Source organism: Tachypleus tridentatus, chromosome 4 (assembly GCF_004210375.1).
Source record: "Tachypleus tridentatus isolate NWPU-2018 chromosome 4, ASM421037v1, whole genome shotgun sequence".
In the NCBI taxonomy this organism is placed as follows: domain Eukaryota; kingdom Metazoa; phylum Arthropoda; class Merostomata; order Xiphosura; family Limulidae; genus Tachypleus; species Tachypleus tridentatus.
Window position 1 is genome coordinate 93,735,611 of NC_134828.1, and position 144,179 is coordinate 93,879,789.

The 144,179-nt window shown below is 33.9% G+C and overlaps 2 protein-coding genes across 2 annotated transcripts; one reads left to right on the forward strand and one right to left on the reverse strand.

Annotated features, from left to right (window-relative positions):
* Positions 1 to 5,524: 5,524 nt before the first annotated feature.
* LOC143249705 (neurotrimin-like) lies at positions 5,525 to 115,905 on the reverse strand. The gene is made up of 5 exons (XM_076500017.1): positions 115,460 to 115,905; positions 30,602 to 30,798; positions 10,450 to 10,660; positions 9,581 to 9,874; positions 5,525 to 6,586 (listed from the first exon to the last, which is right to left on the reverse strand). The coding sequence occupies exons 1-5, from the start codon at positions 115,599 to 115,601 to the stop codon at positions 6,432 to 6,434; spliced, it is 999 nt and encodes a 332-aa protein (XP_076356132.1). The 5' UTR covers positions 115,602 to 115,905; the 3' UTR covers positions 5,525 to 6,431.
* Positions 46,044 to 50,173, forward strand: LOC143248385 (uncharacterized). Its single transcript, XM_076496744.1, has 2 exons — positions 46,044 to 46,317; positions 49,534 to 50,173. Exon 2 carries the CDS (start codon positions 49,560 to 49,562, stop codon positions 50,001 to 50,003), a length of 444 nt encoding a protein of 147 aa, XP_076352859.1. The 5' UTR covers positions 46,044 to 46,317; positions 49,534 to 49,559; the 3' UTR covers positions 50,004 to 50,173.
* Positions 115,906 to 144,179: the final 28,274 nt, after the last annotated feature.

Below are 144,179 nucleotides of genomic sequence, written 5' to 3' on the forward strand. Positions count from 1 at the left end.
GTTTTTATTTCGTGTTAATTTTTAACTAAACCACATATTACATTTGTATTTGAAATTTTTATATTGGCTTTTATTTCCTAAATTCAAACGTCGTTTTTAGAACTGACATGTCATTTCTCAACTATGTTGTGCTTCTGTCCATCATTTTCGTTTATTGTTGACGTGTGAAACGCTTCTATTTTGCCTGCTAATATTTAAAGGAAGCAAGTGAAATTCTGAATGGTGTTTCGTGTGTGTGTCTATCTCCTTTCGTTTACCTCTTGACAGTTTAATTAAAGAACTATTGTGAAAATATTTACCCATTAAAAATTAACACCTTCTTTATGTATAACACCAGATAAACATTTTCTTTGTCTTTATGGTGTAACTTTCAAAGTTCTATTCAAAAATGCAGATATTTTAGTAAACTGAGTATTATTAGTATTCATTCCAAGGATAATTATTTTTCTAATGAACTTCAGTCCTTGTGCCATATACCTGTACACTGAAACAATCTTGTATTTTATCGAAAATCATAATTAGAAATGAATCGTAAAATTACTGAAGATTGAAAATAGTAACAAATCTTTAATAATTGTATTAGGGTATAAATCTTTAGTTAAAAAAAAAAAAAGAAATTTGTTTAATTTAACATAAAAACAAAAATATAACTTCAGGATAATATTTGTTAAGGAATGAAATACATTTCATCTTCCAAGATAGCGTATAAAGAGCAACTTTATAAGTAAAATGTTGGCTATACTACTACTGGACAAAGAACTAAATGCATGTATTTTGCATAGGAAATCACAGTTCTTCTGAGGACTCAATTGATGTTCCATAGTTTACTATAGGTAAATTGAGCTGTGTCGGTTCCAGTTAGCATCATTACACAGTAATGCATGCAATATATTTTGCTATCCACAAAGTAGGCAGTAATGGTCTGACCAGTAATCTGTCCAAAGAGAGACAATGTTCTTATGTTCTTTAGTTAAAGACCTTCAGCTATTCAGCTTCTTGATGTTATAACAACTGGCATGGGAGTCAAAACAGATATAACAGAAGCTATTGATATTTTTGGTAATACTTTTGTCACAAGCAAGTATTTGGTTGTTGATACGTTCGTTTGAGACTCTCCAAGGCATCTTTATTCAGTCCTATGGCAGATTATTATTGGCATATTAATTCACCACAGAAATATATTTATTGATCTAAATGGTTGATTACGTCAAATTAAAGTAACTCATCACATATACATAAGCGACGTACGTCCATTTATACAACCATCACACAAGATCGTTGGAGCACTAGAGATATAGTCAAAGTTGAAATACAGTGGATGTTAAATGATAGGCGGCTTCATCTTTCAAGAAGTGCATGGTATCTCTGGAAGTAATTGCCAGGTATATGAGGATATATATCAGGAGGATACATGAGCATTAATATTAGACAGGTGGGCATGGTGACTATCTCTACTGTTTTTCATTCTAAAATAACTAGATGACTCTTTGATCTCATGGGAAGGAAGCTGATGATTCAACACTACAGAACTTGGATTTAAATATTGATGGAACGAGCTGGGTAATGACAGCATAGCTACAACACAGAGTTTATATGTTCCATGTCATGCCACTTGACCTTAAAATACAGAGTTTATATGTTCCATGTCATGCCACTTGACCTTAAAACAGAGTTTATATGTTCCATGCCATGCCACTTGATCTTAAAACACAGAGTTTATATATTCCATCATGCCACTTGACCTTAAAACACAGAGTTTATATGTTTCGTGTCATGCCACTTGACTTTAAAACACAGAGTTTTTATGTTCCATGTCATGCCACTTGACCTTAAAACACAGAGTTTTTATGTTCCGTGTCATGCCACTTGACCTTAAAACACAGAGTTTTTATGTTCCGTGTCATGCCACTTGACCTTAAAACACAGTTTATATGTTCCATGTCATGCCACTTGACCTTAAAACACAGAGTTTATATGTTTCATGTCATGCCACTTGACCTTAAAACACAGAGTTTTTATGTTCCATGTCATGCCACTTGACCTTAAAACACAGAGTTTATATGTTCCATGTCATGCCACTTGACCTTAAAACACAGAGTTTATATGTTTCATGTCATGCCACTTGGCTTGTACAATTCACCTACAACTTTTATAGAGACTGGGAATAATACATGGTCTAGGTTGTTTACATCGTAATATTTGATACCATAACTGAGAACCTGGATAAGAACAGCAATTTTTTCAAGTCTAAACCAGGGAATCTTTATTGCGTGTTGTAAATACTGCAGCAGTATACGACTGATTTCAGCATACATACAAACTACAAGCACGCTGTTTTCCGTTCTAGCACCAACTTCAACTCTATAGAATTGTCTCTGCTTTCTGTAGCCAGTGAAACTTTTAGATGGACCAAGATGTGCCATCAAGCGTTCCTGTCATTAATGTGCATCTTAATGAAATCTCCACTACTATTTTAACCGCAATAGGACTGTGGGTGACTGCTGGTTACTTATTCCAGCAATAATAGAATGTGGACAATGTTATTGCAGTTGCAAGATGGTGCATATCTTATGATAGCATGTGAAACTAATGCACTTTGGCTCTGGAGTGCAGAAACTACATAAAGAGAAAATCTGCTCACATCTGACGTCTTCATGAAACACTACTGACAGTTCTACATTGGAAAGTGCACTCTTTAGATGGATGGATCATGCCAAACTGAAATTACTTACAAAGTTTAAAATTCTGAAAAAAATAATGTCTTTGGTGCATTATATTACTGGATCCACAATTTAAAAATACTAATGGACTGCCTCTCTGAACAAAAAGGACATGCCCATTCATTGAATATTCTAATTCTGGACTCTAGTTGAAAGATTATACAGTCATTTCTACCATAGTCAGATTAAGTCACATGATAGCATATTCCATAATTGACTAGTTACGGTGATTATTGCTATAGATTCTCACACAAGAAAAACTGACAGACTGTGAGCTGGCATGATTGCTTCATACAATGCAGAAAGGTTAGGCACAGTTAGCACACATTAATGAACATCAATTATGGAGGCATGTAGTCAGTGACACTTTTATGATCATTTATTCGTGTATAGGAAGGCATGATGTATTTACCATTGTCATTAATAACTGAAATGTGATCCTTAGCCTGAATTACAGATAGATTTTACCGATAATTCCCTGGGAGGCAATTCGGAGTTTCAATAATATAAGGACTGAAGACCGTGAACGTGTTATATTACTGGGTCAACGTGTAATGATGGGTTTGCTCACTGTGTGATTTGTGCCTGTGGCCTGAGAAGACCTCATTGTTGTTATTGATATATAAACCAATGTTTTCCTAGATTTTAATATCTTAATACAGACTAAATAAAATGGCACGTCAGCTGCACAATACACTCGTTTTGCCTTTGGTTGTGCTTGTCTGAAATAAATATTGTTTTACTGTGGTCAATTCTTTTATTTACGTTAAACTCAGTCGAAGATGATGGAACAGATTCTGCTCTGTGATATATCGTCCGATGAGTCTTTGTTTGGTTGCACTATGTAACAAAATTTTTACTTTTTTTTGTTCCTGGGCAGAAAGTGTTATTTCCCAATTGCTTATGCCTAAAGTAAATGGAAAAGACCTATTTTTCTCTTCAAATTTTGCTTTTGTGACCTGGGACCGTATAATGAAAACATGATGGGAGACTATATTTGGGAGCTCATATGTGAATGTGATTTACATTACAGTAGCAAATCTCAAAAAACTACTCACTTCTAAACAGTTTTGTATAACTTTAATATAAATACATGTAAATCTTGATTCATATGTTGTTTTATTCAGACCTTATGTAAATGAAAATGTACAAATTTCCCCGTTTTTTCATAGAAAATAGGTTAATTTCTAAATTTCGTTTTCCAGGTCAGAAAAGCAAAGTTTGAAGGGAATAATAGCCATTTTCTATACTTTTATAACATAAGCAATTAAGAAATAACACATACTATCCAGGAACAAAATTTGTGTTACATAGTGTTATTTTAAGGTAAGTTAGTGAACCTTTGATAGATTGTTTAGGCACAGTATTCATGATGAAACTTTGTAGAATGGACGACAACTACCTGTTGTGTGGAGACACAAATGTAAAGAAGGACATTACGAAAGTCTTCCGCCTTGAAGATGGAAGGCGAAAGACTTTCGAAACATCCATTCTACAAAGTTTCATCAAATCAGTGAAGTTTTGAATTCCACAACGTAAAGAAATGAAGCCTCTCATTCTTTTGGAAAGTTACGTTCCTAACAGTTTCTTATATCTAGCAAACTATTAACCTCACCGTTTATACTTCGTTCTAAGTATGTTACTTCCTAACAGGTTTATTGAACCTCAAGACGATGTTCAGTAAATTCAGTTGTATTGTAATAGTATTATTTAACGACAATATTTTTGAAATAATCAATACAATAAAGACTGTATAAATTTTAATGGAAATATTAAGTAATACTTCAAGAAAATTTGTTTTTCAATAACACAAAATTAACTTGATGTTGTATTTATACAACGAAAGCTAAATGTACACAAGAAACGTATGGATAATTATGTAGAAATGTAGTCAACGGTAAAAGCTGTTACGATACTGTAACATAAAGAACTGGAGATAAGTTTTGAAATGGTCAAACAATTAAAAAACTTCATAAAGTACCACGTTTATTCCTAAATTTTCCTTATATGTATCGAAGGCTCTTTAGGCTAAAGATCGTGAGCTGTCTGAAGTGGACCACAATCTTCAGTATACTGTCACTAAATTGTGTTAAAACTTCAGTAAAATATCTGAACTTCTCTTATTTACCACATTCCTTGAATAGAAGAGAAATAAAACTAATTTTTCAATAGAAACTGAATATAGATAAATAGCATCCAATCACAAGTAAAGTAGGAAGAATGTTCACGAGACAAAAGAAACAAAATAACTTACAATTGCAAGTCACTGAAGCCAATTTTACCTTTTTACTAGTTGTACCTTGTTTATAAAACACTTCCATTCCAAAATAAAAAGACGGCAAGTCTCTGTTGTTAGACTGTTTATTCAAATTGACTATGTTTATCTCATAGTTTCGTATCTTTCTCCTTTTCTGTCTATATATATCAGAAAAGTTAAAAATCGTTTATTTTTTGACTTAAAATTACGTTGGTTTCGTTTATTTATATCCAGATAAAGAGCGACTCCACTTTAAAGTCATATCGAATTCACATTTTTGAAACTCTAATCTACAAGAGTGTTAATAACAAGCAGCGATACTGTGAAACAAATCTCATCTCTGTATAATAGTGGAATGAGAAAAATGCACTTATATAGCTAGCCAGAACCGTAGTTTCATACTGTGTTTTCCTTTTAAACAAAAATTTAATATATCTTCATAAGTTTATGACTTTTTCTGTTTCATTCGTAATGGTCGTGGTTTTCTTAGAAATTATTCTTTTCAGTATATTAGTAGATATAGCAAGAGAACAACAAATACATGACATACCTCTACCAACACATTGTTTATTAGTATATCAACAGACTCTACAGCTGATTTGTGACAGTGTTACAGGTAATAAACAAGAGCGACATCTGTTTTTTGTTTTATATACGACACGCCACTAAAGCTGATGAGCTCAATTTGTTTTTTGGTTTTTACCAAATAAGTACATATTAAAAATACAACAACAACACTGTACACCTAAGTTACAGTGTCTGTACGTTCACTTCGCTCATCAACGTTATCGACTCTAAAGTAAACCCAAAGACTGTCTTATGCCATTAGTGTAAATTGTATACGTCTATATAATATGTAACATGAATACACAGGCAAAGATTTTACTATATATATATTATACCTCTGTCAAAAATCAATATAATTGATAATTGTTGCATTATCTTTCTGGAGAAAAAGATACAGGTCTGTTTCACACAATCAGCGCACAAGTTGAACTAGCATCATTCACTTCAGTGGTTAACACAACAATTCGTTAATGAACTCACTCTGAGCAACTTACAAGTAACTTTTTTCCACGATGGTTGGTTGTTGATACAGGTCTGTTTCACACAATCAGCGCACAAGTTGAACTATCATCATTCACTTCAGTGGTTAACACAACAATTCGTTAATGAACTCACTCTGAGCAACTTACAAGTAACTTTTTTCCACGATGGTTGGTTGTTGTTTCTTCAATGCGACAAGAAGTTGGGTACTGTGCAAAAGAAAATGGTGGTAGTCCAATGACGGTTAGCCTGGTTTTCCTTTTAGCTGAATACTTTAATGAGAAATTGTTTCAAACTTTTAACAACACGGATTTCAACTGATATCATACAAGTACGGAAACAGGTGGTGTTTGAAATCAAACACTACACACACACACAGGGATCTGTAACTGACACGATGAAGCAAATCAGCTGGGTTGGTTCCAAGTTCCACTGCGTTCGAAACTCTCAAGGCACAATGTACTGGCCAGAGTCCACGTAGCAAGCAACAGGACGACGTTATAGGTAATCACGGTTCCTTGGCTAGAGTGTCGACCGTGATGCATGGCAGCTGGTTTATCTCCTAAGTAAAATGGGGAAAAAACAAACAAACTACCATAACGATGTTACATCAGTTGGTTGAAAAATTTCGAACATTAATTTTAATGTTGAACGAGGACATTATGTATGTAAAAAAAAAAAAATGAATCTTTACGACAATTATTCATAACAAAATTTGGTGGGTTTATCTTTAGTTTTCAATTTCCAGTATTACATTACTTTTAACAACATGAAACCTGCAATTCAGTTATGGCTTCAAGATTCAATGTTATTCAAAGGCAAGAGTAACTCCTACTTCTAAGTCATTATATGACGAAGATCTCTGTATGTGTCTGCTTATGACAAACGAACCGCTGAACCGACTCTCACCATAGTTGGTATGTAGTCTTAGACCTCAAGAAAAGACAAAGGGGTTGAAATTTGGATCTGACCTGCTATGTTACTCACCAGGGCCCCTATGTCTTGGCCCGGCATGGCCTAGTGGTTAAAGCACTTGACTCTTAATCCGAGCGTCCGCAGGTTCGAATCCCCGTCACACCAAATATAATCTCCCTTTCAGCCATGGGGGCGTTATAATGTGATGGTCAATCCAACTATTGGTTAGTAAAAGAGTAGCCCAAGAGTTAGCAGTGGGCGGTGATGACTAGCTTCCTTCCCTCTTGTCTTACACTGATAAATTAGAGACAGCTAGCGCAGATAGTCCTTATGCAGCTTTGCGCTAAATTAAAAACAAACCAAACCCTGTATCTTTCCAATGCGTTGGCCAGTTGCGTCAGCTTGTAAGGTCACTAGTGATATTACAAAAGCAATACTTTTAACCTCATATTAACCATCAGGTATTTGAAGTACAACCTAAACAATACTTTTTTAAAGTCATAGTTACCGTCAGGTATTTGAAGTACAACTTAACACTTTTTAGAATCATAGTTACCTTTACGGATTTGAAGTAAAACTTAAACAGTACTTTTTAGCCTCAGAGTTACAGTTAGGTATTTGAGGTATAATTCAGAAAATAATATCCATATTAGATATATAATGTAAGTTTTATCTAGCTCACAAAAGAACATTTTTTGCACGACCTTAACATGCTACTTATTTTGAATACTGAGAGAGTTTAAAATCTTAAATTGTAAATGTTCGTGGTGTTGATTGCTAGAATCCCCTTTTAGCGTGATCATTAATCCGATCAAAATATGATGGACTGTCCTTGGAAGATTGAAAAACAGTTTCAAACAGTTAATACAGAGAAATCACAAATAAATAAAACATTTCAATCCTAAGCAAGTACTATGAAAGAAAATCACAAACACTTTCAAATATTCTACTCTCGAGCACGCCTTACAAAATCGTATTTGATAAATGCCTGTGTCTAATACTTGTAAAAGACTAGCACTGAAATGAGTGTATTGATCAAGTCTTTAAATATATTATAGATGTACACCAGATTAACTAAACCTACTTTTTTACTTCTACTAATACATTTACGTTTGACAAAACTTTATTTAATTAGCGTGATAAAGAAGGTTACTTCAGGGTATAACATTAAACTTGGGCTTCAAGAAGATACATGGTTGTTTAATCCATCTTTGACATTTTACTAGTTTCATGACAAACACTCAAAATTATTTCACATCAAAATATTTTTCTCCGTTATCGCTAACATTATTCAGATGTAACTATCAGAACATGCGGCTGTACTTTACATATATGTTTTAACTCAGTTTTAAACGACGTTTTATTCCTGTTGCACACATCTAAGAAATCTGTACTAACTTTTCATATTTCGTGAAAATGTATTAGAAAAATGTTGTCAGTAAGCAGCAGTGAATCATGGAACTGAAATCTATCAATATTTATAGATATCAAAAGCTTTTTTGCCGTTGTTTTTTCAATATAGGGTCGCAGGTTCGAATCCCCGTTACACCAAACATACTCGCCCTTTCAGCCATGGGGAATGATATAATGTGCAAGTGGATATGGGTGGTGATGACTAGCTCCCTTCCCTCTAGTCTTGACCCGGTGTAGCCAGGTGGTTAAGACACTCGATTCGTAATCCGAGGGTCGCGGGTTTGAATCCCCGTCACACCAAACATGCTCGTCCATTCAGCCGGAGGGGCTTTACAATGTTACGTCCAATCCCACTATTCGTTGGTAAAAGAGTAGCCCAAGAGTTGGCGGGTGGTGGTATTGACTAGCTGCCTTCCCTCTAGTCGTACATTACTAAATTATGAACGGCTAGTGCAGATATCCTTCGTGTAACTTTACGCGAAATTCGAAACAAACACAACCAATTTTGTTCAATAATGTTCACTAATTATTGTAGACGGAAGTAACAATACGTAAGTGCTATGATACTTTCATCCACGATACTATAGTCTATAGTATTATCAAAAGCATTTCTTTAGAGTTTTTAATTGTTGTAGAACAGCTTTTTAGTATGACGCAATATACTGATTATTCATTGTGGATTATTTGGTGTGACTAGACAGCGATATACCTAAAAAAAAAAAACATGCTTTGATTCTTACACTTTAGATGTTATAACTAAATAGTACTCTCATAATAACATGAAAAAATGTATTATATATATCTGAAACCAACTGAATAACTAACGTTGAAATAGATTTATTTGTATGCAATGAAAACAAACACACGAAAGCATTTTCTTAATGTACAACATACGTCTTTGTAATAGATTTAAAAGAAACATTTCTAGTGAAGCCAGACTTTTGTTTTCAACTGGTTTGATTAATCTGTAATATAACGTAGTTATTACTTACCATCAAGGACATGTACTGTAATATTTGTAATAGATTTACAAAAAACGTTTCTAGTGAAGCCAGACTCTTGTTTTCAACTGGTTTGATTAATCTGTAATATAACGTAGTTATTACTTACCATTAAGAACGTGTACTGTAATATTTGTAATAGATTTACAAGAAACGTTTCTAGTGAAGCCAGACTTTTGTTTTCAACTGGTTTGATTAATCTGTAATATAATGTAGTTATTACTTACCATCAAGAACGTGTACTGTAATATTTGCTGAATAAGCATATGAAGGGAAACAAGAATAATTCCCAGAATTGCTTAGCTTAGCATTCTCAATTCTCAGCTTGCTCACTGTTGTCGGACCCTTGTCTGTCACTACCTCAATTCCCTTAGTGGTCTCGTAGTTGATCATTTTACCATTGTGGTACCAGAAAACAAATATAGGAGGGGAAGTGTTGTTGTTTACGACGCATGTCAAGTTGATTGTACTTCCACTTTGTATGTAAAGTTTTTCTCCTTCAATAATCACTGCTTTAGCCACTATAGAAAGAAATAAACATTTATTTATACTGAAATAATGGTTGCGTAGTACATTATTTAGAACTCAACAAATCTGGTTCTTAGAGCAATTAAAATGCTAATCGCCTTGTCTCTAAAATATTAATATATTTTCCAATTTTTACCATAAATATATCCTTGTCATTTTCTTTTTGTGAAGCATCCTACTTTTTGTAAGGTAATAAACACATGTATTGTTACACTATACTTTTAGTTACTGTTGTGATTAACCCTTATTCACTACACAGAAAAATCTAAGATTAACTCTCTTAATGTTTTGTCCTGAAAATATTACTTTACCTGTAAGTGTTGGAAATTTCATTATTTTATGTATGAAATAACCTGTATTAGATTTTACTCTACTTTCTAATCCAATAACATTGGAACAACATGTTGTTTTGGTGATTTCAACATGTTTCCAAAATAGTGTTATTCTTGTAGATAATACAGTGTGTTATAACGCACGTCACGATCAACGCCAGTAGACGTCTTCTATTAACGTGATCAGAGAAGAAAACAAATGTCAGAACGGACACAGAAAATTGCTGGATTCTTACCAACAACGTTCAGAGTGTAATTCAGACTAAGTTTTGGCTCAGTACTAATCTGACACTCATATATTCCAGCGTCTTGCTTCTGGGTGTACTGAATTTTCAGCGTCCAGTTTGTTGTACCTTCCAGATGTAGAGATTTAAACCTTTGATCACTAGTGTAAGTGTAACTGCCAACGGTGAGTATGTGAAGATCACGTTGACGAACCCAGGACACCTTAAAATGAAAACAAATGGTAGAAGTAATCGATATTTCTACTTATGAAAATATAAACTGTACAACAATGAATTTGAACTACATTTATCATTACAATATTATCTACAGAAACTGAATAAGACGAAAGATATTTTGTAACATTAATCTTCACCAGAAGTTGGAAATTGAGCAAGAGGCGAAATGGACCCTTAGTCAAAATGTGTAAATGATGTCACTGGTGAATGAGCCACGTGATAAATGGCTTTAAAGTTTCTCCAGTTTCCCTATTTAATTTATTTTTTAAATACAATGACCTTCTTCTAAATTGAGTTAAACCTTAATGCTTTCACCTGACCAGTCAAATCATAAACTTAACACCAGAAATACGATGATATTTAGTCAGACAGGGATGAGTTACATACAAATTACCCGAAAGTTAAGCTAGAATATATGTTCAAGTAATCTGAAATTATATATGTAGTAAAGTTTTAATGGTGAAATTTTAGGTTTCTGAAATGTGTTATACACGTGCGTAAAACGACGGTTTGGATGACTTTGAGCTTGGTTGCTACAAAAAGACGAATGTAAGACATGTAAGCTATTGCTGAAACGTGAGAAACTCTATCCTGGCGTGTATTGCACACCCGTCTCTCGTTGTGTCTTGGGTTATACGTGCACCTTCTGATTTTTTTTTATTTATTTTTTATATAATCACGTGCCACTTTTCTGCAATAGTGTTGAATATATAGTGAACAACGTGACCGTGGAAGATAAAGAAAGCGTGAATATAAGTCTGAGATTTAACACTATAAAAGGGTATTGGTATATGCTCAGGAAACCAGCTTCAATGTACTTACTAGTAGGACATCTTCAAGAAATGAGACAATAATTTTTCTCTCCTTTCCTTTGAATGTTTTTTTCTCTTTTAAGATTACAACACAATCCTTTATTCACCTACGTTTTTTGTGAATATAAATTATAATTAGCTTGATTTTTGTTTATTTTATTATCATGATTATTTATTTTTTCAGATATAAACGATGCAGTTTCTTTTTAGATTGAATTTCTTGATGAAGTATTTTTATTTCACTCGAATTTTTTACATGTTTATACGCGGCAAAAGTCAACACAAGATAGTACGATGAAATTGATGTAAAATCATTTAAATACAGAGGTTAAATGCGCTGTTTTCAAACGATATGGGAGTCTCACCATATCCAATCATGTCGACTGTGCATCCTTACAATAATTCTACAGCGTAAGACTGTAGTATCCAAGCACACTACCTCTTCCTGCGTGCTTTCTTATCATATGTATTGTACGCGAACGACAATTACCCGGCATAAATTTTACTGTTTTATGCACTGTGTCTGTCAATTCTCACATATTACAACTTTGCTTACCATGTCTGAGGTACAACTTGTTACAGGTCTCATTCTGGATGGCTCTGGTACCTCAAGTTGATTTCTATTACTTTGTTGTCTAATGTCATTACGTACAAGACACGTTACTATCTGGGAACTTCCAAATATTTGATCTCAATACATCTTTATAATCTGAGTTGGTAAATACTTTGCGTTTAAAAGGCTTGTTACAAAGCCTTTCAGTTTTCTGCAGTATCACATTATCTACGTAACGCTAAATAATTTCAAAATGTAGTTGTAATACATTCTGTTCTAAAGAACTTTATATAGGTAGTGGTTAGCACGTGACGTGTAGATCTGATATTCACAATCGCTTTAATATCTCGTGATCCACCGTCTGTATTCAATTATACAAAGTACAAAATAAATTGTTTTATGTATCTGCTTTACGAATAATGAATGTTATAACTTAGAAAATGAATCCGTATTGATGATAACATAAAGTTTAGTAACACAACATTAGCAATATATGTACATTAAATTTGTTTTGTGTAATTCTAGTTTATAAACCACAAGCTACCACACTTTTCCTCAAAGTTTTACCCTGGTGGTATAAATTATACCTAATGGGATTGTGAAAACAGAGAGTACTGAATAAATAAATAAATAAATAAAAGCTTTCAATAGATGTTCGCTTTTGATCGTAAAGCTACATAATGAGCTGTCTACGTTCTTCCCACCCTGGGTAATCGAACACTGCCCAGCATGGCAGAATGGACACAGTAACTGAAAATGATTATTGTAACAACGAATAGTTTTGTCACCCTAGTCATTTTCTTTGGGACCCAACATAGCCACGTGGACTCATAATTTGAGGGTTGCGGGTTTGAATCCCTGTCGCACCAAACATGCTCACCCTTTCAGCTGTGGAGGCGTTATAATGTAACAGTCAGTCCCACTATTCGTTGATAAAAGAGTAGCCCAAGAGTTGGCTGTGGGTGGTGATGACTAGCTGCCTTTTATTTAGCTTTACCCTGCTACATTAGGAACAAATAGCGCAGATAGCCTTGTGTAGCTTTGCGCGAAATTCAAACCAAAAAACACTGGATTTTGCATATGTAGTTTAATTATGTTTAGCTGACGATCTGTTAGTCGAACCCATAATTTATTTAATTTTAAGTTCATTCAGAACAATGGCTTAACTCGCAAGTACATCTAATGAGAATTCCCTATTGCACCAATTCAAACGAATAATAATAACTTACGGTCCTACAGTTTTTTTATCCTTTACAGTAAATATTTAATATTTTTAATAGGAACAGAGATTCATCCGACATTATCAGTTAGATCAAAGAATCCATGATCAGGCAACATCTCTTGTTATGAATTGTTGACCAGAAGTAGTACAACCAGTTAGCAGCACCCGCCGTATAATTATCTTCTCCTAAACAGATGACGAGATTATTTGTCATGCTTATAGCCCTAAACCACATAAAGCTGAAAGTTCGAAGCCTGTTGAGTAACCAATCGAGATTCGAACTTAAATTCCTCTGATTTGTAGCCCATAATGTTATATATGTTTATATATATATATATGATAACCATCAAGTTATAAAATGTAATGTAATTTTAGCATTAAATGCATACTAGACTTTTAAAAACAGACATGTCTTGATAAATATGAATACCCATTAAATAACATAAGCATGTTCTTATGTTTCGGTTTTTACCTTCTTATTACTATATTATTATTATTTGGAAAGATAAAAATAATATGATATTAGTTTTACTGATAGTGCGCCCTATAACCTAATAAGTGCCCAGTTTATTTTACATTACCCCTCAGTATTTATAGTATAATACATTAACAAATATTCTACATGATAGTTTTATCAAATGTGCAGCTGATTCGTTGATACATGAAAAGCTAATCTTGCTTTAGTCCTCAGTATTTATAGTATAATACGCTTCCAAATAGTTTCATTAATTCAACGTTGCCATACAGATAAATAAAGCTCTTTATATACGTCAGGTGTATTATACTCTAGTAAGGTTATCCGAACGAACTACAAAATTATACAGCCATATAAACCCCATTAGGCATAATCTTCTAGTACAGGTGATTAAATATCTCAATGTAGTGTTCAGGTATAGGGAAACTGAAGATTCTGTTTAATCATAAGCGAAATGACTACAGAGTGTAAAAACAGCAGTGCCTACAAATTGTAGCACTCACGAAACGCAATTATGGAAATAACAAGCTCCTGTGGTAATCCATGTGAACTAAACTGATGACGTTACTTGTATGTTTAAACCCAACAGTGAATTAGTAAATCTTATATAACGAAACAAAGAGGCTTGCAAAGGGTCTACTTGTACGTAATTAGCTCTTGGTTGGCTACTCTATCGTTTCGAATTAATCTGTAAAAATCTGACTTTCCCTAGCGTGAGAATACGTTGTGACAGCTAAAAAGTAACATTTGTTTCTTTTCTTTCTTACGGAAACACCTTTCGAATGTAAACGTCTCCTCTTACTCTATTTAAGACGTAAAAGAAAGCAAGACACGGGTACTGAGCTTTAATTTAGATCTGTGCTACACCAGTTATACATAAAATTCATCAGAGAATTAAGAAACTAGTTGAGGATAATTAAGCTGGTTGGCTTAGCAGCTGCTGTGTGCAAATGGATAGTTCCATGGACTTTCTGTATCATAAAACCTCCAACGCCATCTCATAAGAGGAACGAGGACCATTTTAGACGAGAAAGATTAATATCGCTTGTCGTTTATATTGCGTACTATTCGAGTTCTAAGAGACCAAGAACGTATCACGTTCAAAGGATTTAACATCACAGTAATAACAAACACCTTGGCATAATAAAACAGCTACTAGAGATGTGACGGAAATAATTTGACGAAAGTTTATTACACTGTTGCATACCATTCGAGTTCTAAAAGACCAAGCATATGTTATGTGTAATGGATTTAACATAACAGAAATAACAAACACTTATATTGCCGTAATAAAACAACTACTAAAGACAGGAAGAAAATAACTTGAGGAAAACTTATTGTATTACTGGGTGCTATTCAAGTTCTAAAAGACCAGTCATATTTTGGATTGAGGAATTTCACACAAATACGTTGATATAATAAAGCAAATACCACAGATATTATAGAAATAACTTGACGATAAAGTTATTATTGGCCATTTCATTAGTTTCTGCGTCACATAATAAAGACCCGGCAAGGCCAGGTGGTTAAGGCATTCGACTCGTAATTTGAAAGTTGCGAGTTTGAATCCACGTCATACCAAACATGCTTGTCCTTTCAGCCGCAGGGGCGTTATAATTTTACGGTCAATCCCATTATTCGTTGGTAAAACAATAGCCCAAGAGATGGTGGATGGGTGGTGCTGATTAGCTGCTTTCCCTCTGGTCTTACACTGATAAATTAGGGATGGCTAGAGCAGATAGCCCTCGTATAGCTTTGCACAAACAAGTGATGTGCAAATACATTAACCAATGTGACCGTAGTTACATGAAAGAGATAAAAGAAGCAAATGCAAATAAGAAAGTTGTCGTTAGGTTGGACCAGATGCTAGGGTCCTAAATGCATCTGAAAATTAGTTGGTCTGGAAATTGTAACAAGTTCTGACTTTTACGTAAAATACAAAAAACAGCATGTTGGAACATTAATGTATCTGGGCAATTTGTTATGAGAAGAAACTCACTTGAAAAAGAAATGTATCTTAGGTCATCTTTAGGTTAACAAAGAGTTTGCTGGACCCTAGTAAGGTCGAAACGTTGTTATGTGCTTTATCAGTAAAAGTGTTAATACCCATACCAGTCGTCCTAAGATACATATCTGGGCAACATATATCATTCCTGAATTATGGACTGCTTACGTTGTTTTTATTTACAGTTACAGAATCCAGTAACTCTTTCTCAGTCCAAATAAACCAAGTAGCCTTTAATACGAGAAGTATGGATTTATTTGCTCCCCTTGAAGCCAGTTTCGTTTCATTATTAAGCTATAATAGCGCATAGAAATTTAATTATTCTCATAAAGTATCTATAACAGTATTTTGTTATTTTCAATCTTAAGTAGTCTTGTAGCTTTCACACTGTTCATTGATAAAACGCAATCCAAGACTGTGTAGATGAGATTTTCATGGAACATAAGCAAATGATATTCATCCCTTATTTCTGCTGCAACTTTCAAAGCACTGATGTCTACCAAAGACTGCTGAAGGTAAGTTACCTGTTAAAGGCTACTTCCAGGTACTTCAGTGTTTATATCCACAACAGAAAATCTAATCTAGATAGGTTATTTAGAGAAGGTGTGAAAAAAAGGATGGTCCTCAGAAAATTCGCAAGAAATATACTAATTATGATAAATCTTTGGTATTCCATTTTTCTTTCGTGTGGTGTCTGTAGTCACTTGGAACTATGATGCCATCTAGATTAAATAAAAGCAGAGTATATATATATATATATATATATATGGGAAGAGTTTCACATTATGACAACATACATATATATAATTTGACCTGCTATAATTTCAATACCCGACTGATAACCGTTTATACAAGTAGGGATAAAATCATTCTATCTTTTCTATTTTATCTTGTCATAAGATAACTTAAAGCACGTTTCAACCTTTCTTGAGTACCCGGATGTCACATCTATAAATACGACAGTGACGCACTTATACTTTTAATAAACGTAGTTTCTGTGTTGATTGAATTTTTACATCCCTCGTATTAAAGCTTATTCGGCTAGACGTGACCTAGTGGTCAGGGTACCAAAATAATGATCAGAAGAATCAAGGTTCGAGTCGAGATCGGGATAACTTATCGAATATGCTCCACAATTTAAGTTTTGGAGCGTTATAAAAATGACAGTTATTCCTGTTACTCAAATCAGGATAAGATGAGCAGGTGAAAGGAATTTCTGATTCGCTGATCTCCTTCTGATCAGTGGCTCGAAATTATGGATGGTTGTATTTATGCGTGAGGATCTTTCGACTGGACGGGTCGCCCGTGTGTCGCAAAAGGTGTGATTCTAGTTGTAAGCGTCAAATATTTATCAGCAAATACATAAGCAGTTTATTGAAAATCCTTTGACGATACAATTCACTTATGCAGAATATGAAAAAATAGTTTTATTTTTGTCCAAGGAAGATTAAAGGGTCCGAAACTTCTGTGATTGTTCTATTTCAAGAGCTTTCATTGAATATTTTTATAATAATTACCAGGCAATTCATAACAAAACATGTTTTCAACAATAAAAATTGCGTAAATATTTTATGAGAAATGTCAAGGACACTAATTCCATACTTTCCCATTTTTATTTGTTATTTAATAAAAAATCAATATTTTTTGTTTCATTTTATTGTGATGTGTAATTTTTTATGTTTCATCTATTGTTTCATTTTATTGTGATGTGTAATTTTTTATGTTTCATCTATTGTTTCATTTTATTGTGATGTGTAATTTTTTATGTTTCATCTATTGTTTCATTTTATTGTGACGTGTAATTTTCTATGTTTCATCTAACTTTAAGTGTTTCTAATTATTTCCAGACTACACATATATAGCACGTGTCTCTCAGTGTTAATTGAGAAGTCTGCAGGCTTACAACGCTACTAATCGAGTTTCAATACCCGTGGTAGGCAGAGTAAAGATGTCTCTTTGTGCGAATTTGAGCTTAACAACAACCAAATGAAACCATTGTAGCATAATGTATATTCTAAATTAGAATAAACATGACCATGATGATGAAACGTTCGATCTTAATTGAGGAAGACAGGAATAAAAGAAAACACGATTGACCTTATACGATTGTCTTATATTAGTTAGGGTTAAAATAATTTTCCTTGGAAACAGATTCTATTCTTAAGAAGAAAAAAAAAACAACAACATCCGGGAACACCATCCAAGGAGTGTCTGCCTCATCTCATTCTAATAAGATTTCAGCACTGAGTCAGGAAAAATATCGCGAGCAAATTGTTTTAGTTTTACAAATTTGCTAATCACTGTGGCTTTGATTCTTGTATTTCATATTTTCCCAGTCGACTTGCATAAAAAGTATGTTAAATTCATATAATGTTTTCTAGCTCTTCTACGCGTACGATATAAATCAATAATAGCAGTAACTGATTTAATACGAACACAAAACCAACCATTCATTTCCTCCTTATTGAACCTGTATAAGGAATTGTTTCAAGTTAGATCAAATTTCTCATTTAAAATATTTTACAGTATTAACGTTAGAACTATTAGGTTTTTAGAATGAAGAAACATATTAAGTTTGTTTGAAGTGAAGTTAAATATACACAAGTGGATCATTGTGCTCTGCCCACCACAGGGATCGAAACCTCTTTTCTATCGTTGTAAGTGTCCGCAGACGTGTCGCTGTCCTACTGGGAGCTACAAATTAAGAATAGAGGCTCATAATGTTCTAATATACATTAGTTGTTACAACATTAACCGTGTATTTTGTAAATAATAAATTATAAATACTTCAGGGTGAGTAAAAACATATATCGCATGATACATGGTTGGAAAAAGAAATGTTCTGTCTCTCAATCAGTCTATTGTCCTCCAATGTAAAGAAGAAACAAAGAACAAAAGCGATTGTCTCTTTTCATTATTCATATCATTCGCACTTTGCCGTAAGTTTTAAAAACAAATTAATAAAATGGTGTGACGTAAGCACAAGAGTGACGTCACCACTTTGAACATGGTTGGTATTCTTCATCCAACTGAAACTGAATCAGTGAAAACATTCTTTAAACGCAACAGGAACACCTTTCACGCAGTTCTGTTTTCAACCCTCGTGTTTCCTTTATTACTAATGCCCCAAGGAAATGTGGCTATATTAGCATAGAATCCGTCCAGCCTTTCCAATAACATTCACGGAATGACAAGTATCCAACAGTTGTATTTCCTTGCCTGAAGGCTTTACGACTGTATAAGCAAATGCAATGGATGTGTTTAGAATAAAACATGGTTAGGAGACGACACAGATATTATTCAATCAATGTAAATATGGGCTTGTATACATTTCTTGTTTTCCGACGCAACTTGAAAAAGCGGTTTTAAAAAAACGAAATACACCACAACAATATAATGCAGAAATGATTTACGTACTCTTTGTATATTTAAATATTTATTCTGAGATGCATTTCATTTTTGAATCAGTCATCAGAACAGATTCCAGCCTTGGGTGTTTTAATAATTTGATAACAGTAGAACTTATAAAGCCATTTCCTCTCTTTCTTCTATTTTGCTTAAATTAGAGACAAATGACTCCTTAACAAAAGTAAGTTACGTAAAGATAGTTATTTTATCTTAATTATTAGTTCACTCGACAGATCTGCAATCATTGCCCACTAATCTTACCTTACCACCACACGTTCCTTGATGGGACCAACATTTGTTTAATTGGATGTTTGATTATTATCGGTGGACTACAACAGATACATCGATGTGGCTTAGCTATGAAGTACGCAAGCTTTACCACAGTTAAGTGGATCGTTTCTTAGATTATATTAGCATACTTAATATTAACCACTAATGAACTAGATACGTTATTCTCGGATTATTCATATTGTATAAATATGCTGCAATTCGAAAAGAGCGACATAAAGAAAACATCTAAAGCTCAGAAGAGTATATTTTATTCGTGGATATACGTGTGAAGAAGTACAACATTGAATGGTCGTCTCTAGAATCAAATAGTATGTTTCTAAGTTGTATGAGCAAAGATATGTTTTATCAGTATGTGTGGTTTCGACGCAAGAACAATCTAAAGATGCAATACCACCAATAAAAAAACAATATTAATACTTCTAAGTTAAATAAGGCCCGGAATGGCCAGATGAGTCAGGGCGTTCGACTCGTAATCTGAGGGTCGCGGGTTCAAATCACGGTCGCACCAAACATGCTCGCCCTTTCAGCCGTAGGGACGTTATAATGCAACAGTCAATCCCACTATTCATTAGTAAAAGAGTAGCCCAAGAGTCGGCGGTGAGTGGTGATGACTAACTGCCTTCCCTTTAGTCTTACACTGCTAAAGTAGAGATAGCTAGCGCAGATAGCCCTCGTGTTGCTTTGCACGAAATTCAAAACAAACAAACAAGACTCCAAGTTAAATAAGTATAACTTTAGTTCTACCACTAGATGAATCTTTCCATATTTATTTGCCTCGCTCTTCCAAGTGCCGCGGATACTCCCAAGAACTCGGAAAAATTATTCAAGTGCAGTGGGAATCACGAGACATGGAACATGCTAGAATTCTACGCCACCTTTTCTTCACTGAAATTCATGTGTTTGTAAGAATATCATAAATAAGTCCTATAGGATTTTAGTGTTGCTTTTGTTTTATTATCATTTTACTACGCTCTGTTCCCTGCAAACAATATAACCGTTATAAATCTATAAACTTACCTCTGATCCATTATAGGGCAACTTGGTAAAAACTATAAAAACCTTTGGGTATATATATTTGTCGGGCCCTGAGAAACTAATTGCGTGTACTTATATATATATATATTATTTTTGTTTGTTTTTTTGGAATTTCGCACAAAGCTACTCGAGGGCTATCTGTGCTAGCCGTCCCTAATTTAGTAGTGTAAGACTAGAAGGAAGGCAGCTAGTCATCACTACCCACCGCCAACTCTTGGGCTACTCTTTTACCAACGAATAGTAGGATTGACCGTAACATTATAACACCCCCACGGCTGGGAGGGCGAGCATGTTTGGCGCGACTCGGGCGCGAACCCGCGACCCTCAGATTACGAAGCGCACGCCTTAACGCGCTAGGCCATGCCAGGCCATATATATATATATACACGGATACGATCACCAGTTAAAATAAAAATACAATTACTTATTCAATAAACCCTCACACCCAATCAGACATAACTGTATGCCATGTAAGATTTCTGGAAAGATTTCTTTCTAAAAACCTTTGTTTTTTTCCTACTTGTCTAAAGGTAGCGCTCAATATATTACATATATTATGTAACGTTTAAGAAAATAAAATCAAAAATATAAAATCTGAGGTAAAAAGTTATCCTCTAATCAATTTACATATAGTATTTTGTTGTGACTGCTCATTAACTTTATGTTTCTAATTTAACAACTATTATTTTTGTGTAATTACAACCGCTGGGTCAATTACACCAGATATTTATTTTGCACTAAAATAATTGAATTTAAAACCTATTTAGTGCTTTTTGCAGCATTGCTCCCCGTGGTCACTCTAGTCCTTTGTTAATACGTCAATATAACAAATCACGTCTTTTCTAGTGCACAAGGATTCCTGAAAGTGCGTTAAGCTAAAATCTAAAGAATTATTGTTTGAAAACAAAGTGAAAACGTCAAATAAAAACACTAATTACTTAAATTAAAATTCTGGCAATTATTTCTAATTCTTAAATTGGAATTAATTACGAATAACTGAATCCTTTTTTTAAAAGACTGTGAAATGTCAAAATTTTCAATTTAAATACACACGGTTTGTTCAACTAAGTTTTATTTTGAATATTGCAAAAAAATGTAGTTGTGTTATCTGTCTTATATTATTTAAGCAAATGTTTATTTTAAGCAGTATTATAAACCTTCAATATTAATACTTATGATGAGATTACTTCAACATAAAACTAATAATAATCGATAGCTCACTATTCTTTGTTGGTCAATAGAGTGTAATACTGTCTTTTCTATTATGCTTTATTGCGGTCTATTATCGATGAAGTTTCCCGCTCAATACAAAGCTCATTACGTAAGCCAGCTTTCAACAGGGGGCGATTAAACGAAATCTTATTGTACACTCTTCTAACTGAAACACCATATTGAACAACCAAAGACCAATATGATTCAAATTATTCTCATTATGGTGAGGTTTCAAGTTGGTTACTACTGGATGTCACCACCTAAACCCTTCCGACACTGGAATACTTGTCGTTTCAGAAATTACTGATATTAATAGTTGACAGCCTGAAATTATACGGGAAACACCTTATCGTTTCTGGTATTTCTTAGAAATACTGCATAATAGACAGATTGCAGTCAAATTGATGTTTTAAAAATATTCTTATTGTATTGATTTAGGGACGAATGTAGCACCACTTTTGTACTAGTACTCAATGCCATGTTTCGTCAAATAAAAGCTTTCTGACACTTTAACAGATATTATAAACTTTAGGAAAATATATCACTGTGATAGTTTTATGTTCAAAACTATAAAAAAAACACAAATAAGTGTGGCAAAAAAAGTTTACAATCTGCAGGAAAAAATATTTTATGTCAGTTTCCCACACTGATTAATATAAACTATCCGATTTGATTTAGTCATTTCTAACTCTAGATAGAGGTCAAAAGGAATCGTTGGGAAAAAAAAAATTGTTAAAGGAATCGATGAATCCTGACCCTTAAGGCTTCCTAAAAGCGTATGGATTTTCTGTGTTTAAACAGTTAATATTCTGAAAACTTAGTTAACTTTATTTAACAAAAGAGGATAATTTTCTAGGGAAATTATTAAGAACACTTTTCTCATGCAGTTTTACATAAAAAAAATCTAAATATGTTATTTAATTTCATTCAGTTTGTCGCTTTGCGAAAAAAAGCAAAATATATCTAATACAAAACGATGATTCGAGTAAATATATCATAAAAATAAAGCATTGTGTTTTCTTATAGCAAAGCTACATCGGGCTATCTGCTGAGCCCACCGAGGAGAATCGAACCCCTGATTTTATCGTTGTAAATCCGTAGACTTACTGCTGTACTAGCGGGAGACAAAACAAATAGAGCAAGAGACATATTTCTTGGTTAAATCAAGTGGATCTTCACATCAAACACACTTTAATACATTAAAATATTATTCATCTCAAAATGAAAAGTTATATGTTATCAAATATGGTCCTTGTAATAACAAAATTATCATAACGGTATGAAGAGTAAAGTAACATTATCAAAACGTTTCGTTATATTTATGTTTTGGATAATGTAAAGTTATTGATTAGTCTATTGTTTGTTATCTTGTGTTTTACTGCATCATTTCCCTTTACTTATGGGAGTAGCGTAGCTCAGCGTTTGTTCTCAGTTTGACATTCGATAGTTGATTTGTTCGTTACATGTTATGGTTCTGGTTGACTGAATTTCGTCTATTATTTCTTTGATTTAAAGTAAAAATATAAATGCGATTATTTAAAAGTATGTATGTCTTAACATTTCAGAATACATACTTAGTAAAATTAAAAAATACGTTTGGGATTTTTGTAGCTAAATAGCCAGCCAGCTTAATCGATTGTTGTTTGACCTATATTTCTCTTTATCCTTATATACCACTTAATGTACTTTCACTACTATGGGCATATATGTGTTCTTTTCTAAAGCAATGTTCTGGACACGAATATAGAACATTATATGTCTTTTCTTTTTGTTTTACAAGTATAAATGTTCTTATCGTTTGTTTATTGATTTTTGTGCAAAGCTAGTCGAGGATTATTTGCGTTAGCCATCCATAATTTTGAGATGATAATAACACTAGAATTAACACGAGTAGTCAATACTAACAACCGCCAACTCTTAGATTACTCCTTCAGACCGAATAGCCGAATTTGACGTCACTCTTATAACCCATCAATCCACGTACTCAAATTATAGTGCTAGCCACTGGACCACGTTTGGCCGATAAATAGTTATGAAATAAAATTAGAACTTTATAATCAATAGATACATTACTATTTGTAAATAGTGGTAAATAAATCACCGCAGAATTTGTTTGTTCATACGATAATTTATAAGCGAAATATAAGTAAGGATACAAGACAAAATGTACTTTTGTGTGTCTAAAACCTTACCTGGCGCTGGAAGAGTTAGTTATCTAAAAATAGCAGAGTTAAAGCGTCTAGCTCAAGTTGTAACAACATTAGATACCGTAAAAGGCTCTGCATGGCCAGGTGGGTTAATGCGTGCGACTCGTAATCCGAGGGTCGCGGGTTCGCATCCGCGTCGCACCAAACATGCTCACCTTTTCATCCGTGGGGGCGTTATAATGTGACGGTCAATCCCACTATTAGTTGGTAAAAGAGTAGCCCAAGAGTTGGCGGTGGGTGGTGATGACTAGCTGCCTTCCCTATAGTCTTACACTGCTAAATTAGGGACGAATAGCACAGATAGCCCTAGAGTAGGTTTGCGCGAAATTCTAAAAAAAAAAAGATACCGTAAAAGAAATATATATAAAAAGAGCATATGACACTGTTAAGATAAACTGAACAATTTGTTATCAGTAGTTTTAGTTATCTTAAAAGTAATATAAATGTTATTCAAATAAAGTACTTTAATGATATAAAGTTCATCCCCTGAGATTTAAATTATACGTCTGAGTTACTTAAAACCACAATTTTATTTTAAAAACTGCTACAGTTTAATTACTAGAAATGACTCACAAGTATAGTATAACTTTTGCTATATCAGCAACCAATAGTTGATCTCCCTTTGTCTATTTGTCTGTGTATTATAAATAGCTAGCATTTATGTAAACGAAAACATTTTCGTAACAATCAAACTCAAGGAGTTCTTATGACTATATTGGTGAATTATAAGTGTGATATTTGAAGAGTTTGTTGTAATGAGCTCAGTCTACCTTAATATCAGAGAAAAGGTTCGGTACTGAGGAAGGTATAAAACAGTTTGTCCAAAAGCGTGTTATAGGATAAGGTTTATTAAAGGAGTCTCTCCTTTAAAAGTGAGCTGTATGTTATAAACAGTTAACAAGTTGGGAGGTTCATCTCAGTCTAAAAGATTTCAGAATACAACTGCTGTTTACTTAATTAAGACTGTAGCCTTTGATTTTGAGGCAAAAAATTCGAAAAAGTAAAAATAAAATGGAAAACAAAACGAATAAAAGAGTGGACTGAGTTTTGTATAATAAATAGTCGTTTTTTTATAGATATTTATATCCATTACTAGTTACTTCGATATTTTTATGTGAAATATGGGATTTAGCTAAATGTTTTTAACTAATCATGAGTTATTCAATAATTTATTTAAAACTATTAGTTAATCTTTCTGTTAAATCGGTTTTTCATATCTTTGTGAAATCTAGAACAAATATTACATGTAGTTTTACATTCTGCGTAAAACACAAACGTTGGTTAGTTTACTGTCGACTACAAGTTAATGAGAAAATAGAACACATTTTAATTTATAATTTATCTACACTGATAATTTAACATGCAAATATATAAACAATGTATTAGAAGTCTGACACGACTCAGACTATAATAGATTAAAAAGTAGTTCTTAATGAAGTTTGTCCAAAGATATTTCTGAGAACCAATATGATCTACTGAGTAAAAATATATTAATAACTTATCTCGAAAAATGTGTGACATTATTATTTGAAAAATAAAATCATGGTATAACTTTAATTTCTTTATTATTATATAACAATATAATAACTAAAAAAAAAGAAAGAGACTTTGTGTTAACTGTAAGATAATTCTAAGCAAATTCTAATCGTAGTCAGTGTTTCAAATGTTACAACATTCTCTAAATTGTCAATTCGATTGGTTGGCCAAAATATAGAGTTTCCAGAAATATATTGTTTACACTTTCTAAGTTACATTAAAAATATTCAGTAGTTTATATTCATTACAATTTCGATGAAAGCTAAGAAATATTCAATAACCATTTTAACTAAATACGTGGGTACACTAATGAGGTAAAATAAGGCAAATATAACATTAGTAATTTTAGATTACATATAATAATAAAACTGGCCCGGCATGGCTCTCGACTCGTAATCTGAAGGTCGTGGGTTCGAATACCCGTCACGGCCGTGGGAGTACTATAACGTGACGGTCAATCCTACTATTCATTGATAAAAGAGCCCAAGAGCTGGCGGTGGGTGGTAATGACTAGCTAGCTGCCTTCCCTCTAGTCTTACACTGCTAAATTAAGGACGGCTAGCGCAGATAACCCTCGTGTAGCTTTGCGAGAAAGTCAAAAAACAAACAATAACGAAACTATTTAATATAGAGAGCCTAAACTTTAATGTTGAAAATAATGTATTCTTCTATTCATACGTATAAGTCTACAGCTGCTCAAGCTGCAGTTGTATTTCTTTGTTATGCATGTAAGTGTTTAGTCAAGTGCAATAGTTTGTTTCAAACACAGTTCTTCTCTCCTGTACACGTGTGGAAGGTGTAATTATTCTGAGCAATCACAGTTGTTTTAATTTTACCACTACAATTTATATTTTATTGAATGGAATGGGAAATAATGCAATGCTTGATGCGCAAACTGATTGGATACACTCGGACACAAAAATTATAGATGGTTTAAATTATGTAAACGTTTCTCTCAATTTCAGGAACTTTAGTTTCCATTTTATATGATATATTTTTAAAATACTAGTAGCATTGTTCATAATTTTGAAACAATGAGTTAATTTTATAAGACCTGTAATTAACAAATTATATAATACGCTAGAATACGTTTTAGTAAAGAAGGCCTAAAGGTACTAGCGGTTAAGCCTAATCGTGTTAGAAAACATTAAAAATTTAATTTACTTTAACGGAAACATTATTCAATATATTATAACAACATATACTACAAATAGTAGTAAAAATGATTAAATAGTTACCTTAAGCGACATATGATTAAGCTATTAGGTCAGACATCCTAATATCAAATTCAGTAGGTATCTCATATATCGATTTCCAATTTCACCTTCTGTTTTTGTTTTGCTTTTGAATAGAGACATCTATACGCCAACAACTGGCTGCAGACAGTAAAAGGTAATTTAAGTAATACACGTAGAGAATAAAAAAGCAAACATGTTTGCAGCTGAGAGAAGTATTTGTGGGTTTAGGACCCACATCGTCAATTAGATTTGCCTCCATCTCTAAGCCTAACATGTGCAGTGGGATTTAATTTAGAAGCAGATGTGGGTAGAGCGTTTGAAACTTCCACTGTTTTTACACTGTAGTTTCTAAATTAACAGTTTTATGTATCCGCTCAGCGTACGAACGAACGCTTCCTGTTCTCCGGGCTTGAATTTGGAGTTTTATTTCTCGCTCGATCTCTTTAAATATATAGTTTGTTCCACGAAAGACCATTAATTACGAAAATTAATGAAGAAATCTGAATAAGGGAATTTTAGTTATCATATAAGCAATATTTACACTGTTGTGTACGTCACCATACATTAAAATCTGCTTATTAAGAATAATATATTAACTGTTTTATGGTTGGTCACTTGCCGGGAAAACTATACAAATTAATTACGAAGAATCAATAAATATTTAATATATATAAATATACGACCTCTAGTGCTTTAGTTGGAGAAATACTTTCTCTTTTGATAGTAAGTTACTTAAACTTTCCTTATTTCAGGTGTCTGTTTGTATTAAAGACCTTTTTCATTAGATTAGCGTCATGAATTTCTACTTTAAAGCTCAAGTAATAAACTTGTCGTTCCTCTTGTCTTTTGAAGCATGTCTGAGTCTTTTAACTTAATTAAGGCTTAAAGATAAGTGACAAACATCCCTGAAGTGAAGTATTTCTCAACGAAAACCTACCAAAATAAATTTAGTTTAAGAAAATCCATAACTAAAACATGAACTTCAACTCTCAAAGATAATTAACTTTGTTTTCCACTTATATCACTAATTGATTGGTTAATGGCTGAGTCTACAACCGGAAAATTGTGAGATGCACAGGTTTGCTGCCTTTCATGTGAATACGTTGTGTTGAGTGGTATATATGGGATTTTGACGTCACACCCAAGCGTGATGTTCGATAGTTACAGGGATACAGCTCTATACCTTTACGTAATTAATACCTAAAACAACTGGTACTTGTCTTTAATTGTAAAACCATTATTATAATAAATAAAAATTATTAGAGAAACTTACAATTCTATTTGTTTCAGTTTATTCTATAACTATACCTCACTTTGATATCTAGCAGTTACATGAATTCATCATTGTGTCGTAGTTTAATGAATGATACTTACAATGTTTTAATATTATACTTCGTATTGATGTCTTTTAGGTAAGATTGTTTTAACACTATACTTCATCTTGATATGTTTTATGTAAGATTGTTTTAATATACTTCATCATGATGTGTTTTAGGTAAGACTGTTTTAATATTATACTTTATTTTGATGTGTTTTAGGTAGGACTGTTTTAATATTATACTTCATCATGATGTGTTTTAGGTAAAACTGTTTTAATATTATACTTCATCATGATGTGTTTTAGGTAAAACTGTTTTAATATTATACTTCATCATGATGTGTTTTAGGTAAAACTGTTTTAATATTATACTTCATCATGATGTGTTTAGGTAAGACTGTTTTAATATTATACTTTATTTTGATGTGTTTTAGGTAGGACTGTTTTAATATTATACTTCATCATGATGTGTTTTAGGTAAAACTGTTTTAATATTATACTTCATTTTGATGTGTTTTAGGTAGGACTGTTTTAATATTATACTTCATCATGATGTGTTTTAGGTAGGACTGTTTTAATATTATACTTCATTTTGATGTGTTTTAGGTAGGACTGCTTTAATATTATACTTCATCATGATGTGTTTTAGGAAGGACTGTTTTAACACTATACTTCATTTTGATGTGTTTTAGGTAGGACTGTTTTAATATTATACTTCATCATGATGTGTTTTAGGTAGGACTGTTTTAATATTATACTTCATCTTGATGTGTTTTAGGTAAGACTGTTTTAACACTATACTTCATTTTGATGTGTTTTAGGTAGGACTGTTTTAATATTATACTTCATCATGATGTGTTTAGGTAAGACTGTTTTAATATTATACTTCATTTTGATGTGTTTTAGGTAGGACTGTTTTAATATTATACTTCATCATGATGTGTTTTAGGTAAAACTGTTTTAATATTATACTTCATCTTGATGTGTTTTAGGTAAGGCTGTTTTAACACTATACTTCATTTTGATGTGTTTTAAGTAAGACTGTTTTAACACTATACTTCATCATGATGTGTTTTAGGTAAAACTGTTTTAATATTATACTTCATCATGATGTGTTTAGGTAAGACTGTTTTAATACTATACTTCATCTTGATGTGTTTTAGGTAAGACTGTTTTAACACTATACTTCATTTTGATGTGTTTTAAGTAAGACTGTTTTAACACTATACTTCATCATGATGTGTTTTAGGTAAAACTGTTTTAATATTATACTTCATCTTGATGTGTTTTAGGTAAGACTGTTTTAACACTATACTTCATTTTGATGTGTTTTAGGTAGGACTGTTTTAATATTATACTTCATCATGATGTGTTTTAGGTAAGACTGTTTTAACACTATACTTCATTTTGATGTGTTTTAGGTAGGACTGTTTTAATATTATACTTCATCTTGATGTGTTTTAGGTAAGACTGTTTTAACACTATACTTCATTTTGATGTGTTTTAGGTAGGACTGTTTTAATATTATACTTCATCATGATGTGTTTTAGGTAGGACTGTTTTAATATTATACTTCATTTTGATGTGTTTTAGGTAGGACTGTTTTAATATTATACTTCATCTTGATGTGTTTTAGGTAAGACTGTTTTAACACTATACTTCATCATGATGTGTTTTAGGTAAAACTGTTTTAATATTATACTTCATCATGATGTGTTTAGGTAAGACTGTTTTAATACTATACTTCCCCTATGTGTATGAGATAACTTTCATTTAATAAATACATTATTGGTATATGTATCAGTGTTTTAACAAATTCACACCGCTAAAAACAGGGTTTCGATACCCGTTATGGAAAGAGCACGGAAAGTCCCTTGTATAGTTTTGTGTTTAATTCAAAATTAACAAGAACTTTGTTTGATAATTAACTAATCGTCGCTAGCAATGTTTTTATTTTTTCCATGATTTACTTAAACTATTAAAATCCTTTCACTAATGATTAAAGACCATATTAATGAAAAAATTGAGAAATTGTATTGAAAATTCCAAGGTATATTACAAAATATCTACTGTTTTATATCACTGTATGCAACCAAATTACTGTCATAAATTATCTAGCTGTTTTCTATCGTTGTTAGAAGTAACGTTAATCAAACCTTCTTAATGTTATAATATAGTACATTACCGTTATTTTCATAAAAAAATGTTCTCACTTAATGAAATGGACAGTGAGAGAAATAGATAATATTGAATGAGGCCAATGATGCTAAAAAAAATATCTAACTTTCCAACAAATAAACATGTTTTTTTCTGGTGGTTTTGTGTGACACGTGCCAGAAGTATTAGTTGAATAAATCAGTCTTATATCTTCTTTTTTCATCAATGTCGATTGGAAACTGAACCACTTAATTTATTTAAGTCCAAGTAATTTTCCATTAACAAGACTCTAATAGGACGTTTAACATTTCTAAATATTTGTTGTTCTCTACGTAATACCGTGAAACGTTTTAATGTACTCTAAGGTAGATGTAAAAACAAAAAATAAACATGAACGTGAATGGTTCGAAACGTACGCATTAAAAGTGAGAGACTAGGGCGCGCAATAATAAACTCACCGTCCTGTCTCCTAGCTGATTTATCTTACAGTTTAAGTAAGCTGTTTTCCCCAACTGAACAGTAACGTTCCTCTCTGTGTTGTTTCCGAAGTACGGCTGGTTGTAACCATCACTAGTGAAGTGGGAGTTCGGACGAGAAGGAGGTTCTTCCTTAACATTATCGAAGTTCCTTTCTAAGCGATAAGAGGGAGAAATACCTAATCAAAGAGAAACAAATATACTGAAATATTTTAATAAGTTATGAAATAAACACGTAACTGTCAAAACGTTAATTGTAAAGGGTGTTCGGAAAGTCACTTTGCAATTATATATTTATTAACAGACATGTTTCAATATAGAATACACGAGGTAAATATGAATGATAATTATGAACAATGTTGAAAGTGACCCCCGTTGGCATCAATACAGATCTGGATCCTTCTTATTTTGTTTCTAAACACCGTTATCAGTTGCTGGCTTGAAATAGACTGAATAGACATATGATAACAAAACTGCACAGTGACTTTCCGAACATTCTGTATTTATAAGTTTCAAAGAGAGATTGTCATGAAGTAAAATGTATACGGTCAGAACGTTGAGAGAAAATAATATATGAATTGGAGAAAGTTGTTCATTGTGAATGTTTTTTTATAGTCTGTTTTCCTTAATCAAATCATTTTGCTCTCTGTAAAACTTTGTAATAATCTGTTGTATTTAGTGTTGTGCCTTTGGATAAGACTTCGAGCGAAGTAAAGTAACATACGTTGTTAAGAAAGTACAAAATTAAAATAATTTTTCTTGGAATTGAATTTTGCTTGTCCTCTTATTTCCAAATCATTGTTGTTTTCTTTCAGATAGCATTTCTAAAGCACGAAAGTGAACCTTCTAGCCTTTCGATTGATATCTAAGAAAATACTGTAGTTGTGAGATATTTCAGATTTTTTACAGAATTGTAATTTTTGGGGTTTCGAGCTGCAAAGACAAACAAAGTTCTTAAGAAATATTATGAAACATTTTGAAACTAGTTTATAGCAGTAAAAGTCAGTCCGTAGACGAAGCATGGCTTTAGTTGGTATGATTTAATAAATTAAAATTCTAACATTGATAAAAAAAAGTGTTTGACTTCTAGTATAAGTCTCTATTGGCGTACCTTTATGTTACATTGAAGTTTAAAGGGAATGTTCTGAAAACACTCTTATGTTATCTATAAATCGATATATCCTAGGTACAGCCATGTTTGTTTGTTTCTTTTATAGGCACTATAATTTGTCGGTTGAATCAAAAGATGACAGAGCATGCGTATGACACTATGCAATCAGTTGACTGTTTTTGTTTCTCTTTTGGCATAGCTAACAAGACCCTGTCTTTCTTTAAGTACTGACCAGGTTTTCAGTACTCCGGGGATCGCTTCAAATGAAAAAAAAAATGCTACAAACGAACGAAACGTTGTGTATTCGCCAGCTAAATCTATTAGTAGGTAAGATAAAACAATACACAACTTTTGGTCAAGGATCCATGGTCAATACAATGAAACAAAGGCTTATGATTGAGCGTTGTTTAAAAAAAAGAACATTGAACGTTCCCGCAGAAACATACTACAGAATATATTCTAACTTTATTGTACTTAACAGTAGTGTGCTGTTATATATTCTAACTTTATTGTACTTAACAGTAGTGTGCTGTTTTTACAAAAGAAATATCGTGAAACAGAATAATAAATACGTTCATGCCAGATGCCAAATGTACAATTCGAACGTTTTCATCCACGAGATTTTTCACTTAATTAACCTTAATTTAAAAAAAAAAATATTCTAAAAATCTAGAAATTACTTGTCAGAAGGAGGGTGTGCCTAGAAATATGCATTTTTATTAAATTGTACCTATAACCCTAAAATGAAAGGCTATGACGTAAGTGAAAGTCAAATTTCTGCCAAAAAATTTTCAATCGATATTTAAAAATTTTATACTAAAGATGTCAGTAAGATAGAAATGTTATTAAGGCTACTAATTAACATATTAGTTTCACAAACTATCACAAGATATAAAAAAAAAATCCAAGGAACCACTGTGACCGTGGTATGATTTGATACATATGTTCAACCAGTATTGATCTCGCAAAAATACTGCTGTGCCATTGGCGGGCTCTAAAATGTTAAAAGATAGTTTGAGTGATAGATCGGATGACCAATTGCTAAAATTGTTACATTTCTAATTGTTACGTATTTAATACTTTCAAATTTACCTATAAGCTACATTTTATTACGATTTACAATTTTTACAGTAAGTAAGAATAGTTTTGAAAACTAATCTTATTTACTGTAAAAGCTGTAAATTGTGATAAAGTGTATTAATGTCTTAGTATTAAAAATATAAAAATTAAATACGTTAGTGTATTTAAACTACCTACATAAATCTACGTAATGAAAGGTAAGTAATGAAACCAAACAGCACTACTTGTCAAGAAGCGAGGTACATATATATGACGTAAAACCACAACAACGTTATATAAGAAATAACTTTGTTATTCGAGGAATTACACTCTAGTTTCTAAGACAGATCTATAAGTACTGAAGTCTATTTGTTTAAACAATAATAATAGCTAGAATACTTACCTACGAATTTCACTTTTTTCTTATCTATTTATTGAAACTTTTAGTCATAAACTAAAACTGTATTCATATTGTACAATGAAATTTGTACAGAAACTGGTACTTACAAACACGAAAATTCTTTTCCCATGTTTTTGACAAGACACATTGTAAAATAAGACATAAATGAGCTGTAAAACGAAATCTAAATAAACTGAACTGTTTTCGGTCAGGGTTAATACAAATCCTATATTAAATATAACATTACTTCGGCTCATTATTGTTTAATATGAAACGAGAGATGCATTATCTTAATCAGGTCTAAAGAACCAATCAGAAAATTGTTTGAAACAGTGAAACGCTCGATTTGATACTTGATTTTCGTTCGCCTTACTAATGTTTCATCTTTTGATCTCCTCAAGTTCAAAGATTGTAAAATGGAGTCCTTTCAGACGGTGAAGTCAGTCAACTAACGGTTTGCTTTCTGGATATTTGCCAACTCATCAAGATAAGTAACTTTAAAAACGTATGAAATAAATGTGTAGTAGACGTTTTATCTAGACCGTTAAAACTGTGTCAAGCGAATGTGTTGAAAAATCTTATCTAGCTTTAAGATTGTGTCAGTTAAATGAGGTGTGAAAGTATCATCTAAGCTGTAAAAAATTAATAAAACGAGTGTTAATAAAATACTATTCTCTAACCCAGTTAGTGTATTTCGTTAAAACTGTGTCAAGTGAATGTGTTGAAAAATCTTATCTAAGCTTTAAAATTGTGTCAGTCAAATGTGGTGTGAAAGTATCATCTCAGCTGTAAAAAAATAATAAAACGTGTGTTAATAAAATACTTATATCTAATCCAGTTAGTATACTTCGTTAAAACTGTGTCAAGTGAATGTGTTGAAAAATCTTATCTAAGCTTTAAAATTGTGTCAGTTAAATGTGGTGTGAAAGTATCATCTCAGCTGTAAAAATTAATAAAACGTGTGTTAATAAAATACTATTCTCTAACCCAGTTAGTATACTTCGTTAAAACTGTGTCAAGTGAATGTGTTGAAAAATCTTATCTAAGCTTTAAAATTGTGTCAGTTAAATGTGGTGTGAAAGTATCATCTCAGCTGTAAAAAATTAATAAAACGTGTGTTAATAAAATACTTATATCTAATCCAGTTAGTATACTTTGTTAAAACTGTGTCAAGTGAATGTGTTGAAAAATCTTATCTGAGCTTTACAATTGTGTCAATTAAATGTGGTGTGAAAGTATCATCTTAGCTGTAAAAAATTAATAAAACGTGTGTTTATAAAATACTTATATCTAATCCAGTTAGTATACTTCGTCAGCTTTCGTTTACACAATATAATTTCTTATCACTTTAGAAACCACATACTTTGGTATAATATATTGATTAATAATTCAGCCCTATTTAATACACAGATAAGAAAAGTTCACTTTGTGAAACATCAGAGAGCTTAAGTGCATTTCAAAATATACAACAGAACATTTTTGTATCAATATTATGTGTTTATTCCCATATTTCTGAATTATTTTAAAATACTAGGACTAAATTCCTTATAGCCTAATGTGCTTTATTGAAAATTTCACAATTTTCACTGGAGTGAGTTTATCCTGTCGTTATCCCGACTTTGTGCCATAATTTAATATTTAATTAATGAAACAAAACTCTTAACTTCGTATTCCCAAAACATTTTATTCGCCTCTGTATTAAGCTAGAGAGAAATAGAGTTTCCGACGTTAACTTACTTTAGCCCCAAATTAAAGATGATTTACCACATATCCGGTACATTTCAGAAGTATTGGCCAAAATAAATATTAAATCTCAGCTGTAATTTCTCGTTGTGCAACGGAAGTCAAAATTACAGAAGAAAATGTAATAACAATTACTGAAAAGTATACTTTGTGAAGGTAGCAGGGCGAAAATACTGGTTGGACTATAATTTAATATCCTTATAAACTACAAGGGTATTTAAAAAAGAATAAAAACAACCTATAAACCAAAGGAAATGCAAGACCTAACTATCTTTGTTCTCGCTAACCCTATTTAAACACAAGTATATCTAACGTTCAGTTTTGCTTACAATAAATGAAACTGTAGTCGGTGTGTGCGTTTTTCACTCAAGTACACTTTTTGAGTTGATGGTTCAAAATAAAAAAAAAACCTTTTTTATGTGAAATTAATTCATTCAGCATAACGCTCTGCTTGCGTTCCAAGCGAGTTTCTCTTTTGTGTTAATTTACCAAAACAAAATGACGTATGAAACCAGTAAATAATTATCTTCTTAACAGATTCTTTGTTTCTAAAATATAAACTTTTTTTGTTAGTTAAAAATTTCATTATGAGTCTAGTTCGACGGTTGTTTCTTTATTACATTTAACGATGCAGAAGGGAATGGATTCACTTACACTTCTCTGATAACACATTAAACAATGGAAAACAACTGTGATTCTAAACACAAGAGTCCTCAGATCGATGACGCTACTAGCCTGCGTTTTAAATCGTGACTAGGTTATTTATATTTAAAGTAGGACAAAGTATACTCAAGTGTATTAAAAACATCGTCTTCAGGCTTGTTCCATGTCAGCACTGTCCAATACTATTCCTTCTCTGAGCAAACGTGTACATGTTAAAATTTTAAAACAAATATCATTATGAATAATTGGGCCAGTAAAAACATTAGCTGTGTGGTTAATAAATTGGTAATTTTTATCGAAGAGCAACCCTGACTTTAAATTGGTTTGTGCAAATAACTAAGCCACCATTAAATAAATAAAATATAGGTAGGATAAAATGTCTGTGTTTTCTAGGCGGTCTTCACACTTTTAGGTGTTTTTATATAAAGTCGTATATACTCTATAGTACTTGTAATGAAATGTCTATATAGTTTTGGTGAATATTCAGAGTTAATATAATACCGAGTATAACTGTACTAAAAATAACAAACACCTGTTCCAAAGAGCGCTAAAACGCCTGGTTGTCAGCTTCAAATAGTGATATTTTTCTTCTAGTATCCAGAATGTTTAATTATTTCTAACATGAAACGCGACCACAGTTTAATTTCTAAGTAAAGCTAGCCAAAATATATAAATAAAACTCCATCTACCCTCAAGCTTTGGCATCTGCTTGGAAAATTTCATCCATTGTAAGACTTCTCTTTTAAATGTTAAGTTCACCTGAGGATATAAGAACACAATTATTAAAAAAAAAAGAATTACAGAAATTCCTTTTGCAGGAATGTATCATTACGAAGGTTGACTCGCTCTCGGTGATTTACCAGGAATGTGTCATTACGAAGGTTGACTCGCGCTCGCCGGTTTACTAGGAATGTGTCATTATGAAGGTTGACTCGCTCTCGGTGATTTACCAGGAATGTGTCATTACGAAGGTTGACTCGCGCTCGCCGGTTTACTAGGAATGTGTCATTATGAAGGTTGACTCGCGCTCGCCGGTTTACTAGGAATGTGTCATTATGAAGGTTGACTCGCTCTCGGTGATTTATCAGGAACGTGTCATTACGAAGGTTGACTCGCTCTCGGTGATTTACATATCTTGCTACAAATATCTGGCCAAACATAGACCCAGAAGTGTTCATTTCGTAACTCAGATGAGATAATATTACATTTCTGAATCACTAATAATAAATTTTCTTAGGTTTAGCTCACAGATCTAGAGCTTTGATAGTGACTAACAAACTTAAAACCAGAAATTATCAGGCAGGCGGTAACACTGTCCCAATATAGAGACGGATCGGATTGTTCCATCGAAATGTCATTTTAAATTTCTCGTCAATAGATCATCATAACTTTACAATACTCTATAGTGTTTCCTTTTATAATAACACTTATGAAATTCTGAGTCTCAAGTTCTCTATGATTATTAGAACAACAAAATGTCGTCGGGAGAGTACCCAAGAGTTGAATCCACAAATTTTTATGATTTTGAGTCCCAACAGTGTGGTAAATTAGCCATTTTCATTATAGGGTTAATTGTTAGACTTAAACGTAGCCTAACGATAAGTTTATAATCTCTGTGTTCTAAAATCTAATAAGATGTTATGTTGTTGTTTTTTCTATCTCTTTGGTATAAAAATATTGTAGTTAGAATATAAACTTGTAAACGTAAGTTCAGAGAGTTTCAGATATGTAAGGATTTATTATAACGTTTGCAAAATTAAAAGCAAGAAAGATTAATTCGGTAACATAATCTCAATGATGATTGCCATTGACAGTATCTGTACTAATATTTAAAATAAAGTAATGTGTGAGATGACAGAGGGATTTTCCTTTTTCTTTTTAGAAGGAAGCGCCAAATCAGGGTTGTTTCGGCCCTGCGTACAGCTGATTTATCATTGCTTACACTAAAAGCGATTTAATTGTAAACATTACTACATGAAATCACTAGCATTTCTTTGTTTTGGAAGTTCGCACAAAGCTACTCGAGGGCTATCTGTGCTAGCCGTCCCTAATTTAGCAGTGTAAGACTAGAGGGAAGGCAGCTAGTTATCACCACCTACCGCCAACTCTTGGGCTACTCTTTTAAGAACGAATAGTGGGATTGACCGTAACATTATAACGCCCCCACGGCTGAAAGGGCGAGCATGTTTGGCGCTACCGGGATGCGAACCTGCGACCCTCAGATTACGAGTCGCACGCCTTAACACGCTTGGCCATGCCGGGCCTAATCACTAGTATACAATCCTGAGCGTGCATTAAGAAATACAGCAATATAGAACTTGTGAAAATTTTAAAACTAGAAGGAAGAATTATAAGAATGAAATATTTTCAGACTTATAAATCATTAACATATCTAAATAATGATTGTTCCGTTTAAAAGAAATGACAAAATACACCCAGTGATACAGATGTATGTCTGCGGACTCACAACACTAAAATCCGGATTTCGTTACCTTCTGTGAGCAGAGGTAGAGGTAGCCCATTATGTTACTTTGTGATTACCTTCAAACAAACTGTTCAAATATTATTGATAAATTTAAAATGTATTAACTGTGTTACGACATTAATGGAGTAGGAGTTACAAGAGTTTTATTTACGTGACTTCGTAAAAATAAATTAAAACTAATGGTTTGGCAACTGCCGCAGAAACGATCACTAACTTTGAAACGCTTTTGTCTGAAAACAACCGAGGTTCAGTTTCTGAATTTCGCGCAAAGCTACACGAACTAGCCGTCTATAATTTAGCAGTGTAAGACTAGATGGAAGGCAGTTAGTCATCACCACCCACCGTTAACTCTTGGGCTACTCTTCTATCAAAGAATAGTTTCATGTGACGGGGATTCGAACCCGCGACCCTCAGATTACGAGTCGAGGACCCTTATCACCTAAACAACCGAAATCCGGGCTGCATAATAGAAATCCTATGAACTAAATATACCATATTTAATTCAAGACTATTATAAAAACAGTGCTCATCCAGTTACAATTCAGAATATAAAATTTTAATTTTTTTAATTGCTCATATAATTTAGCAAACAGTTCGATAAAATTATAAAACAGTGGGAAGTATGATTGCTGTTCCAAAACAGAGCGTTCGACTCGTAATCCGAGGGTCGCGGGTTTGAATCCCGGTCGCATCAAACATGCTCGCCCTTGGAGCAGTGGGGGCGTTATAATGTGACGGTCAATCCCACTATTCGTTGGTAAAAGAATAGCCCAAGAGTTAGCGGTGGGTGGTGATGACTAGCTGCCTTCCCTCTAGTCTTACAATGCTAAGTTAGGGACGGCTAGCGCAGATAGCCCTCGAGAAGCTTTGTGCAAAATACAAAACAAAACAAACAAACCAAAACAGAGAAAATATTTTGTCTAATAATTTGCCATTAAATTAAATTGCACGAATAAAGTAATAATATGTTGTTTTTTTTTTTTACGCTGTATATCTTAAGTACAAAATAAAACTCTTCCAGTGCCTTGCAGATGACACAATCAATGTGTTGAACATCACTTTTGTAATAAAATAAAATGAACAGGCACTATTTTTAATCTTCGTAAACCAAGAAATATACCTTGGAAAAAATATTGAAAATATAATAACCGTACTTGAAATACTCGAAGAATTATACAGACACGTCTCATCGATATTTTGAGGATCAGAGAACACGTTTCAATTATATTTTGTTACTGAAAGATAGAAGGAAGAATCGCTCAACTCTTGGGCAACACTTTTAAGGTGCATACCAATAATTAGGCACGTCCTGTTTCTTTGCTTGTTGAAATTCGTAGCTGAATTACACGTGACAATGTATTCTAGCACGTGACATTTTGCAGTGATTCTATTTTCGCTCTCACCCCCCATTCTTATCAACCTTCGTTCTTGTGCAATAATATTCTGATGTCTTTATTTTGTCTTGGTGAAAAAAATTAGAAAACACGACCTTTACACTTCAGATATACCTGGAATTTAAATGTCGTCTTTTTCAATTTTGTTTTAAAATCAAATGTGTAAATATTCCTAGTGCGCACTAAAGTTTTGAAAGACAACAACAATTTTATTTCATATTGTTTTTGGGCGAACTATTTTGTCTCCTCCGACTTTACTGTAACTACAATTATGGGTACATCAACACGCGCAGCAGGTGCACAAACAACGAGAGACAGTACGTCTTTACTTTCTACGTAACAAATGTTACTTGTTCGTTTTTGGGTTTTTTTTTGGAATTTCGCACAAAGCTACTCGAGGGCTATCTGTGCTAGGCGTTCCTAATTTAGCAGTGTAAGACTAGAGGGAAGGCAGCTAGTCATCACCACCCACCGCCAACTCTTGAGCTACTCTTTTGCCAACGAATAATGGGATTGACCGTCACATTATACACCCCCACGGCTGGGAGGGCGAGCATGTTTAGCGCGACGCGGGCGCGAACCCGCGACCCTCGCATTACGAGTCGCACGCCTTACGCGCTTGGCCATGCCGGGCAAAATGCTACTAAAGAAAACATTTATTTACACATTTTAAGCATACTTTATTTATCAAAATAGTCAACGACGCGTGAATTTCAGAACAAATACTTTAAAACTTCAACTTTTATTTTGATCAATTATAAAAATTATAGATTTAAAATTTATTCATCAAGAGCTGATAGGCATTGATGGATCGAATCATAATAAATTGAGTTTGTTTATTTTACAATCCCTGACAGTCGCACCATTTTTGTCCCACGCTAGTACAGTGATAAGTCTACCGATTTACAACGCTAAAATCAGGGGTTCGATTCCTCTCGGTGTACTCAGTAGATAGTTCGCTGTGGCTTTGCTAAATGAAAACACACACAGTTTATCACAGAGATGTGAATGCTACAGACAATTAGTTCTTTAACATTGGGTGTGGGTCTGGCATGGCCTAGCGCGTTAAGGCGTGTGCTTCGTAATCTGAGGGTCGCGGGTTCGCGCCCGAGTCACACCAAACATGCTCGCCATTTCAGCCGTGAGGGCGTTATAATGATATAGTCAATCCCATTATTCGTTGGTAAAAGAGTAGCCCAAGAGTTGGCGGTGGGTGGTGATGACTAGCTGCCTTCCCTCTAGTCTTACATTGCTAAATTAGGGACGGCTAGCACAGATAGCCCTCGAGTAGCTTTGTGCGAAATTCCAAAACAAACAAACATTGGGTGCACTCAGCAGATAGCTTTGCCATAAGAAAACCGGCCAGACATGGCCAGGTAGGAAAAGGCGTTCGACTCGTAATCTGAGGGTCGCGGGTTCGAATCCCTGTCGCACCAAACATGCTCGCTCATTCAGCCGTGGGGGTGTTATAATGTCACGGACAATCCCACTGTTCGTTGGTAAAAGAGTAGCCCAAGAGTTGGCGTTGGTTGGTTATGACTAACTACCTTCCATCTAGTCTTACAATACTAAATTAGGGACGGCTAGCGCAGATAGCCCTCGTGTAGCTATGCGCTAAATTCAAAAACAAAACTATAAGAAAACCCATACGATTTAATATTGACTTTTTTATAATTATTTACGACTGAAACAATAAAAAATATTATGATTTACTTTATACTTATGATCGTTGTTATGTTAAACAAAACAACATGTTAAAAATGTCGTGTTTTATATATTCCTCAAAATATATGATTTAGTGGTTGTAGTTTCTCAGCGATTGCAATGTTAACTCTGTGTTACATCAACTTTCGCAACAAAATTCGTTTATTTCAAGAAACAATAATCTAAATAATTTTAATACTTGGACCAGAACCTTGAGCTATTACTAAATGATATTCTAATGAGACCTTAGGAATGCATCATTATCCGGAGCAGAAGAAGTTATGACACGATATGTCCCCAGTGGCACAGGCCCGGCATGGCCAAGCGTGTCAAGGCGTGCGACACGTAATCTGAGGGTTGCGGGTTCGCATTCCCGTCGCGCCAAACGTGCTCGCCCTTTCAGCCGTGGGAGCGTTATAAAGTGACAATCAATCCCACTATTCGTTGGTAAAAGAGTAGCCCAAGAGTTGGCGGTGGGTGGTGATGACTAGCTGCCTTCCCTCTAGTCTTACACTGCTAAATTAGGGACGGCTAGCACAGATAGCCCTCGAGTAGCTTTGTGCGGAATTCAAAATACAAAATACAAATACCCCAGTGGCACAGCGATATGCGTGAATGCTTGTAACGCTAGAAACTGGGTTTTGATACCCGTGGTGATGATCACATTACATATAATCTATTATGTTACTTTGTGCTCAGCTACAAGTAAACAGACAAACAACACGAGACATTCTGAAACAAATGCAGAGTAAAAATTCTTTGGCATAGTTTTGATTCATGAATGTAACTCGCGAAATTCGCTAAGCAAGGAATCTTTGTTTGCTTGTTTTGGATTTCGCGCAAAGCTACAAGAGGGCTATCTGTTCTAGCTGTTCCAAATTAACAGTAGAAGGTTAGAACGAAAGCAGCTAGTCATCACCACCCACCACCAATTGTTGGACTATTCTTTTACTAGCGGATAGTGGGATGGACCGTAAAATTATAACGTTTCCGTAGTTATAGGCGCAAGTAAAAACAAACAAACTATCCAGGGATTTCATACATATTTTTACGACGACTCAAATAACAGTGTAATACATAGAATTTCATTTTGCATGCACGATTGACAAAATAACGCTTTTCACGGAAATTCAAAACTGCATTAACTAAATAAAGGAAAAATAATTTATATTTCCAATATGTTAGTTTGCGTTAAATACTCGAGATAATTTTATAAAGAAAGCGCTTGAACAGGCTTAACTTTCTGTTTAACATACGGGTTTACTTTGTACACTCACCATTACTACTTCCCGGAACCATATGGGCGTGTCCATTGATAATAAGCATTCTTATTGGATCTAAAAATTTATAACTTGTGTGGCTTTTTTTTCGATGAAATACGCAGTACACAGCTCAAATACAACATTTGTATATATTTTTATGTTTTTCGATTTTTATTACCTCCTGTAAATACAAAAAACGATGTCAAAAAACGGGTAAGTTGATTTACCACCATGGCTTTATTTACACGGCTTCAAAATGTGCATAATTAACGATCCAGAAAAGCAAAACAGGTGTCCATCTACAATGCATACATTGATGTATTCAGTGACGAATTTTCGTTTGTAATATCAAAATTAAACAACAGTTTTAAAAGACGAAAGATTTTCCCTCTTGCTGTCGCAACACTTGAAGCTTGAAATACGTGTTGGATGATAAAAACAAAAGACATGGCTAGCTTTTCCGAAAATATATGTTTTATGGCTCAGTAAGTCTAGATGTCGAACTCCAGCCTGGTAATCTGATTCAACGTTAGTCCCTATCATGATTTAACGTTGGCCCTCTCAAGAGCGACAAATCAGTGTAGAAATCATTCCATCGTACCATGTGTTTGGGTGATTTTGTCAGGGAGAGATTTCCTCTTCTTTGACTCCTGTGGGGAGGATTTCCAGTTCAAGTACAGTCGTCTGGATAGCTTTCTAAAACTATATTCCAGGAGCTCTAGGGAAATTCACGTGAAGTGAATGAACGTGGATCAGATGTACTTATGATTTATCGACGAGAAGTCGTCCTTAACTCGTGTTTTTTACATTAATCATTCTAATACTTGCAGTCCAACGAAATACAATTTCATGAAAGAAATACGAAGTATGAAGAATAGTGAAGCGTGGAATAAATAAACCAACGCTTTGACCGAAGTTGCGACACTGCTCTGGCGAACATCCTGTATTGAAACCACGATTCTGATGCGCTTAATACACTTTTATGGCTAAGATTTGGAATAAAGGAGGAAATATACTGAAAAAATAACAATATTTTACCAGGTGAACGCTATTGAAATACTGTTCGTTTTATAAATCTTTGTGTATTTTATCCTTTCTTGAGTTAAAAATAAAGTAAAAGATAAAAATAAGCATTTTGAACCTAGTAATTTATACCACCGAGTTCACTGTTATTTGTTTTAATTTTTAGTTAAGATATTTAATCTAACACACGTGTTACTTGTTTGTTTTTGAATTCAGCGCAGAGGTACACGAAGGCTATCTGCGCTAGCTTTCCCTAATTTAGCAGTGTGAGTCTAGAGAGAATGTAGCTAGCCACCACCACCCACCACCAACTTTTGGGCTACTCTTTTACCAACGAACAGTGAGATTGACTGTCACATTATAACTTCCCCACGGTTGAAAGGGCGAGCGTGTTTGGTGTGACGGGGATTCGAACCTGCGACTCTCATATTACGAGTCGAGTGCCTTGACCACCTGGCCATGCCGTGCCACACGTATTACTAGATCTTTGAGTTTTGTGTGAGTTAGAGTCCCCATGCCTGTTAATTTGTTGTTAGATAAAATATTAAAAAATATGTAGGTCGTTAGTATCTATCTTTTTATTGGTACCTACATTGAAACACTAATAGTATTAGTAATTTTTTTGCACTTTTTGATTTACGTATTATTCACATATAATTGTTTTAGTCATAAGTTTGGATCACATTTTTATTTTAGCTATATAGCTAAACATCTGTAATTTTAAACGTCATTCCATAATAACTGAATAGCGTAGTCATGAATATTCATTAGAATTAATGGTCCCGGTTTCGAATCCCAGTCGCACCAAACATGCTCGTCCTTTCAGCCGTGAGGGCGTTATTATGTGACGGTCCATCCTACTATTCGTTGGTAAAAGAGTAGCCCATGAGTTGACAGTGGGCGGTGATGACTAGCTGCCTTATCTCTATTCTTACGCTGCTAAATTAGGACGGCCAGCGAAGATAGCCCTCGTGTATCTATGCGCGAAACTCAAAAACAGTCATAAGAATCCATTAAGAACATGGTCTTGCTTTTTAATTTTATTACATTTAAAGTTGATTATTACATGAGTAAATACTTAAAGCAATCTACTTATTTTACAAATATAACAAATATTATACATCGATAGATTCTACCTTTTATAATCATGGCAAATTTAGTTAAGCAATGGACTCTTTGATTGCGAAAAAATCTACAAAATGTTTAAAAATAAATTACACAAAGGATATTCTAAAGAATGAAACATAATTCTACTTTACACACACTGTGCATTATTAAATTGTTGCTTGTAGTAATATAAGTGTATTATGTATTTACAATAGGTACAGCGAGAGACTGGTTTTGAACAAACTTCCCCCCGCTAATGCAGCGGTAAGTCTACGGATTTACAACGCTAAAATCAGGGGTTCGATTCTCCTCGGTGGGCACAGCAGATAGCCCGATGTGGCTTTGCTATCAGAAAAACACACACATAGTTGACCAAACTGTTTCATTTTTGGTTCTCTTAAAGATGGCTTGACTGTGCATTACTTCCAAAACAACTAATGAATTTCGGCGTATTGCAGAGAAACATCTGAAACGTGCAGAGGTTAACAAAATTTCATTCTTGATTCCACAACATTAAAAATATTAGTTCAACATATACAGAGCCTCTACGATACCTGTAATAAAACTGATAATTTCGAAATATACAGAAGTGGCTTTATACACTTGAAACGGTTATCACCAATTCATAATTTCAAACCTCAGTTACACTTCAGGAAAAAAATCTCGAAAATTTTATCAACACCATTATAGGAATCGCTGTCTTCCCACATAAGCAGACCAACGATCAGATCGTTTTGTAAATGTGAGTTCCACGTAGCAGAAGAAATAATGTAAGTACCTCCAGCAAGATATCCACCACACACACATCACGTAAAGTGTAAAACGCCACAAATGGTGCACCAATTCTAAGTGTGTTGCTTGAAAATATCGCAGGTGACAATATAAAAGCATTGTATTTCCAATAAAAAGGAAGAGAGCTCAGTTTGACCTTTAAGATCTTTCAAGACATCAGAAATAAAGTTTCCCAGAAACCAGGTTTTTTTATTTCTTCTAACATCAAAGAACAATTTAACTTTCAAGTAACGAGAGATGATGATGTACAGTTTTTGAAAAGTTATTTTTCCCCAACAATAACAAGCTTCAAGACTAAGTTATCAAGAAAAACGTGTTATAAAGTACTCCAGCAAAATGTATTTTTTGTTCTTTCCAACTTTACGGTAGTTTAAGGTTACTAAAAACAACGACATAAATGCCTCTAGAAAGTTCCTTTTTTTTTTTTTTCCTGTTGGCAGCCATAAGTGAATCTAAGCAGACACGTGGTACATATGACATCAAAATATTCTCTCTTCTGTGTCTGTGGACCACAAATGAACATTTATATTCAGTTTTCTAGCGTCCAAGACGACGTTTTTTCTTATTCCAGAAAACCGGATTGCTTTAAACACCTCCAGTTTACGATCGATCAATAATACAAGGCATTTTTTTTTTAAATCAATGATTTCATTGGACGGCAACATTGATTTTTAAAACATCTTGAGAATGTAACGTTATGGTAACCATGCAAAACTTATTTGTCTGTCACTACGTTTGATCTTGAGTTTGACTGGGATCTATTATTAATACTATTATTCGGAAAACATAATACAGAAATTAACTTAGCGTACATACGGTCATGACTAAGCTATCTTTGCTGTCAAATCCACTGTGAGAAGAAATACGACAGTAAACAACAACAACAAAAAACACGTTACGGCAAGGGATTTCAATCGAGCAGTTTTGGTGTTGTTGAATGCTTGAAGATTAGAAGGTAAGTAATCGGTATATAAATAAGAATATGTTATTTTACCATTAAAGTCTATATTAAACATGTGTAATGTTTTATATAAATAATTACGCACGCTTTAGTTAACTGTTTCTCGTGTTATTTTTAATTCTTTATGTGAATGTAAATGATAAATATTCGAAACATTATTTGCTCAAGATAATGTGTACTGTACAACATGTACAAAGACATCCACGTTAACTTCATAATTTTAGGAAATATATTTCAGTCTAAATCATTAGACAAATATTTACATCAGAGATTACTCCTGATTTTGCTTTAACATGTTCGTTACGTTTGTTGTAGACTGTCTTCCGGTGGGCCAGCAGTACGTCTACGATTTAAAACACTAAACTCCAAGTTTTGATTCCCAACGATGAACAAAGCAAATAGTTTAATGCGACTTTGCCTTAACAAACAAATGAAAATGTTTTAGGATATTTGTCCTTTCTGCCTCCAGGTTTCGCATAAACTAATTATTTTATCAATGTATGCAAAAGTCACGAATTATATTCACAAGTTTTATATTAGTTTTTGAAACACGAAATTAGACTAATTTTTATTCAATGGTAACTTTATTTTTTTCTTCTACTTGAAATGTGTAGTAAATAAGGTAATCTATACTTGACAAAGTCTGAGCTCGTGTTGCTATGCCAACAGTATTGATAGCTAAGGTTGATTGAAGCCTCAAAGAGATGCGTTGTGGCACACACTAAAAACAATATCCTGCAATGACGTCTTTCTAGAGAAAGAAGCACAAACTACGTTTTCTTGTACAACCCATAGTTTTTATTTTTATTGACAATTTGTACGTCTATACCTGAAAGAAAAATCTCTAAGCCTGAACTTAACCCTACTTTCACTTTCAAGCTTGACACATAGGAACAGCTGCATTCCATCTGTTTAAGCCCTTTGTTTTTCATAGCATCACCTTATAAAGAACATTTCCTAAGTATAAGATCTGCTATACAAAGAAGTGGGCTGACTAAATTTAGCAGCTTCAGTGGAAGCTTTATGTACGAGGGTTTCTAAAGAAAGCGTTTTTATTAAAAATTAAGATCCACCACAAATTGCACAAAGAGGATTTTGTGTGCAACACATAAATTGAGCTACACATACATGAACTGAAGACTCCTCCCCGTCTCCAGAAAAGCACGGTAAAGAGACATGACTCGCAACATCTTCCAAGGGAAGAATGAATTCATTATGTTTGTCAACGTGCAGGCAATAAGTTTGATCAATCAATATCAGATTACATTACAATGACGATAAATGCCCCTACTGAAGTCATTAACTAGCGCTATTATATACAGAATATTTCAATCACCATCAAGCGAAAACGCTTCCCAGTCATCTAACATATGTGCCTCAAATAGGACACAAACAACACAAATTTCCAAACGCTAAAGAAATATGAAAACATAAGATAGTAACAATGCAGAGTATATCTAATATATGATAATCACAAATGTACCTTGACATAATATTACAAGGGCAGAAATAGAGTAACATAACCTGGTCTTAATAACAGTGTCCTGCAAAAATAATAAAATATCGTTTCGTTTGTTTTTTGCGAAAAGCTACACGAAATCTATTTGCTCTAGCCGTCCCTAATTTAGCAGTGTAACACTAGAGGGGAGGCAGATAGTCATCACCACCCACCGTCAACTCTTGGACTACTCTTTCACCAACAAATAGTAGGATTAATCATCACATTATAACGCCCTCACGGCTGATAGAGCGATCATGTTTGCTGCGACCGGGATTCGAACCCGCGACCCTCGGAGTACGAGTCGAACACCTTAACACGCTTGGCCATGCCGGGACCAGTATCGTTCCAGCCTATGTTGTTGTTTTTTGAATTTTGTGAAAAGCTACACGAAATCTATTTGCTCCAGCCGTCTCTAATTTAGCAGTGTAACCCTAGAGGGGAGGCAGATAGTCATCACCACCCAACGTCAACTCTTGGGCAACTTTTTCACCAGCGAATAGTAGAATTAAACATAACATTATAACGACCTCACGGCTGAAAGGGCGAGCATGTCTGGTGTCACAGGGATTTGAACCCGCTACCTTCAGATTAAGAGTCGAGCGCCTTAACCACTTGGCCTTGCCTAACATCGGTTCATTCTACCCTAATATTCATTGTGGGATCAAAGCAAAGGCATATTCTTCATGAAGCTAAGAAAACATCTTCCTAACAAATAATCTAAAATTTATATTTTCCCGCTTATACATGCTAGATTATAGATTATAAATGATATAAGTGTGTGTTATCACTCCCTCTACTACATATTTAATCTTCATGAATATAAATTGTGAACAAGAATATTACTTTTCAGTTATTCCTACAACAACTGACAGTTATCTTCTGTTTACATCAAGTTATAATGCTGACATATCATTACACGATGTAACAAATGTTTTTTACTTTTTATTATTCCTGGGCAGAAAGTCTTATTTTCCAATTGCTTATGCCTAAAGTAAATGAAAAAGACCTATTTTTCTCTTCAAACTTTGCTTTTTGTGACCTGTGGAATGAAATTTTCAAATTTACCCATTTTTTCAGAACATTCCAGGTAGATTCAGTGCTGAGTAGCTAACAGAGAATTTTCAAGAACTTTTTAAAATGTTGAAGAACTTACGAGAATTTAAAAAACCTTTAGAATTTTCTAGAACTTTCCATAGTAATATATATACATATATACATGGGCTCACCACTCACCACTTCAGTTTAGTTCTAGCTGCCTAAGTGAACACATAGACCTATCTGATTTTATCAGTGATAGCATCAAGAAGCTGCAAGCATTTTCCATACGCATTCTGCTACGTATGTAGCCAACTTATCAAGACAAGATTGAAAAAGTACTCTGTGACAGCATCTGCTAAAATGTGTGAAGCCTATAAGGTATATTTCGGCATGCCTGTCAGGGACAAACCCTGGTCATCTCATTTTACCTGCGAGCACTGCTAAAATACTCTAGTAGATATGAAGGGTAATTTCTGCTGGTTGTATAGTAACATTTTATATTATACACATTTTAGACCTTTTAAAATTTAAATACCTTCTCATTTTTTAATTTCCAATAGTATAGAAAAAATATCACATATTAAAATATTTTGCATGAACCTCTTACACATTAGTTGTGGATGAAATAAGTTTATTCTTCAAAATAACAATTTTATTTTGGTCTTTTACAGGATGGTACAGAAGGGAAAAGAGAACCATGACCATGAAGTTCGCTATTCCAAGATTTTGGCGTAAACCCACTGACCACTCAAGCATTTGCTATTTCTTCATGGTGGCCTCTTCCAAACGTCCGGCTGGCAAGAATGCATCTGCTATCATGTATCCGGACGTTCCATCAACCATCGCCCCAGTGCCACACTGCCTTGAGCTCACTGTACCCACTCCTCCAGAGAAAAAGCAACCATCCTCAGAAGAGAGCAGCAAATCAGAAGAGGAGGTAGATGTTGAAAATCCAGGTTACAATTCCAGAGGTGCAGCTGGTGAGAGAAACCCATACTACCCGAACCAAAGACTTGATGCGAAAACTTGGTCTTACAAAGTCGATTGCCGAGACTATATTTGGGGGCTGATACGCGACAGTGATTTACATTACAGTCGCAAATCTCAAAAAAACTACTCACTTCTAAACATTTTTGTATAACTTTAGTATAAATACAAGCAAGTCTTGATTCATAGGTTGTTTTATGTAAATGAAAATGTGCAAAGTTTCCCGTTTTTACACAGAAAATAGGTTAATTTCTAAATTTCATTATTAATGGGACAGAAGCAAAGTTTGAAGGGAATAATGGCCATTTTCTGTACTTTTACAACATAAGCAATTAGGAAATAACACATACTATCCAGGAACAAAATTTGTGTTGCATAGTGTAATAACACATACTATCCAGGAACAAAATTTGTGTTGCATAGTGTAATAACACATACTATCCAGGAACACAATTTGTGTTGCATAGTGTAATAACACATACTATCCAGGAACACAATTTGTGTTGCATAGTGTAATAACACATACTATCCAGGAACACAATTTGTGTTACATCGTGTAATAACACATACTATCCAGGAACACAATTTGTGTTGCATAGTGTAATAAAACATACTATCCAGGAACAAAATTTGTGTTACATAGTGTAATAACACATACTATCCAGGAACAAAATTTGTGTTACATAGTGTAATAACACATACTATCCAGGAACAAAATTTGTGTTACATAGTGTAATAACACATACTATCCAGGAACACAATTTGTGTTGCATAGTGTAATAACACATACTATCCAGGAACACAATTTGTGTTGCATAGTGTAATAACACATACTATCCAGGAACACAATTTGTGTTGCATCGTGTAATAACACATACTATCCAGGAACACAATTTGTGTTACATAGTGTAATAACACATACTATCCAGGAACAAAATTTGTGTTGCATACTGTAATAAAACATACTATCCAGGAACAAAATTTGTGTTACATAGTGTAATAACACATACTATCCAGGAACAAAATTTGTGTTGCATACTGTAATAACACATACTATCCAGGAACAAAATTTGTGTTGCATAGTGTAATAACACATACTATCCAGGAACAAAATTTGTGTTACATAGTGTAATAACACATACTATCCTGAAAGAAAAATTGTGTTACATAGTGTAATAACACATACTATCCAGGAACAAAACTGTGTTACATAGTGTAATAACACATACTATCCAGGAACACAATTTGTGTTGCATAGTGTAATAACACATACTATCCAGGAACACAATTTGTGTTGCATAGTGTAATAACACATACTATCCAGGAACACAATTTGTGTTGCATAGTGTAATAACACATACTATCCAGGAACACAATTTGTGTTGCATAGTGTAATAACACATACTATCCAGGAACACAATTTGTGTTACATAGTGTAATAACACATACTATCCAGGAACAAAATTTGTGTTGCATAGTGTAATAACACATACTATCCAGGAACAAAATTTGTGTTGCATAGTGTAATAACACATACTATCCAGGAACACAAATTGTGTTACATAGTGTAATAACACATACTATCCAGGAACAAAATTTGTGTTGCATAGTGTAATAACACATACTATCCAGGAACAAAATTTGTGTTACATCGTGTAATAACACATACTATCCAGGAACACAATTTGTGTTACATCGTGTAATAACACATACTATCCAGGAACACAATTTGTGTTACATAGTGTAATAACACATACTATCCAGGAACAAAATTTGTGTTGCATAGTGTAATAAAACATACTATCCAGGAACAAAATTTGTGTTGCATAGTGTAATAAAACATACTATCCAGGAACAAAATTTGTGTTGCATAGTGTAATAACACATACTATCCAAGAACAAAATTTGTGTTACATAGTGTAATAACACATACTATCCTGAAAAAAAATTGTGTTACATAGTGTAATAACACATACTATCCAGGAACAAAATTTGTGTTACATAGTGTAATAACACATACTATCCAGTAACAAAATTTGTGTTACATAGTGTAATAACACATACTATCCAAGAACAAAATTTGTGTTGCATAGTGTAATAACACATACTATCCAGGAACACAATTTGTGTTGCATAGTGTAATAACACATACCATCCAGGAACAATATTTGTGTTACATAGTGTAATAACACATACTATCCAGGAACAAAATTTGTGTTGCATAGTGTAATAAAACATACTATCCAGGAACAAAATTTGTGTTACATAGTGTAATAACACATACTATCCAGGAACAAAATTTGTGTTGCATAGTGTAATAACACATACTATCCAGGAACAAAATTTGTGTTGCATAGTGTAATAACACATACTATCCAGGAACAAAATTTGTGTTGCATAGTGTAATAACACATACTATCCAGGAACAAAATTTGTGTTGCATAGTGTAATAACACATACTATCCAGGAACACAATTTGTGTTGCATAGTGTAATAACACATACTATCCAGGAACACAATTTGTGTTACATAGTGTAATAACACATACTATCCAGGAACAAAATTTGTGTTACATAGTGTAATAACACATACTATCCAGGAACACAATTTGTGTTACATAGTGTAATAACACATACTATCCAGGAACAAAATTTGTGTTACATAGTGTAATAACACATACTATCCAGGAACACAATTTGTGTTGCATAGTGTAATAACACATACTATCCAGGAACACAATTTGTGTTGCATAGTGTAATAACACATACTATCCAGGAACAAAATTTGTGTTACATCGTGTAATAACACATACTATCCAGGAACACAATTTGTGTTACATAGTGTAATAACACATACTATCCAGGAACAAAATTTGTGTTGCATACTGTAATAAAACATACTATCCAGGAACAAAATTTGTGTTACATAGTGTAATAACACATACTATCCAGGAACAAAATTTGTGTTGCATACTGTAATAACACATACTATCCAGGAACAAAATTTGTGTTGCATAGTGTAATAAAACATACTATCCAGGAACAAAATTTGTGTTGCATAGTGTAATAACACATACTATCCAGGAACAAAATTTGTGTTACATAGTGTAATAACACATACTATCCAGGAACAAAATTTGTGTTACATAGTGTAATAACACATACTATCCAGGAACAAAATTTGTGTTGCATAGTGTAATAACACATACTATCCAGGAACAAAATTTGTGTTGCATAGTGTAATAACACATACTATCCAGGAACACAATTTGTGTTGCATAGTGTAATAACACATACTATCCAGGAAGAAAATGTGTGTTACATCGTGTAATAACACATACTATCCAGGAACACAATTTGTGTTCATAGTGTAATAACACATACTATCCAGGAACAAAATTTGTGTTGCATAGTGTAATAAAACATACTATCCAGGAACAAAATTTGTGTTACATAGTGTAATAACACATACTATCCAGGAACAAAATTTGTGTTACATAGTGTAATAACACATACTATCCAAGAACAAAATTTGTGTTGCATAGTGTAATAACACATACTATCCAGGAACACAATTTGTGTTGCATAGTGTAATAACACATACTATCCAGGAACAAAATTTGTGTTACATAGTGTAATAACACATACTATCCAGGAACAAAATTTGTGTTACATAGTGTAATAACACATACTATCCTGAAAAAAAAATTGTGTTACATAGTGTAATAACACATACTATCCAGGAACACAATTTGTGTTACATAGTGTAATAACACATACTATCCAGGAACAAAATTTGTGTTGCATAGTGTAATAACACATACTATCCAGGAACACAATTTGTGTTGCATAGTGTAATAACACATACTATCCAGGAACACAATTTGTGTTGCATAGTGTAATAACACATACTATCCAGGAACACAATTTGTGTTGCATAGTGTAATAACACATACTATCCAGGAACAAAATTTGTGTTACATAGTGTAATAACACATATTATCCAGGAACAAAATTTGTGTTGCATAGTGTAATAACACATACTATCCAGTAACACAATTGTCTTACATAGTGTAATAACACATACTATCCAGGAACACAATTTGTGTTACATCGTGTCATCGACTTTTCGGGAAAGTTTCTTTTCCTCCCTCAAGCTCAAATAATTTTGAAATCAGAAATGAAGGTTGCTATTTTGAGGTAATAATTATATCTTGAGGTATGATATAATTTCTAGGTTATGATGTAATTTCTATATAAAATTTTAAAATGGTAAACGTCGTCATGAGTTGTTCTCGCTCGAGAGCACCGCAGTCTTATTCAGTAAATTTTAAAAACCATAACAGTTTCATATCAATCACTTCTACTTCATAATTCAAGTGCGATTATATCAAAAAATTAAATCTACCTACCTTAATAAGTTCGTATAAGCTAACGCCATATAGTGAAATCATTCATTTAGCAAAATTGTGTTTATTTGTTTAAAGGCACACAGCTTCGTAATGGTATATCTGTGTTCTGCTTACCACGTGTCTCTCTCTCTCTGTGTCGGTGTTTGGGTAAGAAAAGTTCATACCCTGGAGGGTCAGGTTCTCTATGACCTCTTCCTCCTTACCACGTGTCTCTCTCTCTGTGTGTCGGTGTTTGGGTAAGAATAGTTCATACCCTGGAGGGTCAGGTTCTCTATGACCTCTTCCTCCTTACCACGTGTCTCTCTCTCTCTCTGTCGGTGTTTGGGTAAGAAAAGTTCATACCCTGGAGGGTCAGGTTCTCTATGACCTCTTCCTCCTTACCACGTCTCTCTCTCTCTCTCTGTGTCGGTGTTTGGGTAAGAAAAGTTCATATCCTGGAGGGTCAAGTTCTCTATGACCTCTTCTTCATTACCACGTGTATCGAAAACTGATTTTTAGCGTTAAAAGTTCTCAGGTTTACCGCGAGTACTGAAGATATGACTCATCGCAAAATTAGGAAACACGTGTACATATATAGACAATGTTAAAAGAGTAAAAAGTAATTATAGTTATCTTATTAAAACGAAAAGCGACACCAAAAATTGTGTTAATATGTGCATTAATGTCCTTAAAAGTTCGTTGTTTTAGTATATGATCGAGAAATGTTACGAACTATGGGTAACGCTACACGACACTGGACCAGTAATTAAATGCACAAGTGGCTCAAACTCAAGATATTATAAATTACAATGCGTGGCTAAACCGCATTAGATCGTGTAAAAGAATTGTTCTTAAAGTTCATGACTGGAATCGAAAGTCATAATAGGAACTGTTATGAACATATACTATGTTTTACCTTAAGACTTAGCTGGAAACATTTTATTTTCTCATAAAAAAAGGTAGCATGTGACTTATTATTTTGAATTATCATGATAAATATTTTAAAATATTTGTTAAAATTCATCTATTTGGATGGTCTGGTTTTGAATTTTGCGTAAAGCTATACGAGGGCTGTCTGTGCTAGCCGACCCTAATTTAGCAGTGTGAGACTAGAGGAAAAGCAGCTAGTCATCACCACCCACAACCAACTATTGGACTACCCTTTTACTAGCGAATAGTGGGACTGACTGTCACATTATAACGGCCCCACGAAGATTCGAACCCGCGACCCTCGGGTCACGAGTCGAACACCTCAACCCACCTGGCCATGCGGGGGCCCATTTTGACAGATGCTGCTGCAAATAAAGTGTAAGAATAGATGATGTTTAGTAGACTTCCGAGAAAATTATAAACGTGTGATCCTCGGATTACGAGTCAAGTGCCTCAACCACCTGGCCATGCCGAGCCATTCATGTGTTTGGATACCTTGATCTAATACGTAGATTATTCACATTAGAAGTTGTCTGTAAAACAGTCCCGTAAATTTTGTTGGATTACACCAACACAATGTGTTTCCATTGCACTAAAATTATGATTAAAAGACATTACTTTTCTGACTCTCGTTTGTTCACAGTTACAAAAAAATGGTGTATTTGTCGATTTTCTCTAAATTTTTGTAACATAAAAAATTAGTCTATTTTAATTGAAGTTATCAATCATAGACTCAATAAGCTTATAAGCTTATGAGAATGTTTTATAAGTTTTTTATGCCACAAAATGCTCACAGGTTTACGGCTTTGAAGTTTACTTCGTACCTAATAGAACGCTCAAGACACCTGAATATGAACAACAATACCATTAATATTACAATTAATCCCACTAACTGTTAGTTAGTGTCTTCTCAAGATGTGTCACTGAAAACTAATATTTTTATTGAACTGCTTTTTGTCACTCCTTATAAAACTTGAGTGTCGTATGAGACAAAAAATAAATATAATTAAATATGTGGAACCAAGTGTTATTAAACCTTGTAAAATCAATCGGTATAATTGACGGCTCAGTAATTATTTAAACTATTAACAATTTCCACAGAATTAGCTCCATAAATCAAGAGGTAACAAGTACTTGCAGGAAACCTAACCCTTTCGCTTCACCATTTTTGTCTTCATGTTAATTAAATCAGTATTACGTGATTCGTGATGACGGGAAAACCCCTTGAAGTAAAAATGTATCTCAGAACGTCTGGTATAGGTATTAACATTTAGTAATAAAGCAGAGAACAACGTTTCGACCTTCTTTATTAGTAAGATTGTCATCAACCATTCCAGTCGTCCAGAGATACACTTTAAAATCAGTATTATTTAATATTTACACACATTTATCAATATCGTTTTGTGTGTGTGCACAAAAAATTTACACATGTTGCTATGAGACGTACAGTTTATCAGTTCTTCATGATTATATTTCGTACGCCTTATATGCGAGCCTGATGACGTAACAGGAAAAACTACTTAAAGGAACATGTAATATCAGCAAGGTTTATTTTCTTATCATTCACATTTGTTCACAATACCAGAGAGAGAACTAAAACAGCTATGCAGTAATTACACGAGTTATACACAACACACTATATTCCACAAAAAAAGTAGATATATCACCCATTCTACATTTAATATTTTCTTCCAACAACGGTATTTCTCCTTTATATAGGCACCTCGCTAGTACAGCGGTATGTCTCCGGATTTACAACGCTAAAATCAGGGGTTCGATTCCCCTCGGTGTGCTGAGCAGATAGCCCGATGTGGCTTTGCTATACACACACACCTTTATATAGTTTTAGCTATCATGCTATTGATGCTTTCCAAATAATACAAGTTGACATCTTTTGATATTAAATCAGATATTTAATAACACACATGAATAACTTGCCTGTCTCTAATTATACTTTACAAAATAAAATACCGTATTTTTGTGTCACAATGTTTTATTATTTATACGTTTCGAAGGATAACATAAAAATGTTTTTGTTTTTTTTCTACACATTTCTTTAAGGAACAAAAGCGTCATATTTTGGTAATCTAACAGTGTTTACATATGCATTATTGAAAGACTTACTTTATAAATATTAACCGTATAAAAACATATGAAAACATAAACAAGAGCTTCGTTCGTTCACAATCATACCAACTAACAAAAATCGATAAAAATAGGTGTGCCTTTAGAAAGACCCATCTCTCATGAACTACTTCACGGTAAAGATATGACTGACAGACAACGTACAAGGCGTAAAAGAATTTTGCTGGAAAAGCCGTCGTCTACCTACAGCGTAGAACGTATATATCCTTCACGGCTGAAATTAGTTTCAAGCATGGTTAATATGTAATGAAACATGCTAAACGCATACGAAAATTCTAATTTTGTGTTTAGATTAATTTATGTATTTACGCACCACAGCTTGAAAGAACAACCTAAAATATATTATGTAGCTGTACATTAACAATTTTTAATAAACAGAATAAATCAATGTTTTAGAAACTTAGTGAGTGGTATATTTCTACGTAGCGCTCAGCCATTCGGTATTGTAAACTAACACAACCGATCAGTTTACAATTTCACTTGCATTTCATATCAGCTCGTTACTTCAAAAATGGATCAGTGAATTATTTCAAGTGTAATTCCATATTTATAGCCAACCTAGTAAATTAAAAATTTATAAAAATAGTGTGTGTATGTTGTTTGTGTAGATATTTATACAATGGTTCACCAAAACAACTTAAGACTACATGTATTTAAAAGCAAGTACTCATTTTTTTTCTATTTCGTTCAAAAATAGGATAGGGAAAAAAGGATGTTTTGTGACCTCCGCTCTTATACAGATGTGGTGATCATTTAATTTGCAGCATCTGGCTATCTGTTGTGTTATACATACGAGAACTAAAGCATTCGAAAGGACCATGAAACCGTAACTGTCATTTAAAGATTAGTCTATTAGCTTTGCATCAAGTAATAATAATTGTAAATGGCTCAACTGTAACATGCTACTGACAGCTACTCTTATTTTGTTTTGAGAAACAAAGGGAGGGAAACATTAACAAGTTTTATAATATGTTCATAGGGCATAACGATTACAGACAGCTAAGTTCCTATATGTTTCGTGTACATTCGAACTTCTCTATTGCGATGTTCATACAACATTTGTTATTCAACTTGACTATGGAATTAGACATAATGTACACGGTTGATTAAGTCGTTGTTTACATATGCATGAAATCCCTAGATCGTTTATCAGACATAAGATTCAATTTGTCACATACATAAACATTTATAACGAAGAACATAATACTCAAAACATGGCTTGCCATGGCCAGGTGGTTACGGATATCGACTTCTAATTCAAATCACATCAACCATGCTCGCTTTTTCAATTATAGGGGCTTCATAAAGTGACGGTCAATCCCACCATTTGTTCGCAAAACTGTACCACAAGAGTTGGCAGTGGGTGGTGATGGCTAGCTGCCTTCTCTCTCACGCATCTAAATCAGGGACAGCTAACGCAGATAACCTTCGTGTAGCTTTAAGCAAAATTCGAAACAAACAATTCTTACCTTTATGTGATCTGGGGTGATGCACGGAATTGAATTACCTGTCAGTTAGTCCTTACCTTTATATGTTCTGCTATGGTAATCTAAATTACATTACCTGTTTGCTGGCCTGCTGTGTCAAGGAAGAATATTCTAGAGATAACATAGAGCTTAAATAAGCAACATAAAGGAAATACATAATTTTTTTCTAAATCTGTAAACATAAAATAGTATCCTTCTATAAATTAAATAAATTAGAACATATTAAAAATAAATTACTATAAATTTATCAGATATTGTTTTACTTTATAATTTTTTTTTAGTTTGACTAAAATTAAATTTTAAATATACTTTCTCTTGTTATTATAAAAAAACATTTTATTACCCTAATCCTTCATAAGTTAATGAGGGTCGCGGGTTCGCATCCCCGTCGCGCCAAACGTGCTCGCCCTTTCAGCCGTGGGGGCATTATAATGTTACGGTCAATCCCACTATTCGTTGGTAAAAGAGTAGCCCAAGAGTTAGCGGTGGGTGGTGATGACTAGCTGCCTTCCCTCTAGTCTTACACGGCTAAATTAGGGACGGCTAGCACAGATATCCCTTGAGTAGCTCTGTGCAAAATTTAAAAACAAAACAAAAAACAAATCATAAGTTAATACAAAATAGACATCCTACTTAATTGTTTCATGATTTAATAATTCTAATTAGTTTACACAACTATTTCTACATCTGGTCTCTTACCTTTACATATTTAAATTGGAACCACACATAAAAAAGAAATGTACGAATATCTCTTGTTTTACACTGCATGCGAAAACAGTTTGTTTTTGAATTTCGCGCAAAGCTACACGAGGGCTGTCTGCGCTAGTCGTCCCTAATTTAGCAGTTTAAGACTATACGAAAGGCAGCTAGTCATCACCACTCACCGCCAATTCTTGGGCTACTCTTTTTACCAATGAATAATAGTATTGACCGTTAAATTATAATACCCCCACGGCTGGGAGAGCGAGCATGTTTGGTGTGAGGAGGATTAGAACCTACGACCCTCAGATTGTGAGTTATTAGATTACATATGACAACAATAAAATTTATTAAAATGTGACTACCTATGTTAAATAAAAAAATAACAATTTGCAAAAAACGTATTTAGTTAAAGTCCAATCAGAATATTTCTTAATTTTGAAAATCTCTGATCTATTATCATTACAAGTAGCACCATCTGCTATCAGAAAACCGCAGCAGTATAACTGAGATATTTCACCTGTGTAATTAATTATACATTATTTTCTTTCTTGATTTAAGAAAAGAACACAGTTAATATAAATCTATCATCAAGTTTCTAACTTCTTCATACAAATTATTTATAACGTGGCTACAGAAAAATAATATACATGTATATACGTATATATGTCATTCCTGCTGGTTTAAAAGTGCATCTTAATATATTGTTTACTTACATTTCTTTACATATAAAGGTGCTTTCGTCGGGTTTGTATTGTAAAAAGTACCTACACAATATAATTATAGCAAAAAAGTTCTGTAATAGTTTCTCAGACTCTATCTATAAAACAAACCAACAGATATAACCAATCCTAACTTAACATCGCATCTGTTATAAATATTTAGTTCACTGGTTACTAGATTTCGTAGTAAGTTTCTTTACGAAGTGTTGCTCTGTCCACCTTATTGATTCAATCACTGCACCTTGGAAACTGATTTCAAAACGTGTCACTAATTTATAAGCAATAAGCGATTGTGCAAGAAATAATAAATATTACAACTTCAATAACTATCTAAACCTGAAAACATCCAAATCACCCATGTTACACACACATGCAGGTACTGTTTATTAACAGTTTATTAAAGGATAATTTTGGAAAACATAACGTTCGAATGGTTATGAAACTTTTTATGATTTAGATACATCTTGTAACATCTTAACCCTGTGCTTTATATGTTATGTAGTGTATTAACTTTTGTCTTATAGAACAAATTATAAAGTTTTGAATAAATTAAAAATAATATGAACAGGAAGACGTACGATCGTGAATAATTATGTGTTAAACTTCGAATTTCTTATCTGTATATAATATCATACATAAAATTCTAACAGTAAAATTATATATGGAGTGTTCTTGTGCACAAACAATTTAAAAAGTCAGATAAATGTTTTACGTATTAATAGTTTTGACTTACTAATATTAACTTTGTCTTATAAAAATATAGAAACCAAAAACATGATCTATATAAATATTATCTATGGTAAGCTAGAATAACGATTTAGAACCTGATGTTTTTTTCTTATCTTAGTTACTTCAAACGTCAAATTATCAACATATATTTATATATATTTTTTCCCTGCTGACAATTTATTTGTATTACTGTACTTTATTTATATCTTATGATTGAAAAACTCAAATCAGATTAACTTAGAGAAACCACAAACTTTTCACAACAGCCACAAAAAACAAAAACACAATGAAACTAAGAATAATAGCACAAAAAGTGAGGGAACAAGGTAGGAATGGGTATGTTGTAATAAAACTTCTTTGTTTCAATCTCTTAAATAAGCATGTCTAACATCTGGCTAATGCATATTTCGTTTATATAATTTTTTCTATCCTGTATACAACAAGCTAGGTGGACTAAAGTTATCAAACTTAGATATGCTTGTCATGCAATCACTAGAGGTTTCCTTGAATCAAACGTTTGGAGGCAATACGAATACTGCTATAAGCCTTTCTTATACTGCACCGGTAGAGTTAGTGCGGACTCATAGCTGTATGTTTTTCTTTACAACTTGTCACTCCATTTTAAATTGAAGCAAAAAGAAACATGAATTTGTACAGTAGCTATATAGAAGGATTAAAACACAAAGATAAAACATACTAAAATGTTTCTATGTATCGATGTTACGGATTCGTTACTGTCCATATAAGCGTATAAGAATCGTAGACACACTTTTGTATCTACCCACAACTTGTGTAACATCATGAGTGTAGAACTGAGTATTCTGAATGAACTCAGTGTTCTGCCCACCCACTTGTAAGAATAAACAGAGTAAATTTTATTACATCACCCCATTCTTTCAGGTTCCCTCATATTTCGGATCGGCATGACTAGGTGGTTAAGGCAATCGACTCGTGAGCTGAAGGTTGCGGGTTCGAATCTCCGTCATACCAAACACGTTCGACCTTTAAGCCGTAGGGGCGTTATAATGTGACATTCAATCCTACTATTCGTTGGTAAAAGAGTAGCCTAAAAATTGGTGATAGGTGGTAACGACTAGCTGCCTTCTCTCTAGTCATACACTGCTAAATTAGGGACGACTAGCGCAGATAGCCCTCGTGTAGCTTTGCATGAAATTGAAAAACAAGCAAATTCTTTTTCAAACAAGGTGGCGTGACCTTAGGTATTATTTTTTTTTTTATTTGTGTTCGTATCTGTGATGTTCATTCATTTCACTTATGATGTGTGTACACATTGTGAATGTGCATGTGTTCTGTATATATATGATGACACACACACTACAGTGTGCAATGTCATTTGGGCGATGCAATGTGGCTTATGCTTGTGTATATATAATAAAGATTTATAAATTAGTTAATTAATTTAATTAACTGCTTCACACTAGCACTACACGTGGGCCCTATGTTATTGTTTTATTTGATGTACTTACAAGTAACATAAGTCTGTTTGTTACATAATTAGAAATTTTGAACAATGTCGGTGAGTTTGAGAAGTTTATTGTTTTGTAACTTTTCTATATCTGCTCTACTGAGGAGGTTCTGACATAACATTGCATGTGGTTTGTTTATCATCTGAGTGATATCAATAAATATTTTGTATTGCATGTATCGTGTATCCGCCACATTTCTACTATAACAATATCATAATTATGATGCAAAAATCATGGAGTGTGTTTCTTTGTTTGAAGTTTAGCATAAAAATACGGAATGAGCTATCTGTACTCTGCCCACCACAAATATCGAAACTCGGTTTGTAGTGTTATAAGTCAGCAGTTATAACGCTGTGCCATTGGAGGACAAACCATAGGGTGCCGAACAGAAATTGGCTAAAATATTGGTGGTGTTTATTTTTTTGCAATTTTTATGTTATTTAGATGTTACTAAAGATTACGTTGGTAATTATTGAATAAAACTAGAAAAAACAATTCAACAATACATAACACGAGTTTTCACAAATACATCGTCACAACATGTTTAATACGTTCTCTTATTTAACTCGATGATTTTTAATTAATTAATTAATCTTTATGAGACACATACCTGTTACGCTCAAATTCTTCTCAACAAGTTATATTTACTATATTACTTCTCTGAGGTAAATTACTCTATATCATCTGGTTTTTTTCGTTATATTACTAAACGGTAATAGCCACAATATAATAATTTATAATGTGCTGAATATGTTAATTCAATTGTCTTGATTTGTTTGTTTGTTTTGGAATTTCGCACAAAGCTACTCGAGGGCTATCTGTGCTAGCCGTCCCTAATTTAGCAGTGTAAAACTAGAGGGAAGGCAGCTAGTCATCACCACCCACCGCCAACTCTTGGGCTACTCTTTTACCAACGAATAGTGGGATTGACCGTCACATTATACACCCTCACGGCTGGGAGGGCGAGCATGTTCAGCGCGACGCGGGCGCGAATCCGCGACCCTCAGATTACGAGTCGCACGCCTTACGCGCTAGGCCATGCCAGGCCCCCAATTGTCTTGAAGGGTTCTCTTATCCTTTTAAATTGATATCCTACTTGTTAAAAAGATTATTTTAAAACCCATATTAATTAATACCTTCTTATCTTAATGGAACCATTTGCAACCTACTTTGTTTGTCATCTTATTTACATTAAGGGCTCTTTTATAAACTGTTATATTTGTTATCTTACAATTAACAAAAGAATTCCGAACTATACTTTGTATTCGTTATTTTCTTTGCCATACTCGAGACTGTCTTAATTAATACGCTTCTATATGAAAATATTACGTTACTTGTTTTGTTGATAATGCTATTTGCACTCGCTGAATACTTCATCACTTTTTGTAAGGATAGTTTTGTTTGCACTGGCTGAATACTTCATCACCTTTTGTAAGGATAGTTTTGTTTGCACTCGCTCAATACTTCATCACCTTTTGTAAGGATAATTTTGCTTGCACTCGATGAATACTTCATAACCTCGTATCGTGATAGTTTTATTTGCTCTAAAGTAATTTTTAGAAATCTATTTTATATCTGTTAGACGAACTTCAAATGGTTTATATGGTTTCCCTGCTTTAAAATAATATCTGAATATCTATTTCATTACATATCATAACTGTGCTAGAGATAATAATTAACAATGTGGTTTATGGTTTATCTAGCTTTCTCCAGTGTTCTCGTGTAATCTGTAATTATGGTCATTTTACTTACTCAAGGAAAATTTATTGCAGTATGTTTTACTAGTCATATTTAATGTTCCAGTGGACTCCTTACATACCCTGTTATATCAGTTACCTTACGTTGCCTAGAAAACACTTCTACCAACTTGTAATATTATTTACCCAGAAGAATCTTTCAAACTTTGTTATATTGGATATTGTAAGTACTCTAACTTAATCCGTCACAACCAGTTCTAAAATTATCATATACGTGTATGCTTAAGACAAATACTAATTGCTGCCGTCCCTAATTTTGAGCAACTGACGAAAAGCCAGAGAGCAAGCCAGTAAGCACGCTAAGAGATTTACTATTACCGTTCAAAGTTTGGAGAATATAATTTAGTATCACACCGATTCGAACCCGGATTGTCATCTCCAAAATCAAGATAAATATCACAAAAAGCACCGTTCTTGTCACAAACAATACGAGACAATTGAGGTCGAATGATCCTTCAGAACTTTGCTTTAAAAAGACTTTCACTATAATCTGAATAATTCATTATTTTACTTACTATGGAATAACTTCTCATATTTTCCTCTCTGGTTATCCTTTTTTTGTTTTTAATGGCATGACGTCTTACAGACATTATTGCATATAAAAAAATCGTCTGTAACATTACATGACTCAAAAAACAAAAACAAAAAAGTCCTTGCAGTCCATAATAAAAGACCGAGAGTCACTACTCAAATTACTGTAACATTTCTCATCCTGTTTTATTGAGTATGTTGCTTCCTTATTGATTATCATACTCACTTTAAAGTACTCCTTTATAAAATAGTTATTATGTGTCTTACTTGTTCTGAAAAATTTTCCTGTATTGCGCATTTTAGCCATACCAATATATATCAATATCCTTGATATCTTCTTGTGTTTGTTTTCTTGCTTCCCTCAAAAAAAAATGTATTACATCAGATGTTTTGGTTATTTCATTTGCTTTATGGCCTGTTAAGGCACTCGACTCGTCATCTCGAGGGCTACCTGTGCTAGCCGTCCCTAATTTAGCAGTGTAAGACTAGAGGAAAGGCAGCTAGTCATTACCACCCACCGCCAACTCTTGGGCTACTCTTTACCAACGAATAGTGGGATTGACCGTCACATTATAACGCCCCCACAGCTGAAAGGGCGAGCATGTTTGGTGCGACCGGGATTCGAACCCGCGACCCTCAGATTACAAGTCGAACGTCTTAACTCACCTGGCCGTACCGTGATGGGCTAACAACGTTAATATCAGTGGTTTGATTCCCCACGAGGGACAGCGTAGATAGCACAATCTGACTTTCTTCTAAATTACAGAAACACATATACACGTATACAATCATGTTTGCTATAAGCTTTAGAAAAACCTAACAATCATTTGTATCTTAGTTCTATTGGTCATTGTGTGTACCCGGTAATCTAATCTGATGTTTAGATCCTGTTGTTTCGAAATATTACTTATCCTACAAAAATCCTGTATATTCATATATATATATGTTATCTTATTTACCTTATATATTTGTATGGATTCTCTACTTTGTTATAGCAGAATACACCAAAACTTGAAATTGATTTTTTTTCTTTTTTAGAGGAAATATTTTCATAACCGACTGTATTGTTTGTTTTGCTTATCCTAATACATTCTGTAATGATGTCTTGAATTAGCTATGCATTATTTTCCAAGGGCGATCCCTCAATGCGTTGTATTAGTTACATTTTTTATAGTTTGTTTGTTTTGAATTTCGTGCAAAGCTACTCAAGAGCTATCTGCGCTAGCCGTCCGTAATTTAACAGTGTAAGACTAGAGGGAAGGCAGCTAGTCATCACCACCCACCGCCAACGAACTGTGAGATTGACCGTCACATTTTAACGCCCCCACGGCTGAAAGGGCAAGTATGTCTGTTGTGACGGGGATTCGAACCCGTGACTCTCAGATTACAGACAAGAACCCTAAACCTCTGGTCATGCGAACCTATAATAGAATCATGCGTTATGATAGAATCATCTATTATAATATGTTTGGGTAGTTACATTACTTATCGTACGATAATTCACATGGTGTGTTGTATTGGTTATACTATCAGGTAAGTACAAAACATCTGCAGTCAAACTGGTATCATTATTACAATAGTGCGCTTTTTAAATACAGGATTTTTAGACTGATACCAAGGAATTCTAATCACAGGCAATGACGTCACTACATCCACATCTCCCCTGGTGGGACACCTATAAGTATTCGTATTTACAACGCTATAATCATGGGTTCGATTCCCCTCGGTTATCACAACAGTGAGTCCGATGTAGCTTTGTTATCAGGAAACACATGCAAACACTACAACGCTAAAATCAGTGGTTCGATTTCCTATGGTGGACTCCGCAGATAGCCCTATATGGCTTTGCTATGAGAAAACACAAACACAGGCACTCTCCAAGCCCGCTTGTCTTAGGCCTAACATTACTTAACCGTTTATTAAATACAGCTGATATTCGTAAACTTTTTTTTTTCATTAGGGCTAAACTTTACATACTTAATATATCAATAAACTTATAATGTTACGCTACTACTTAACATTAAGCTTTTTCTTGAATATTAAATAAATTTTTCAGAAGTGGTAGCAAAAAATGTCTACTCATGATAATTAACACCCGTGTTTTGTTTACGTCCTTTGATATGAAGTGTTCGCGCATGTGCATTTAAGTAATAAAAAATGTGTGGAAGCATTTCTAGGACGAACAAAAGCTGAGGGGTTCTTATAATAAATTATTTATTTAAGCATAATCTTTCTTACTCTATCTATCTATCTCTCAACTTAGTTCGTCTAGAGAAATGCCATGTTCTTTTATCTTCTAAAATGAGAAAAACATTTTTATGTAAACTATATGAAGTTTGACACTAGCATAGCCTTCATATACTGAACATCCAATAAATTGAGTAGTACATCGAATCTAGTATGAACTGGCCAAATGGTAGTATAGTGAAATGCGCTGTTTACAGAAGGGAGACAGTTTCAGACGGTCAACTTCATCAGAAAAATCGGTTCATTATGAAAGGTATAGTTATCAGGGTTCCTTACAGTCCTGTGTCTTTTGTACAGACACGGTGTGTGTCATACACATAACTGTAAGTTGTTTACCACAGAGAATAATGACAACCTCATAGTTAGGGTTAAATATTATTTATGCTTACACATCTTACTCTAAGAGGGCTCCCGCTAGTACACCGGTAAGTCGATGGACTTATAACGCTAAAATCAGGGGTTCGATTCCCCTCGGTGGGCTCAGCAGATAGCCCCATGTGGCTTTGCTATAAGAAAAACACACATACTCTGAGAGGTATTATTAAATATATATATATATATATATATATATATGTGTATCTCTTTGGAACTCTTACTCTGAAAATTTAACAAGGGATAATGATATGGGTCAACGACATCACATGAGTAAAAATAATCCAGTATGACAATGGGAAATAATTAGTGCCTACTGTGGGTCAAGCAATGAGAAACAATATCCACTGTGGGTCAAGCATTGACAAATAATTAGTGTCTATTGTGGGTCAAGCAATGGGAAACAATATCTACTGTGGGTCAAGCATTGACAAATAATTAGTGTCTATTGTGGGTCAAGCAATGAGAAACAATATCTACTGTGGGTCAAGCATTGACAAATAATTAGTGTCTACTGTTGGCCAAGCACTGGAAAATAATTAATGTTTACTGGGGGTCAAGTACTGGAAATAATTATTGTGTATTGTGGGTCAAGCAAAGGAGCCTCTCGCTAGTGCAGAGGTAAGTCTATGGATTTGCAGCGCTTAAATCAGGGTTTCGATTCCCTTCGGTGGGCTTAGCGGATAGCCCGATGTGGCTTTGCTATAAGAAAAACACACACACAAGCAATGGGAATGAATTATTGTCTATTGTGAGTGAAGCATTGTTCACAAGTCTGTAAAATAATGTTAATTATTAAGGAATAATTCTAATTATGTGGGAAATCCATGTAAAGCTATAAGTATATAATTATTAATGAAAACATTAAACAGGGAAGAGACATTTTTGATTAATTTAATCTGGAGCTATTGGATCGATAAAATAATTTTTGAGACGTTATTGAACAACGTAATATATATATATATATTTTTGTAAAGTAATATCGATAACAACATTATTCCAAAATAATGTGTAGTACAAATATTCTATATAGAAAATAGGGACCCGCCATGGCCAGGTGGTTAAGGTGCTCGATACGTAATCAGAGGGTCGCAGGTCGAATCCCCTTCACACCAAACATGCTCGCCCTTTAAGCCGTGAGAGCGTTACAATGGGACGATCAATTCCACTATTCGTTGGCAAATGAGTAGTCCAATGAGCTGGCCGTGGGTGGTGATGACTAGCTGCCTTCCCTCTAGTCTTACACTGATAAATTAGAGAAGGGTAGCGCAGATAGCCCTCGTGTAGCTTTGCTCAAAACAAACAAACAGAAAATAGGACCTGAAGATATAAAATGGGAAGCAACAAGACTCTAATAGCGTTATAAACAACACTAATTGGAAAATCAATAACAAAAACCCAGTAAGATAAACAGATAAGCAAATAAATGATAATGTAATATTTATTAACTGAAAGCTCGAAATTTAAAATGGAATAAATGAGGTTTGGTTGCGTGAAGTGTTCCGAATACGTTGCTATAGCTTACATCCAATTAAGTTATTAGAGTATACTTGATAAATGATAAGCAGATACGTAACAGTATTTATTCAAGGCGTATTGAGGTTATAGCAAATGATTTGTTCAAAAACGTGTTTAATGAACTCAATATAATATAACATGTGGTAATTTCAACTCTGTAAAAGTCTTCAGACAATTCAAGGTTTCCTTCCTTGCATTCGAATAATCGTAAAATTACCAAACATTTCCACACGGTTTAACTAGCATACGCAGTTATTAGAACAAATAAATGCTATGACATAAGGTTAATAAAATCAAGTATATATTTTGTTACCTTCAGGATGTTTGAATGAGTAATAGTGTTTGTAACAGTTTGTTGCATGTCGAAATGTGTAACACAGTGCACTAGTTTCAGGGACTCGTAATAAAGACACCGAACATGATTATATTGAAATCAGGTGATAATTAAGCAGAGGATAGAAAAGAAAAACGTTATTCTGTCTCTAGAAACGAAAGATACGAAAAAAACGTTAAGTTTACAACAACTAGTATTTCTCTCTCTTGATATGATCTATGTTAACTAATTGGTTATGGTGATTTATGAAAATGCAAACCTATCACAATAACCCAGTAACCATCTTTCACCTGAAAGACGTCATTGCGACAAAGCTTAGGGCATGTCAGAATGGACGCAGCAATTGAAAATGATTATTGTAACAATGAACACTTATGTCACCCTTGTTATTTTCCTTGGGGTCCGGGATAGCCACGTGGTTAGGGCGTTCGACTCGTAATCCGAGGGTTGCAGGTGCGAATGCCCCTGACACCAAACAAGTTCGCTCTTTCAGCCGTAGGGGCGTTATAATGTTGTGATCAATCCGACTATTCCTTGGCAAAAGAATAGTCTAAGTGTTGGCGGTGGGTGGTGATGACAAGCTGCCTTCTGTCTTGTCTTACACTGCTAAATTAGGGACGGCTAGTGCAAATAGTCCTCGTGTTGTATTTGCGCGAAATTCAAAACAAACCTAACATTTTCTTTGATCTCTGATATAATTGCGTAAAATGATTCGTAAGTATTTTGATCATTAAATATATAGTATATTCCAAATACATACATTAAGTTACAAAATTTTCTTGTATGATTAGTATGAAATAAAGTAGTATGGATCGTAGCAGATATACCACGGCATTAGTAAAGTGATTTTACAACATTTATCAAAAAGTCATCAGTATAAAATGAAGTTAAGTTTAAACATATTGAGTTTGTCGTACATGTATTATTAGTATATTAATAAGATTAGCGACAACTGAAAAGAAGACCTAATGCTAAGATAGTTCATTTTAATGACGTACGTATATGAAAGAAATAACTCTACTAATGCAACCGGATAATACGTAGTGTTTATCTTTGTATAAGTTAAATTAGCTTATTTTAAAGCTCCTTCAGTGTGGTTTATTATTGTTCTTTCAGATTGCTCTAAATTATACCAGAGTATTTTAAAAGACCAATATATTAAACCATAATTTCTAAAAAAGCAAATACAGTGTATTATATAATTAACTTAGCGTCTTCTAACTGAAAAGTTAACTCATTAAACTGATGGCTCAGAGATTAAATAGCTGGAAAAATAATAAAGTAAACAAAAAATTCTTACTTAAAGCTCTACTATTTCTAAGGCATGAAAAACATCTAACAAAATTTTGTTCAGATCTAAAAGAATCGATACAAAAGCGTTTCTACGATTATCGAAACGCTGAAAATTTCACCAGGTATGTGAGCAATAAGAACTTGATTCCTGTCCACGAGCATGGACCTACCTCTGTATATAACTTGATAAAAGTGGTTCAATTCTTCAAACCTGCCCTTTAGGCTTAGCGTGCACATACAAATGAAGTATATTTAATGAAAAGACAAAAAGTTTAAACACCAAGAAATTAAGATCAGTTTGAAGTATGTAGACATGGATTTTTCAGTCTGTATTTATTTGCATATGGTGATACGAATCAAAGTTAATAACAGCCAATGTTAACTTATAGAAGACTTAGAAGAAATAGTAATAAATCATACTAGAAGAAATGATCAAGTACCTAAACTCTGGTTGATAAATCAAGTGATTACAATTTCAGTCACATACACACATACATATTATAATTACTTAATATAAACAAAAAAAACAAACAAACTATGATATTTCCAACTAAGGCGACACCTATACTTTAAAAATGGTAATGGATGTCTTCTAAAACTAACATAATCTATTGTTCTTAAGTTACACATCTACACCATTATTTGGCAAAAGCTTGTACACGTTCGCTAATAAATGGCAAAAAACCTAAATGTACTGTAACCAAATTTGGCATATTTCCTTAGAAGCCTCGAGGTATGGCATAGAGAGTTCGTTGTTCAGATCTTACTCTCAGTGTCACCACTGGAGTCCCTCTGTGTTGAACAGGTACACCAGTAAATTAGGGATAAAGTAAATGAACAGAGAATATTCCTTTCTTGATATACAGACTTTTATACTGCGTCTATTAGTTTTATATAAGGCCACGAAAATACAAAACTAAATAAACTTTCTTGTGTAGTTTTCAATGCAAAGATTGACATTCAGGTCAGAACAGGAATTATCAGAATATATGAGTAACTTGTAAGTGATAGTGAAATAAAGACACAGTTCTCTTTTCAAGACTAATGCATTTCCATTCAAGATCTGTATTCATATTATATATTAATATCTGAGTCTGCTAGGCAACAAATTGTTAGCATTTTTTGCTCTCAAAGAACACAAAGTTCTGATAAATTGAACATGAATTTGTGAACTTGTTTGATCTGATACAGCATTCTTATGTTTGATTTGATACAGCATTCTTATGGGCTTGATCAAACACAAAATGTACAACCTGTTCAATGGTTTATTCCTTTCCACAATTTATGTAAGGAATACACATAAGAATAGTTCTGAAACGTACTTGATGTCAACCATACAATACATGATAACACACGTTATGGTAAAGAGATCTTAGAAGTGTGGGAAACTGTGGCCAATCATAGATTTCGTATAACAAAACTTTTCGAAACTTTCTTTAATGACAACACTGAGTTCAGCTAATTTTATCTACTTAGTCATATTTTAAAGCGAGAAGCAACAACGTGAATGGACCAGTCATCTATCAACATGCGTAGTAGGTCTTACTGTAATCAATAAACTATATGTATATATCACGTGCAACGAGAAAAATGTTAAATGCACGAGCGGATATGAAAGTTCTACAACACCACGTGAACAAAATAAAGGAAGCCATGAAGATAAGTAATGTGTTATTAAAGTAATTTTGACTTTGAGTCTTGTGATGCAAGAGAAAGGTCGGTAACAACATGCATCGCATGTATTGTGCGAGTATACACTGATATTTTAAACTGTTTAGTATTGCATCTTCACTTGAACAAAAATTGTGACAATTTATATCACACCAGCTACTTACACCTTAAACTATAATTATAATTTCAAATATGGTAACAAATGTTAAAGTTTATTTTCGCTTGTGTTTTGGATAAAACAAAGGTTTCAAAATAATACTCTAAGATATAAAGGTCGTGCCATATAGACGATATTGCAAGTATTCCAATGATCCAACTTCAGAAAACGTACCTTCATAAATGAAAGCTCCACAAATAATTAAACGGATGTTTTAAAGCTGGCTTCAAGAACATTAAAAAATAATATCCTTGTGTAAAACCTCTTCATGATAGCACAAAGTTGCAAAGTACTAAAACAAACTTTAAAATGTTCTTAAAAGTTCCAAGATCTTTTCCAAAACAGCATTCCAATAGAACATTGTACCATGACACAAAATATTAGAAATATACCTCAATAATAGCTCTAAAATATGGGTCGTAGTAAGCATTCTCTTAAGGATAATATAACCTAATGGAAATTCCTAAACCTTTAGCATCACAAAATAAAACTTGGAAATTGAAAATCTTTTAATGTTATCTCTGAAACATGTTCAGCAAAAGATACTTCCTAAACCTAAAATCTAATACAAGTTGGAAACAATAAGCCATAATACCAAATTTATAAAATTATATTGTAATGGTTATGACACGTTGTCATAACTTACTCTACAAACCTTTCAAAATGTGATTTTCCGAATGACCCTAATCTGTAACACCAGAAAACAAATCTTCTTAGGCAAAACTAATGGAACTTCCAATATGTAAAATGGGGCAAATTATTATGGAAATTAGAATTTTAAAGAACTTTTGTTTTACCGAGTGACGCGTTTTCCTGATGTTTTTAAGATCATTCGCTGAAAGGAAAATGCTTTTATTCACCTATTTCAAATCTACTTTGTCTAAGTTTTTCAGAATGACGAATTCTTCCGTCTTCAGCTTTACTGAGAGAATCTAATAGTAAGATCGAGAATCATTCTTTCTTCTAAAATAATATCATTTGTCTGTGTTTCGTGTCTAGAAAAGTCGGGCATCTTGTTCTCTAGCTGAACATCAAAAATATAAATAGATAAATTGAGCGATACTTCTACACAGGTATACATTAAAAATGAACGTACAATAGTCAGTTGTTATCATAGTTATTGTTATAAGATGTTGTTGACAATACTAGATTTATTGTGCAACAATTCAATTTTGTATGTCCATTTTCAATATCAAAACTACAGCCAGTGTGGACGCGTTTAATTTATTTCAAACAGACAGCAGAGTTCCACTGCTGAAAATCATTATGAAAATTTCATAATTATGAAAACTAGTTAATTTCCAAAACTGTATTTTAATTATTTTGAGTTTTTAATTGCAAAACAAACCTGTTTTATGACTAAATAGTGGAAAAGAGAGGTCTATGCCCCCAACTTATAGCTTTACTTTTCAGGTCTAACATTATTGTGTGTCATTAACAGCAGGAGCAGCTCGTTTGAAGTTGAGCATAAGGTACACGAAGAGGGCTATCTGTGCTCTGCCCAGCACGTTGTAAGTCTTCGTTCATACCACTGGGAAGCATTAGTAGTAGTATATATCACGCTAGCTAATATTACATGTTAATGTATACAAACTGTAATATATTGTTACGAAACATTATAATGTTTGAAACTGTAACTACTATTGATCAGAACCAACAGTACTGTGTAGTCTTTAACGAACCAGCGACAGAATGTGTCCTCTTTCATAATAAAGACCATTGGACATAGCTTATAATACATAGTTCCATAGAAACAGAAGTGAAGAAAGGGCTGAATCTTAGCATAAGTTCATAAGTTACTTAACAATTGTTTTCTTATTGATTGATGTGGTAAACTGTTTAAATAAACGGATGAAGATTAGCAAAAGTCACTGCTTTTGAAAAACAAAACAATTAGATTTTATGTGGATGTTTATATATGTATGTATATGGTTCTCTTTACTATATCTAACTTGTTTTATTTATGAAGAAATATTTATTTGGACAAAATATACACATTCGACGTACTAGTCAGGAAAATAGAAAGTATATCTACTTAATTATCTGGTCCGGCATGGCCAGGTGGTTGGACACTCGACTGGTAGTCCGAGGGTCACGGGTTCGATTCCCGTCACACCAAACATGCTCGCCCTTTTAGCCATGGGGGAGTTATAATGTGACGGTCAATCCGACTATTCGTTGGGAAAAAAGTAGCCCAATAGTTGGCGGTGGGTGGTGATGACTAGCTGCCTTTCCTCTAGCCTTACACTGCTAAATTAGGAACGGCTAGCACAGATAGCCCTCGTGTAGCTTTGCGCGAAATTCAAAACAAACCAAAACCAAACTAAACTACTTAATTATCTAACGGTTTCAAGGTTGCAGACTTTCTTGAAGTTACTGCACAGAAATATGGAATGACATAAAAAGTCGAAAGTACTTAAAAATTAAATTGTTTACTTCCACAATGGTGGTAAAATGGCAGTTTATTTAATAACTTAAGTTTATATAAAGAAGTTATTTTGAAAACTAGTCCTAAGATCTAGTTTTGTTTTTCCTATTTAAGATTATTCAAAAATATTATCACTTTGAATAGAAAAGTAAAGCTATAAGTCTTCTAATACATAACGAATTAAATGAAAACAACTTATAACGTTAGAATGTGTTATTTAAAAATAAGAGCACATGAGCAAACTTTTCGCATTAGGCCCAACAGTTAAGCTTCTCCAGTTCACATTCTACAGCTCGCGAGCTCGAATCCCCGTCATACCGAACATGCTCGTCCTTTCATCTGCAATAGAGTTATCATTAATGATCTATCCCACTATTTGTTAGTCCAAGAGTAGATGTTTTCTTTTTATTTAGCCTATTGCTATTAAGTGAGAGACAGCTAGCGCAGATAGTCCTTTAGTAGCTTTGTGATTTTGGAGTTACACTAGAAGGAGAAAATTTGAATGATAAGAAATAAACTAACCACAAGTGTAACCATCTCGACCTTTAAAAAGTCATAACCAATATGCATCTTTATTAATACTAAGGTTTAGATGTCATCAATAATTTTATTACAACGATTTTGAAGTTTATTCTAAACAGTAACTGAACCACTACTTCTAAAATAACCATAACTTGACATTAAAACTATCTATGTGATATTCTGGGTTGTATTTAAGAAAGAAACAATAATAAACCGGAGTTTTTTCTCGTATTTAAACCCCTGGAACAAGCAGGGACGATTTGTTTGTTTGTTTGTTTTCAGAATCAATTAGAACCTAAATTACACAACGTTTCACCTTAGAGCTCTATCAGAGCACGGTATACTTTCAGTCAAAGCAAAGTATTCGATTAGTCACTTCTTTTATAAAATGGTTTGCGCATGCCTTGGACTTCATCCAATCAATTTTATATAAGTTATCAGTTTTTTGCATTCAAAACAAGAAAATGAGTATGATAGTATATTGATAGGCCAGTGTCTCATAATCTTATCAAGATTTATAAAAGACTGAAGCCATTAAAAAAACATTAGTAATCATCAATTATGAAAAGATTTTTGATCCTTCAAATACTGCAAATATCTAACGTTTTTATAAGTCCTTAAGTTGCATTAGGATATTAATCAAAATTTTGTTACAGAAAGCTAGAACTTTGTCTAAAACACGAAAAATGTTCCAATTCTAATCAAAGGTTAAATCACACACACTTTATATTGTATTCTTCCGAGTAAAAAAAACAAAAAACTACTGTATAAAAATTAAACGATTTATACTTTGAATCTGAAACCACATCTCATGATACGAAGCAGCATTTTGGATTTATTGTTAATAATCTATTGTCAAATTAAATTATAGATATTATCCACATACATATGTATATATCTTGATTTTACACCCAAGGTGTACGTAATAAACTATAAACGATGGTGCATTTATAAAAGTGAACTTTTCCTTTTTAAGCTATCTTAATCTCTTAAGATAGTTTGAAACTAAGGAAATGTGAGGTTTCTTCTAGATGGCCTGGCATGGCCAGGTGGGCTAAGGCGTTCGACTCGTAATGCGAGGGTCGCGGGTTCGAATCCCCGTCGCACCAAACATGCTCGCCCTTTCAGCCGGGGGGACGTAATAATGTGACGGTCAATCCCACTATCCGTTGGTAAATGAGTAGCCTAAGAGTTGGTGATGGGTGGTGAAGGCTAGCTGCCTTCCCTCTAGTCTTACATTGCTGAATTAGGGACGGCTAGCGCAGATAGCCCTCGAGTAGCTTTGCACGAAATTCAAAAACAGACAAACAAACAATCCTTCCAGTTAAATATATATCTTAAGTTAAAGGCAGATTTAATTTTATAATACAAATAAATCAACAAGTATAAAGTAAACTTTGAAACTAAAAAAAAAAAAACGTAAAAATAAAATAAAATAAACATATTTAGTTTTCGAGAAACTTTAGGTTTAGTTTCATATTAATGTACATTTTTAATCACTTAACATATATGAATATATTTATGTATATTTTATGTGCATTATATAGAAGGCCGAGTACATTATGTTCGAATAGTTTTGAATATAGAAGTAAACAAGATACGTAGAAAAGAGTAGCTCACGTAAAGCCGAGATGTATTATAATTAAGTTTTAACACTGGAGTCACGAAGATAGTGTGATGGTTCCAAAAATCGATCGCTCTGGGGAAGACTATACAAAAGCCTTTCTCAACTAAAAATATGTGTATAAATATAAATATTTCCTCAGTCCGCAAATTCCAAGATATTCTTTGTATTTAGTAGCATTAAAAAACAAAAGGGTGATAATCGATTTCGGACAACAGGACCACTCAGAGAGAGACCTGCACCAAGACGTACGCCAATCGTGCTAAGCAAGGTGCAGCGTTTCCTATCATATGATAACCTGCGAGCACAAGGTCAATGTAAAAAAAAACAAAAGCATTCATTTGCCAAAGGTTCAATGAAGAATGATTTCTCTCTTGAAAAACTACATAATTGGCTTTCAGTACATACGTGTTCTGTCGTCACAAACCACAAACAGTTGAAAAATAAAAGTTTTATATATATTATTCCATATGAAGACATAATGGTTAAACTACTGTGTTTAACTGTGATTAGGGTGTTGAAATAGGCGCTGGAAAACATCGTCTTCCAATACCTGACTGCTTATGGAAGGTATGCATGGAAGACTGTCGTGCTTCTGACATGACAACTTGGCAACAGAGCTAGAGAAACAACCATTACTCTCCAGATATAAATTTCATCGGGACTATTAATAGAAGGATTGTTTGAGGAACGAAATATACGTAAACTAGCTTTTTCATGAAACAGTTTTTATAAGACAAACACTGATAAAATGTAATGACAAAAGATAAGTTGGAAATGTTTTTTTTTTATTATTATATAAAGAGTAAAGATTATTTTCCTTTTTCTAGCCGTATAATCAAAACGTCTAAATGCTTCCGTTATGATGTAAAAATTCTGAAAAGCTTTTAATATGGAAACTATGCCACATAATTATACTCAAGATAAAGCATGATAGATTATGATAATGTTGAGAGGGCACAAAGATTGTTTTGATACAACTTAATCAGTCTCTGTGTATAAAAATACAATAAATATGCCATTTCTTGTTCAGGTATTTTTCTAAGAATAAACATTGAGTCCCAATAGGATTTAATCCTCTCTCAGCTTTCCAATTAAAATGTCGAATATCTTTTTATGATATTTACCAATATTTCTGGTAACTTATAAAAGTTAAAAACAAGTAAACAGTGCAATTTTCTTTAGAATTATACTCAAAATACAACAATGTAGGATAACGATGACCCTTTAACAAGGAAGAAAATGCAATGTGGATTTTAGAGACTGCCTTATAAGTCTCAAGATATCTTCACTTAATAATTGCTGAGGAGGTTGAAACTTCTGATATGAAATGTTAATAGGTTTGTTTGTTAAAATATGCCTCTAATATGCAGAAACGTAGACTTAACTTCTTCTTTGACTTAGTGTTTACTGTAAAAACTGTTTCATTAATCATATATGTGATGTGCGATAGGAGTAAGGGTTCCTTAGACAGTCTTGACCAAGTCTATTTTTTATTCAGCACTATGTCATGTTTAAGATGCAAATGTTTCAGTTTTCAGTGACTCAGTTTGTCTGTCTATAGTACGACATTTAAAGGTTGGCATTGAGATTTCTCAGTTTTCAGTGACTCAGTTTGTATGTCTATAGTACGACATTTAAAGGTTAGCATTCAGATTTCTCAGTTTTCGGTGACTCAGTTTGTATGTCTATAGTACGACATTTAAGACTGACATTCAGATTTCTCAGTTTTCAATGACTCAGTTTGTATGTCTATAGTACGACATTTAAAGGTTAGCATTCAGATTTCTCAGTTTTCAGTGACTCAGTTTGTATGTCTATAGTACGACATTTAAAGTTAGCATTCAGATTTCTCAGTTTTCGGTGACTCAGTTTGTATGTCTATAGTACGACATTTAAGGTTGACATTCAGATTTCTCAGTTTTCAATGACTCAGTTTGTATGTCTATAGTACGACATTTAAAGGTTAGCATTCAGATTTCTCAGTTTTCGGTGACTCAGTTTGTATGTCTATAGTACGACATTTAAAGTTAGCATTCAGATTTCTCAGTTTTCGGTGACTCAGTTTGTATGTCTATAGTACGACATTTAAGGTTGACATTCAGATTTCTCAGTTTTCAATGACTCAGTTTGTATGTCTATAGTACGACATTTAAAGGTTAGCATTCAGATTTCTCAGTTTTCAGTGACTCAGTTTGTATGTCTATAGTACGACATTTAAAGGTTAGCATTCAGATTTCTCAGTTTTCAGTGACTCAGTTTATATGTCTATAATAGGACATTTAAAGGTTGGCATTCAGATTTCTCAGTTTTCAGTGACTCAATTTGTATAGCTAGAGAACATTAAAAGGTTAGAATTCGGATTGTTCAGTTTTTCACCATACAATAAGACTTGGATTTTCCGTATTTAAGAGACACATTTTCAGTTGGCAGTGACTTGGCTTACATTGTCAAAGAATGGTTTACTACGAAGATACAGAAATATAATTTGTAATAGAAAAAAATACTATTATAATTTCTAACTATCAACTATGTGAGAAAATAGTAAACTGAGTTATTTTCGATTTGACTTAGAAGTTAATAATGTAAAAAATAATGTGAAATATTCTAACTGTTGATAAAAAGAAAGTTAGTTTTATTTACTAATAACAGGGAAGAGCCAGAAAGAGTAACACAGCCATCTTAGTTCTTTTTAAGAAACTAATTAAGTTTCAGTCGGTATGGAATGCTTTTGCATACTGTAAGTATATGTACCACATTACTCTCCCAAAAATGTAAAATTTCTATAATTTATTTTATATATTTTCCTATTTTATTCATTTCAAATTGTCTCTATTGTTACTCATCAATGACTTTCAACTTTCTGTAAACAGCAGTAAATAACAGGAAAAAAATGCATATTAAAGAAGTGTAAATGTACAGTTCTCAATGCGTGAGCTACACTATATAATAATAACAGCAGGTGTTAATACACGTTTGGCGTTGCTAAAAATCATTGATCTATTGGTTTTAACAATACAGTGATGGTTCTTAAAGTTTTAATTGTAATTACCATCTTTCAGTCAATTCGTAGTCATTATGTTTTAATCTCTGGTGTGTGTGATTTTCTTAGAGCACTCACATGGGGCTATTTGTTGTGTCCACTGGAGGGAATCGAATCCCTAAGTTTAGCGTCATAAATCCGTAGACTTATTTCTTTCCAAGCAGGGGACTTAATCTCTGATAATTTAAATAAATAGGCAATCTTTAGATGAAATGGTCCCATTTCTTAACTGTATTGTGAAAGTATCCTGTTAGATATACACGAATGTGTTTGTTTAAACTTAATCATAGTGTTGTGATTTATGTTTAGAAACGATAGTTTATCGCAAGTTTATTTACGTAACTGATTGCGAATCATAAATTGTGTAATCCAACACAGAAGAATGGGTGATTGTTATGTTACTGTGTTATGTTACTAGAACCTTGCGAGTTGTTATAGTTGTATTAGTTGAGTAGTATTACATAATAACAAACATCTATTATAGTATGTGGAACGTTCAAACCTTTGTCAAAACATAAATACAAGTAAAAATGTTTGCTTGTGAGCCTAACTATAAATGACGTATTGTGATGATTTTTAAAGGGCATTTATCACAGACTGTATTGTAATAACAGAGTAGAGAAGAAAAATTCGCCTTTGCAATTGTTTTTCTAAAATAACTGAACCAGGTTTATTTAAAACAGCTGTAGCATTAAAAATATACCAAACATTTATATGTACGTTTGTATTGTTAAAATAAATTATTTTAACCAAGGGGACTATTTGCTGTTTGATAAAATTTATCAATAAATAGGTTACAGCTACCGACTGTTGAGAAACCGTCCATATGCAAAACCTTACATATCATTTTAGCTATGTTTTGAAAACCTTACCATTGGTCTTTGACTCATGTCACAGCACCATAAATATTTTCCTGAAATCTGAACAATTATAATCATAATTCACAAAAAATACTGCAAGCAGAAATATGTGCTTATTTTAAACTAAATTCCTCAGTTTAAGCAAGATAACTGTTGTCACAAATTTCTTTTACAGCCAATAATACGCCAAATTATCCATAACTCCAGCACTACAACAATTATAATACAAATTAAACGTAATTTTTATCATATCACTTCACTAATACCACTGGGAAACTATCGTAAAGACACGTGTAGAAACGATTAGGCTCGGCATAGCCAGGTAGGTTAAGGCGTTCGACTCTAAGGGTCGCGGGTTCAAATCACCGTCGCACCCATCTTGCTCGCCCTTTCAGCCGTGGGGGTATTATACTGTATCGGTCAATCCCACTATTCGTTTGAAAAAGAGTAGCCCAAGAGCTGACGGTGGGTGGTGATGACTAGCTGCCTTCCCTCTAGTCTTACACTGCTAAATTAGAGACGTTTAGCGCAGATAGCCCTCGTGTAGCTTTGCGCAAAATTCAAAACAAAACAATAGAGAAACGATTAATATCAGCTTCGAATATCGAGACCACCAAGTTCTTCAATAATCGTAAAGAAAATTGAGTTTCATAACGTTTGAACACATTTTCGGAACCTTATTTCGTTAAAAACAATGACCCAAACCTGGATTTACATCTTTGAACATATCAGAAGAGTACCTGGCAAATATACATTGGGTTGGATACCTCAATCACGATGAGGAACATTCTGTGGGGGAAGGAGGTTTGTGCCTTAAAAATCAAGATATTCTTTAAGATGTTTCACTGACTATGTCTTTTTGTTCTCCGTAAAATAGTTCTCCTTTGCACCGAAATGTTTGTGTTTATACTTTTACACCATTCTACTTTTTTACGGTTTTTTTCACTCGGAAGATCCTTCTGTTATCCGTAAAACAGCTCTACTTTGCACCAAATATTTGGAAACAGAGCAGAAAAGCAAGACGTATCATAACTGTACGGCGTATTTGACACTTATTTTAAGATAATGTGAACATGTCTGATCCTTAATGTTCATATAGTTCTTAAGTAACGCTAAAATTGTGTAAATGGACTCATATGGCCTACATCGAGTGTTTTATCTCTTAATATGGCGCTTTTGTTCTTTCACCAATTTGTAAAATTTTCAGTTGTATGTGAATTTTGTCCAGAAGAAGGGTACAATAAAATAGTTTTGTAACACCCAAAAACAGTATTCCATTATTATTGTAAAATATAGTAAACGTAACTAATATCACGAAATATATCCTCAGAAAAAAACTTTATTAGCTCAATATTTCACTATTACAACTTCGTCAAACAATATCGATATATTGAGCTAATAAAGTTACATTCTGAAGATATGGGTCGTTATTTTATTTACGTTTCTGAAAATTCCTGGTAACAAATCCTGGTTAAGAATGTTAAGAAAAACGATTTTATAAATATTAAATGCGAATAAATCTGCACATTTTCTGGTTAAACAGCGATATCAGTCTTTGTTGAATCGTGTGGCTGAGGGTAGACTAGTTTCACTCAACCGTTCAATTCAGAAAAGAACAAATCTTTAATTTCTTATTGCTCGTCAATCACGCGACAGTCTCGTGTATATTTACCATTCGCACTTACTTCCCTGGTATTGGAACAAACTTGTAATACTGGCTTTCGATTATAACAAATATCAAACAGTTACAACAACTTCTAATACTAGCCTTTGATTATTACAAATATCAAACAGTTACAACAACTTCTAATACTAGCCTTTGATTATTACAAATATCAAACAGTTACAACAACTTCTAATACTAGCCTTTGATTATTACAAATATCAAACAGTTACAACAACTTCTAATACTAGCCTTTGATTATTACAAATATCAAACAGTTACAACAACTTCTAATAGTGGCCTTTGATTATTACAAATATCAAACAGTTACAACAACTTCTAATACTGGCCTTTGATTATGGTAAATATTAAACAGTTACAACAACTTCTAATACTAGCCTTTGATTATGGTAAATATTAAACAGTTACAACAACTTCTAATACTAGCCTTTGATTATGGTAAATATTAAACAATTACAACTTCTAATACTGGCTTTTTATTATAACATCTATTAAACATCAATAATATAATTATATTAACACTTATTATTTTAGTTATTGCATTCTTTTTTTACACGTGAATGAAAACTCAGCATTCAGGAGATACTGACTAATTGAGCACGACAAGGATGTGCTGACATTGTAAAGAGTCAATAATAAAATACAACTTTATCTGTCTTAACAGAACAATCTTAAGTCACAAATGAATTAAAACAAAATTTTGTTGATGTTTAGTGAATAATGTTTGTTGTTTTCTTCATAAATTATTATTTTCAATTTGTTTTCTTTTCCTTTAAGAAACCATGATAAAGAATGATAATAATACACCTGAACTGCAAACTATCGGAGCTCTTGCGATAATACACGTTCCAAAGAACGCAGACAAAAGTAACGAAGAACAAATAACAACATATAGAACATTGGCAATTGTACAACCTTTTATTTAACTGTAGTCTGATTATATGAAAATCAACTACAAGTTATATCACTGAATAATCTGTGAATCAAGTGTCTAGATGCCTTCTATACTGACAAACAACGTAGATGAAGCCACTAAGAATGATTACTACACCTTTCTTTGATATAGACAAGTATTTAGCCCGAGATATTTACCCGGAAATTGGTAAGTCATGTCGCAGATGGCATCCGTCCATTAACGTAAGCGCAGTACGATGACAACGGTCGCTGGGAGGGACATATTAATCAAATGCTAATTGAGCTTCCCTCATCTGTTCAGGAAGCGGGACTAGTTCGCCACGTAAGTTGCGTGAGCGACACGATACGAGCCACCTTAGTGAGGTGAAATGAGGATTAATTATGGTTGTCAAACGTATCTGAGGCGTATATATTCCCAAAATGTTCTGTAACATTGCTTGCACTTTTCTGCTTTGTAGGCAAGAAATAGATTTGTTGCTGGAGTATTAGCAGCTGAGCATGTCTAACAAAATCTGGTTTATGTGCGTTATATAAAACGTCATTATACTCTGTGTCATCTCTAGAATCTTCGTCCATGACACAGCAAGCCAGCAGACAGGTAATGTAATTTAGAATACCATAGCAGAACATATAAAGGTAGGAACTAACTGACAGGTAATTCAATTCCAAGCATCACCCCAGATCACGTTAGGCCAAGAATTGTTTGTTTGGAAATTTGCGCAAAGCTAAACGAAAGTTATCTGCGATAGCCGTCCTTAATTTAGTACTTTAATAATAGAGAGAAGGTAGCTAGTCCCACGTAAGACCCAGAAGGCACGTAATGTAATTTAAATCACCATACAAAATTCAATACACGTAAGACCCAGAAGGCAGGTAATGTAACTTAAATCACCATACAAAATTCAATACACGTAAGACCCAGAAGGCAGGTAATGTAACTTAAATCACCATACAAAATTCAATACACGTAAGACCCAGAAGGCAGGTAATGTAACTTAAATCACCATACAAAATTCAAAACACGTAAGATCCAGAAGGCAGGTAATGTAATTTAAATCACCATACAAAATTCAATAGACGTAAGACTCAGTAGGCAGGTAATGTAATTTAAATCATTATACAAAATTCAATACACGTAAGACCCAGAAGGCATGTAATGTAATTTAAATCACTATACGAAATTCAATACACGTAAGACTCAGTAGGCAGGTAATGTAATTTAAATCACCATACAAAATTCAATACACGTAAGACTCAGTAGACAGGTAATGTAATTTAAATCATTACACAAAATCCAATACACATAAGACTCAGTAGGCAGGTAATGTAATTTAAATCACCATACAAAATTCAATACACGTAAGACTCAGAAGGCAGGTAATGTAATTTAAATCACCATACAAAATTCAATACACGTAAGACCCAGAATGCAGGTAATGTAAGTTAAATCATTACACAAAATCCAATACACATAAGACTCAGTAGGCAGGTAATGTAATTTCCATTATTCACATTATATAGAGTTAAAGTTGATGACAAAATGCTAGTACAGAAGAGGTATGCGAGTTATATAATGCACTAAATATCACTCATGTTAGGACAAACAGTTGTATTAGTAAGTGTTCAGTCCAATAAGAAAGGTGATTTTATATTTGTCTTGAGTTCGTCTGATGGTAAAATATTATTACTAATCAATAGAACATTAGCATACATCAAACAAATTATGGAAGTTATGATATTCATATAATTTCACCCACAGCAAAAGTTTAGATCAATGACTTTCTGATATCAGTATATATAATGATATTCATGCAATTTTACAAAAACGAAGATATAAGAAAAACAAACTTCGAACATGCATTCTCAGCATAAGACGTGTCAAAAAGAGACGTGCGAACATAACTTCTGGAAACAAAACAAACAGAAAATGTCTATCATGAAATGTATATCAGAAATGTCTATCACTACGGATAATGCAGCTAACTAAGCATCTATTGTAATGTTAGGTCATGCAATAATTACCCTATTGGAATAAATATATTTTTCACATAAAGTTTAAAGATTAGATAGAATTTACTTTTCTTGTTAGTAAATACTTTCTTTGCGCGAAATTCGGAACAAACCAAGACTGTCATGGTGAATACAAAATATATCGTCCTTCTGACAGCTCTTTTTTATGTATTTTGAAGCTAAAAACCAAAGCCTCACAGCACAAACAGATCCTCAGTGATGTCGAGAAAACCCACTTGTAGAGAAATATATATGCAAAAACGGCTCGTTTGGGTTGAGAAAATATTTTAAATACAAGAGCGAACAATGTTTCGACCTTCTTCGGTCATCGTCAGGTTCGAAACGTTGTTCGCTCTTCTATTTAAAATATTTTCTCAACCCAAACGAGCCGTTTTTGCATATATAAATAGATCCTCGTTAGGCTTTGTGCTTAAACAAAATATAAAGACAGAATGACTTCAATTTACTTTTGTTTAAAATTGGCCGTTTCGTGTTTAGACAAGTAAAACATTCTTTTGTTTAGTCAATACGACATTTAGAAAAGTGTCAGATTATGAGTCTGTAATTAAATTACTCAGAAGTAATGTCAGATTATGAGTGGGTAATTAAATTACTCAGAATTAATGTCACATTATGAGTCGGCAATTAAATTACTCAGAAATAATGTCAGATTATAAGTCGGCAATTAAATTACTCAGAAATAATGTCAGATTATGAGTCGGTAATTAAATTACTCAGAAATAATGTCAGATTATGAGTCGGTAATTAAATTACTCAGAAATAATGTCAGATTATGAGTCGGTAATTAAATTACTCAGAATTAATGTCACATTATGAGTCGGTAATTAAATTACTCAGAAATAATGTCAGATTATGAGTCGGTAATTAAATTACTAAGAAATAATGTCAGATTATGAGTCGGTAATTAAATTACTCAGAAATAATGTCAAATTATGAGTCGGTAATTAAATTACTCAGAAATAATGTCAAATTATGAGTCGGTAATTAAATTACTCAGAAGTAATGTCAGATTATGAGTCGGTAATTAAATTACTCAGAAGTAATGTCAGATTATGAGTCGGTTATTAAGTTAATCAGAAATAATGTCAGATTATGAGTCGGTAATTGATTTAATCAAAAATAATGTCAGATTATGAGTCGGTAATTAAATTACTCAGAAATAATGTCAGATTATGAGTCGGTTATTTAGTTAATCAGAAATAATATCAGATTATGAGTCGGTAATTGATTTAATCAAAAATAATGTCAGATTATGAGTCGGTAATTAAATTACTCAGAAATAATGTCAGATTATGAGTCGGTAATTGAGTTAATCAAAAATAATGTTAGATTATGAGTCGATAATTGAATTAGTCAGAAATAATATCAGATTGTGAGTCGATAATTAAATCAAGCATAATTAATGACAGACGATGAGCAAAATATAGCTCTTCTTCCTGCACCGTTTTGGATAGTCTAGAAAACATTTCAAGTGGTATAACTTAAATCAATTAGAAATTTGAGAATCACTTAGAAACATATCTCAAAATTATTGTATTTCTTTAATGAATCAATGTCTCAATTATTTTGTATTGAGTCAAATTTCCTTTCCAAATCGTTATAAGTGAGTATGACACAGCGTTAAGAAGAAGCACTATAATCATTATTACAACAACAAGTAAAAACATTAATAGGAACTGTGTGTTTTCTTACAGCAAAGCCACATCGGGCTATCTGCTGAGCCCACCGAGGGGAATCAAACCCCTGATTTTAGCGTTGTAAATCCGTAGACTTACCGCTCAACTAGCGGGTGACTGACAAGTACTACCAATGGTATTTAAATTCGTATACAAAAAAAAACAGTTGAAGAAATAGAAATTTCCCTAATTTTTACTCCGATAAAAGCTTTCAAAATGAATTTAATTATTAGAATTTATACTCGTATGTAGCATTCGAAGCAAAAATTGATTTCTTACTTCATGTTGGGTAAACACCACCTAAAGGAAGACGCAGCTAAACAATATATCTTTAAAATAATCAATCAATACACGCTGACTAAACCAGCACAGCAGCGCCTGACACTGGGAATTTGTATGCGGTATAACAGCCAAAGGCTACGTATTATTGGTAGATGCTGAATACAGCCTTCTTCTGCTTCGTAACTTTCGTATATCTAAAACATATCCTTCAGGATATCGATCACCAATACCACTGAATAGTAGAAAACCCATTAACGTGTTTGGATACATAGGACTTTGGTGCAGACGACTGGAATTAAACAGCACCGTTCCCAGAATGCACTATAACCACATGCAGACAGCTTACAGAATTTCGATTTTCTTTCAAATACTTACATCACTAGCTAATTTTCAGAAAATTATGTGAGGAATATTTTTACATGAAATATTGAAATTAAAATATATATATATATATGATTTCTTAATTTAATAGTTTCCACACGGTTGATTCTTTTGGAGAGAAATATTGGATTAAACAAGATTTATTTTACGTTTAAAATGTAAATATGTAATTTATTTTCACACTTTCAAAGAAAAATTTCTACAATTCTAGATTCAAGCTTCATATTTACCGATTACGAGTAAAGTTTTGTCGTTCTTAATATCTGTATCCTTTTTTTTATTATTATGTTTCATTTTTCCTATTACATATACATGTTATTTAATTTAGGGGAATACAAATGCAAATTTCGCAAAAACGTTTATTAGTTGTTGTTTTTTCAATTTCGCGCAAAGCTACCCGAGGGCTATCTGCGCTAGCCGTCCCTAATTTAGCAATGTGAGGCTAGAGGGAAGGCAGCTAGTCATCACCACCCACCAACAACTCTTAGGCTACTCTTTTGCCAACGAATAGTGGGATTGACCGTAACATTATAATGTTTCCACGGCTGAAAGGGTGAGCCTGTTTGGTGTGACCGGGAATCGAGTCCGCGACCCTCAGATTACAAATCGAGTGCCTTAACACACCTGGCCTCGCCTAAAAAATAAAAATATTATCTTTCACAGGAAAAAATTATTTACAGTAATTAGAAATACCTATCTTATTGCTGTTTTAATAAGCACTCTTAAGCATTAAATAAATAAACTTTACAGCATTTTGACATACCACTAGAGGGTGCTAAGGTACGGAAATTTACCAAGCAACGTTATGTAGCTTGTATTTCATTATAAAACCGACTAAGTTATGAAGTTCATTGACAATTGATTGATTTCATCTAATAATCACAATGCTCTACGATCAGCTTTCGAATACAGAAGGGATAACTTGGGTTATTAAGGAAGATATATCAATAAATTGGTTAAGAATAAAAGCCAAACATTACACTACTGTTGATTCACTTGCTTCTTATACTAGACGTTCTCGCTGAAGTTAGGTTTAATATGTGAAATGAAAAACTAACCTTAAATTCAGTCAAAACATCATATGATGCTTGTGTGTCATATATACGCATGTTTAGTAAGGTTTGTGGATAATGTTTTTGGAAAGCACCTGTTATTGGCATTTGGTAAGTTAGACTTTTTCCACTTGTTTGTAGGCTCGACATGGCCGGGTGAATTAAGAGGTTCGACTCGTAATCCGAGGGTCGCGAGTCCGAATCCCGTCGCACCAAACATGCTCACCCTTTCAGCCGTGGGGACGTTATAATGTTACAGTCAATCCCACTATTCGTTGGTAAAAGAGTAGCCCAAGATTTGGCGGTGGTTGGTGATGACTAGCTGCCTTCCCTCTAGTCTTGAACTCCTAAATTACGGACGCATAGCGCAGATAGCCGTTGAGTAGCTTTGGGCGAAATTCAAAATAACCAATAAATAACCACTTGTTTGTTTTAATATATTAGCAAAAAGGAAGCTTGAAAACGTCATTCCATGTTTAATCCTTAAACGACGACCATCATCAACTGATGCTGCAACATACAACTTTCTCGCTGTTTAAGGGCTAAAGAAAACGAAAGTTCAGTGCGAAAAAGCATCTTTTCATACCTCTGGAAAAATACAAACTTTATTCATTTTAAATGGACATGTTCTCAAATTTCTACAACATACATAACAACGAGCTAACAAAAAAACATTCACGTGTGAACAGAAAAAACATGATTTACAACCAAACCACCAACGTCAAGGAACGTGTCATTTCATTAACAGACATTAAAGACGTGTCCAGCAATGATAATTAAACAGATGAATTGTCACTAAAACACAGCTTTTTCGTAGCTATAAGTGTTGCAGGCTTTGAATCAGCTGGCGTATAGAGAACATTTGAGGTTAACTAAGGATATTTCCTGTTCACATCTAATAAATTATGCATAGAATCTTGAAATATGCATGACACATAATCAAGAGTACGTACAGGCCGTTTTTTTGAAACTCGAATATTCAGAGCCGAACTACTTTTCTAAAAATCGATGTTACTCCTCCATAATCTGGAAAATGACAAGCCTGGAGAAAACAAAATCTTTATCAACCGAATAAATATTCGTTTGAACCAATAAACCTTAATGGCATGATCGATATTGATTAGTGTTACTTTGGAACTTAATCATAAAAGTATCAGTCTGTTTCTCTTCCGTTGCTTTTTTGAAACAATTTGTGTATTGTACTGAAAACAACACATCCGCCGGTCAACAAACAAAGCGCAAAGTTACTCGAGGGCTATCTGCGCTAGCCGTCCCTAATCTAACGGTGTAAGACTAGAGGGTTTGTTTGTTTTTTGTCTTATTGAATTTCGCACAAAGCTACTCGAGGGCTATCTGCGCTAGCCGTCCCTAATTTAGCAGTGTAAGACTAGAGAGAAGGCAGCTAGTCATCACCACCCACCGCCAACTCTTGGGCTACTATTTTACCAACGAATAGTGGGATTGACCATCACATTATAACGCCCCCACTGTGGAAAGGGCGAGCATGTTTGGTGCGACCGGGATTCGAGGGTCGCGGGTTCAAAAAACGTAGAAATGTTAAGACATCAGCGCTTGTTCTAATGTTAAAAACACTCGAGCACATTGTCTTGTGTAACTACATTATAGCTAAAATACGGAAACCTCAAAGACTATGGCTAATTAAATGTCCTCACGTTCGTTGATGTAGGTAGACATTTAATATTTGTAGCTATCAATGGTATTTACACAACGCTCTTTTTGAATATAGCATAATATTACGTTCTGTCAATATCCAAAGGAAATGCTAATATATAGGCAAGCTAAAACACAGCTCAAAATAAAGGGTGATTATGGTTAATATATAGGCAAGCTAAAACACAGCTCAAAATAAAGGGTGATTATGGTTAATATATAGGCAAGCTAAAACACAGCTCAAAATAAAGGGTGATTATGGTTAATATATAGGCAAGCTAAAACACAGCTCAAAATAAGGGGTGATTATGGTTAATATATAGGCAAGCTAAAACACAGCTCAAAATAAAGGGTGATTATGGTTAATATATAGGCAAGCTAAAACACAGCTCAAAATAAAGGGTGATTATGGTTAATATATAGGCAAGCTAAAACACAGCTCAAAATAAAGGGTGATTATGGTTAATATATAGGCAAGCTAAAACACAGCTCAAAATAAAGGGTGATTATGGTTAATATATAGGCAAGCTAAAACACAGCTCAAAATAAAGGGTGATTATGGTTAATATATAGGCAAGCTAAAACACAGCTCAAAATAAAGGGTGATTATGGTTAATATATAGGCAAGCTAAAACACAGCTCAAAATAAAGGGTGATTATGGTTAATATATAGGCAAGCTAAAACACAGCTCAAAATAAAGGGTGATTATGGTTAATATATAGGCAAGCTAAAACACAGCTCAAAATAAAGGGTGATTATGGTTAATATATAGGCAAGCTAAAACACAGCTCAAAATAAAGGGTGATTATGGTTAATATATAGGCAAGCTAAAACACAGCTCAAAATAAGGGGTGATTATGGTTAATATATAGGCAAGCTAAAACACAGCTCAAAATAAAGGGTGATTATGGTTAATATATAGGCAAGCTAAAACACAGCTCAAAATAAAGGGTGATTATGGTTAATATATAGGCAAGCTAAAACACAGCTCAAAATAAATGGTGATTATGGTTAATATATAGGCAAGCTAAAACACAGCTCAAAATAAAGGGTGATTATGGTTAATATATAGGCAAGCTAAAACACAGCTCAAAATAAAGGGTGATTATGGTTAATATATAGGCAAGCTAAAACACAGCTCAAAATAAAGGGTGATTATGGTTAATATATAGGCAAGCTAAAACACAGCTCAAAATAAAGGGTGATTATGGTTAATATATAGGCAAGCTAAAACACAGCTCAAAATAAAGGGTGATTATGGTTAATATATAGGCAAGCTAAAACACAGCTCAAAATAAAGGGTGATTATGGTTAATATATAGGCAAGCTAAAACACAGCTCAAAATAAAAGGGTGATTATGGTTAATATATAGGCAAGCTAAAACACAGCTCAAAATAAAGGGTGATTATGGTTAATATATAGGCAAGCTAAAACACAGCTCAAAATAAGGGTGATTATGGTTAATATATAGGCAAGCTAAAACACAGCTCAAAATAAAGGGTGATTATGGTTAATATATAGGCAAGCTAAAACACAGCTCAAAATAAAGGGTGATTATGGTTAATATATAGGCAAGCTAAAACACAGCTCAAAATAAATGGTGATTATGGTTAATATATAGGCAAGCTAAAACACAGCTCAAAATAAAAGGGTGATTATGGTTAATATATAGGCAAGCTAAAACACAGCTCAAAATAAAAGGGTGATTATGGTTAATATATAGGCAAGCTAAAACACAGCTCAAAATAAAGGGTGATTATGGTTAATATATAGGCAAGCTAAAACACAGCTCAAAATAAAGGGTGATTATGGTTAATATATAGGCAAGCTAAAACAAAGCTCAAAATAAATGGTGATTATGGTTAATATATAGGCAAGCTAAAACACAGCTCAAAATAAATGGTGATTATGGTTAATATATAGGCAAGCTAAAACACAGCTCAAAATAAATGGTGATTATGGTTAATATATAGGCAAGCTAAAACACAGCTCAAAATAAAGGGTGATTATGGTTAATATATAGGCAAGCTAAAACACAGCTCAAAATAAAGGGTGATTATGGTTAATATATAGGCAAGCTAAAACACAGCTCAAAATAAAGGGTGATTATGGTTAATATATAGGCAAGCTAAAACACAGCTCAAAATAAAGGGTGATTATGGTACTGTGATCTGATGTACATATTTAGTGCTCATTTTCTTAGTATCTGTAAATAGCAATACTGTCTTCAGAAATATTTCCTATTGGATGTAATAGTGACATATCTTTGGACATATTGGATATAATAGTGGAATATCTTTGGACATACTGGATGTAATAGTGACATATTTTTGGACATACTAGATGTAATGGTGACATATCTTTGGACATATTGGATATAATAGTGACATATCTTTTGACATATTGGATATAATAGTGACATATCTTGGGACATATTGGATATAATAGTGACATATCTTTAGACATACTGGATGTAATAGTGACATATCTTTGGACATATTGGATGTAATAGTGACATATGTTTGGACATATTGGATGTAATAGTGACATATCTTGGGACATATTGGATATAATAGTGACATATCTTTGGACATATTGGATATACTAGTGATATATCGTTTGACATATTGGATATAATAGTGACATATCTTTAGACATACTGGATGTATTAGTGACATATCTTTGGACATATTGGATATAATAGTGACATATCTTTGGACATATTGGATATAATAGTGATATGTCTTCAACTCTTCTCCTTTTTTGTCTTTTCTTACTTGGCAGAGAACGATCCAGTAGAAGACATTCCATATGATCAGATTTCGTAATATGGCAGAGAACGATCCAGTAGAAGACATTCCATATGATCAGATTTCGTAATATGGCAGAGAACGATCCAGTAGAAGACATTCCATATGATCAGATTTCGTAATATATCAACCAGCTAGTCATTATCTAAGCCTGGTGTGGTACCATCATCTAATCCGTCATTTTCATAAAATTACTTTGACTTCAACCGGGTATTAACAACCATCCTTTTATGTAAAAGTATTTTTCTTGTTTAAGTTTTTTCACTGTTTGAAATTACTTAATATGTTTACAATGGACTCAAACTACATTGTTTAACTCGTTAAGAAGGTCTTTCTGAGTTTGCCTTTTAGGCTCCACCAACTAAAACAAGTAAACACAAACTGCTGTGGCAAGATGTATAACACTTCATTAGTATGTTTATTTCCGTAAAACGTATAATGAACAACTAATACAAACATCGAGGCCTGGCATGAGCAAACGGTTAAGGCACTCGACTTATAATCTGAGGGTCGCGGGTTCGAATCCCCGTCGTACCCAACACGCTCGCCCTTGCAGCCGTGAGGGCTTTATTATGTGACGATGAATCACACTATTCGTTGGTAAAATAGTAGCTCAAGAGTTGGCGGTGGGTGGTGATAACTAGCAACTTTCCCTCTAGTCTTACACTCCTAAATCAGATACGGTTAGCCCACATAGTGTTAATGTAGCTTTTCGCTAAATTCAAAACCAAACAAATATCAAATGGAAAGGACAAATTTCAAAATAAAACTGAAAAACGTATCTCTATAAATTATTTGAATTAATTATTTTTTAAAACTCATTATGTGGGTAACATTTTGAAAACCAGACCCAAAATTCGAACGCTTTCGAAAAGTTGACTATTCTTCAATAGTCACCTATCCGAAAACGCTCGAGTTCATGGTCTCGTTTTGAAAATATTACTACTTTTGTAGGTGATCCTGTGTGCTGAATACTTAACCTAAACTTGTGTGGGTAGCTTTATATCCACCATAACAACAGTCACTATTATACAAGACTCACCTTTTATAAAATTTGAAAAAGAAAAAGCTTACAATATTTTGATCGAAAGTCCAAAATTGAGAATCTTCAAAACGGGAATTATCGATGACGTCATAGAACTTTGTCGCAAAGAAAGAGTTCCCACAGAGATTTAGTTTCAAATGTATATTTTATTACTGTAGTTTCAATAAATGAAAGAGCTTTTTTCCTACTATGAAACCTTGTAACTGACTGTCATATACACTAATAGTACAATATTAAACAACTGTTCAAAAGATGTATTTATGATGAAGGTATTCCAAAAATTCGTAAAGGCACAGGCATATCTGAAACCCAATGAGAATTATTTCTAGAAAGTCCTATTTATTTTTCATATCTATTGATTTTAATAGTCATGTGAATTAAATGAATGCTTCCATATACAGATTGACAAATGTTTATTTAAAACCTATGCGAGTTTTTTTCTCTGCTTGTTTTTTTTTTTTAATTTCGCGCAAAGCTACTAGAGGGCTATCTTCGCTAATCGTCCCTAATTTAGCAGTGTAAAAATAAATGGAAAGCAGCTAGTCATCACCACCCACCACCAACTCGTGGGCTACTATTTTATCCATGCGGTTTTACACTCCAAAACAAGTCTTGCTTTTATTTTCAAGGTTAAAGGTTATGTACAATAAGCACGCTTTTCTTGTTATTCTGAATTAATAGTTTAGTAAAACTAATTTTTTTCTACAGAAAAAGGCGAAAGGATTTAGATTCAAAGGTAAATGTTCAGTTAGTAAAAAAAAATTATAAAGTTGAAGTGTCAAGTAACAGTATGCTAATTCATTTAAAATAATGGCAAACAGAATTGAGTGACAAACATTGAAAAAAATTCATCACTGCACCATTGCTAACCTACGTCATGACCTTTAGGAGTAAGCTGTAAAGTCATAATAAGTCATAAAATGAGATGAGCCTCACACTAACCAACTCACTGAAGCACAGGTTCCTTACATTTGAAGGGCTCGCTGTGTGTGTGATTAGTCCTGGAGCTGAGTTCCATAGTTTTCCTCTCGGTTCCTTCTGAGACGGGAAATCTGTGGTGTATGTCAGTACAAAAAAAAAAAAAAAAATCGACTGGTCAAGTCGATTTCAATTAACCGTTGTCGTTGACATAGGCTGTTTTTCTTTCTGATCGTAGAAATAAGAGAATTCGGTGCGACTATATTTTTAGTTTTTTTTTTTGTCATTATTGCTCATTTTCTTTCTAAGAATGATAAAAGCTTGTCTTACTGAAATCTCTTATTAAAAGAAAAAAAAGTCGTGAAAAGGACTGTACCAAGTTCCTAAGTTCTACTTGGTGCACGTGAAATAATTACAAGGAATGTCTGCCTGTCATTCTAAGGTCAGTTTGAGCCTGAAGGTCATAATGCTTGAGCCGGAAGGCGACTTACTGATTTAGGTCATGAATCAGACAACAGACTATAGAATCAGTGATGGATACAATGAACATCGAGATTTCATTTTTGGAATGAGTCCATGTACGAGACCATTTGTGTTTCCACCACTTTGAATATGTTGTTAGTTTTATCTGAGTATTTATACCAGAGTTCTACACAACAGTTTTCGAATAGTCTTGAAGTTTCCTCATTTGTGTAGTTATAAACATTTAGAAATTGCCAATTTATCAGACGTCTTTCGTGAGAAACACGCATTAAAACAGATTTTTTTTTTTAAATGTATTCATTGGCTGTTTGTTGCAAAACTAATAGGGCCGTCTTCTATGCGAATACCTTTAAGTTATATTACTTTAATGGTTTTAATGGAACTGACATTTCAAGGTTTTCATTCAAAAATAACTTAACTCGAATAATATCCGTTTTAATTAAGATTGGGTTTCAAAACTAATAAATGTTAATGTCTTTTTTTTTTATTTATCATGTACTACAATTACTATACGTTAACTTAATACACAACATAACTGTTGGTATATTGATTTTATAAGCGTTATAGTTAATTAACAGTATTCTATGTCACCTAAGCTTATTACTTACTTATTACTCAGCAGATATCCCGATGTGGCTTTGCTATAAGAAAACACACACACATTACTTGTCAAATTAAGTTTTAAAATTTTGAAATTAATCTACATTCTCAATAGAATACATTATGTTTTGTTGTCACAAACGTTTATCTCTATTTTAATTTGTTCAGAACAGCATGTAAAGAAAACGATGCATCTTTTAACAGACCAGTATTTTAAAACTGTCGTGATGAAAGACGGATACACGTCTTAGATAAAACTTGGATTACGTTCGTAAAAGAGCGACTGCTTACAAGTTTGTCTACAAAGTAAAACTTAGGAAAGAGATAATATACGAACACCCCGTAAAATAACACTAATGAATAAACTTGAGAGCTGAAAGTTCTCAACAGAATATCTCTGATCTCGGAGCACAGTATCTTACCTCCTGGTAAGAATATTTTGCATTCCCAAGGGATCTTATTAAACAGAGTAACCGGAGAAGACGCAAGTTTTGCAGGAAAAACAACATAACAAACGATCCTAACATACAAAATTTAACGGTCAATTTTCTCTGGAAAGTTTGTCTGTCCATTTGATACACTTTCTGTGCCCGTTCTTGCTTTATTCACGTTCAAAAGTTATTACAGAAACATGTTCATGTCCAAAGCAACGTCTCTAAGTGCCCCTGGCAACAGAATAACAAGTCTGTAAGATCCCACAAAAGAGAAAAAAACAACAACAAAACTGTCGACAAGATGTAGAAACGAAAAGTTCTATGATTTCTATGTTAAAGATCCCTCGAGCATGTTAAAGGATTACAGTAGGTTCTGTTAAGAGTGTAAAAAGCATGGTCTTTTTGAAACCCCTGCTTTTTACTGGTTTTAATTAAAAGTTATGGAACGTTTCTATGTGCAACGTGTTCGTTTTAGCACCATTACTCCATCTAGCGTGAGTGTGTGTCTCGGCTATAAGGAGAAACATGGTATTTTTTGTTCATGTTTTATTGGAGCATAGATAATACCAGGTTACGAACACCTTCCCTGTATCGGCGTTAATAATTTGATAACTAACAATCACAGCATGAAACTTTTTGTTGTTAGACGACCAACGTATGACACAAAATGGCTTTTCAAGTAACTTTAAAAACTACCTTTTACAGATCTGTTAGTTTAAACACAAAGAATCTGAAAAAAAATATTACTAAACGATTTCAGAATATACTTTATTTATCAAACGCCAACTATGTGTGTCTTTAAAGTACCTATAATTCATATACACTCCTAGTAGATGAGTACAGCGATAAGTATGCAGATTTACAACCCTAAAATCAGGGGTTCGATTCTCCTCGGTGGATCGTAACATTATAACGTCCCCACTACTGAAAGGGTGAGCATGTTTGGTGTGACGGGAATTCGAACCCGTGATCCTAAGATTAGAAGTCGAGTGCCTCAACCACTTGGCCATGCCGAGCCTAGAGTGGATGGGGTATAGATAACCTAGATTAATTATTTCTATTTTCCAATTCTTTGAATGTTCAAGATTCTATCTTCAAGTTTACACTTCTGTTTTTACAACCTAACTTCACATTTATGGACGTCTTTTCTCAATCAAACAATACAATAAATTGAAGACTGCTCTGTATGAAAAGTGAAAAAGAATCCGCTCATTTTTATGTTACATTTCTCTCAATCCCATCTCTGTCAAAATGATAACATCATTAGTCAGATTGACAGAATCAATATCATTCGTATCGACAGCAACGAGGATTCAATAGGCCTTAAGAATCTCCCTTAGCTATCGACATTGTAACACGTAACCCTAAGTTTGAGTGATTTTTGTTTAACCGAAATTTTGTCCCAGTTTTGTAACGGTTACCATTTCTATCTTGCATGTATAGTGCTAAACTAATCAAAGTTATTTTACTATCATTTTGACCATCTTCGGTCATCGTCAGGTTCACAAAGAAAGAAAGAGGTAACTGACCGATAGCTTACCACACGTTTGAAGGCGGTTGTGTAACTGAGTGTAGGAATGTAAAAACGTTATTTGCACTTCTAAAAAGTGCTTTCTCTTGCCCATACCAGCCGGTTTTGTTTTTTTACATATATAATAGTTTGGGATATATTTCTAGAATGTTATACCCTTTATTTATAACTTTTATTGCACAAATATATGTGTATATTCTATAAATATATTCATTAATAGTTTAATCAGCCATTCTTATATTTAAAATATTACGTTATGTAATCACTTTGTCACTATTTTATTTTGCAATTATACACGCAAACATTTGCTATATATATGTATTGCTAACAGTCGATTAAAATGAAACAAATATCAAAAGGACGGACTTCCTTAAAAATAGTAAATGCAAACCTCTGACTTATAATATTTTCTAATAAACAAAAACTAAGCCTAAAAATAAATATCAAAAACGCTGCACAACTCCAAAGTGTCCCCAAGATACAGAGTATAATGTGGGATATAAAATGTATCCTAGATTTTGGAGGTGACTGTGGAAGTAGGACCCAGTTACAGTAGGGATACACAGTTTACCAGTCTTAATTTCTTTCCCTAGTCTCAAATGGAGAAATTCATAAAAAATGAATAGTAAATAAAATAATAAAGAGAAATAGAAATTAGGAGAGCGAGATGAGTGTGCCTAAGCCCACAGCGTCCTACATCTCTATCACCCTTCACTGCCTGCAGAGAGTTGAGGAAAGGTGATTGCTCTGTAAATTAAAGAGAAAAAAAATTATAAGGCACAACCACTTAGGGTAAGTAAAACAAACTTAACCCATGAAGTTGGCATTCCAGCCCCAGTTATAGTGGTAAAAGCAGTAATTAGCATCACAATAGGCAAACCTTAGTAATATAAAGAAACCCAACCAGTTATCTGAACTAACTAGTTATAACTCCCAACCACCCAGTGGTTGAAATAAAATATAAACAAAAAAACAACTGAATCCATAATAATAAATTAATAGAGCAATATACTACAAGTTTCAGCCACCTCTAAAATGGCCATCATCTGACAGAATGCAAAATCGTGAAGAAAAACGTTAAATACGTGTATAAAATCATGTGATAAGTCGCCGTTATTAATACTATATTTTAAAATCTCGTAACCTAGCAACATAAGCTATTCTTACGTAACAATTCGTTAAAACAACATGCAAAGGTAAGATCGCCAAAATCATGTAAAAGTAAGGTCTTTTAAACAATATATAAAAAATAATATCGTTAAAATAACATGCAAAGGTTAAAATAACTTGTAAATGATAGTTAAAACAATATACAATGAAAATATCGTTACAATAATATGAAAAGGTAAGGATGGTAAAATAGCATGTATATGTAATTACTTGAGTGGGTTTTATAATTAAACGTATTAACGAGTTCATTAATACATCGTGTGTCGCATACTCTATCCAGTACATGTTTCAGATAATTCGCATTATATAGAAGGCTAGAATATTTGTAGAGAAACAAAATGCACTGTGTATTAAACTATGTTAAATGTTTAGAAAACGAGATGACCAGAATCTCTATGTTTTAACATTGTGATTGCAAAACAGTTGAAGAACTCACGTACTCAACGAATAGTCTTAATGAAGGTAAAATAAATATTTTTAAATGAAATTATGCGACTGATTAAGACATTTTTAACGTCTCTATCATTAATTCACAACACACAAGTGACGTCATCATATATCCACCACAGTAGAGGCATAAATTAATTATTGAAACAAAGTTTTGGAATATTATTATTCGAAACTCAAATCAAAATGACACATGTTTAATCTTACTTCTTACATGTACACTTTCTCTGTATCATACATTTGTGGCAGATTACTTATCAAAATAAAAGGATAATACAGTACTCTGAAACTGAAATTTAAAAGGTTACTCCGATGTCATAGCATGTTGGGCCGTGGTTGAGGCATTCGACTCCCGGTCTAAGGGTCGCGGATCCGAATTCCTATCACACAAAACATACATGCCCTTTTTAGCTGTGGAGGCGTTATAACTTGTCGATCAATCCCACTATTCGTTGGTAAAAGTGTAGCCCAAGAGTTGGCGGTGGGTGATGATGACTAGCTCCTTTCAGTCTAATCCTACACTGCTACATTAGAGACAGCTAACGGAGATAGTTCTCTTGTAGTTTGCGCAACCTAAATAAGAAAAAAAGCAACAATCTTCCCGAAGCATGCGACCAAATGATAAGTCATTGTTTGTGCATTGGTAAGACTTCGTTTGAAGTTTCCTGCATTTCATTTCACGTTTAACTTACGCGTTACTTTACTATTAAATTCAACACAGAACCACACTTTTATTGTGTTCACACACAGGCACACACATATATAAATAAACTACTGAAATAGTTTCTTCAATAAGGATACATGCAATCTCTTCTCATGCTTTTATATTTTATCAGCCTTTTATGAAAGGATAGGGTTCACTGGCTAACTTGATGGAATACATAACAACGCATACCACAAGAGGTGTTCCTATCAGTGAAATACTTCTGTGGGTTCGGAGATGCAAACAGAAAAAAAAGATGAAAAGAAACCAGAAGCGAAACCGTCAGGTTGTTTCGCGTTTATTTCGATTTTCGCCTTTCATGAAGCGAATTTTATCATGAAATCACAGGAGGATTTTAGGCTATTTATATGAAGGTCAACATTCTAGTAGCTTTCAGAATATGAATATATATAAAATCTGTATAATGTAGCTATTTAAACTGTGACATGGTTGTATAAAAGTGAGATGTTTTACCTTCTTTACTTATTTCTTGTTTATTTCATGATTTATGTAATCAAAAGTTTCCTAGATTAGCGTCCATTTTTTTTAAAAAAAGAAAACTCTTTCCTTATTACCGTATTGATTTTTTCAATATTTAGTATTCAGCAAAAGGCACCAGAAAAAAAAAGTTAAACCAGTTCCGTATTAAAAATACAGTGTTTCCATTAAGTTAGCAATCTGCCAATTTACGTTCCAGTTATTTACCTCAAGAAAATTTTAATTAGAAAATGTAGTAATTTTATTCGTCAAATCGATTTGTTCAAAACCAGTAAAATTACATGGAACATAAAATACTACTTTTATCAGTTGACTTTCCTTACTTATTTATGTCAATTTCGCGCATTGTTTGGCAGTCAATCCACTTGTTTTTATTGTCATAAGTGTCTTTTCCTGTATCAGGAAGATGTTTCAGGGAAAGTTATAAAGAAATGTTTGGGAACTACACCAACGCATCAGTAACAGTGACAATAGATACTATGTTAACTTTAAATACTATTGTTTTTACCATAAGCGGAATCGTTTAACATACACCAACTTGCTCTGTTTTTGTACCTCAGGACAGCAGGTATGGATATGAGCACTTTTATTAAACTATAGTAGAGAACAACGTTTCGACCTTCTTAAATCATGTTTAGGTTTGGTTTGTTTTGAATTTCACGCAAAGCAACACGAGAGTTATGTGCGCTAGCCGTTCCTAATTTACCTGTATAAGACTGGAGGGAAGACAGCTAGTCACCACAACTAACCGCCAACTCTTGGGCTACTCTTTTACCAACGAAATGACATTATAACGCCCCCACGACTAAAAGGAAGAGCACGTTTGGTACGACGGGGATTCGAGCCGGCGAACGTCAGATTACGAGTCGTGTGCCTTAACTACCTGGCCATGCCGGGTCCCATCTTTAGGTTAACAAAGAACCTGGATATAACCTAAAAATGTCGAAATGTTGTTCTCTACCTTATTTTAATAAAAGTGTTTACATCCACACCAGCAGTCTTGAGAATACATGCTTACTTCAAGTGAGTTGCTCTCGTCACGAACTGCCCTGTTTTAACTCCTTTCGAAAAATGAATTATTTCAAAAGAATTTTATCACACTGAGGCATTAATACATAGAAATCTCTATGACAATCTGTTGCTTTGAAAAATGCTTTAGAAGCGATTTTTTTGTTTGTTTGTTTGTTTCTTTGGAATTAAGCACACAGCTACACAATGAGCTGTCTGTGCTCTGCCCACAACGTGTATCAAAACACAGTTTCAAGACATGTGGGTCCGCAGACAAAATGCTGTGCCAATGGAGGGTCTTTAGAGAGGGAACTTACTTTAAGTTCTTTTGGTGCACTGTTCCACAAACAAATGACGAATAATCAAGGCAAACCACCCTTCGCATTAGAGGAATTTACAAGGTAGACAAAATATACTCATAATCTAATAATCAATAATTGGTTACTTGTATAAAGTTTGCTGTTTAAACTCTTACCGTATTACATTTGACTGAAATTACAGATTGCTGCTCTTAATTTATTTTTATTTACAGATGTCCAGTACATGTTATTTAAAATAATTATGTGTGTAATAATCCGGGCAGTTAAATACTTTAAGTGAATGTTAAACCTATAAAATAACACTATGTAACAAAAATTTCATAATTGCTTATGCTGTAAAAGTACAGAAAATTTGCATCTTTTCATTTACATAAGGTCTGAATTAAACATATGAGTCAAGATTTACATATATTTGTAATAAAGTTATACAAAAAGTGTTTAGATGTGAGTATTTTTCTTCGAGATTTGCGACCGTAATGTATATCACTTTCCGTATCGGCCCCCAAATAAAGTCTCCCATCACGTTTTCGTTATAAGCTCCTTGCGTAATGTATATCACTTTCCGTATCGGCCTCCAAATAAAGTCTCCCATCACGTTTTCGTTATAAGCTCCTTGGTAGTGGCGTTCAAAGTCCAGTATATCTTGGTGAAAGCGCTCTGAGTATGCTCCCACGTTTTCCTTGAATTTATCAAGATGAGCGTCAAAATTATGGGCTGTCAGGGACATTCTGCAGCCATTTTGCCGCAGTTCTTCACCAGAGCTTCAACTAGTCCCACATAATTTTCGGCTTTGTGATTGCCAAAGAAGCCCCGAACCACTGCGACAAAACTGCCCCAAGCTTTTTGTTCCTTCCTACTGAGCTTCTTGGGGAATTATGTGTCCTTCCTGTCCCAAAGCCAAAGATAACAGGGAAACTTGGTAAAGCCTCCTTGAAGACCCATCAGGAATGCCACCATTTTGAAGTCTCTGATAACCTTCCAGCCATATTCATCATACTTCAAGGCTTCTAGCAAGGTAATGATGCTGTTGTATTCCTCATGGCTCTCTTTTTCCATCTGTACCATCCACAATTAATGTGTAAGAGGTTCATGCAAAATATTTTACATGTGATATTATTATACTATTGGAAATTTTAAAAAAAAAAGTATTTAAATTTTAAAAGGTCTAAAATTTGTATAATGTAAAATCTTACTATTCAAGCACGCAAATATTGTCAGTCTTACCTTCTAGAGTTCTTTTGCAGCGCTCGTAGGTAAAACTAGGTACCCAGAGTTTGTCTTGATCCCTGCCAAAATATGTCTTGTAAGCTTCATACATTTTAGCAGATGCTGTAACAGGGTAATTTTTCGCTTTTGTCTCGATAAATTGGCCACATACATAGCAGAATGCGTCTGGAAAATGCTTGCAGCTTCGTGATGCTATCACTGATAAAATCAGATAGGTCTATGTGTTCACTTAGGCAGCTAAAACTAAACTAAAGTGGTAAGTGGTGAGCCTTTTGTGTGTATATATATATATTCCTGTGGAAAGTTCTAGAAAGTTCTAAAAGGTTCTTGAAAATTTTCGTTCGTTCTATAACATTCAAGAAAGTTCTTGAAACTTCTTGTGAATTCGATAAAATTCTCTATCAGCTACTCAGCACTGAATCTACCTGGAACGTACTGGAAAATGGGTAAATTTGAAAATTTCATTATCCAGGTCACAAAAGCAAAGTTTGAAGAGAAAAATAGGTTTTTCCCGTTTACATTAGATATAAGCAATAGGGAAATAACACTTTCTGCCCAGAAACAAGAAAAAGTAAATATTTTATTACATAGTGTAATTAATGGTTACATATAAGTTTAGTTAGATGTAGTAAACGGGGAAGTATGGTTGTTTGTTTGTTTTTGAATTTTGCACGAAGCTTCTCGAGAGTTATCTGCGCTAACCGTCCCTAATTTAACAGTGTAAGACTAGAGGGAAGGCAGCTAGTCATCACCACCCACCGCCAACTCTTGAGCTACTCTTTTATCAACGAATAGCGAGATTCACCGCCGTATTATAATGCTCCCACAGCTGAAAGGGCGAGCACGTTTGGCGCGAAGTGGATGCGAACCCGCGCCCCTCAGATAACGAGTCGCACGCCTTAACACGCTTGGCCATGCCGGGCCAGGGTGAAGTATGGTATTTCTATTTGTTACATATACAATGTATATGAATAAAAACAAATTTAAATACTGATGAATTTTACTATTTTAATAAAATCAAACCAGGGTTTTAGCTATTTCATAAAATTGTTGAGAATAATTAATAATAAATAATTAATCAATAATTAAGTTTCATTTATAATTCTTAAGTTGCTTATTTTTTAGTTTTTCGCTCAAAGCTACTCAGATATTTGCGCTCAGTCGTCCTTAATTGTGGAAGACAGAAAGAAGACAGCCTGTTAACAACGTTCAACGTTAATTCTATGACTACTGTAAATAAACAATGGTATGTAACTCCAAAATACGTAACACTTTCTTACATCAACAGGACGCGAACCATGTATCCTCAAATTCACAGCCTGGAAACACTAACCTCGAGGCATTATCTGGCCATTCAGTATTTGTTAAGAATTTTTCGCAAAACTGCACGAGGGCTATTTGCGCTAAGCGTTCCTAATTTAATAGTATAAGATTATAGGAAAGAGAGTTAGAATATTACCAGCCTCCGCCAGTTTTGGGGCTACTGTTTTATAAATAATTAGTGGGATTGACTGTCACTTATAACGCCCCACGGCTGAAAGGGCCATTGAGGGATTATAATTTGCAGGATGTTTAATGGAAAGAGAACTCGAATTCGCTCCGCTTGTAAGGAATATAAAATCCTAAAGGACAACGCAATTAATTTAAAAGAAATTTTATTCTAAAAATATGTCTCACAGTTCCTTGATATTGTAAAGCAAGACCACGTAAAATATCGTCATAAACGTGATTTGTTCGTTACCATAGAAATGTTTTTAAATCTCATCCAAAGTAATCTTGGCCTTCGATCGTGAAAACCTTTCGAACTTACCTTTTACATTCAGATCACGCCACACCTTTAACTTCAATTTATAATGTTTTCCATTACATTTTTTTATTTTACTGAACACAAAGCCATTTAATGTTTCCATTGTTCTTTATATCTGATGCAATTACTACACGATATGTCAATACATGTATATTACGTTATTCCAATCTCATTGTAATACTATCACTAATTTTCTATAGGACGTAGAAAATAAGACCTGTGAAACTTGAAAGAAAGTACAACTCGCAACAACATTGGCCAACGGAATTCAACGTTTTGCGAATTACTTCTGAGTTTATGAATAAGATTCTCGAATAATTAGAACAGAAAGATCCATCAGTAAGATAAAGATCGGTTAATATATTTGTTGGTAAAGATATACACGTGTAGACAGATAGATACAACTTTTAATTCAGCTATTAAATCCGGTACGCAGTCGAGGTGACATTTAAGATACTTACCCTTAAAATTGAAACACTAGATCACAAACAATACGTATGATTTCATCGCATACTCTAAAACTTCTAGTGTAAGATTTATTGTGAAAAAAGAAACTATTCATACAATTTCTTAAATATATGAAACAGATGGCAAAAATAATAAATGTATTTTGGAACTACCTCGAAGTTATATTAGTATGATAGGCGATTCGTGAAGATACTAAACATTGTAGAGTAGCACATTTAAACCTTTGGTACTCATCTAGCATGGTAACTTAATATGTAGCGAAGAGTGTCCATCTTCTACTTTATAAATAGTGTTAGAACAATATTCGACAGTGCTGTCATCTAGCGAGTGAGACCACACGATCGTCGCGTAACTTTCTGTATAAACTTGCATTTATAATCATGAAAATACTGAGCAGTATGGTTAACTGGTGATATAGATCTATATTTTATCTTTCTATAAGAATTTATGGTTCATCTTTATAGTCACAACATACCACGTAAAGTTATGATCTTAAAGCATTGTCTTATCTCTGAAATAAGTTAAGTCATCATCAGAGTAAATATCCAATGTAATCTTATACACTTTTTACCTTTCTACGACAAATGTAAAAACATTATCTTTATAAAAATACCATAAATGTTATCTTCTGATAATATAATCTTGTATTTCTTTCTTCTCTCTTGACAAGCTGAGGTATATTATCTCTATGATAAACGTACTACTAATGTTGTCATTTGACAGTATAGTCTTATCTTACTTTCTTCTCTCTCGACAAGTTGAGGTATATTATCTTTATGGTAAACGTATTACTAATGTTGTCATTTGACGGTATAGTCTTATCTTACTTTCTTCTCTCTCGACAAGCTGAGGTATATTATCTTTATGGTAAACGTACTACTAATGTTGTCATTTGATGGTATAGTCTTATCTTACTTTCTTCTCTCTCGACAAGCTGAGGTATATTATCTTTATGATAAACGTATTACTAATGTTGTCATTTGACGGTATAGTCTTATCTTACTTTCTTCTCTCTCGACAAGCTGAGGTATATTATCTTTATGATAAACGTACTACTAATGTTGTCATTTGACGGTATAGTCTTATCCTACTTTCTTCTCTCTCTACAAGTTGAGGTATATTATCTTTATGGTAAACGTATTACTAATGTTGTCATTTGACGGTATAGTCTTATCTTACTTTCTTCTCTCTCGACAAGTTGAGGTATATTATCTTTATGGTAAACGTACTACTAATGTTGTCATTTAACGGTATAGTCTTATCTTACTTTCTTCTCACTCGACAAGCTGAGGTATATTATCTTTATGATAAACGTACTACTAATGTTGTCATTTGACGGTATAGTCTTATCTTACTTTCTTCTCTCTCGACAAGTTGAGGTATATTATCTTTATGGTAAACGTACTACTAATGTTGTCATTTAACGGTATAGTCTTATCTTACTTTCTTCTCTCTCGACAAGTTGAGGTATATTATCTTTATGGTAAACGTACTACTAATGTTGTCATTTGACGGTATAGTCTTATCTTACTTTCTTCTCTCTTGACAAGCTGAGGTATATTATCTTTATGATAAACGTACTACTAATGTTGTCATTTGACGGTATAGTCTTATCTTACTTTCTCTCTCGACAAGCTGAGGTATATTACCTTTATGGTAAACGTATTACTAATGTTGTCATTTGACGGTATAGTTTTATCTTACTTTCTTCTCTCTCGACAAGTTGAGGTATATTATCTTTATGGTAAACGTATTACTAATGTTGTCATTTGACGGTATAGTCTTATCTCACTTTCTTCTCTCTCGACAAGTTGAGGTATATTATCTTTATGGTAAACGTACTACTAATGTTGTCATTTGACGGTATAGTCTTATCTTACTTTCTTCTCACTCGACAAGCTGAGGTATATTATCTTTATGGTAAACGTACTACTAATGTTGTCATTTGACGGTATAGTCTTATCTTACTTTCTTCTCTCTTGACAAGCTGAGGTATATTATCTTTATGATAAACGTACTACTAATGTTGTCATTTGACGGTATAGTCTTATCTTACTTTCTCTCTCTACAAGTTGAGGTATATTATCTTTATGGTAAACGTACTACTAATGTTATCATTTGACGGTATAGTCTTATCTTACTTTCTTCTCTCTTGACAAGCTGAGGTATATTATCTTTATGGTAAACGTATTACTAATGTTGTCATTTGACGGTATAGTCTTATCTTACTTTCTTCTCTCTCTACAAGTTGAGGTATATTATCTTTATGGTAAACGTACTACTAATGTTATCATTTGACGGTATAGTCTTATCTTACTTTCTTCTCTCTTGACAAGCTGAGGTATATTATCTTTATGGTAAACGTATTACTAATGTTGTCATTTGACGGTATAGTCTTATCTTACTTTCTTCTCTCTCGACAAGTTGAGGTATATTATCTTTATGGTAAACGTACTACTAATGTTGTCATTTGACGGTATAGTCTTATCTTACTTTCTTCTCACTCGACAAGCTGAGGTATATTATCTTTATGGTAAACGTACTACTAATGTTGTCATTTGACGGTATAGTCTTATCTTACTTTCTTCTCTCTCGACAAGCTGAGGTATATTATCTCTATGGTAAACGTACTACTAATGTTGTCATTTGACGGTATAGTCTTATCTTACTTTCTTCTCTCTCGACAAGCTGAGGTATATTATCTTTATGGTAAACGTACTACTAATGTTGTCATTTGACGGTATAGTCTTATCTTACTTTCTTCTCTCTCGACAAGCTGAGGTATATTATCTCTATGGTAAACGTACTACTAATGTTGTCATTTGACGGTATAGTCTTATCTTACTTTCTTCTCACTCGACAAGCTGAGGTATATTATCTTTATGGTAAACGTACTACTAATGTTGTCATTTGACGGTATAGTCTTATCTTACTTTCTTCTCTCTCGACAAGCTGAGGTATATTATCTCTATGGTAAACGTACTACTAATGTTGTCATTTGACGGTATAGTCTTATCTTACTTTCTTCTCTCTCGACAAGCTGAGGTATATTATCTTTATGGTAAACGTACTACTAATGTTGTCATTTGACGGTATAGTCTTATCTTACTTTCTTCTCTCTCGACAAGCTGAGGTATATTATCTCTATGGTAAACGTATTACTAATGTTGTCATTTGACGGTATAGTCTTATCTCACTTTCTTCTCTCTCGACAAGTTGAGGTATATTATCTTTATGGTAAACGTACTACTAATGTTGTCATTTGACGGTATAGTCTTATCTTACTTTCTTCTCACTCGACAAGCTGAGGTATATTATCTTTATGGTAAACGTACTACTAATGTTGTCATTTGACGGTATAGTCTTATCTTACTTTCTTCTCTCTTGACAAGCTGAGGTATATTATCTTTATGGTAAACGTACTACTAATGTTGTCATTTGACGGTATAGTCTTATCTTACTTTCTTCTCTCTCGACAAGCTGAGGTATATTATATTTATGATAAACGTGCCATGAATGTTGTTATTTGGCGATATTGTCTTATCTTTCGCCCTTCTATCTCTACAAGTTGAGTAATATTATCTTTATAATAAACATATCATGTGTGATGTCTTATGCTCATTGCACCCTCTATGGAAAGTTGCGGATAACCGTATTATTAATTTGTTACTTATTAATAGATGTCACTTTAAACCAGATTGATATGTACTTTCGAGCTCTTAATTTTTATTATTTTAATTATATAAACTTTAGAATAAATTAGAAGTCAGAAATGAATTGTTTATGTCCAACAGGACGATTTGAATATGCGATTTATTTAGTGATAGTTTAACACAATAAGCTTTTGTATGGTCACAATGACTCATACGTAATTGTGTAATACAACTGGTTGTTCTTAAGAAAATATTTTTTAAAAAAATGTTCAAACCTACCAATACGTAGGTAATTGTACTTTTATGATCATAACTCTCAAACGATTTGATTCTCAGACGAATCAGAAATTTCAGATTAAAATACTTTTTTTTTAATTCTGATGTTCAATTTGTGACATGTTACCTGCTACAAATAATCAGCTGCGATCGATTCTTCTGAATATGTAATCTCTATTAGGTGGTTTCAAATCCCACATGAAGATTGGAAGCTATCAGACTAGTTGGTAAGCGTATGTAGGGTTGGTAAATATTCGATTATTCATTGTCAACCCATTTGTTTAGTTGAGATGGTAGAATAAATAAATAAATACAGATCTTTGTTTTGTTATTAATCTTTTCAACATTGTATTCAGATGGTTGAAACAGATTTGTTAAGTAAAATGAATCGGTATATAAACGATTTTCTCTTGTTTTCCATTTATTGTTCGTCTTCAGATCTATGATAAATTGGTACGCACTTAGAGTCGATTATGTTTACCGAACGGATTTGTTCTGTAGCCATAACGTATTCATTCACTATGTAAACAGCTTAATTTATTTCAGGTTCGTACAACAGTCACAAGGCAAGCAATTCTGGGGAATATGTGGAAAATATTAAATTTTGTTGTAAGAGGTATAAACCTAGTCTTATAGGAAAGAGCAAATGTTGTAGCTCGTAGAATGCAAAAACGCAAAAAGAATCATTTTATTTGTTTACTTCAGATCTTGCTATTACAGAGAATTATATAATAGATAAAAGATGAACCGCTGTTCAAAATTATTTTTTGAATAAGTTAATCGGTTTTTCGTCCTAACTTTTTTTAATATTTCACTTTAAATTAAAAAAAAATTATGGTAAAAATAGCTTATTTTGATATCTTATCTTCTTAAAAACAAAACGAAAAATACGATGAACCTACCGTCATATAATGTGGTGACTTTAATTAAAGTAGCGAACGTGCACATCATATCACTGTTACCAACTATTTCCGTTTAAGCTCAACAGTAAAATATGGATTTATGTGTGGCTAACGGTCAGTACAGAAAAATATATATAGAAATGACTGTAACTAATTTTCGTCTCTTTTGATTTTTGTTTCATTTAAATTACATACTATTGTTTCATTGGAGATTGCTTCTTCTTAAAATGAAACCTAGCTTATTAAAATAATTTGAAAGAGAGGATAAAAGAAAAAGTGCGGGTATATTCCAGATTTTATTGAAGTAAATGTGAAACGAACATCATAAATAAGTCTATTTTCATACATCCATATACATTTATTTGTTTGAATGGCATCGTGTGTCAATGCACAGTCGATTGTAGAACACTACGTTATAAATGGAAGAAAAACCCATGATTTTAGCGTTGTAGATCCGTAGATTTACCGCTCTACCGGTGGGGGAAAGATGTCAGAGACTCATATATATATTAAAAACATCATACACAAAACATTTGGCTCTTTAGTGGCATAGCAGTATGTCTGCGGGCTTACAACGTTAGAATCCGGGTTTTGATACTCGTGGTGGGCAGATCACATATAACCCGTTGTGCTGTTTTGTGTTTAACTTGACACAAACAAACAATTTTACGTTTAATGTATTTCGCAACTAAGGAAGTAAATCTTTTTATTTTTTATTTCTAAAGTTCTCTCTGAAGATGTAAAAACTTTCATTGACTTAACTCATATCAAGTTTCAATTTGTATAAAAAAATCGAATTTTGCAAAGTTTACACAAAACAGATACAGTCAGAATTTTAGTTTCCTCATTTCTCGGTTTGTAAGAAATATTATTTTTTGTTATGTTTAACCCTCTAAATACATATAGTTCTGTCACTGAGTGGTGTATACCGGTCGTATCAAACAGCTTATTTGCCATGGCCAGATGGGTGTTATAATGTGACGATCAATCTCACTATTCATTGGTAAAGAGTGGCCCAAGAGTTGGCGGTGGGTGGTGATGACTAGTTGCCTTCTCTCTAGTCTTAAACTACTAAATTAGGTGGACTCAGCATATAGCTTAATGTGGCTATACTGTAAGAAAACACACACACACTGCTAAATTATGGACGGTTAGCGCAGATAGCTTTGCGTAATAAACAAACTTATTTGCCAGATTCTTTGAAAGAAGGCATACACAAATATTCTATTTTAAATTTATAAAACGAGTCCATAAAATTGAAAAAAATAAAAGACTGTTGCATTTTGAGCCTTTCCTAACAAGAGAAAATTGGGCGATTTAGATGTTTGGATTCAAATTAACTTAAAAATATCCAGTTTTATCCAAAAATTACTCAATCTATCATAAATTGTGATTTTACACATACAGAAATCAGTATGATGGAATTGATTTTATCCAAGCATTTTAATCTTTTGTGTACGGGGTTTTATACCAGCGTTCCTAAATATAAACAGTTAAGGTTTTTGTTAATAAAATTGAAAAGTAAGTGTCGTTGGGGTGTGGATCTTAAAATATGTTTAATTTAAAATTTAATTATATTTGCGATTAATTTATTTTTAATGTTCAATTTCATAATATTTATTTTCTTAATTCACTTCAGAAAGCAAAAAAAAATGAAACATTGTACAATCTATGTATTATTGAGAACTCCCTGGAGTACTCTTCAGGTGAACGTGTTAAATAAAAACTGGTTTCTAACAAAAGATAGGAAAATATGTTTCTGTATTTTTACACAATATAATAAACATTGAAAGTGCAATAAGAGAATATAAAGGTGCCAATACGGAAGAAAGACTTACTGTTTTTAATAATTCTATCACTATACAATTAAATGGGGGTTACAACCCCCTCTTGGCCTTCCTCGTGTTATCTTATATCAGCTTATCAAGTTCTGATTTGGTATTTCCCGAAATTAGATACGAAATTACAAGGGGTCTAACTCCCTCTGGACCTTCCTCGTGTCATCTTGTATCAGCATACCAAGTTCTGATTTGTTATTTTTCGAAATTAGATACGAAGCTAGAAAAAATCTAACCCCCCTCTTGACCTTTCTCATCTTGTTTCATTGTGTCACATTTGGTGCTGATTGACCCAGAAATGTGGAAACGTACGAGTAACAAATACACACACGCATACTAACGTTTATTTACAGAAATAGATAGCTTATAAATATGCTTCTAATATAACGTAGAATATAATTTATATATTCTAAGTTCCACTACAGTTATCAAAATTTTTTACATATTATTGAGCATGGAAAAGAACGTGTAATATTTAGTCCGTCTTTATGTATGAACATTAATCAAAGAAATTTCTTTAGTTGTATATTCTTTGTTTTTTGTGACTATTTATATTCTGTCACAGATATTGTACGGTCCTGTGTCTGCACAGCTCAGATAAACGCGAAGAAAGAAACCCTGACGAAACGAACAAGGGATCAATAAGGTTTGAACATAAAAACATTTTAAAATATTAACTAATAACACGTTTATAGTGTTAAAAATTATATTGTTCTCAAGAATGTAAAACTTGAATTATCTTCTGGAGATAAGGTTCTCTTCACAAAATAGAATAATGTTTCAATATGTTATCTTGGCGTTAGAGTAAAGAGTTGTATTAATATGGTTTGTGGACTAAAGTAAGAGAACGTTACTAAAACCACCCTAATATCAAGTGTTTCTCAAGATGCTCTGATACCAGGGTATTGAGTGCCACTAAAATTGTCTTAGTAATAGAGTATGAATTATTACTAGAGTTGCGGTTACAATAGACTAACGAGTGTTATTGACTTTTAGTTATTAGTACAAACTAACTGGAGTACACACTTGTCGGAGTGGTGAAATAAAAACTCGCTTCTAACAAAAGATAGAAAATTGTGCTTTTCTTTTTTCCCTTAAAATAATGAACATTAAAGTTGCAACGAAGGAAAGACATACTGTTTTCAAAAACTCTCAATGTGAAATTTCGTTTGTTTGTTTTGAATTTCGCACAAAGCTACTCGAGGGCTATCGGTGCTAGCCGTCCCTAATTTAGTAGTGTAAGACTAGAGGGAAGGCAGCTAGTCATCACCACCCACCGCCAACTCTTGGGTTACTCTTTTACCAACGAATAGTGGGATTGACCGTAACATTATAACACCCCCACAGCTGAAAGGGCGAGCATGTTTGGCGCGACGGGGATGCGAACCCGCGACCCTCAGATTACGAGTCGCACGCCTTAACACGCTTGGCCATGCCGAACCGCAATATGAAATTAAATAAGGGATCTAACCCCCATCTCGAACTTCTTCATGCCATCTCTTATCAATACGTCAACTAGTAGTAGTTTGGTAGGTTTCTTTTTTCCGAAATTAGATAAGAAATTGAATGGGGATATAACCCCCTCTTCACCTTTCTCATTTCATCTTATATCACTGTGTCAAGTTAGGCGCTTACCGAACAAGAAATATGTAAACGTGTAAACAACACATGGCTGAAAGGAACGAACAAACAGACACAACACAACATAGCTTTATATATTAGATTAAATAAAATAATTTCCTGAAACTGTTTGTATATTAAATCCCCTTATTTTCATAGGTTATTTCATAACCTAGAATACTGTGTGAATCGGGAGTGTCCTTGGTATTAGAGAACATTGATTTAGCTTCGTCAAAAACTGATAGTGTTTCATATGGACATACTTATCTTGAAGTTAGGTTCTCGTATAGTTTGGTAAAATTACACAAACAACTTCCTAATAATGTTATCTTGGAAGTTAAATTAACATTGTTATTAGAGTGGCTTTAGGAGTAATATCATTCATATTAAATGAAAATTCCTTATTGTACTAACGCACAACAACGTATTAACAACAATAGAATTATTTTATTATTGTACATCGTCGTGAATTATTACTCAGAATTCACTTGACATTACGAAGAGTCGGGTATTATTGCTTTATAAAGCACTACTAGAATTTATTGTAATCATCATGTTATTAAAGTACACTTGGCACTATACGCTATCATATATTATTGAGTTACTCGATATTATAGACCATCATGTACTGCTAAAGTTATAATAATGGTGTAGAAAAAAAATATTTAGACCAATTTGCATCACTCACTTTCCTGTATCATTATAGAAACGCTTATAACTAAGTTGTTTTTTTTATTTTATAATATATTTTATTCAATTATAGTTCTATTAAGATTATAGTAAGTTGATTTACTAGAATTATCCAGAAGGTTTGTATTGTAAGAATTTTCTTTCAACAGAGAATCGTATAATATTAGAATTGTCGACATAATAAAACATTATGTTACTAGTTTCCGTAGGGTTAGAAAACTGGCTTTATCAGAAAGCTCTTATTGATGTAAAAAAATTACATGACCACTAGTTAGGCTGGAGGTATTATGTACTGTTTTGATAATCGTGTATTACTAATTTTACTTTTTATGTGACCAGAGCCATCTGGAATTTAAAGCAACTTATTCACGAATTGTTTCTCTTGGTAAAGAATATCTTAATTTATTACCATCGCCTAGATACTAACTTTAATTGTACTACTCGGTATTTTATTTAGTGGTAATAAAATATTCACTTAATTGGCAAACAGTGTCTGCATAATTAAAACACGAAATATCATACCTGTGTTGTTGTCTGCTTGCCTACAAACAACGTGCCCCAGGATACTGAAGACGACCACTAAGTCTAATATCAAATACGTCGCAGCACACATGCGTTCACTATCTTGTGGTTTGCAAAGCATCCTGTTAGCAACGTATAACATTTATGTTGGCTGGCATGACAACAGTCTCGGACCATACCGACCGACCGAGGTCCGTATGTTAATCAATGGCGAATAAATCTGCCAGAAATTACAAAACTAAGAATCTTATGTAGATCTTGCAACGTTCCCTTTTTCAAAAAGATGTGTACGGTTAACAACGTTGTCCTCACTCAGCCTTCTTTATTCCTACTAGTGCGGTTAATGTGCCTGTGTGCTTGATGGTTAAGTCTGACTCCACACACATCGAAAGAAACGTCAGCTGAGCGTCCGAGACTCTTATCGACTCATGCGGCAGATATCACGTGATTTGATGACGTCACTCCGTCAGCTAATTTGTAATACTAGGGGTCAGTATTGTATCTCATCAGTATGACATAAAATAAATAAACTCTTTTACTTCTGGTTAGTGGTAACAGTGAAGGCTCTAACTTTTTTTCATTTTCAATTACTGTTTCGAGGAAGCTGTTAGTTCCTAGAAACTTTGAAATAATTTTATTGATATCTATATTTATTACTCGAAACAGTTGGTTATTTTTATACGAATATTGCTGCACAATCTTTATAATGCAAAATTAAGTTACAGTCTTTATCTATCACTGCACTTATTTATTTACAAGATACCTAAATTCGCTTACTGACTTTACTGATCGTTTACTGTGATTACAAACATTAACAGCAATCTCAGTACATCGGGTTTCCTTGATATCCTTTATCGTAAATTAAAGTATATTTGAATAGTGAATAACCAATAAGGTTAGCCTTTAACAGGATAAGCATAATCCTGTTTCACACTCATATCTTTAGTAAAATAATTCTACTTTTGGTACATTATTCAAATAATTGATTTCACATTATGTAAGTATAAATATAGTTGAGTGTAGCTCCCCTTTCTCAGTGTTTCAGTCGTAACAGGTTGTAACGTTAAGATCCGAGTTTCAAAACACGTGGTGCACACATCACAGGTAGCCCATTGTGGAGCTTTGTACCATAAAACACGTGGTGCACACATCACAGGTAGCCCATTGTGGAGCTTTGTACCATTAAAACATTTCTACTATTTATGATACAATACAATATTTTTTTTAAATTACCTCTAGTATTAACAGTATTCTTATGTGAAATAAGTGATTCCACCAAAATAAAGATGTTACAAACACTTAAGTCTGTACCCAATTAATAAATACGAGGAAAACAAAGGCCGGCATGGCCAGGTGGTTAAGGCATTCGACTCGTAATCTGAGGGTCGCGGGTTCGAATCCCTGTCACATCAAATATGCTTCCCCTTCCAACCGTGGGGACGTTATAATGGTACGGACAATCCCACTATTCCTTCATAAAGAGAAGCCCAAGAATTGGAGAGGATGATGATGACTAGCTGCCCTCCCTCTAGTCTTACAGTGCTAAATTAGGGACGGCTAGCGCAGATAGCCCATTTGTAACTTTGCACGAAATTCAAAAACAAACAAACAAGGAAAACAAAAACAGTGTTATGTTTCTGTTTAAAGACATGCTGTGTTTATGAATTTGACGACGACATTTGTAATTAAACATATACAATGTTTATGAACTTGATGACATTTGTATTTAACGAGATACCATATTTATGAAAGTGAAGATACACTGTAATTGTATTTAAAGACATACTGTTATAAATTTCACGAGGTTACTTGTATTTAAAGTCATACCGTGTATATGAATTTGAAGACATTTGCATTTAAAGACACAGTATTTATGAATTTGAATTTAAAGACAAACTGTGTTTACGAACTTGACGAGATTATTTGTATTTAAAAACATACTGTGTATATGAACTTGAAGACATTGTCTTTAAATAAAGACATACTGTGTTTAAGAAATTGACGATGGCATTTATGTTTAAAAAATTCGGCCACAAATTTAAGAATATTTATTTTTCCACTTACCGTTTCTTTATTTCAAAGAAAATATATTTTTTATTAAGTTATTATATATTCATATTTCAATACTATATTTTGGTTGATATGTTACTGCTGGCCCGGCACGGCCAAGTGGGTTAACGCATGCGATTCGTTATCTGAGGGTCGGAGGTTCGCATCCCCGTCGACACAAATATGCTCGCCCCTTTTAGCCCAGAGGACGTTATAATGTGACGGTCAATCCCCCACTATTCGTTGGTAAAAGAGTAGCCCAAGAGTTGGCAAGAATGGTGATGACTAGCTACCTTCCCTCTAGTTTTACACTGCTAAATTAGGGACGGCTAGCACAGATAGCCCTCGTGCGGCTTTGCGCGAAATTAAAAAAACAAAACATTGTTACTGCTATTTTTCTCGTGCTAGTAATCACATTGAAGAATTAAATATTTTTTTTCTTTGTTCGACAGTAGCTCCATCTGTTGGGAAAATGCCAGCTGGATTATTTACAATTAGTCGAGAATTTTTGCACTCGAATAGCTGGCTAGAGTAGGAAATCTAAAGATCAAGCATATTCAGTGACAAGGATTTGAAACCGCGAGCCACATATTTTGAGCCGACCAAACTAACCACTAGGCTATATCAGACGATGAAATGTAAAAAATCTTCGTCAGATAAATATTTACTTTAATTATTGAGCAAGATTCTTTTTTGTATACTTTACTTTACTTGATAGAATATAATACAGAACAATCCAGAATCAACGTGAAAGAATTATTTGGAAAATGATGTTGAACGCTCTGCACCTTGAACTGTGAAAGCACGACAACAGTTACAGTCAACCTTATTTTTCGATTAAGTGTAGGTGCTGTTTTTTACTTTTCTTATGGTCAGATACTCTGAAATAGAATTCTTATACGTGAACCTTGAGAACTCTGGTCTGGCCTTCTTTTGTTAATTTGTCTTATAAGTGTTGTTTGTTTGTAATTAAGCACAAAGCTGCACAACGGGCTATCCGTGCTGTGCTCACCACGGGTATCTAATTCCGGTTTCTAGTGTTATAAATCCGCAGGAATTCCGATGTGCCACTGAAGGGGGTGGTGGGGTGCGTCGCGTGTGTGACCGCTTACTATTGAAACACCTAATATTGTTGTTCAATGAGTCCCCTTGAATGTTTCACTTGTAGTTTATAAAGAGAATAACTATTGTAGAGTTTGTTTGTAAGGCTACACGAGGACTATCTGCGCTAGCCGTCCCTAATTTAGAAATGTAAGAACAGAGGGAAGGCAGCTAGTCATCACCACTCACCGTCATCTCTTGGGCTACTCTTTTACGAACAAATAGTAGTATTGATTGTCACTTTATTACGTGCTCACGGCTTTAAGAGCGAGCATATTTGGTACGATAGGGATTCGAACCCGCAACCCTCAAATTACGAGTCGAACACCTTAGCCCACCAGACCATGTATTGTAAATAGAAAACAAAAATCAAGAGAAAGTACCAAACATGGATTTTTTAAAAAAATATCTTATTTTTAATAACCTGATGCTTCTTATAATGTATAGTTTAGGGTTACGTTAACTATTTATACAGATATTAAGTGTTGTTTTGTTTTAAAGTCGCTACATCGAATCATTCTCCCTGTATTGAACTTGCATCATTGCAATAGTCCAGTAGCATAGCTTTTATTCCTAAAATCTCCTTCACAAGGCCTTAAAACTTTGTCTGTGGCTACTATAAACGCTTTATAGAACAGATTCGTTTTCAACTGCCGTAGGCGGATCGTACCTTATAAGGTAAATCGGCAGTAAATAGTTTAAAATAAACGCATATTCGAATACAACCTCATATTTTCTAGTTGTTAACATCTAGAAGCACCAACATCTATTTTAAAATGGCGGAACAGCCTGTATTTCATTTCTGTTTACATCGCGGATGGAAGAATGGGCAAACCTCCCAAAAGAGGTGCATGGGCTACTAATTGCTATTATACATATTGTTTTCCACCTGGAAGAGATGCTATTTTAATTATCTTAAAAAATAATGTTTCAAGGTTAACTCTTATTTTCATGTGCCATAGTGTAGCAGATGTATAAAATACATACACCGCTACACAAAAGATAAAAAACAACGCGAAATAAAAATTCGCTCAAGCAAAGTGATGCAGATGTTATTCGCGAAATAAAAATTTGCTCAAGCAAAGTGATGCAGATGTTATTTTCTTCTACGCAATTACAACTTTGCACTCATATCTCGGGCCCGGCATGGCCAAGCGTGTTAAGGCGTTCGACTCGTAATTTGAGGGTCACGGGTTCAAATCCCCGTTGCACCAAACATGCTTGCTCTTTCAGCCGTCGGGACGCTATAATGTCACAATTAATCCCACTATTCGTTGTTAAAAGAGTAGCTCAAGAGTTGGCGGTGGGTGGTGATGACTAGCTGCCTTCCCTCTAGTCTTACACTACTAAATTAGGGACGGCTAGCACAGATAGTCCTCGAGTAGCTTTGCGCGAAATTCAAAATAAAATAAACACTCATATCTGTATTCTGATTTTATCTCCAAGAAGATATGTTCTTGGGTATGTTTTCATATCAGGAATAGCCATTTTGAATCCCTGCTCTTTTGATATTTTTTTTTTAATTTCACTTCGTAGTAGAAACATACATCTTATAATGTCACATGAGGGTAAAATGTTTGTTTTGTTTACTGAGGTTTTGACACTATAGAAAATTTTAATTAATTTTGAAAATTCTAAATACTAATATAACAATGAAAAATAATCTTCATAAGTTTACCTCTTTGAGTGTGGCTACTTTAAACGCACACAATCGCATTGAATCGCATGAGGCGGATGATACGGTATGCGGAGAGTCAACATTCAATGGGTTAATATTCAAAGCCCAACCTTTCTTCCTGCGTTTTCTATAAACCATTTATAATGTATATTGTGATAACGTTTTCCCTCAAGAGTTTCAACAGTTCGATCCGTACGTGTTCGTACAAATAGTATTAAAATATATTTAAATCTCTAGCTGATTAAAGCCTAAAACGATTCAATGAATATGTTGTGAATGCAGCTTGTGTACACGTCACTTGTGTCACTTTTCTAGACGGAAACGCTTCTTCTTAATATTGCATACTATCTGCTAGAACATGGAGATCATTTTTACCACAGACCTCTGTTTTCGTCGACTTTTACCTGTTACAAACGCTACATTGTGATTATAATAGATCGAGTATGACTTGCTGATTGTTTATTTCTGGATGGTCCTGGTACCCCAAGTTGACCCATATTCCTTTTCTTCAGGGACACCCTCATTTTAAAAAAAATTATAAATGAGCACTTTTGTTGTCTGAACGTCCGCCTATTTGGCGCCTCAGGCAACTCCCTTTGGACTTCATAAAAGTGACCAGTTTTCGTAACATTACACTGTCTACAAAATTCGAAACATTACAAAATGTATTTTTGCTACAAACTTTTTCAATGCAGTTTTATACGGGCGACGTTTGCCACATGTGACTTGTTGATTTATACAATAAAAGTTGTTTTAATATAATATATTCAACTCATAGTAAAATGCCAATGAATGTTAATCGGAATATTCTACTAAAAACAAATGAAAACACGATACAATCAATATAATATAAACATTTCTAAATATCTTAAGGTCTTATAATACCTGATAATATTTATTATTTTTTGTTTTTGTTATATACATGTATATTTGTACTTTTCAACTTCACCTCTTGTAAGTTAAAATATTAATATTTGCTTGTCATAAGCTGATTTTACTTGTAGATTATATAATTATACTTTGTATTTTTAAGTTTCGTGTCTCTGTAACCCCAATTCATATAATATTGATGAGACTTATTGTGTTTGCATTAAATCCAAGTTTCTCTCTGTTGTTACCAAATGTGAAAAAAGCTATTGTTGATATAAGAAATAAGCTTATGTTTTCCCAATGGAGTAACCTGAAAAATATATAACATTATGTTCCTCCGCAAGTTCCACGAAAACTTTGCTGGCACAGAGAAAGAAGAAACAAAAACAGGCAGAAATTTAAAAAGAGTAGTTAGATGAATTGTTACATACCTGACTAAACAGAAACACTTGATTTTCAGCCGCAGTGGAAGCAAACAGTTGTTGCTAATTTATACTAAAAGAAAGTAGCAGTTGTTTGCGTACAACTAATTCACTATGTAGATGTCACTAAGATAGTTAGTTAGTTATCACCATTAGATTCCATCAAGGAACATAGAGCCGCAATCGCTTGCGGTTTCTTCAACAAGTATTTAAGTGAGTAGGTTGTTAGCCCGCTGCACCCAGCCGTCCCTAATTTAGTAGTGTAAGACTAGAGGGAAGGCAGCTAGTCATCACCACCCACCGCCAACGCTTGGGCTACTCTTGTACCAACGAATAGTGGGATTGACCGTAGCATTATAACACCCCCACGGCTGGGAGGGCGAGCATGTTTATCGCGACGCGGGCACGAACCCGCGACTCTCGGATTACGAGTTGCACGCCTTACGCGCTCGGCCATGCCAGGCCTTGTCACTAAGATAGATGTAATGAAATTTGGACGAACGTTTAATAATATAGAATATTGGATAAGTGCTAGTTATACACATTATAAAAATCTAATGATTATTAATCAAGCTTACTTACTTAAGTAGCAGATTATATCTTGGTGTTTCTAGTGCTTGTACAAAACTGTTTGTTTATACTAAACTGTTTGTCACTATACACATATATTTTATACCAAACTGTTTGTCACTATACACATATATCGAAACTTGATTCCAAGGCAGTTTAAAACACCTAAAATAGTGGTTTTATAAAAGGGTTTGTCAATCTAGGGAACAGTTGTCTATCCAGGGAACAGTTGTTAATCTAGGGAACAGTTGTCAATCTAGGGAACAGTTGTCAATCTAGGGAACAGTTGTCTATCCAGGGAACAGTTGTTAATCTAGGGAACAGTTGTCAATCTAGGGAACAGTTGTCAATCTAGGGAACAGTTGTCTATCCAGGGAACAGTTGTCTATCCAGGGAACAGTTGTCTATCTGGGGAACAGTTGTCAATCTAGGGAACAGTTTGAAGAAATTTCTATCAGTTAATGCAAAACTTAAAGCTAACATAAATGAATTAACTATTAGACCATATAGCCATCGTGCTTTTGGCGTTATCCAAGAAGGGAAAATATTATTTGTTTGTCTTTTTTAATTTCGCGTTAAGTTATACGAGGGCTATCTGCGCTAGACATCCATAATTTAGTAGTGTAAGACTAAAAAGACTAAAGGGAAGGACACTAGTCATAACCACCCATCACTTCTTCTTGGACTACTCTTTTACCAACGAATAGTGGATTGACCGTCACATTATAATGTCCCTACGGCTGAAAGGGCGAGCATATTTGGTGTGACGGGAATTCGAACCCGCGACCCTCAGATTACGAGTCGAATGCCTTAACCATCTGGCCAGCTCCAAAAGGAGGGGAACTATCTTTCAAGTTTGAATTGAAGATGGTGGTTTATGGATGGTTGAAACAGCTTAATAGTGTTTATGAACCATTTGGTTGAAACTCATACTGATGATTCTCGGTTTAGATGTAATAATAGCTCAACAACCATCACGCACATAGATTCCTTTGATGAATCTAAAAGAAATAAATGTGAAACCATAAGTTTTTATATAATGTAGTAACTGTAACGTGTTATAGTTTGCAAACACTTGTAGCTCGCTTTCCTTCAACTGTAACATCTTTCAGTGTTTAATGTAAATTTTTACGTCATATTGTAATCTAAGTAAGTGATCATTTATTTCATTTTACTGAAATCATAATATTAAAAGATACAGATTGTTGAACTCATTAGAAACTCAAGTATTTATGTTTTTTTCAGATAGTGGAAAATGGGTATATATATATATATCAGTTTGATATTCTCAGATGAGTTAAGTAGAGCTATCAGATTTTATCCGACTGGTTCGTTTCGCGGAGTATTCGACAAAATAATGAATAATGGAACAGCATTGAATGTATTCATGCTGAGCCTAATCCTAGGAATAACTGGACTGAATACAAAACAAACACATTCCTTATTAATACAACAACAATAACACAATATGCTTACTGCGATTTTACGTTACATAGTCGCTCCACCGAGCCAGGATAAGGTTACATTATGTATTGGTTTCAAGTAAGACTAACTAAATAAAGGTATTCTATGTAGAGATAAACCTCATTTACCTAGTGCAACTCTGCTACTACGTGGCTTATCAGTCTCATTTCACATTGGTAAGACTGTGGACTTTATATTTTATCAGAAGAGAAGGCCGCCCTTGATCACCTCTACAAAATTTGTAATGTAAGTGGAGATATTCAACTCTCGGAAACTGACAAAGGAAAAAAAAACCAACTTGAAACAAGATCGGCCTAATGGTTTCGTGCGCTTCGTGACCTTAATTTAGGTGAATTGTTTGTTTGAAGTTGAATAAAAAGCTATACAAATGGATATCAGTGCTCTGCCCACCACGGGTATGAAAACCTGGTCTCTAACGTTGTAAGGCAGACGCATCGCAAAACCATCGAAGGCGTTCAGATGAGAAAAACAATTCTGCTAATAAATTGAGAATAAATATTAATTCTGCAGAATATTCCAAAACCACAAGGGAATACCCTAATTGTTCATATATATTATATTCGTTTCTTTGGATATCTTGCAAAGCTACAATAAAGTCATCCCAATTTAGAAGAAAACAAGAAGGAAAGCAGCTCAGCAGAGCACTTACTGTTGGGCTACTCTTTCCGAAGAATATTGGGAATTAACTGTTGCTCTTCTAACACTCACACACGCAGGCAAAGTCCCAAAGTGCAACGCGCGATTTTTCTATTTCTTCTTTTTCTCTATAATTTATTCAGAAGAGGGATGTGAGCCCCCGGAGAATCATCTCCACGATATGGCATACTAACCACTGAAATGATATTAACTCTTTTTTTTTTTGTCTCTACAATAACCCCAACCAGCCCCCATGGTATCGCGGAATGTATGCTAAAAAGCGGGTTTCGATATTCGTGGTAATCAGAGCACAGATAGTTCTTTGTGTAGTTTTGTGTTTAATAAAAAACAACAACAACTCTGAAATAAATGTGGTGTTTTGTAATATAATATAATTTAAGATTATTGAGGATTGTTAAGAAAAAGACACCTGTCATCAAATAAATACTAGATTATTAGATATCTGATTTTCGATTTCTAATTTAGCTCCCGCTGGCTCAGTGGTAAGTCTGAAGGCTTATTGCATTACAATTTCGAGCTCTATCCTGCTATGGTGGACACAACATTGATAGACTGTTGTTCTGCTATATGTTTAGGATAAAACGAAACAGCATTTTTAGCCCTTTTGACTGAAAACTAATTATGTAGCGAAAAACAGTTTGAGAAAAGATATCAAACACAAAACAAACTCTTTTAACAATCATATTTTAAGTGAAAAACTTTTATAAGGAACCAATGCCTAATTAATATCATATATTGAACAAAACTAGTAAAGACTCTGCTGAGTTTACACTGTACTAATAAAATAAATTAACATGAATTGTAAACTCATAATCCTAATGTATTTTAAGTGATTACTGTGAATTAGTCACCAGCTTTAGTTCCTTTTCAAACATTCTTATCCTTCAGCCGTGGGAGTGTTATAAATGTGACGGTCAATCTCAAAAGTCATTGGTAAAGTTTGTTTGTTTGTTTTAAATTTCGCGCAAAACTACACGATGGCTACATGCGATAGTCGTCCACAACTTAGCAGCGTAAGACTAAAGGGAAAGCAGTTAGTCATCACTACCCACCGCCAACTCTTGGGTTACTCTTTTACCAATGAATAGTGGGATTGACCGTCACGTTATAAAGCTCCTACAGCTGAAAGGACGAGCATGTTTTATGTGAGGGGAATTCGAACCTACGACTATCAGATTACGAGTCGAAAACCGTATCCACGTGGTTATGCTGGGCCCTCATTGGTAAAGACTAACTCAAATTAGAATAGAACCAAGTAACGTTAACTAACGGCCTTCCCTGTAATCCGTTACATCAAAATTATGGAAAACTAAAATAGTATTTTTCAAGCAGCTTTGGACGAAATTTGAAACAAACTGTAAGGTGGGTTTTCAAAAGAAAAACTTTGATTAAAAGAAAAGTAACCGAGGCTTTAACAATAGTGTCTTGCTAAGCAAATTAATGAATGATTTTATTGTATCGTATATAACGTTTTCCATATCAAACCCCTCAATAAATTCGCCGTTTCGATGAATTTCACTTCAGAAGAAAAATTAGGTGAGGAAGTTTATCATTCTTAGAAAAATCCATCTTTAAATTTTTATAGTCCAGAAAAAAATTATATCCTGATTAAGAAAACATTTAATAATATCGTCTTACATGATACGTTAAGTCCAAATCCATGTGTAAGCATAAGAAAAGTGTCTACTTTTATTATATTCATTGCTCGTTTCCAGTTAAACCAATATGGAACGGGTAAATCTGGAGTCACAAGTCACCAAACAAAAACGTTAAGACTATATGCAATTTTAATAACAGACTTCTAATATTATTAAGCCCTCCAGTGGCACAACGGTATGTCTGCGGACTTACGACACGATCAATATGGTTTTGATACCATTGGTGGTTAGAGAACGGACAGCCCATTGTGTTTAAATTGAAACAAAGAAACCGTCTAAGTGTATTAGAAACATTGTGATCTCAGAAAAAAACAACACGATTACTACAGTCTATAACACTTGCAAATTTTGATTAAGTTTGTTTGTAGTTGTTTTTGTTTTGTTTCTGAGGAAAAAAATCGTTATTAAAATTGAACTTAAAATTTGAATTTGAGTCATAATTATATTCAAGAAATATGAATGTAGTTTCAAAGGAAGCTATGATGAGTTTTATTCTCTGTACTGCAAAACATTCTAAGGTATAGGTAGGTAGGTGTCAATCTAAATAGTAGCTTATAATAACAATATTAAAAATTAATGCCTTGAATAAATCAAAGTATTCTTGTCTCTAGAACATCATTGGAAGAGTTCTTTTAGGAGTCTTTTATGACAACAGTGACGTGGACGCTATTTTTTATATATTTTTTTCATAAATAATATGAGAACTGTAATATTGACTCTTACAATACTCCACGTGTTTCAGGTCATATGCCAGGTCAGTGATAAAATATTTATTTGGAAAATATATTTATAATGTTCTAAAGCAACGTTGAAACACAACGAAATATAGATTTATTCAGATTATGTTAAATTCCTTTAAAAGCTTTTCAAGTGACAGTCTGGCTCGTAATATGAGGGTCGCGGGTTCGAATACTCGTCGCACCAAACGTGCTCGCCTTTTCAGCTATTGGAGCGTTATAATGGGACGACCAATCCCACTATTCGTTGGTAAAAGAGTAATCCAAGAGTTGGCCCTGGGTAGTGATGACTAGCTGCCTTCCCTCTAGTCTTACACTTCTAAATTAGGGACGGCTAGCGCAGATAACCCTCAAGTAGCTTTGCGCTAAATTAATAAACAAAAGAAAACACCAAATGACAGTAGATGTCGCTGCGAAAAATAGCTGTTTATTGTTTTTGTTAATTTAACTAATAACATTTCATCTCCATCCCTCTCAAGTTTGGCAAAATTTAGTTAGAAATATTATTAACAGCATTACCACCATATATTGGACAATATACTACAGTATATGATAATACTTAGATTTAGAGATAAAATAAGATTCTGTCATTATAACTGCTTTTGATAAAGGTCGAGAATTTTCTTTTAAAATTTATAAATACTTTTTATGTCAACAACAGCATCTTGTTATAACACTATGTAACACAAATTCTGTTCCTGGATAGTATGAGTTATTTCTTAATTGCTTATGTTATAAAAGTACAGAAAATGGCCAATATTTCCTTTAAACTTTGCTTTTGTGACGTGGATAATGAAATTTAGAAATTGACCTATTCTCCATGTAAAAACTGGCAAATTTGAACATTTTCATTCCCATAAGGTATGAATAAAACAAGATATGAATCAAGATTTACATGTATTTATTCTAAAGTTATACAAAATGAACAAAAATGTTTAGAAGAGAGTAGTTTTTCGAGATTTGCGACCGTAATATAAATCACTTTCATGTATCAGCCCCCAAATAAAGTCTCCCATCATGTTTTCGTTATACACTCCTTGGTAGCGGCGTTCAAAGGTCAGTAAATCTTGGTGGAAGCATTCGCCTTGCTCCTCTGAATGTGCTCCCATGTTCTCCTTGAATTTATGAAGATGAACGTCAAGAATATGGACTTTCAGGGACATCCTGCAGCCCATTTTGCTGCAGTTCTTCACCAGAGCTTCAACCAGTTCCACATAATTTTCGGCTTTGTGATTGTCCATGAAGCCCCGAACCACTGCAACAAAACTGCACCAAGCTTTTGTTCTTTCCAACTGAGCTTCGTCGGGAATTCTGTGTACTCCAGGATCTTCTTTATTTGTGGTCCAACGAAGACACCAGCTTTGACCTTTGCCTAAGACAGGTTAGAGAAAAAGTCTCGTAGGTACTTGAAGGCTGCAGACTCCTTATCAAGAGTTGTGACAAATTGTTTCATAAGACCCAATTTTATGTGCAGTGGTGGGAACAACACCTTCTGGGGGTCCACTAATGACTCACACTTGATATTGTGCCTCCCCACAGAGAACTCGGTCCGTTGAGGCCAGTGCCTCCTGTTGTAGTGCGCTGCGGTGTCCTTACTGTCTCAAAGGTAAAGATAACAGGGAAACTTGGTAAAGCCTCCTTGGAGACCCATCAGGAATGCCACCATTTTGAAATCTCCGATAACCTCTCAGCCGTACTCGTCATACTTCAAGGCTTCTAGCAAGGTCTTGATGCTGTTATATTCCTCTTTGAGGTGCACCGAATAAGCCATGGTAAGAAACAGATTGGAAAATGCTTGCAGCTTCTTGATGCTATCTCTGATAAAATCAGGTAGGTCTATGTGTTCATTTAGACAGCTAGAACTGAACTGAAGTGGTGATTCTCTGTATATATATTCCTGTGGAAAGTTCTAAAAAATTCTGAAAGATTCTTGAAAATTCTCGTAAGTTCTACAACATTTAAGAAAATTCGTGTAAGTTCGAAAAATTTTTCTATCAACTACTCAGCACTGAATCTCAATGGAATGTTCTGGAAAATGGGTAAGTTTGAAAACTTCACTACTCAGATCACAAAAGCAAAGTTTGAAGAGAAGAATATGTCTTCCTCATTTACTTTAAGCATAAGCAATTAGGAAAAACACTTTCTGCCCAGGAACAAGAAAAAGTTAACATTTTATTGCATAGTGCAATTAAATACGGGACATTGTAAAGTAGGATAATGATGAAACAAAATAGCGGCCATGAAACATCCTGTTCAAAACCACCTTTAAAATGTCTAAACATTAACAATCACTATTTTACAGTATTAGCTATGGAAAACTGAAACTTGTTGTAAGTTTTATGATGTAAGTCGTAATGAAGTAAATCAAAACTTCCACTATTCAAACGACTTTTCATCTAAGTAAGTAAGTAAGTAAGTGAGTTTTCCAGACGAGCGAACAGAAAATATGATGAAACTTGTCACTCTGATTCTTTCACGAAACTGTTCCCTTTAGTGTCCTAATTATTTCCTTCTGATATCCTTAAAGAATAATAGTTTACATATATAAGATGGAAGATGCACTACATTGGGCATATAATTAGATTTGAGGTAGGGTGCTAGTGATTTTGATGAGTAATAAAATCGAACCAAATGTACGCGCGTCCCACGCTTGGGATTACTCTTTGTTTGTTTGTTTTGAATTTCGCGCAAAGCGACACGAGAACTATCTGCACTAGCCGTCCCTAATTTATCAGTGTAAGACTAGAGGGAAGGCAGCTAGTCATCACCACCCACCGCCAACTCTTGGGCTACTCTTTTACCAACGAATAGTGAGATTGGCCGTAACATTATAACGCCCCCACGGCTGAAAGGGCAAGCATGTTTGGTGCGACCGCGATTCGAACCCATGACCCTCGGATTACGAGTCGAACGTCTTAAACTGCTATATTAGGGACGGCTAGCGAAGATAGCCCTGGAGTAGCTTTGTGCGAAATTCAAAGCAAACAAAAAAACAAAATTCTTACATAAAAATTGTTGATACAGCTATGAGAATATTTAACAAAATAAGAAATAAATATCAAAAAGTAAACTAGAATTGGTATTTGATAAAGTACGTATAAAATAACTGATGTTTTTACGAGGTTCTTCTTGTCAAATTATTCGCGCATTTAGAAACAAAAACAAAAATTTCATTCGCATTTATTGATAATTGAATAAAATTGGTCAAACTTTTAATAAAACGAAATATGAATTCAATCTAATGGGAAAAATGGACATTTATAAAACTGAATGTAAATACTGTGGTGTTTATATTGGTCAAACCGTGAGATATTTAAATTTTAAAGTGAATGAATGTAAGAGAAATGTGAAAAACAAAAGTGAAAACTCCGAACCAGCTGAACATTCAAATTTTCGAGTCGTGTTATCCAGTGGATAAACAAAACTTTTACTTGTGGCAATTAAATAATATGGCAGATGGAAATATTAGAGAAATCACAGAAATAATAATACATAATAAAAATAATTTCATTTAAATAAGGATGAAAGGTTAGAAAATCAGAAAATAAGTAGATGACATGATGTGTGTGCTTTTCTTTCTTATAGCAAAGCCACATAAGACTATCTGCTCTATCCACCAAGGGAAATCGAACCCCTTATTTTAGAGTTATAAATACGAAGACTTATCGCTTTCTCACTGGGGGACAAAATGATAATGACCTCATTAGGGGTGACCTTTTCCAAACACGTATTCACAGTATTTATTTTTCACATTCGTGGAAATGGCAACTGAAACATAGAATATCTCCTTTTTACGACCAATGATCGGTCTTTAAATAAAATTTTAAACATATACTGTACAACGTCATTGAGTATTTGAAGGTGGCCCGTCATGGCCAGGTGTTTAGGGCGCTCGAGTTGTAACCTGAGGACGGTGGGCTCGAATCCCCATCACACCAAACATGCTTACCTTTTCAGCCGTAAGGGCGTTATCTGTGACGGTCAATCCTACTATTCGTTAGTGAAAGAATAGCTCTAGAATTGGCGGTGGTGGTCATGACTTGCTGCCTTCCATCTAGTCTTACACTGCTCAATTAGGCGCAGACATCCCTTGCATGGCTTTGCGCGAGATTCAAATCATAAACCATAACTTATTGATAATTTGAATATATTTTCTATTTGTCCAGAACATTGCAGACCTTTAATAAACAAATAAATATTCAGTCAAACAGATACTAAACCAGCACTATCATGGAAAAATGGAACGTATACGAATAAACTGTAAGTCACTGCATTCAGCACGATTTGTTTGTTTGTTTGTTTTTGGAATTTCGCACAAAGCTACTCGAGGGCTATCTTCGCTAGCCCTCCCTAATTTAGCAGTGTTAGACCAGAGGGAAGGCAGCTAGCCATCACCACCCACCGCCAACTCTTGGGCTACTCTTTTACTAACGAATAATGGGATTGACCGTCACATTATCACGCCCCCACGGGTGAAAGGGCGAGCATGTTTGGTGCAACGGGGATTCGAACCCGTGACCCTCAGATTACGAGTCACACGCTTTAACACGCTTGGCCGTGTCGGGCCTAATTCAGCACGAAATCACCATTTTACTCTTTTTTTACGTGTTTTTTCTAGAAAAAAAAACCCAACAACAACAAAACATTATTGCAACTCGCTGTTCCAATGAATGATCCTGTAGATAGGATCGGATTATCTTCTATTTGTTTAACTGATTCTTTTCTTTCCGACTATAATCCTACCTCATCTTAGGCGTATCTACAAAAGTGTCCGCAAACCATCCAAGAAGAAAAAAAAACACAACCTTTTCTCCACAACATGGCCGAAGTGTCACAGAAACACTGTGTATAAATCACACACGCTGTGTTGCTTTTAAAACACAGAGCCGGATGCTCGTCTCACAGCCGCTCTGTCTTTTTTCTTCGTGCTTGCGCCAACTTCAAAATTTAATGAAAAGCTGGGTGACAAGGATGTCATTTGGTGCTTCAATACATCTAGTGCTTCAAATACTACATGATTTATTGCCGAAAATAAGCGGCAACCAGACATCCATGCAATAATTTTCTGTTTCACTGAACTCTCGTATGGTGGGACATATCTTCTCTTCTACTAGATGTCGAAAACTTTATTACTATTTTCAAGGCCCGACATGGCCAAGCGTCTTAACGCGTGCGACTCGTAATCTGAGGGTCGCGGGTTCGCATCCCCGCTGCGCCAAACATGCTCGCCATTTCAGCCGTTTGTGACGATAAGTCCCACTATTCGTTGGTAAAATAGTGAAAGAGTTGACGGTGGGTGGTGATGACTAGCTGCCTTCCCTCTAGTCTTACACTGCGAAATTAGGGACGGCTAGCGAAGATAGCCCTCGAGTAGCTTTGAGCGAAATTACAAAAAAAACAAACAAAATCAAAAACACTATTTTCAAATGGCGCTATAGCTGGCATATGTTCAAGTTATACTAATTGAATTTATATATATATAAATGTATGTGTGTGTGTAGATGACAGTTAAAAGGTTAACAAACTAAATGTATATTCCAATCGATCAAATGTTCAATTTACTGTTTATTTCGTTTGTAAATTGATAAATCGATATATTAATGAAAGCTTAGAACAACACTATCAAAAAAACAAACACATATTTTAGAGAACTTATTTTACTGATATTCAAATATGTCTTTAACCATCAATGAAATTCATAATTACACTTATACCGCTGTAACAAATATCAGTTTTTCGTTTCAGAAGTAATGTTAAATGTTTATCATATTATTCCATTGTATTTATAAGGTGTAACCATATTATTCTAAAGCTTTTAATAACTTAATTATAAAATACATTATTTGTGCCCGACATGGCCTAGTGGTTAACGCGGTCGATTCATAATTTGAGAGTCGTGGATTCGAATCTCCGTCGCACCAAACAAGCTCGCCGTTGAGAGCGTTATAACGTGACCATTAATTCAATTATTCGTCTGTATAAAAACAAGACCAAATGTTGGTAGGTGCTGGTGATGACTAGCTGCCTTCCCTCTAGTTTTACACCAATAAATTAGGGACAGCTAGCGCAAATTGTTCTTGTATAGCTTTGCGCGAAATTAAAAAACAAACAAATATTATTTGCGGTGAGATCAGTAGGTGCACAATAAAACAACTAGATAATGTAACATTTGTCGATATGCATGGCGGTCAGTTTACTTTATATTAAATCTGGAAGATGCTGCTTTTGGAAGGAAGATAGTAATAAACCATTCATAAACTAAAATATGTATTTTACATTACGAACGCTCAATTATCCAATAAAATAAGTTGTCTATTATACTATTTATTTAGAAACCTTTGAAACTTGCGAACAAGAAATGATTGTTACAATGAAAATTAGAATACAATTACAATATAAACATTACATGCTCTTACAAAAAAAGATGGTCGCGGGTTTGAATCCCCGTCGCGCCAAACATGCTCGCCCTTTCAGCCGTGTGGGCGTTATAATGTGCAATCAATCCCACTATTCGTTGGTAAAAGAGTAGCCCAAGAGTTGGCGATGAATGGTGATGACTAGCTGCCTTTCCTCTGGTCTTACAGTGCTAAAGTAGGGATGGTTAGCGCAGATAGCCCTCGTGTAGCTTTGCGCAAAATTCAAAACAAACAAACTTAAAAAAAACAACACTAATACTATTAGAGAAAATATAAAGTTAAACAGTTGTTTGAAAAAATGTTGTTATTTTAAAAAAAGAAACATATGAGAACTAGTTTTAGTAATTTCGTGGTTTTTTTTAAAGCGTACGAATTTAAAGTAATCGCAAGTAAAGATTTTTTCTTTCACAGATATATGAAACTTTCCCGTTGGTTGTGTGATAAAATTACACATATCTAAATTGTTCACGAAGCTGTCAAAATTCTAATTTCCATCCATTTAAGATTTTTGACGTTAAGTTTCCACTTGGTCTAAAATCTCTGAAGATAAAGTTCTATTTCTTTTCGTGATCTGCCTTCAAGAGAAGACACTAAATGATGCCATCAAGTTAACCCATCACCTGTCATGACTGAGCGATAAAAACACCAGTCTGCTGTTGTGTTCCCGTCTGAATAATTCACAAGTTCAAGTTTGGAAAGTCGACACGAGCCGTTTCAAATTGAATTGGCGCGAACTTCTGAGTCTCGGTTGTCCTTCATAAGTTTCCACCACTTTTAACACTAGCCTTCATAACTACGACGTGTCCTAACGATTCAGATATTTTTTTTTCCTACCTCTGGATCTTGTCAAGCATGATGACATCGTATGTAGTAAATGCTTCAAGAATTTCTATTTCCACTAACTCGTTCCAAATTTTACAGTTCGTTAAGTAGAATAAAAGTTGTTTTCTATTTGGGCCTCACCAGTAAAGGAACTGGTCGATCAATCGAAATTCTGATGCCCTATCGAAAGTTAATGTTGAATGATTCAACATTCAACTCTTTTTTTTTTTTGCTCTTGATTTGCTCTTGAATAGATAAAATGCTCATGAAAATTGCAGGGATTACTAGGGTATTAATTATAATTACATACAAGTACAATTTTAGATTTTAAAGTGTTTCATTAGTTTACATTTAATGTGTGTATATATACATATATATGTATATATATTTACATTTATATGTGTAACTAATTTGGATTTAAAAGTGTATGTTGTTTTCTCCTCTCTGTATTTGTAAAGATAAAATTGAATCCAGAAGTGTTTACTATATCTGAGTGTCATCACACCAATAAGAACCTTAAGGCTGGAGTGTGTCATGACTGTTATCACACGGCGTAAGTACATTAAGGCAGAATACGTTTAATGAAGTTGGTTGTTTTTTCAATCTCGCTCAAAGCTACAGGAAGGCTATCTGCGCTAGCCGTCCCTAATTTAGCAGTGCAAGACTGGAGGGAAAGCAACGACTCATCACCACTAATCGCCAACTCTTAGCCTGCTCTTTAACCAACGAATAGTGGGATTGACCGACACATTATAACGCCCCCACGGCTGAAAGAGCGAGCATGTTTGGTGCGACGGGAATTCGAACCCGTGACCCTCAGATTACGAGTCGAACGCTTTCACCCACCTGGCCATGCTGAGCCGTTTAATGAAGCAAGCTTTAAAGCACGTGTTCAAGTCAACAGCATTTACATTAGTCAATGATTTGGAAGAATTATAGACACAATATATAATCGGAGAATTCTATCTATGCTACGACGTTTCATATTCTTAAATTATTTAAAATAAAGAAGTGTTAAAAGCTGTTTACCTTTACATTGTTAAGTGCTCATACTTTGTAACAATGGAAGCAGTCAGTTTGTTTTTGAATTTCGCACAAAGCTACTCGAGGGCTATCTGTGCTTGCCGTTCCTTATTTAGCAGTGTAAGACTAAAGGGAAGGCAGCTTGTCATCACCACCCATCGCCAACTCTTGAGCTACTCTTTTACCAACGAATAGTGAGATTGACCGTCACATTATAACGCCCCCACGGCTGAAAGGGCGAGCATGTTTGGCGCGACGAAGATGCGAACCCGCGACCCTCAGATTACGATTCGCACGCCTTAAGACGCTTGGCCATGCCGGGCCGAAGCAGTCAGATGGCCATGCCGGACCGAAGCAGTCAAACACAGATACAACTGTAAACAAATGTTTAAAAATATCGATTTTGAAATAAATTACTTTGAAAGACTTTTTCACAGCAGTACTTGTCATGTCCTCATCAATGTTTTTGGTAAAACGCAAATTTCTTCATTCCTTCCCAGAATACAAACAAATACAGAAAGAAACTATCTTATTAGGCATTTCTGTTTCACAATTTATTTGTTTCAATTTATTACAGTTAATTTCCGACTACAGTTATATAAAAAACATACCCATTTTGAGTTTTTAACATGGCTATTACGGATAATTTTATTGGTTGTTGGTTTCTTTCTCACACTTTTCATGTGAAAATACACAGAGAATTACCTGTACAAAGCTGTCCTTAAATTTCTACTAATAAACAAAAGATAAGGTACCTACTACTCCTACTTCCGGCTTTTGTACTACTACTGTCTTGTGAGATTAATAGTGTATCCACTGCCCCCAAACTTTCGAGTACAACTGTCCAGCAAAATGGTTGAATACCCAAAAGTCTCGGATTCGCATTTCGAGCATGCTAATCACTGGTCTACGTGCGGCCAGTAATTGAAATAGGTTTTCAATAAACTCGAAATATGTCAGTTATATTGTTTTATAGAATATAGGATGATTAAATACCACATTATCTTCATGAAGATGGAACAAAGTAAATGATCAATTTAACTTCTTAATAAACAAACTGAAAAGCAGTTTCAACAGTTTTGGTGTTTAGAGTGTTTAATAATTGGTTTGTAAATTCCACTTAAAGCTACTTGAGGGCTATCTGAGTTATCCCTCCTTTCAGAGCAATATCATGCACCATCATTTCTTGGGCTACTCTTTACCAAGAAATGGTTGAGTGTGACATTATAATGCCCCAGTAGTTAAAAGGTCGAGAATTTCGGTGATGGTAATTTGAACCCACGCCCTAATAACCATGCCATGGCAGGTTTCGGTGATTGGAATTTGAACCCACGCCCTAATAACCATGCCATGGCAGGTTTCGGTGATGGGAATTTGAACCTACGCCCTAATAACCATGCCATGGCAGGTCCCAAAAGAGCACGAATTAGATTGTTCTAAGATGCTAAAGAAACTTTTACGTTAAATTAATTAATTTCTCTCAAATTAAGCATCTGAGTCACCAGGTCATTCCGGCTATGTGTAATGTTTAATAGTGTTATTTTTTGTGTGTTTTGTTCCATATAATACGAATTAATATATTGAACTTCCTAGCTCATAATTCAACATAAATGGAAAAAAAAACATAAACATATTTTCGTTTTTTTGTGAATTTGTAAACACAAAATTAAGATAAGATATTACGAACTGTTTAATCACATCAGAAAGAATCTACTAGAAACCCTACTACTTTCTTCAGCCGCACATGTCTTTATCGGGCAAAGACAAATTTATTAAAATAAATTTGGCATGGAATTATTTCTTAGTCTTTCACACATGAACACAATTACTTTTTAAGGATTTCAGTTTCTTTGTTGGTTCAACATCGTGTTCGACCTGCTCGAAGTAAGATTTAATAGGGAAGATAGCGTACTGCACATCCACCTTTACAAATGGCACAGAGTCATTAGGATCATAATAAAACTTAATCGTGATTTGATCGTTCCGTCTCTAATTAATGAGATCGAATTTTGTTTTTACCGCCTGTGTCTGATGAACTCACCGAAGAAATCACTCCATGTCTATTCTTCGTTAACTTGTAGTTCCAGTTGCTACTGCCAGATAAATGAAAAAAAAAAAATTTTATCTAATTTTCCTGAATCTATTCAAGGTACCAATGCATGAAAAAGTGAATTTTATCACTGCTAACGAATTCAAATTTATATTAGCGTAACATAAGAATGGTCTAACCTTCATTTTTTATGTTGAAGCTTTTGAAGCTTCCATTTCCTTTTTATTATTATTCAAACATTTCAAGAGGGTTTTTTTTTGTGAAAATTACGGTTTTGTTTGTTTTGAATATCGTGCAAAGTTAGTCGAGGGCTATCTGCGCTAGCCGCTCCCTAATTTAGCAGTGTAAGACTAGAAGGAAGGCAGCTAGTCATCCCCATCACCCCAAATATTCTCGCTCTTTCAGCTGTGGGTACATTATATAATGACGGTCAATCCCACTATTCGTTTGTAAAAGAGTAGCCCAAGAGTTGACGGTGGGTGGTGATGACTAGCTGCCTTCCCTCTAGTCTTACACTGCTAAATTAGGGACGGCTAGCACAGATAGCCCTCGAGTAGCTTTGTGCGAAATTCCAAAACAAACAAAACTGATCGTTTTGTTCCAACTGTTCTTCTTCCCCCTAATCTTACACTGCTAAAATAAGGAACGACCTACGCAGATAGCCCTGGTGTAGCTTTGCGCGAAATTAAAAAAGGAGCTTTAATATGAATTACTAAATTATTTTATCAAACATTTTATTTAAACATTAGAATTACTAGTCAGAGAATCAGTTTAAGAATTCTGAATTATCAATTAAAACAAAGTATTTTTCATTAGACAATTTGGTTATTAAGTACAAAGCTACATAAAGGGCTATTTGCGCTCACCCCACCGTTGGTATCGAAACTTGGTTTTTATCGATGGGAGTCCACACACATACCGCTGCACCATTGGGGGGACATTTAATAGACAACCTAAAGAAGACATGACAATATTTTTTATTTGTTTGTTTTTTAATTCTTCGCAAATATACAAGAGGGAAATCTGCTGTCCCTAATTTAGCAGTGAAAGTTTAAAAGGAAGGCATCAAGTCATCACCACCTATCGCCAACTCTTCAGTTACTCTATTACTAACAAACAGTGTGACTGACTGACACTTTATAACGTCTCCATGGTTGAAAAGGCTAAGATGTTTAGTGGAATGAAGATTCGACCCAGTGACCATAGAATTGCGAGTGAAGTTCTTTAACCAACTGGGCATGAAGGTCAACAAAATGAGATCTGGCCCATAATTACAAGTCAATTAATTGAAATTATTTTTAATGACACAAAACAAAAACAAAAACAGCGGTAACTTGACATGATTTTTTAAAAATTTTTTCATGTGGAAGAAAATCCCATACACTTCCTGAGAATGAAATATGCTTTATATGTGATGTTAAAATTATATTGTATATTAAAATAAGCACATCATGTGACAATCGCAACCAACATGACATCATGGTGGATTGGAACATGTGAGAGCTGCACTTAAGATTGTTTGACCTTTTTGGGCGATTTTGTCAAAAATTGAACGGTTTTGAAAAAGGTAATGCAACAGCTTTTTCGTATACGAACATTTACACTTGGGTCAGAGAGATGTGCTCAGATAGGGAATTCATAAATTTCAAAGCAGCTTTGTGTTTGTTTTTTGAATTTCGTGTAAAGCAACACGAGAGCTATCTGCGCTAGCCGTCCCTAATTTAGCAGTGTAAAACTAGAGAGATGGCAACTAGTTACCACCACCCGCCGCTAACGCTTGGGCTACTCTTTTACTAACGAATAGTCGGATTGATCGTCACATTATAACGCCCCCACGGCTGAAAGGGCGAGCATGTTTGGTGCGACAGGGACTCAAACCTGCGACCCTTAGATTACGAGTCGAACGCCTTAACCACCTGGTCATGCTGGGCTACCTGTTGGGTCGGACTGATAAAACTGTAATGCTTTTACGTTGGAAGGAATACGGATAATATGCAAGGATAAGTGATATGTTTTGGACATGACAACCTTACTACAGGGCCTTTTTCCAACAGAAAGGATGCCCACGACAATCGTTCAGATGCGCAGTTATCAAATACAATATGATTGGTTGTGGTAACATGGAGTGTAACGAAGCAATAATCCTCCAAAATTGTTTTCAAAATTTATATTTATTTGAATGTGATGCAATTACAATAAGCAAAGTCATTTTTTTCTATAATTAATTTAAAATTTAAATGTTGTGACAATGTTACGAATTTGTAAGATTATTTTCTTTTGTTTAACACATATTATTATTATTATTATGCAATTAATCTTACCTTCCGATTATAAATCTTTGTGGTTAAAGGAAAATCAAACGTTAACCTGGTACTGGTTATGACTAGCCAGTTAAACATACGTTTTCTTATATTCTAGTCAATATTAAGAGTAAAATGCAGCTTTCCACCAATTGGGTATTCTTGCTATTAACAGCACTTTCTTTCATGTTTCCCTTAATATCTTAGAAGATTTAAGGTTTATTCTAAATAAATACACTGAGGTAATAATGCAAAATAACCTTTGTAAAGAAAGTAAAATATAATAAAACTGAATGAGTCAAAAAGGTAATAAAATTTGACATTATAAATGTTCCAACTAGTAGTTAATGAAAACAACTACTAAGAATGATAGATCAATAGCGTTATCGTGGAGAAATTTGTTCCTTGTAAGACCCGTAACATAAAGATAAAACACTCAAATGTGGTTAGCAATAAATAACGTGAGGTACGTCTTGCTGTTGTTTCTAAGGTTTATTACCAGTCACATTTAACTTAGGCCTAAAACATAAGAATGTATTCCTTTATTTTTACTAGTCAGAAAAACAAAAAAAAAACGAACATCTTATTTTATACCAGTTTGTGAGATTACGTCTGAATACTGTAATTCAAAACCGGATATCATATGATATTTATTATATAACGTTATATAAACAGAATTACAATCGCATACTTTAAGATTATTAATTTTAAATTATTTACCAAAAGGCCTAATAAATCATATTTCGAAATGTGTAGAGTGCGTCAGCTGCTATAGCTTTAACGACAAGTTGAAACTTTCCGCTCTTTTATCGACTATCAGGCCTAACAAAAAGAAATCTACGGAAACTACAAAGATCTTCTATAATTTCCACAGAGTAGAATTATTTCCAAAGATAAAGTGTTATATTTAAATTTAACGGATAAAAAGAAAGGCAAATGCTGTGAGAAAATTTTAAAATAGAAGTATACGCATTTTAATGAACTGAAATAGTAGGAATTCTTCATTGGAACTGGCTAACAAATTTATAAAAAAGTCTATACGGATTTGTTGTTGTTTTCCTTAGATATGTTCTTTTGTAGTAGTTTTATTCTCTCGAAAGGGATATTGAAATTACTTGTATCTTAATGCAAACAAATCACATTGAAATGTTGCCTGTCCGAATAAAGTTTTTCGCACGCTAGAGAAGAAAAAAATTGTTTAATTTGGTTTTGAATTTCGTGCAAAGCTACACGAGAGATACCTGCGATAGCCATCCCTAACTTAGCAGTGTAAGACTAGAGGGAAGGCAGCTAGTCATCACCACCCACCGCCAACTCATGGGCTACTCTTTTACCAACGAATAATGGTAAAATAATGGATTAACTGTCAGTTTATAACACCTTTCACGGCAAAAAATTGGGAGCAAGTTTGGTGTTATAAGGAATCAAACCTACGACTTTCAGATTTATGAGCGATCGCCCTAGCAACCTGGCGTAACTGGTTGAGAAAAAAATGTGTTTACTTCTAGAGCTCATCAGGAGTGAGAAATCTATTGCATTGGATTTTAATCTGTTTTCTTTTTATAAATAAGATCACACCTGTTTCATCTGTTTCTTACGTTACATACTATTCTGCTTCAGCGAAAAACTGCACACTAGGTTATAATTGTGCTATGTCATTTGTGGTGATCGAACTCCAAATTATAGCGTTATTCGCCCCTAAACTTAGGACTGAACGCGGACTATTTGATGTATATGTTTCTTAAAAAATTATAATATTAGTCATTAACCTATACATATTTATAAGACCTACAAACTGACCCACAACCTTAAGGCTTGGTGACGAGAAACCCACTTGAAATAAAAATATATCTCAGAACGGCTGGTATAGGTATTAATACTTTTATTTATAAGGAAAGAACAACGTTTCGACCTTCCTAGGTCAATATTCAGGCCAAGAAAGAGAGAGTTTGAATGTGTATAAACTAACACCTTTATACCTATACCAATTAATAACCTAACATCCACCTGCAACGCCCGCTACAATCCTATACCCGTTTATACTCTCGTCCTCAAGACATGTGTCTGTCAACGGTCGCATTCAAACTCTCTCTTTTTTGACATGAGGATGGGCCCGGCATGGCTAGTCTTCCTTAATTTAGCAGTGTAAGACTAAAAAGAAAGCAGTTAGTCATCACCACCCACTGCCAACTCTTGGGATACTCTTTCACCAACGAATAGCGTAATTGACCGTAACATTATAACGCCCCCACGACTGAAAGAGCGAGCATGTTTCATGTGACGGGAATTCGAACCCGGGACCCTCGGATTACGAGTCGAATGTCTCAACGAGCTGGCTATGCCTGTCCGTTATCATGCTATCGAGAAACGTATTGATCTTTGTCACCTCTGATATATTTATTTCTATGAAAAAGAATCGAAAACAGTTTTAAAAAATTAAATGAAAAATATTCAGTTGTCTGCTTGGCATATGATTCAAGTTAAAAATAATATATTGTTCTGGCCCGGCATGGCCTAGCGCGTAAGGCGTGCGACTCGTAATCCGAGGGTCGCGGGATCGCGCAGCGTCGCGCTAAACATGCTCGCCCTCCCAGCCGTGGGGTGTATAACGTGACGGTCAATCCCACTATTCGTTGGTAAGAGTAGCCCAAGAGTTGGCGGTGGGTGGTGATGACTAGCTGCCTTCCCTCTAGTCTTACACTGCTAAATTAGGGACAGCTAGCACAGATAGCCCTCGAGTAGCTTTGTGCGAAATTTCCAAACAAACAAACAAATATATTGTGCTGATATATATAAGGACTTAGACATGGGTTGTTGTGTTTATTTAATCTTTTTAAAACATAGGACCTTGTAGAAATAGAATAATTTATATTATCAAAGTTTTCAATAGTAAAAGCTCTAACTTCGCATAGGACACAGAATATACGAAATCAATCATTTATTTTACTTAATCAATAGGATATGTGTACTGTGGCAAGAATAAAACTCCAAATTTAAGTATCGTAAGTTCACAATATTACCATAAAGCACAGAAGAGGTAAAATATTATCAGAATATTTTATTAGGTTGAGGAATAATTCGTGAGCGTTTTTAAATAATTTCATTCAAGCATTACATGCAAGACTATACAATACTTCAATGCATGAACACATTACACCCAAAACATTTATTATGATACTTTATTTCATGTCATACCTAGGTATATAGTATACATTGTTTTAAACGAAATTGCAAGAAATTAAATGCGAAAAGCAGATCGAAAATGCTCGATTTTGTCCACTTGACAGTCCATTTAATGAGCTGAAAATGAAAGCAAAAATTAAAGACATATGAAAATCAAACACACCATCTATTAGAGCAAAAATTATCTACCAAATGACATGAAATATTTTGCGAAAGCGTTTCATTTATGAATATATTTTTTTAACTTGAAAAAACGCTCTCGAATTATTCCTCAACCCAATAGTTAATGCTCATTTTTCTAATATGTGTTTTAATTAATTTATAAATTAAAAAGTTATCGTGTTTACGCATATTATATACGTATACCAGTTTCATCTAAAAGGACAATATAAAGAAATAATCACTTAACGAAAAGATGTTTTTGTTGTGTTAAAATAAGACCACTGAGTTCTCAGAAAACGGAAGTAATAACAGTGATATAAAAATGAATCGAATACCCTGAAAATTAGAAAGAATAGTCGTCCAGATAAGTCAGCGGAAGTCCAGCTCAGTAGACGTTATCCGAAGTAATGGAACTCGAACAATACTGGAAATGGAATATAACTGAACTGTAAAGAGTTGTTGTTGAGTTGCAGAAACCGGTTTCACAAACTATAGGAAATTACTCTGGGTTGTGTTGTCAGTTCCTTCACGTGAGCTGAAGTTTCTCAGTTATTCATTTGTTAAAAAAACAGCACGTTTGTTTTTTGCATTTGCTCATATCACACAATAACTTTGTAAAAATAGAACAGACTTACTCATTCTACAGTCAACACTTTCCATCAGCTTATTAAGTTTTTCAGTTATTTCAAGTTGAGTTTCTATTTGGATTTGAACAGGATTTATTTTCTTTTGTCACAAGAACACTAAATCTGGTAAACATAATAAAACATTATCCCAAACCTTCTCAATAGGCACGTCGGAGTTGACACATTTATTTTCAATATTCTTTGTACCTTTAAATCCACGATGAACTACAAGAATTTGGTGAGACTTTCAGAAAATAATAGTGACAATAGCTGGAACTGTCGTCCCATAATCCCACTCTTCCGGCTATCGCTTATCCTTTTGATACACTATACTTACGTACATTTATTTAGTGTTTTTTTTTTTTTGCTCAGTATTATAGTTTGTTTGTTGTTAAGGCCAAAGCTATTCAATGATCTATCTGCGCTCTATCCATCTCGCATGTAGAACCCCGAGTTTTAACGCTATAAGCCCCAAAGCTTACTACTAAGTTACTGGAAATTTCTAAACGTTATAGACCAACAACAAAACACGAATTCGTGATGTAGAAATTGCATTTAGAAAATTAAAATAAACATTAACATCTTAGTAAATAAAAAGTAAAAAACAAAATTATAACCTAACGTACTGCTGCTAAGGAGTTGTGACTCGTGTTGGTAACTTGTCAGCTACAAGGAAGACTATGGTAAATCCTGTCAATTAAATTTTTATATAACGATTTTAAATCATTTTGCTATTGTTAAAGTAAAACGGAAGTTTTTATTTCAACGTCAGCCATAGATTGTAAAAGAAACGTTTCGTCATAAATTCATAAAAAAATCACGTTTATATTTATTTTAAAATAACAGGGAGCTGACGTTTGACAAACGTCAAAATTTGAGTTTCCTGATATACAAACATTCTACAACCTCTT

Excerpts from the sequence above, each read along its gene's own strand:
- LOC143249705 (XM_076500017.1), bottom strand. The coding sequence starts at position 115,601 with ATGTTATACGTTGCTAACAGGATGCTTTGCAAACCACAAGATAGTGAA. Across the intron at positions 30,799-115,459 it reads GCAAGCAGACAACAACACAG|GTATTTCTCCCTCTTATCGC; the intron begins GTATGATATTTC and ends CTCTTTGATTAG. Across the intron at positions 10,661-30,601 it reads ATCAGCTAGGAGACAGGACG|GTGTCCTGGGTTCGTCAACG; the intron begins GTGAGTTTATTA and ends TTTCATTTTAAG.
- LOC143248385 (XM_076496744.1), top strand. The coding sequence starts at position 49,560 with ATGACCATGAAGTTCGCTATTCCAAGATTTTGGCGTAAACCCACTGAC.